Below are 124,790 nucleotides of genomic sequence, written 5' to 3'. Positions count from 1 at the left end.
TAGTTATCCAGAAAGAATGTTCTATGTCAGTGGCATTCAAACTTTTTCAGCAGGGACCCCATTTCTCCCGACATAATTTTTGGGGACCCTATTTCCCCCCCCCCAGAATGTCTTGCGATCCCACTCTAAATTTAACAACCTTAAAATCGGTAAATTTAGATTTTTACATCAACAAATAACCTTCAATTCATTGCATTTTCATCTCTTATCAAAATGAAAAGAAACCAATAAATATATTTACTCAATAAAATTGCATCTTACAAATTATCTTTCTCAAAAACGTTTGTATATTGTCCCATACAATAATCTGTAGTCTTAATATTTTGTTCCTTAAAACCTCTTAAGGATTAGCCCCCTTTTTTTCAATTTTCGCCTAAAATGACATACCCAAATCTAACTGCCTGTAGCTCAGGCCCTGAAGCAAGGATATGCATATTCTTGGTACCATTTGAAAGGAAACACTTTAAAGTTTATGGAAATGTGAAAGGAATGTAGTAGAATATAACACAATAGATCTGGTAAAAGATAATACAAAGAAAAAAACAACCATTCTTTTGTATTTTTTTTGTTCCAGCTTTGAAATGCAAGAGAAAGGCCAATATGTATTATTCCAGCGCAGGTGCAATGTATATTTTGGCCACTAGATGGCAGCAGTGTATGTCTAACATTCTAGACTGATCCAATGAACCATTGTATTTATGTTCAAATGTGTCTAATTTGTTTGGTAATAACTTTTCATGTTAAAAATTGTGCACTCTCCTCAAACAATCGCATGGTATTCTTTCACTGTAATTGCTACTGTAAATTGGTCAGTGCAGTTCGATTAACAAGAATTTAAGCTTTCTGTCAATATCAGATATGTCTATGTCCTGGGAAATGTTCTTGTTACTTACAACCTCATGCTCATCGCATTAGCCAACGTTAGCTCAACCATCTCGTGGAAGAGACACCGTGCTTATTTCAGGAGAGCTTGGGCTGGAGTGACATGTTGTCCCAGGGCTCTCAGCCTCAGTGGTGTAAGAAATTATTGATTGTCAAAATTATAGGCACTCTGCCTTAGAAACCAGTAAATTATCTGTTATTTTTTAAAATTCTCTGTCTATTTGTCAGTGTTTGTCAACATCTTGTAAATATTAATGGATCCAGCTCACCTTCTGCCCCTGTAAATAAATACCACCATTTTGCACCTGATTCTTCGCACCCCCCCACAAGACCGTGTTGGATCCACTATCTTGCTTTCACATTACACTGTTGAATTACTTGCCACAGGTAATGTATATATATAAAATACAACATATTTCACTGACCTATAGCCTGGGGGTAAAGTGCGGGAAAATTATATCATTTTTCTGGCACACTTTCAACTCCCTAGCGGTGCGATAACTTCCCAATACTGATAAAGTGTAACAACATGACTGGACGCAGATTTGGGAAGATACTTCCTAAATGTGAGGGACACAGCTGCATATTCAGCTATTCCTATTTCCTGTCGTTCCCTTCCTACACACTGGCAATATTTTAAGCCCCAAATTGCATCATGTGAGTTAAACATTTTCCTTGTGGCATATTATAGCTGCATGTTCTGTACCTTACTAGCCGACTATGGGATCATACATATTTGATACCTGTTGTGTTTAATGCAAGACCGAGTATAACAATACACATATGAAATTCTATATTTAGCCATTCACATTGTATTTGCACTTACATTTGGTGGGGAAAGTGACACAACCAACCAAAGTCAAATCAAAAGTCTGTACTGTAAATGTCAAATGTCTACATCATATGGCGAGTCATGTTTGCCGGCGGGGGATAATGAGCCACACCAAAAGCAACTCATTTAAGCTGCACTGCCTAAAGTGCCTAGTACTCTCTACGGTGACAAAGGGACATGTATTGTGTAAACACATCTGGCAAGCCGTGATGGCCGTGTGGCTAATGCACTTTGAACCTGCCCTTAGAATGGTTGTGTATATCTCTCTCTCTCTCTCTCTCTCTCTCTCTCTCTCTCTCTCTCTCTCTCTCTCTCTCTCTCTCTCTCTCTCATGGAGGTGATGGTGCAGAATGGAGAGACTGTAGAGAAGTAGGTTTCCTGGAGCATTGGGGCCTCTTTCTTTCCTTTCTCCTGCAGCCTTATCCACAGCTCCGTATTTAGAGCAGTGGGCCCAGAGAACCCCCGGGAATAAACCATGTCAGCCCCCGCATCATCTCCTCCCTGTGTTTACAAGTCATTTTCCAGACAGGTAACGTTGCATCATGCTCCTCGGGGGGCAAAGCTAGAATGGCACGTTTAAAGCTCTAGACTAGAGCAATCAACAGTGAAACGACCACAACCTCCCACCTGTATCACCTAATAGATGTCTTTGGTGATTCAACACATGCCCTTTCTATTTAAAATGCTGTTAGAAAGCACATATAATCCAAGAAGTATTCGCTTGTGTTTACCTATTCTCACTGGACAATAAGAATCAAATCAGTCCGTGTAGAGTATTTCTGACCTAAGGTTATATTCTGCATGAAGAGCAGTGCAGTAGAAGTAGGAATAGAGCAACATTGATTTTCTAGAAGGATCATCGTGGTTTCCAACTCGTGACCATCATGGGGAGTTCTGTATCTGTCAGTCATAAATAGAGGATGAACATTCAACTCTCAATGACTGATATTTCCATCTAATAATTTACACAGTGGTACACCATAGTCACTCAATAGACCGCATGGGGTGCACCCACAGTGGGGGGACCATAGCATAGCAGTGTGTTTGTAAATACATCACTGGTTCTTGTCCATCTTCTCGTGACATTTGATGTAAACGATCTCCTAATTAAAGAGCGTAACCTACTATTACTTTCAGAATCATCAGTTAGTAGTATTATATGTTAATTAGGAATGATGGCACATCCACGCTCTGAATCAGTTCATATCGTGTTTAGAAATGGGCTGTATCTAGAATATAAACATACGTAGGCTAGAGCAGTGTTTCATATGGCATATTTATGAAGACATATTATAAAGGCATAAACCTAGCGATATTCACTGTATCAAATTCACCCGTTAGACAACATATGGTAGCCTAAAAAGAGTGCATTGCGGGGGATAACCTGCTTCTGTGAGGCAAGTAAACAGGCTACACTGGTCCCATTGGAAAGAAATGCCTAAAACGTTGTAGTCATCTCCGAATTCAGACGAAAACACAGCGTAGTGTGAAAAGTATGAAGTTGGTTTCAAAAGACATTTTAAAGAAATTTGGAATTACCTTTTATCAAAGCAAATAATCCAATCTGCAGAGTCAGAGGAATGGCCAGAGGTGTGCGCTGCTACCATTTTCGGAGAGATCATAGACCCGGTGAAAGGAAGACTTGCATCAGCAGCTCTTTTTATTGGTCTATTCCCTTATTCCTCCTGCTCTTCAAATGCATCGTTGAATTTGACGCCTTTTTGTGATACCTTTTCACGCAATACGTTACTTGAGTGGAACGTTAATGATGGTTGGGAGACGGGGGATTATATTCTGAAAACAATTTATAGGATCATTTTTAGTTTACGAGTTACAACTGTAAAGCTGGCAAGTTTCCAAAAAACAATACTGACATGGGAGCTTTTGCCAGACTTCAGCTCTCCAGACCAGTTTACACTTTTTGGAAAAAATACCTACTACAATACAAAAACAATAGACTGTGCGACAACATATGTGACGCAACTAAGGTTCAAAGTCATTTAAGAGGAAATCTGCGATTGGTACACCCAATGTTGGACTTTTAAATGAATGATATACATCCATTGATTCTTGAAGCATATAACTTAAATAAGCTTACATAAATAAGCTTACATACCCCATACATACCCCATTTAAAACCCAAAATATGAGCTTGTTTTATTTCATTGTTTGTAAGCAATGTAATTGTAAACTTACATTGTATAGCATTAAAACAGGATTCTATAAGGTCACAAGGCGAGACCCATATGCAGACACAGAAGGCAGATGGTTGAACTCCGATATTTATTATAACACAAGGGGTGGGCAAAAAGGCAGGTCGGATACAGGCGAGAGTTTATAAACCAGGTCAGAGTCCAAACAGTACAAGGCATTAAGCAGGCTCAAGGTCAGAGCAGGAAGAATTGTCAGGCAGGCGGGGTCAGTGTCAAGACAGGCAAGGGTCAAAACCAGGAATATTAGGAAAAACAGAGACTGGGAAAAATAGAAGCTAGGAGATAAACTCGGGTTGACTTGAAAAACAAGACGAACTGGCACAGAGAGACAGAAAACCATAGGTATTTACAGCGGGGATGATGAGCGACACCTGGGGGGTGGAGACAAGCACAAGGACTGGTGAAACAGATCAGGGCGTGACAGGTTCAAACTACAATTCGGATGATGGATGGTCAGTCCTTCAATCCGAAGCTCTGTATATGCATTTGAGAGTGTTTACATGTCTACAGCCCAATCCCTCAGCTGTTTACCAAAGCAGTGGTGGGTGGCTGCTTTTTTGTTGTTTGCATTGCAGATTGCCCCTTTTAAAGACAGTCTTTGCAATAGCTCAGTGTTTACAACCTTGCCTGGGACCTAAAACAGTGGCAGCGTTGACAGCAAAGGTTTGATGGAAATCGGTTACAGTGGTGCCGTGACTCGTATCTCCAGAGAGCTGATATCGGTCAGCTGCTGGGGTTGCTGCGGAGAGGAGGAGGTGGTCAAATGAGCTTGAATGTAGGGGTGAACGTAACCGAGGTAAATGTGCTAGGTTGTCACCTTAGTGGTGATGAATAAAAGAAGCCAGCTATTTCCTCCGGAAAGGAAGCTACTGTTCCTTGGAATAATTATGTTCGGATTTTGTGGATACAAAGCCATTATGACTATGGTGGTTCGATTGCAGTAGATTATACAAACACTGTAAATGCACGGCCACCAGAGAGATGCTACTGAGTTGATGGGATGACAAAGCAAAGCAGACAAGCAATACAAACCACAATAGCTGTGAAGGCCAGTCACCACGGTGACAGCACTGCAGCAAAACGAGTGGGAGGATATAGAGGGAAACAGTTAAATGCTTTTATTTCCACGGTAAGGAAGAACCTGCAGTCAGCCCATGGTAGGTCATGAATAGTCAATATTGGAATGACACACTGGTACGCTGTGGATAACGGGACAAGACAAGTGTCAATTTCACATTCATGTAGGCTAATGCCTGCTTTACATTTGGCTACCTGAGAGAGATTCCTGTGTTTTGTGTTTTTACAAAAATATGTAATTAACATCAAACTGGTTCACTCAAATCACTCTGGCTTCCAACCGTCTCTCTGATTGATTTGGAGAACTTCTTGCACTCTGTGCTCAGGCATTCAGATGAATAGGAACCATAGGAGCCCCAAGGTAGCTAGACGCAGCCTCTGCCACTCTCATTCCACAGCAACACACACTGACTACAACAACACCAAAAAAGCAACTCAAGCCCAATGGGCTCTTTGGATTGGCAGGAGGGGACGGTTCCACATCCTGCAGATGTATCCCATATACAATATCCGATGTCCAGACGGTGTGTGTGCTATACCCAGGGAATCAAGTGGCAGCAGCTGCTGAAGACAGATGTGCCAAACAGCATGATTTAAATGGCCAGGGGAAGGGGAATTCAGTGCTAAAGGGTATTAGTATGCCATGCAGGGAGGCAGTGTGATATTTGGAGGATCGTACAGGAAGGGTCCGGTGAAGTCAAGTAACAGGAAGCTAGTACAGGCAGGGAATAACATTTGCTTCTGTCTGCTCTATAGTATACTTGGCTGCTATAATGATGTCAGAATCCATTTTTATTCACATTGCACACCATTTCTTCTCCTGAAAACAGTATCTAATCTCATTTATGCACCGTTGGAGCTGTGCCTGTGACTACGGAGGAGAGAAAGATAGAATTCATAAACAGTATCACATTTATCACAATGTTAAGTTGTTTCTTGTCCTTCCCTTTAACAGTTGACTTGGAAATGTGAAAGTAATGGCTATGTTGTTATCTTGCCTCATTAGATGTGGCAGTATTTTGTTTTAAATCCACAATGTGTTTGTTAGCTAGACTGTAATTTGTGTTTGAAAGTTCCATCTGACTGCAGTTTTTAGTCCAAAATGACCACACTGAACTGGGAATAAAAACTATGTGCGGTATTACATTAATTAACCAGGGCACTTACACAGTATAGATGGCAAAGTGGGTGGGGTTATATCCTTCCTGTTTGTCCCTGTCCGGGGGTGTCTTCGGATGGGGCCACAGTGTCTCCTGACCCCTCCTGTCTCAGCCTCCAGTATTTATGCTGCAGTAGTTTATGTGTCGGGGGGCTAGGGTCAGTTTGTTATATCTGGAGTACTTCTCCTGTCCTATCCGGTGTCCTGTGTGAATTTAAGTATGCTCTCTCTAATTCTCTCTTTCTCTCTTTCTTTCTCACTCTCGGAGGACCTGAGCCCTAGGACCATGCCTCAGGACTACCTGACATGATGACTCCTTGCTATCCCCAGTCCACCTCCAGTTTCAACTGTTCTGCCTGTGATTATTATTATTTGACCATGCTGGTCATTTCTGAACATTTGAACATCTTGGCCATGTTCTGTTATAATCTCCACACGGCACAGCCAGAAGAGGACTGGCCACCCCACATAGCCTGGTTCCTCTCTAGGTTTCTTCTTTCTAGTGAGTTTTTCCTAGCCACCGTGCTTCTACACCTGCATTGCTTGCTGTTTGGGGTTTTAGGCTGGGTTTCTGTCCAGCACTTTGAGATATCAGCTGATGTACGAATAAATACATTTGATTTGATTTGAAATAGATGATTTTATAAGTTATTATTTTGACATGAGATTATCATTGTCATCATCATTGCCATAATCATACTACTGATATGATTTAGGAGCATTTCTGATCTATCTCACCCATGGAGGAGGTCAGAGACAACAACCAGGACTGCCAGGACAACAACCTCTCCCTCAACATGAGCAAGACAAAGGACACGCCCCCATTCACATCGACGGCGCTGTAGTGCAGCGGGTCAAGAGTTTCAAGTTCCTTGGTGTCCACATCACCAACAAACTATCATGGTCCAAACACATCAAGACAGTCGTTAAGAGGCCACGACACATTTTCCCCCTCAGGAGATTGAAAAGACTTGGCATGGTTCCCCAGATCCTCAAAAAGGTATACAGCTGCACCACTGAGAGCATCCTGACCATCACCGCCTGGCATGGCAACAGCTCGGCATCCAACCGTAAGGCGCTACAGAGGGTAGTGCGTACAGCCTAGTACATCACTGGGGTCAAGCTTCCTGCCATCCAGGGCCTATATACTAGGCGGTGTCAGAGTAAGGCCCAAAGAATTGTCAAAGAATCCAGTGACCCAAGATATAGACTGTTCTCTCTGCTACTGCACAGCAAGCGGTACTGGAGCACCAAGTCTAGGTCCAAAAGGCTCCTTAAAAGCTTCTACCCCCAAGCCATAAGACTGCTGAACAATTCATCAAATGGCCACCCGGACTATTTGTATTGACACCCCCCCCCGTTATTGTTATTTTATTGTGTTACTTTTTTATTTTATTTTATACTTTATTTGGTCAATATTGTCTTGACTCTATTTTCTTAAAACTGAATTGTTGGTTCATAAAGAGCTTGTAAGCAAGCATTTCACGGTAAGGTATACTGCTGGTGTCTTTAGCACGTGTGACAAATAACATTTGATTTGATTTGTTCCCAGCAATTGTATTTTCTCTCAGAAGATGGCAGCATTGACCGTTTCTTCTCGAAGGTAAACCTATCAGGGTTCATTCTGTCCAGTAACATCATGATATCCTTTATTTTCTAACTTTTGAATACTGCTTACTTATCCAACTGGGCACAGACCACGACTCACATACCCACATGCGACTGTCAAGTCTGATCTACTGTTGTAGATTCGGTCTAACTGTTGTGTGATGGCGACAAACCACAAGTTGTGTTTCAGAACGGTAATTGCCATCAACTGAAGGGAAAGTTTGCTGCCATCACCATAGTTACTCCTTCTCATCTGAGGTGGAATTTGTGAGTTGGTCAGGAGGATGGGGTCATGTGAGCAGTTTCTGCGCAGGCATCGGCATACAGTGCATGGCAGCTACATTCACCCTGCCAGTTAACGCTACACCACACTGCTTATATAGGCTAGAATTAGTGATCACTGTCGCCAAGTTCTTATTTTCAATTAAACAGTCAACCACGTTGTTACATAATATATAATATGTTTAAGATATAGACTACATCATGTAAAATGGCTTTCTGAAGTGGATAATCATCTTCCAAGGCTCATCAACATCCCGTGGATAACACAGTGAAAAGGTTGACCACAAGGAACTGTGGAGAACATGTTATGTTTAGAATGGAGTATGATTTGCTTCATGTAATTGAACATTAAAAGGATCGTACAACACATGCTACATATTTCCAGTCAAGAAGCCAAGGGTGGAAATCTGAAGGTCGTCTGTGAAGTTTTACTGACGCAATTTTAGTCATGTAACTTCTGGCAGAGATCTGAAAAATAATCAGTAAACACTTCAGAGATTTGATCTGTGAAGAACTCGTAGAGTTGTATGACATGACTAAGAAGTTCCCAACAGAACCAAAAAAAATCTGTGGTGCTGGAATGGAAAGTAGTTCGCTCCAGAGGGCCTTTGTCTACATGTGGAGGATTGAGGCATGTCGTTTTTTTTTGCCAAAACACTACATTAATTATCTGATTTGTGTATCTGAATTTATTTAATTACTTTAGGATCTAGTCACTTGACATTTTACTGTATCTTCTCGCTTGCTGAATACCAACACGGCCCACTTCATGGTACCTTGGTGAAACTATTCTCTTGAATTCATAAAAAATGTGCTGAGAAAACCTTCATATGTCGAATCCACTGTATCTCGGAGAAGACGTCAATGGACTAATGCAGCTAATAGAACACCTGAGATTTACAACAGAGAGTGAAAAGGTGTTCTGAGAAGAAACCGGATTCATGGCTGTATTTCATGAGTTCTCTGCCAGCAAATGGGTAAAAGAAGGATCTACATACAGTTGAAGTCGGAAGTTTACATGCACCTTAGCCAAATACACTTAAACTCAGTTTTTCACAATTCCTGACATTTAATCCTGGTTAAAAAAAAATCCTTGTTTTAGGTCAGTTAGGATCACCAATTTATTTTAAGAATGTTAAATGTCAGAATAATAGTAGAGAGAATGATTTATTTTTAGCTTGTATTTCTTTCATCACATTCCCTGTGGGTCAGAAGTTAACATACACTCAATTAGAATTTGGTAGCATTGCCTTTAAATTGTTTAACTTGGGTCAAAAGTTTCGGGTAGCCTTCCACAAGCTTCCCACAATAAGTTGGGTGAATTTTGGCCCATTCCTCCTGACAGAGCTGGTGTAACTGAGTCAGGTTTGTAGGCTTTTTCAGTTCTGCTCACACATTTTCTATGGGATTGATGTCAGGTCTTTGTGATGGCCACTCCAATACCTTGACTTTGTTGTCCTTCAGCCATTTTGACACAACTTTGGAAGTATGCTTGGGGTCATTGTCCATATGGAAGACCCATATGCGACCAAGCTTTAATTTCCTGACTGATGTCTTGAGATGTTGCTTCAATATATCCACATAATTTTCCTCCTCATGGTGCCATCTATTTTGTGATGTGCACCAGTCCCTCCTGCAGAAAAGCACCCCCACAACATGATGCTGCTAGCCCCGTGCTTCACGGTTGGGATGGTGTTCTTCGGCTTGCAAGCCTCCCCCTTTTTCCTCCAAACATAACGATGGTCATTATGGCCAAACAATTATATTTTTGTTTCATCAGACCAGAGGACATTTCTCCAAAAAGTACCATCTTTGTCCCCATGTGCAGTTGCAAACCGTAGCCTGGCTTTTTTATGGCGGTTTTGGAGCAGTGGCTTCTTCCTTGCTGAGCGGCCTTTCAGGATATAGGACTCGTTTTACTGTGGATATAGATACTTTTGTACCTGTTTCCTCCAGCATCTTCACAAGATGCTTTGCTGTTTTTCCGGGATTGATTTAAATTTTCACACCAAAGTACGTTCATCTCTAGGAGACAGAACGCGTCTCCTTCCTAAGCGGTATGACGGCTGCGTGGTCCCATGGTGTTTATACTTGCGTACTATTGTTTGTACAGATGAAAGTGGTACCTGCAGGCGTTTGGAAATTGCTACCAAGAATGAACCAGACTTGTGGAGGTCTACAATTTTTTTCTGAGGTCTTGGCTGATTTCTTTTGATTGTCAAGCAAAGAGTAACTGAGTTTGAAGGTAGGCCTTGAAATACATCCACAGGTACACCTCCAATTGATTTAAATTATGTCAATTAGCCTATCAGTTGCTTCTAAAGCCATGACGTCATTTTCTTGAATTTTCCAAGCTGTTTAAAGGCGCAGTCAACTTTGTGTATGTAAACTTCTGACCCACTGGAATTGTGATACAGTTAATTATGAGTGAAATAAACAACTGTTGGAACAATGACTTGTGTCATGCACAAAGTAGATGTCCTAACCGACTATCCAGAACTATAGTTTGTTAACAAGAAATTTGTGGAGTGGTTGAAAAACGAGTTTTAATGACTTTAATGAAGTGTTTGTAAACTTCCGACTTCAACTGTATATAGGCCTAATGGAAAATGGCTTACAACTGGGCTATTATTAAAACATGTGATTTCTGGCCCTTCAGAGGGCTGAACATCTTCATGATATCATGTGAGCTGTCTACCTTGTAGTATGATTTTAGAGTGCTTTGTTGCCTTACAATGTCCTGTTTTCCCTTGATTTGAAGATACTGGTGCGTTCAGACATGGTTTGAGATGTTGTCATGGGGACCATGGGCTTGACAATGGCCTGCTGCGATTTTACCCCTGGGAGGGAAGCTTTCAGGGCCCAATGGCCCACCGTTGCTAGGAGATAATCCAGCGAGCTCGTAATAGTAAACACACACATGCAGACCTCATGTGCACACGCAGCATCATTTCAGATGCTGACAAGCATTCAGGAAGCTGTTTGTCGAAGCTGGTATGTAGTAGATAAGTGTCCATGTCACCCACTACTGAAAAAGGCAATACTTTAGTCATTTTCACACAGAATAAATAATATTTTACCTTTCTTTCAAGGTTCCACACACCGTGGATCTAGACATGAGTTATGACTGAACGCTAAGTGCTAAACGTCAAGGGAAATCAAGTCAGCGCCATCATCAATCTGCTTCATAATTTAGATCATCGAGACCTTTCAACCTTCACCTTGTTGAACCCACAACCAATTCCTGTGGGTGACCAAATTTGAAATCTATCTATAGAAAATAAATTACAATTAAACCAGAAGCACATGTGGGTTTCTGTGAGAAGCTTTATAAAAACCTCCTACATCAGATAACTGTCTAAAATGGAATGTGAGAGCAGATAACTCCCCAGGAAATGCCTGGAGAACAGCATTTCTCCAGTCAGACAGCACAGATCCCTTCCCTAAATGTAGCTACTGCTACGCTAACATGTCGTAAAACAGTGTTTTGCAGCTTTGATAAGCTTTACTGAACTTGTCAGGAAATGCATTGGGTAGGCCTACTTTGCACTGCAGTGAGTGAGTAATTGGGTAAAAGATTATGTTGGTGGAGAAACATGTTTGATGTCTTTCTGGGTGTCAACAAAGGTTAATTTTTCATGTTTCACACAGTTAAATATGTATGGGTTCACTCCCGGGGCGATTGAAAAAATTACAAAGCTCAAAACTTTGGCCTGCTAAATAGATCACCATCTGTATATGCATTAGCTGCCAAGTGTATTTCATATTTCATTCAAAACAAATCACTTGTACCCAGATGAGTTTATCTGTATTAATTTTGCAATACAGAATAGTTTTGGAATGATCACCCAATGAAGCATCAACATATTCTAACTGCATTTTGTCATCTATGATTAGCTTGGGTAGACTATGGTCTACTCGCAATGGTTACCAAACTGTGGGATGACATTATTAGTGCAAAGCAACAAAAAAAACGGAATACATTTTCAGGATGGAAAAAATGCTTTCAGTGTAAACATAAACGACTAAAACCAAATCGAAAGTATTTAGAAAAGATAATTGGACCTATATATTTCTCAAAAATTACCTATATCTTTGAAAACTTACAATAAACAAAACATTCTAGACAATTAGTCCCCCATTGACTTTGTTATAATGTTTGAGCATAAGAACACAGGATTAGCCATGTAGAATGATAGAAAAAGTGCTTAAAAATGCCAACATTTTCTCTCAGCTCCATGGCAGGATGTGTGGAATTGCAGGAGATTGTCTTTGAAACAGCAATATCTTATTCTTTGGTCTGTGTATGTTTTTTCACCTTTCAACCCTCATGGTGGGTCACGACTTAAAAAGGCACGTCAATTGGCTGGTCACGAAGGAAAAATGTTTGGGAATCCCTGGCCTACTGCACCAAGACGAGCATTGGGCAGGAGTTAATGCTCTACAAAATAGCTACTGTTAAACCAATCTTGGCTCAATACAGCAGAGGCCTGTTTGCTTTCACTCAAACATTTCAAAGATGATTCAGATGTCATTAAAACTTCCACTTATCAACGTTTTTAAGATATTTAGTTAGTCTTGTACGTTCAAAGCCCTTTTTTCTTGGACTGTTCTTTCCCCCTTTCTATTTGATTGGTTGGTATTTTTGAAAACTAGGTCCTCGGGCCACTTGGGAAATGTCACTAAACTCTCTTTCCGTGAGTCTGTGGCTGAGCTCAAGAACATCAGCAAATTCCGATAAGGCTATCTTCGTATTTTCACATTAGAATTTGCATAAATGTCAAATATTTGTCTGTATTTACAGTGAAGAAATGAAAGTACATTTTGGTGCTACTTCGTACACGACTACTGTCCCCAAGGAGGGAACCAGTTTTTAAGTGCTGCATGGTAAGTAGTTGCTCCATTTTCCACATGAATGAAGTACTGTATTTACCCTTCTGCCTATATAATAATCCAGCCATTGCATTACAATGTGTTGTACTGTTAAGTCTAAAAAATAATATGACTGCCATTGTATGGATTGTGTGGAAACATTTGGCAGGTATAGCCTAATTTACCAACTTCATTTTCCACAGTAAATATCTCAATGAATAGTTAACTCTGTTGAGTGTGAAGTCATCTTCTCCATTTACTAAAGTGTTATGGTGTGTTCTCCACAGAGAAGACGAGCTCTCTTTACCGTACCTGTGCAAACACCACCCGTGTTCTCCTGTCACACTGCACACATCCTTTTCACTGTACTTTTCCATCCTCATTAAGCAAGCACCGAAGCACTAGACAGTGCATCTAAAATTAAAACCAGTCATGTTTTCTTTGAGACAGGCTGCACAGCCATGAATGCTGCTGAGAGAGAGAGAGAGAGAGAGAGAGAGAGAGAGAGAGAGAGAGAGAGAGAGAGAGAGAGAGAGAGAGAGAGAGAGAGAGAGACAGAGACAGAGAGACAGAGAGACAGAGAGAGAGAGGGAGAGAGAGCGAGCTCTGTGATGGTGACCTATTTGCTTTGTATGAGGGAGACTAGTTTGGCTTCTCTGCAAGGCAGCACAGCTCCTCAGTCAGGAAATCATGCCTTTTATTAAGCTTTTTTGAGTTTTGAGGTCAGCTATTCTGGAACAATGTTATTACACTATGAACAGACTTATGACACATGCACAGTCAGGATTAGGTTGTGTGATATTTTGGTTGAGTGTCACTTATCTGTCAGTTAGAGAGTCATGCAGGTGACCATTTAGGGAGGTGAAGTCTGACCAAGGGGCCAGATATCGCAAGTGTCATAATGCCAAGCCTATTTCACACAAGATCTCACTCAGATTATTCATCAAAATTGCAGCCAATGAAATATCAAATATACATATTGCTCTTGAGAGACATTTACCCTCCAAACAATACTATCACTCCCTAAACAATACTACCACTATCAGATAGAGTAGTTGAAGACACATAGCCACCTATAATAATAATAATTTTGGGGTAGGCTTATTTTTGCCTTGTTACACACAAGTGTGTGATTGAAATGTGTTTCTTACATATCCCAACTCCCCCTAAAACACCTGCTGGGAGTGGGGTCACAATTGTCCAGCACCACTGGAGCAATTGGGGTTAAGTGCCTTTGTCAGCTCCAGGATTCGAACCAGCGACCTTTCTGTTACTGGCCCAATGCTCTAACCATATATCGGTCAGATGTTGGTTTGAGGAATTTTTGTAATTGTTTTTCCAGAACCAAGTTCTTCTTTCATATGCACCAGTGCAGTAGGTGAGTTTCTCCATGATAAATACCTTACTTCTCTTTCCACGACATTCCCCAAAGCTCTCATGTGTCTGCGCAACCTGCATGCACTCAAGAAGAAGGTGGGGGTTTCTAGTCCTGGAATGTGTCCGTGTGCGCGCCCCCGATCTTGTCTGATCGTGTGGCGCGCTCAAGGGCGAGGGTTTGCGCGGTAGCGCGACAGGTCTGTGTCTGGAGTACAAGGAGGGAGGGAAACTATGGAACGGGGAACGATGGCGGTGAAGAAATGACAAGTTTGGGAGTATACATTTCACAAGAGTTGTCTACCGAGGAGTCTTCCGCGCATAGGACGATGAAACAAGTGGCCATCGGAGGTAAAAATGTAAAGTTAGTTCATCTGTGTGCGGGAAAGCTCCGATGTTTTGCTCTCGATTTACTTTGAATTGTTACAATGAAACTGATCACCGCTAGAGACACTTTGTATCGAACGTGTTCCTCACAGGCGCAGTGGAAACTCTTCAACTGACTTTATTATACATTTGACTGGTTAAGAATTGGATACTTGAAAGCCCATTCAGTTTAAAGAATAAAATCGACTGTAGCCTGTTGTAATTTATAGCATATCTTTACGCAATAGCCTACAATAAGCTAGTAAACTCATAACGTTGCAGCATGGTGTGTTTTAAATGGTTACTAGTGTTAGATAAAAAGAGAAATGTTTTGAAATTCAGTGTGGCTAAATTGATTGATATCCTTTTATTAAATTAAAGAAGTTGGTCTACAACGATGTACATTAGTGGGGGTAGGGGGGGGGGGATCCTTTACTATGAAGTTGCCCGAAGTATACGAGAGCTACATAAAGTTAATATGACACTGGTCCTGGCTGGATAGGCTCGGATTATTCTAACCGCTTGGTTTTGAACGTGTTTTTTTTGCTATTTTCTTTGTAGATGGCCACCACATTACGCATGATTTGAGGTAAGGGTGCCGGAGAATCTCAGCGGGGCCCTTGGCACTGGTCGAGAGAGAACAACAATAGTGGAACAAGAAACAAGGAAATACTTAGTTATATCTCTTCCCAAGACACTCCCTGTAAATCTTTGAAAATGATAAAAGCCGAGAGCAAAGGAGAAAGGACTCTGAGGAGTGCGTCGCCGCATAGAAATGCATACAAGTCCGACTTCCATGCTATCAAGTGCTCATTTGATGGGACGAAATCCGAAGGCGCTGCAAAGACGTATGCAAATGGCTCTGGCGACACCCGGGAGGACACAAGGGGGAGGCCTTTTGGCAATCGGGTGAACAAGATAAAGAATATTTTCCTGCAAATGGATGGTCAGCAGCAAGAGAGTCAAGAGGTGAAATCTGATGTGTTGCTGGTCTCCCCACCAAAGGTACCATTTGCAGTCATCGCACACAAAACAAGCTTGAGCAGTGCCACTAGCCCAGAATCTCAAAGTTTAGACAAAAACCCCAAGGGAGAAGATGTCGAAATTGACAAAGCAGCTTTGGCAGAGAAGTTTTGCTCGACCAGAAAACTCTTTGAGAGGAGCATCAAAGAACAACCCGCAGCGGAGAAGTCTCCCAACAGAGTTGTAAGCCGGGTGTCCCTGGGCAGTGTGTCTGATGGGGGGAAAAGTACCAGGAGATTGTCGGGGTCCACTGAGACGAGCAACATCAAAACAGAGCCTGTTCCTACGCCATTGGTGAAAAACCGGCTGGAGGAGAGGAGCGATACTGAGGAGACAAAACACGTGTCCAGGTTGTCGCTGAATGCCGGACCCATGTCCAAGCGGCTAGACAACTTCATTGTGGACAGTGACGACGCGACAAAAGCCACAGAGATGTCATCTAAAGTATGCGGTCCCACTGATCGCTCACTGCCTACGTCTCTGACAAGGGAAGGCTTGTATAAATCCACCACTCCAACTAGTGACGTCACTAACAAACCCACCTCCATCGTTACCGGTGTCATTCTCAAACCAACCTCCCCAGTCACCAACGCCACCCAAAAACATATTTCCCCAACAGCCAATGCCACCCAAAAACCCATCTCCCCAGAGCCCATATCCCCAGGTGGCCAAAGCTCTTACAAGCGCTCCCCCTCAACCAGTGACGGTTTTAGCAGGCCATCTGTGAGTAGCGATGGAGTAAAACTCTCCAGCCCATCCCCCGGGAATCAAAAACAGACTACCATGATTGCCAGTAGTGTTTACAGTAGCAACAGGGCCAAAACCTCAGACAGTGCCAAGAGTGATGGGCATGTGGCACAGAGTCTCACCATGGAAAACTCACCTGCCCAGGCCTCATCTCTGCCTGGTATGGTCCGGGCTGAGCTCGTAGTGGTCCAAAATGAGTCATCCGAGAGCGAGGAGAATGAAAATGAGAATGTCGAAGACAATGTTTTTGAGGAGACGAACGTGCACCCCCCAAAAGAGCTCAAAGTTGAGCGAAAAGAATCACCACCCAAGGTGATCGGTCAGAATGACGACCCCCATCGGCAGATCTTAGAGAAAGATGAGGGCAAGGAGACTGCGAGTACACTGGAGAAGGAAGGAGGAAGTCGAGTTGAGGAGTTGCAGCAGTATGAACTGAAAGAGGAGAGGAGGGACGACACAAGTCCTGCAAATCAAACTGGGGGTTGCAATGAGGAAGAGGTGGATGAGGAGGTTGCTGAGGAGGAGAGTGAACAGGTGGAACAAAGAATCAGGGGCAAGGTTCCCCCAGTGGTGTACGGCATAGAGAACGCAGCATTTGTGGACGATAGGGATACTGACCAGATCCTCAAGGAGGAGGACGAGGAGGAGGAGCAGCCCGGTGAGGAGAAGTATGAAGAGGACTTTGAGGATGCCCCTGGACTCTCGGATGAGGAGGAAGCAGAACCACGGAGGAAGATCAAGTTCTCAACATCTCCAATACGGGTAAGAATGTATTATTTAATAAAAATAAAACAATAAGTAAAATGTCACCTTGTTAATCTAAACTGAAGTTAATGATAATTGCTTTGATTATTCAACCCTTCCAGAATGCAAACCTTACAATAGGGTTTCATAGCTGGCTAACTCTTGTCTAACCTTTTTAACGGTCTGAGAGAGGTCGGTTGTATATGGGGTAATATACTGGACAATGTCACCGCTGGTGCCCTTTTGGATCTAACTTATTAAGCATTAACTTCGCTCGGTGTTGAAATATTTGTGGAGGGCATTCTTTGTTGCGTTGACTGACAGATCACACACAAAATGAGTATCTTTGTCCCACATGCTGATGTTGTTATGGCTGCTGTAGTAGTATAGTATCAGGCAAACTGTGTAATGGATGAAAACCCAAACTATGGCGCGTTTTAAGCTTCTGTAAATACTGAGACATTGCCTAAAGCTGATGTGTCTGAGAGTCACACATTTCTCCTATTAAAACTGCATAAGATCTAGGCTAGTAATGGTGGAGACATATTTGCGGATGTCAGTCCGGAATGCTCCTAGGGGTATTTTTGGAAACATTGTTGACATTACATAAGGGCTATGAATGAGGACAGCCGGGAGGGAACTGGAGTGACGTGTGGCGGAACCTGACTTTTACTGTACAGTGTAAACAACCTCGTCGTGGCTCCTCCAGTGACTTGTAGGGTGGTTGGTTATAGGCCTCCTCCTTGAGAAGGATTCTTTCCATTCACTGTTAATCAGCCATGCATACTTTTGAACATGTAAGGGACTTTTTTTTGTTTGTTGCCAACGTGTAGATGTTCATTCACTCGTACGATCTGATTTACAGACCGGTGCCAAGTCATTTCATGACAGTGGTATGTATGTATGTATGGAATTCTTGGTTTTACTATTTAATCTCTACCTTTTACGAGCAGAATGTAAATCCCTTTTGGGAACAAACGACACACTCCAGAAATCCCACCCATCTATTGTGTTAATGATCCGCCAGGTCTATATGCTCAGTTGGTTGCCGGTGAGTGATTTAAAGATGGTAAGCTAGAGGGTATTATTATCTGGGCCTGTGCCTGGCATTACCAAACAAATGATGTCATTTATTTGAAATGTTTTCCCCCCATTACCACTGGCAATCATGTAAACAGCATTAACATGGAGTGGGCTGGGTTGGGTGCTATCTCCTATTATCACCACATCCAATCAACATTTTGGTAGAACAGGGGAAAACAAATCACTTCAGGGCTTTCCACAGCCTGTGATCTGGTCAATGTTTATCCAGAGCCTCGAATGTGTTATCTGAGGGTGTGTATGGCCCCCAATTGGCCTGGTAGGGGTTCTGAGGGAGGAGGTCCTGGAAAAGGGGGCCAGTAGCTGACCTGGAGGACGACACGAACAACAGTGCGCTGCATCTGTCCCAGGGATGACATGGCAGAGATTGGCCCGAGCTTTACACTTTACAACAATGTGTTGCATTGTCTTCCTCCTGCTCAGTAACAGTTCACATATTGACAGAGCTCAATAACCAGTCCCTCCAGGATTTTGCAATTCTGCATAAATCACTGCATAAAATGGTTAAATCAAGCAAAACGTCCCCTCGTCAGCGCATTTTCATGATAAATTTGACAAAATCGTTGCAAAAAGCTAAATCAAGCATTTTGCCTCCAACTCTTTAAAAAAAAATGTTTTAAATGGCAGAAAATCCTGGAAGAACTTAGTTAAAGCTCATTTATGCTTTATCCGGCATACGATCAAGAGGCTCCATACAGAGAGTGTGACACAATTGTGAAGCCTCCGGAAGCTTGCGGATGCCAAACCAAGCTCCGGAGCACATCGCTGTGCACCTCCCAAATGTTATAACAATGTGGAGAGCTCCGTATGGCTCCACATTGACATGATTAGTTGACGGTAGGTGGGGGCGGTACGTCCTGTACTAACTTCTGCAGAGGCTGCATCGCAGTAAATGCTGTACTCCCAATACGGACGCGGAATGACCATAAATCGGCTTTAGTACTGACGGGGGAAAAATATCGGTATAGTAGTATCACAGTATTATTTTGGATTATATATCGATACTTTGACTCCAATATCAATTAGTAAAAATAAATAAAAGACAAAATACATGCATGCATACAGTACCAGTCAAATGTTTGGACACATCTACTCATTCAAGGGTTTTTCTTAATGTTTTACTTTTTTAAAATAAGCCTGGAGGTGTGTTGGGTCATTGTCCTGTTGAAAAACAACAAATAGTTCCCACTAAGCGCAAACCAGATGGGATGGCATATCGCTGCAGAATGCTGTGGTAGCCATGCTGGTTAAGTGTTCCTTGGATTCTAAATAAATCACTGACAGTGTCACCAGCGAAGCACCATCACACCTCCTCCATGCTTCACGGTGGGAACCACACCTACTCTACATCTCACAAAGACACGGCGGTTGGGACCAAAAATCTAAAATTTGGACTCATCAGACCAAAGGGCGGATTTCCACCGGTATAAGGGGCGGCAGGGTATCTATCAGTGGTTAGAGCATTGGACTAGTAACCGGAAGGTTGCAAGTTCAAACCCTGAGCTGACATATGTCGTTCTGCCCCTGACAAGGCAGTTAACCCACTGTTCCTAGGCCGTCATTGAAAATAAGAATTTGTTCTTAACTGACTTGCCTAGTTAAATGAAGGTAAAAAAAAAAATGCTTGTGTTTCTTGGCCCAAGCAAGTCTCTTATTATTGGTGTCCTTTAGTAGTGGTTTCTCCACATGAAGGCCTGATTCATGCAGTCTCCTCTGAACTGTTAATGTTGAGATGTGTCTGTTACTTGAACTCCGTGAATCATTTATTTGGGCTGCAATCTGAGGTGCAGTTAACTCAAATGATCTTATCTTCTACAGCAGACGTAACTCAGAGTCTTCCTTTTCTGTGGCGGTCCTCATGAGAGCTAGTTTCATCATAGTGCTTGATGGTTTTTGCGACTGCACTTGAAGAAACTTTCAAAGTTCTTGAAATGTTCTGCATTCACTGACCTTCATGTCTTAAAGTAATGATGGACTGTCTTTTCTCTTTGCTTATTTGAGCTGTTCTTCTGTATACCAATCATACCTTGTCACGTCACAACACAACTGATTGGCTCAAACGCATTAAGAAGGAAATAAATTCCGCAAATGAACTTTTAACAAGGCACACCTGTTAATTGAAAAGCATTCCAAGCGACTACCTCATGAAGCTGGTTGAGAGGATGCCAAGTGTCTGAAAAGCTGTCATCAAGACAAAGGGTGGTTACTTTGAAGAATCTCAAATATAGAATGTATTTTGATTTGTCTGACACTTGTGTTATTTCATAGTTTTGATGTCTTCACTGTTATTCTACAATGTAGACAACTGTAAAAATAAAGAAAAACCCTTGAATGACTAGGTGTCCAAACTTTTGACTGGTACTGTCTATATATTTGACTGCTACTGTCATATATATATATATATATATATATATATATATCTCTTCTGACTTCAACTAATATATATATATCACACACACACACACACACACACACAGTGTATATACAGTGGGGAGAACAAGTATTTGATACACTGCCGATTTTGCAGGTTTTCCTACTTACAAAGCATGTAGAGGTCTGTAATTTTTATCATAGGTACACTTCAACTGTGAGAGACTGAATCCAAAAAAATCAAAAAAAATCCAGAAAATCACATTTGTATGATTTTTAAGTAATTAATTTGCATTTTATTGCATGCAATAAGTATTTGATACATCAGAAAAGCAGAACCTAATATTTGGTACAGAAACCTTTGTTTGCAATTACAGAGATCATATGTTTCCTGTAGTTCTTGACCAGGTTTGCACACACTGCGGCAGGGATTTTGGCCCACTCCTCCATACAGACCTTCTCCAGATCCTTCAGGTTTCGGAGCTGTCGCTGGGCAATACAGACTTTCAGCTTCCTCCAAGGATTTTCTATTGGGTTCAGGTCTGGAGACTGGCTAGGCCACTCCAGGACCTTGAGATGCTTCTTATGGAGCCACTCCTTAGTTGCCCTGGCTGTGTGTTTCGGGTCGTTGTCATGCTGGAAGACCCGTAGCCTGGCTTTTTTATGGCTGTTGTGGAGCTGAGCGGCCTTTCCAGTTATGTTGATATAGAACTCATTTTACTGTGGAAAAATATACTTTTGTACCCGTTTCCCCCAGCATCTTCAAGGTCCTTTGCTGTTCTGGGATTGATTTACACTTTTCGCACCAAAGTACATTCATCTCTAGGAGACAGAACGCGTCTCCTTCCTGAGCGGTATGACAGCTTCGTGATCCTATGGTGTTTATACTTGCGTACTATTGTTTGTACAGATGAACGTTGTACCTTTAGGTGTTTGGAAATTGCTCCCAAGGTGAACCTGACTTGTGGAGGTCTACAGTTCTTTTTTGAGGTCTTGGCTGATTTCTTTTGATTTTTTCCCATGATGTCAAGCAAGAGGCACTGAGTTTGAAGGTAGACCTTGAAATACATCCACAGGTACACCTCCAATTGACTCATATGATGTCCATTATCCTATCCTAAACTTCTAAAGCCATGACATCATTTTCTTGAATTTTCCAAGCTGTTTAAAGGCACAGTCAACTTAGTGTATGTAAACTTCTGACCCACTGGAATTGTGATTAAGTGAAATAATCTGTCTGTAAACAATTGTTGGAAAAATGACTTGTGTCATGCACAAAGTAGATGTCCTAGTTGACTTGCCAAAACTGTAGTTAAGAAATTTGTGGAGTGGTTGAAAAACGAGTTTTAATGACTCCAACCTAAGTGTATGTAAACGCCTGACTTCAACTGTACCTGCCCCAAAACTCCAGTATTTTTCAACCTAGAGCTTGTTCTTCCATGTCTTTTTTAAATAGTGAGCCAACATGTTTTCAGCATTTTTTTTATTTCCATGACTGATCAAAACTATTTTTCCTGCCTCTGCAGCAGACAAACACTGAGAGTACAAAACAAAACATATTGCGTTGCACTTCCTTTTGCTCTCAGAACAGCCTCAATTCGTCGGGGACTCTACAAGGAGTCGAAAGCGTTCCACAGGGATACTGGCCCATGTTGACTCCAGTGCTTCCCAAAGTTGTGTCAAGTTGGCTGGATGTCATTTGGATGGTGGACCATTCTTGATACACACAGGAAACTGTTGAGTGTGAAAAACCCAGCAGCGTTGCAGTTCTTGACACACTCAAACCGGTGCGCCTGGCACCTACTACCGTACTCCATTCAAAGGCGTTTAAATCCTTTGTCTTTTTTTAATTTATTTTTTTCTTGAACCTTTTATTTAACTAGGCAACTCAGTTAAGAACAAATTCTTATTTACATTGATGGCCTACCGGGGAACAGTGGGTTAACTGCCTTGTTCAGGGGCAGAATGACAGATTTTTACCTTGTCAGCTCGGGGATCCGATCTAGCAACCTTTCGGTTACTGGCACAACGCTCCAACCACTAGGCTACCTGCCTCCCCATTCACCCTCTTAATGGCACACATACACAATCCATAGTTCAGTTGTCTCAAGGCTTAAAAATCCTTCTTTAACCTGTCTCCTCCCATTCATCTCCACTGATTTGAAGTGGATTTAACAACTGAAGTCAATAAGGGATCATAGCTTTCACCTGGTCAGTAGGTTTTGTACACTGTGTGTAGTGAGCAATATGGTACCTTAAATGGCAATAAAATCACAGTATCGACATGCAATACATATATAGAACAGCGAGAATCGCAACAGTGTGCGTGAAGACAAATTCCCCAACTTGTTAGGCAATTCAAACCACTGCAAACTCCACCATCAAACACCGTTTCAGTAAATAATGAATGAATGAATGTATGATCACCAGTGTTTTTGTCCCGATAACACAAAGATTAGAGGGTGTCTCCGTGTTAGGACTAAGCCCTCAGTGTGATGAGGGAGTATTTCTTACCAACACAAGGATGAGATTTCTCCTGCTATGTGTTGACTCCGAAAGGGAACGCACCAAATGGAAAAACACCTTCAACGATTAGATTGCAAGCAGGAATGGGTTTCTCTTACAATACTTACCATTTTGTTTCCAAAGTGTAGCCTTACAAGGTTAGAAAGTCAAGTTATGTGTGCTGTATTCGTTCCCTCTCAAATTGAGTACCACAGCATGAGTCATAATACCCATAAGACCTGGCGGCCAAACAAGGAAATGGTCCCAATCGTTTTTCCACCATTCATTTGTTTCCCCATAGGGGATTTTTTAGAAACACTTAAAATAAAGGGCTGTGTTTCGTGTGAGCATACCCTGTTGTGGTGTTTTGGTAACCATGTAAATCTCTCTAGGACAAGGTGATGGGCAACCCCTCCTGTAGGATTGCACATTCAGCAAATCAGCGGGAGTAATTCCCTTTGAGTCAGTTTACCATTCACTGTGTTGGTTGTGCTCATAAAGTGAATCAAAACTGCAGAGAGGCCACTCTGGAAATGTCACGTACTTGTAGACTATATTCCAAACAATCTTGTCTTTTAAAATGGAACAAAATCTAAAAGAATAGTTGAGATATGAAATAATGTATAAAGTCGGTGAAAATGTGTCTTTCTGAATCTAGACATGCTCCCTATGTTAGAGCACACTGTGTGGAGTATAATGACACCAAGATGTTGTCTGCATTATGTACGGTTAATTTAAAAACACATTTATTTCACCTTTATTTAACAAGGTAGGCCAGTTGAGAACAAGTTTTTACAACTGCGACCTGGCCAAGATCAAGCAAAGCAGTGCGACACAAACAACACAGAGTTCTCACACGGGATAAACAAACGTACAGTCAAAAACCCAGTAGAAAAATCTATATACAGTGTGTGCAAATGTAGTAAGATTAGGGAGGTAAGGCAATAAATAGGCCATAGTGACAAAGTAATTACAATTTACTATTAACACTAGAGTGATAGATGTGCAGAAGATGAATGTGCAAGTAGAGATACTGGGGTGCAAAGGAGCAAAAATAATAATAATAACAACATGTGGATGAGGTAGTTGGGTGAGCTATTTACAGATGGGCTATGTACAGGTGCAATGATTGGTAAGCTGCACTGACAGCTGATGCTTAAAGTTAAGTTTGTGACGGAGGTATAAGACTCCAGCTTCAGTGATTTTTGCAATTCGTTCCAGTCATTGGCAGCAGAGACCAGGATGGAAAGGCGGCCAAAGGAAGAGTTGGCTTTGGGGATGACCAGTGAAATATACCTGCTGGAGCATAGGGTCTTACAGGAGGCATGTAGAAGAATAAAGTGTCCACTTTCATCATGAAAAAAAAACTATTGTTTGTGATAGATGTAAAAGGCATGTTAAATATTTTACCTCCCAGTTAAATTCCTAAGTGAGAATTGCCTGAACAATCGGGAGATACCTGTGGAATTGCCCATTTGACAGTTTGATCTTCATCTTTAGCCTAACTGAAGCATCTTTCCTTTGCATCTCCAACACAAGTCTGTCCTCGCCTCCAGCTGGACATTACGAATGACGTCCTAGTTCCCTTTTACTAGTAGTGCTTGACTGGGGGGCTTCCATTGACAATGGCTCTCTCCCCCACCAGTCGTGCCCATCCTTTTCCCTCCAACAGTGTGCAGGTCTGAGCTGGCCCTGTCATGGCGGACCACTCTGGAGCCCTGGCCGGCTATCAGAGGAGAGACAAAGTGCTTTGTGCTCCAGCCTGCAGCAGGATTAGGTCTCTGTGTGTAACCTGAGCCTGTACAGAGAGGTTGTCATCTGAAGAAGAAAGGTCATCTTTGTCAAGCTGCTGCTGCAGGAGACTTCCATTCGGAACATGTCCCCTAACAAAATTCAAAAGGCACTTTGCAGTTACACATGTGGATAGACTGTTTGTTTCCCCCTGGTTTTTTTAATAGATTGTAATTCATTCAGGTGTTTGAGAGATACATGTATTTATCATCATATTCCATTAACTCTATAGTTCATCTGTTTGTTCTGTTTGATACCGTCTTAGAGGTAGTCGGGTGTTTTTACTTAGGGAATCCCAACTTTACATGACGCTCCTGACCCGCGCTCGTCAGAAGCTGAGTATTCCAAGCAGAAGAGCCATATTTATTTAAAGGTTAGGCTTATCTATCTTACTAGGTGACACTAAGGACCCTTTTTTTAAATTTGTATTCTCAGTCTGCTGTACTACCCACTGGCTTGTTGACACGTGCACACTCATTCATATTCCGACAGTATATGCCAGGAAGCGGGGCGGACTGCTGCTCCTCGATTTACTGCAGTCTAAATCGCTGTATTGCTGAAGGTTCCTCAGTCTGTCCGTGCGTTAGTACAGTGGTGGGGAAATATCTTGGTAGTGTTTGTCTAGCGGACCACTTTAATGGGCCGTTGGATATACTGCATTCCCATTGCAGCTGTGTCAGTAGTAATGTACTGCAGCAGCAGCCCCATGACCGACGGTACAGGCCTCATGGTAAATATTCATAAAACACGGGGCTTGCGCCTTAACATAGTCTTTCCCGCACAGTTGCTTTCGTTCTGAGATGCCTCTTGCACAATCTATCGTTTTGTGTTACTGTTCAAAAAATATAAACGCAACATGCAACAATTTCAAAGATTTTACTGAGTTACAGTTCATATAAGGAAATCGGTCATTTGAAATAAATTCATTAGGTCCAAATCTATGGATTTCACATGACTGGGAATACAGATATGGGATCTGTTTGTCACAGATACTTAAAAAAAAAAATAGGGGCGTGGATCAGAAAACCAGTCAATAACTGGTGGGACCACCATTTGCCTCATGTAGTACAACATAACTCCTTCGCATAGAGTTGATCAGGCTGCTGATTGTGGCCTGTGGAATGTTGTCCCACTCCTTGAATGGCTGTGTGAAGTTGCTGGATAATGGCGGGTACTGCAACATGTTGTTGACCCAGAGCATGCTCAATGGGTGACATGTCTGAGTATGCAGGCTATGGAAGAACTGGGATATTTGTGTACAGATCCGTGCGACATGGGGCCGTGCATTATGCTGAAACATGAGGGGATGGCGGTGGATGAATGGCACAACAATGGGCATCAGGATCTCGTCACTGTATCTCTTTGCATTAAATTTGCCATCAATTAAAATGCAATTGTGTTCGTTGTCCGTAGCTTATGCCTGCCCACATAATAACCCCACCGCCACCATTTGGCACTCTGTTTACAGCGTTGACATCAGCAAACCGCTCACCCACACGACGCCATACACGTGGTCTGCGGTTGTGAGGCTGGTTGGACTTATTGTCAAATTCTCTAAAATTACGTTGGAGGTGGCTTATGATACATACATGAACATTAAATTCTCTGGCAACACTTTGGGTGGACATTCCTGAGGTCAGTAAGCCAATTGCGCACTCTCTCAACTTGAGACATCTGTGGCATTGTGTAGTGACAAAACTGCACATTTTACAGTGGCCTTTTTATTGTCCCCAGCACAAGGTGTACCTGTGTAATGATCTTGCTGTTTAATCAGCTTCTTGATTTGCCATATCTGTCAGGTGGATGGATTATCTCGGCAAGGGAGAAATGCTCACTAACAGGGATGTAAAAACATTTGTACACAACATTTGAGAGAAATAAGCTTTTTGTGTTCACGGAAAATGTCCAGGATCTTTTATTTGAGCTATTTTTGCCCAGTGTAATATAGCTTTGCTTTTAGTGGCACTTCCAAGCGCTTTTGAAACATTTGGTTGCACCCGTCAGTAGAGGTAAGGAAAGGGTTAACCCCTCTGCACTTTCGGAATAGTTTTTCTAGGTGTGTCCTAATCTGAGGAAAATCATGGAGTGGTGTGACAGAGCTATGTTCAAACTGAACCACAGGGCTTACATACAGCACACCCGGCTATGTGTGTCTGCTGGAATTCAGGTTCACCTTGACACCAATGCTATGACCACAGGTTGGAGAATTATAGTAGAGCGGTAACACTCCCAAGTGCCAGTTGTGTTATTATCCTGTTGTAGATACAGTGTAGTACAGAGGTATTATGTATACTGTAGTTAAGCAGTTAATTTACTGTCCAAAGGGGCTAGGGTAACTATTGTTCTGCACTGCACATTGTGGTTTCAGCCCGGGTGGAGTAGACGTTGGACGATTAAGTTAGTCATCAGAGAAAAGTAAATGGCAGCAGGAACCAGGATGTGCACCTGCTGCTCTCACACTCTGCCCCACCCCCACCACGCTGTCACAGGAAGTACCATGCACTGACTCGGTCAAGTAAACACAGACATTGCCCCTTCCCTCACACACAGGGTGTGGTGGATAAGACTTGTGATAGGGCATTGTAAATAAGAATATGTTAGTCGTTTGCTGGCTAACTTTTGCGTGTACTGCGAACTGCACTCAACATGGATTGGTTGCAGAGCATTTTATGTATTTTTCCTTACTGGCTTAACTATAGTCTCAACTTTCTATACTGTTAGACACTGTACTTTCAGGAGTGTACTGTTCGGTGTATGTAAAGTTGAAGTCGGAAGTTTACATACACCTTAGCCAAATACATTTAAACTCAGTTTTTCACAATTTCTGACATTTAATCCTAGTAACAATTCCCTGTCTTAGGTCAGTTAGGGTCACCACTTTATTTTAAGAACGTGAAATGTAAGAATAATAGTAGAGAGAATTATTTCTTTCAGCTTTTATTTCTTTCATCACATTCCCAGTGGGTCAGAAGTTTACATACACTCAATTAGTATTTGGTAGTATTGTCTGTAAATTGTTTAACTTAGGTCAAACGTTTCGGGTAGCCTTCCACAAGCTTCCCACAATCATTTGGGTGAATTTTGGCCCATTCCTCCTGACAGAGCTGGTGTAACTGAGTCAGGTTTGTAGGCCTCCTTGCTGGCACACGCTTTTTCAGTTCTGCCCACACATTTTCTAAGGGATTGAGGTCAGTGCTTTGTGATGGCCACTCCAATACCTTGACTTTGTTGTCCTGAAGCCATTTTGCCACAACTTTGGAAGTATGCTTGGGATCATTGTCCATTGATCCCATTTGCGACCAAGACATCCTGACTGATGTCTCAATATATCCACATAATTTTCCTCCTCATCATGCCATCTATTTTGCGAAGTGCACCAGTCCCTCCTGCAGCAAAGCACCCCCACAACATGATGCTGCCAGCCCCGTGCTTCACGGTTGTGATGGTGTTCTTCGGCTTGCGAGCATCCCCATTTTTCCTCCAAATATAACGATGGGCATTATGGCCAAACAGTTCTATTTGTTTCATCAGACCAGAGGACATTTCTCCAAAAAGTACCATCTTTGTCCCCATGTGAAGTTACAAACCGTAGTCTGGCTTTTTTTTGAGTGGTTTTGGAGCAGTGGCTTCTTCCTTGATGAGCGGCCCTGAGTTTGAAGGTAGGCCTTGAAATACATCCACAGGTACACCTACAATTGAATCAAATGATGTCAATTAGCCTATCAGAAGCTTCTAAAGCTATGACATCATTTTCTGGAATTTTCCAAGCTGTTTAAAGGCACAGTCAACTTAATGTATGTAAACTTCTGACCCACTGGAATTGTGATACATTGAATTTTAAGTGAAATAATCTGTCTGTAAACAATTATTGGAAAAATGACTTGTGTCATACACAAAGTAGATGCCAAAACTATAGTTTGTTAACAAGAAATTTGTGGAGTGGTTGAAAAACAAGTTTTAATGACTCCAACCTAAGTGTATGTAAACTTCCGACTTCGACTGTATCGGGAAGGCATCAGCCGTCTCTGTCATGTTGTAGGCTGTAACAACGTTCCTTCGTGCTGACTGTGTAAGGGACAAACGTCTGCCAGTGGTGACGGTATGTCCCCCTGCTTCTCTCCGTTTGCTTCAACCCACAAGCCCTGAAAAGGAATTCCTCGTACCAGAGGCTGTGTGATTACTCATGTATGTTGTAAAAATCTGAAACGGATCCTTTGTTCACAGCAGTGGGCTGTGCCACTCCTCTCCTTCCCACTTTATTTTCTGTGTGGGAACCCTGGAAAGTGAGTGAGGCTAGATATAGTCCGGGCCCTCCACTGTGGCCAGGGGAACTCCAAGAGGGGCTACTCCATACAGCATGATAGAGGCCTCTAGTGGCCAAAAGGGTATATTAGCATGGGCAGCGCCATTGAGGGTTTCCATAATTTTTATGTAGTCAACTGGGTGGGACTTCCAACTTCATTGCCTGACCCCCTCCTGGTGACCCTGTTAGAGTCATATCCAACCAGGTCATCGGCAGGGATAAGCCGATCTTGAAGAAGAAAGCCTCAATGGCGCTGCCCATGCTGTCACAGATGCTATAATGGCACAGATACAAAGTTGAGTCCTCTTTCGCTATGGGCTACTCCCTTCCGTCCCATCCACAAAGTGTTATGCTTTCCATTTCCTATCTCTGTTTGGTGGCAAAAGGAATGTGTCTGACACACTCCACCTCTCATCTAGCCAGCAGAGAAAGGGAAAGGGGGATAACCAGTCAGTTGTACAACTAAATGCATTCAACTGAAATTTGTCTTCCGCATTTAAGCCAAACCAGCATAGCCTGAGAAGAGGGTGAGGCCCGGCCAGGATCTGGGCTCTCTCCAGCCACCTGGGCTGGAGACTGGAGGGATGGGCCTGAATACCAATACAGCTGCCTCAATGCTGCCTTTTAAGCTCTTTGGCACAGTGAGAGACTGGCTGGTCTGGGGCTGATTGTGATTGCCTCATACTGTGTTTCATTATGCGATTACAAATAAGTACATCAATAACTTGTGTTTTCAGCGCTGCAGAAGACGAAGTGGTATCAGATACTTTTTAGCCGCACGGCAGGACACAACAAGGTTAATCTGAGTCTGCGGGCCATGTGTAAACAAACCTGCTCAACTCGTCTCTACTCCATGCTCCTTTGATTTTATGTGACCGATCGGCTCCATTCAGTCTTATGTTAAATTGTGGTTTTTTATATACATGGGATAAAAGTAGGTGATAACTACAGCAATAATAAATAAATATTTAGATAAAGTGCACAAGCGCTTATTCATACACTCACTCGATAGTGGGACAAACAAATACAATCACAAGAAAATGGTATGTCATACACTACAGTTGAGGAACAGTGGGGAAAGTAATTCTGCTTTGAAAGTTGATGAACTTGTAACCTCACTTTTGAGAAAATGCCCTTTGAATGTTTTGGTATCAAATCAAATCAAATGTATTTATATAGCCCTTCGTACATCAGCTGATATCTCAAAGTGCTGTACAGAAACCCAGCCTAAAACCCCAAACAGCAAGCAATGCAGGTGTAGAAGCACGGTGGCTAGGAAAAACTCCCTAGAAAGGCCAAAACCTAGGAAGAAACCTAGAGAGGAACCAGGCTATGTGGGGCGGCCTCTTCTGGCTGTGCCGGGTGGAGATTATAACAAAACATGGTCAAGATGTTCAAATGTTCATAAATGACCAGCATGGTCGAATAATAATAAGGCAGAATAGTTGAAACTGGAGCAGCAGCACAGTCAGGTGGACTGGGGACAGCAAGGAGTCATCATGTCAGGTATTCCTGGGGCATGATCCTAGGGCTCAGGTCCTCCGAGAGAGAGAAAGAAAGAGAGAATTAGAGAGAGCATATGTGGGATGGCTAGTCCTCTTCTGGCTGTGCCGGGTGGAGATTATAACAGAACATGGCCAAGATGTTCAAATGTTCATAAATGACCAGCATGGTCGAATAATAATAAGGCAGAACAGTTGAAACTGGAGCAGCAGCACAGCCAGGTGGACTGGGGACAGCAAGGAGTCATCATGTCAGGTAGTCCTGGGGCATGGTCCTAGGGCTCAGGTCCTCCGAGAGAGAGAAAGAGAGAAGGAGAGAATTAGAGAACGCACACTTAGATTCACACAGGACACCGAATAGGACAGGAGAAGTACTCCAGATATAACAAACTGACCCTAGCCCCCCGACACATAAACTACTGCAGCATAAATACTGGAGGCTGAGACAGGAGGGGTCAGGAGACACCTAATGGAGAGCTTGTCTTTTGTCTTCTCCCATTCAGCATCGTTTACAGCATGTTAAGCTTTAGCCCCAACCATCTCTTTAACGATTCACATGTGAGGCTACTGCATGTACTAAACAACCAAAGATTTCAAGACTAAAGGCTAGTTTATAAATTTACCAGCTACGTCTATCAACTGCTGTTGCAGTGACATCCATAAACATTCTGTTGAAGTAGTTACTTGCATAATGTATTTTTAGACATGTAGCTAGCTTGCTAAACAATTAACCATAATCCGAACTCATAACGTTACTACCCTGCATGAATCTGCAGGTAGCTAACCAACCAGGTTCAATATTAGCTAGCTAACGTTAGGCTATAACTAGCAAAGCAAATGGCTCTGAGATACAAATAATATTACTACACAGATCATACACGTAATGTTAGTTAGCTGACAGTACACTTTAACTTGAAATGAAAACAACTTTCTGACAAAATTAGAAACGTGAGATATCAGAAAATGTAGCTAGCTAGACTCTCTTACGCCTATGTATGGATGGATACTTCTCCTTCTCCGTCATGGTTGCCCCTTAGCTTGAAGATGTAATCCGTAGACAAGTGTGTGTTCTCTTTTCGACCCTGTCTGCACATTTCTAATCAATCTCCTTAGCCATCATACTCTAATTCCACTGATTTCAAAACTCGGTCCTCCAGAAAGTGGAGACCAGCACTTATGCAGTTCTACGACGTGATATAATTCTAAAAAAGCTGCGTTAAAAATGATTACCTACACATACTGACCAGCTCATGTTATAGACAGACGCAGGTCAGATGGTAGACCAATCCAAACTCATCTCTTGGCATTATCTCAGCCAATCATGTCTAGCGGGAAGGTTGCTGTCCTTTTTAGCTAGTAATTTTAAAAAATGTATTCTTATTTACAGATGGTGTACAAATTTGTTATTAAGGCACATGAAAGTTCACATGTTCCAGAAGGCATTTCTGACAAAAAAAAAAATGCAGTTTGATAAAAATAAAAAAAAAATGGTTCTCCTGTGAAGTAGTGATGTGCGAGTCACATATCTGAATCCAAACTGGAATTACGCTGCATTCTATTTTTCTCAGACTCCACATCACCAAACACAGGGTTAGGGTATGGCCTCTTTGTCCCAATTAAACAAACAGTCAGTATCTTTCTTTTCCAGACTGATTCATTCATTGTTTATTTCTTCAAAGGTCGAGTTCAAAAGTAGGCCTACCTTGACATAGTTTTTGTTATCCAACCAATGTATATGTTTATCTGGTCCTATGGTTTTTTGTAGAGCATGCTAGCAGGAAATATTGGGCCTATTCTGTGTTCGGTTTATTCAGGACTGAATAACTTGGTGGCATGCTTTCTTTCCTAATTACTGTATGATCCGCACCAGACCCCTTTCCCGTTCCCACAGCATGTTTTCATTTGTAGCTGCTTATGTAATGTGCTCCTCCCGATCCAGTGCTCTGTGCTCGCTTTGGTACCCTGGTGGGGTGCTGCATTCTCTGGTTAGTTTCTCTCTCAGCTGCTGACTCATTTCCCACAGTGGTATTTTTTTTTTGGGGGGGGGGGGAAGGGATAACGGGAGAGGGGAAAGTTTTGTGTGTGTGTCTACAGCAGCCCTCTATGTTGGTTGAAGGTGGGTGACGTGCATTAATCAAGCCAGGCGTGCTGAGAGACGGGCTTTCACACGACGTGGAGAAAGAGAACATATGAAGCAGATGGCACTATGGCTTACCAAGCCACTTCACAGCTTCTGCCACCCCATTAAAGATTTAGAGGCACAACAACAAAAAACTAATGCTACATTAATTGCCAAGCTTTCAGCCAAGTAGTCAAAGGAAATGCAGTGAGCTTTGACCAATTGATTTTGAATCTGCTTGTCCTGGTCGGTGTAGGCTAAGTGATGTTCACTGAAAGTTGGGCCTCCAGAATTGGAACCAATGGTGACCCGTACCTGCCCAACCACCAGGCCTGCACACAGAGATAAAGGTAACTGGGGGTTTCACATGGTAACTGGAGATCGGTGATAACAACAGCAAACTGTGTGTTTTTCTTTTCAAGTCTTTTTCTTGTGTCTACCACACAAGACAGTGCTTGAGTGATTAGGTTTCAGCCGCAAGAGAAAGGAACGTTGTTCCGAATAGCTGGAAGTATTCCATGGCAACAGGAAAGTCGGTACAGAAAAAGTGCCAGGGAAGAAGCCAAGCAAAACCACTTCAGTGCTGCAGAGTCCAACTGAAGCCTGGGAATCATCAGTGTGTTCCCTCCGTTCCACAGTTACATTTTCTATTACGTTTTCTCCACCTAATTACTGTAAACCCCCAAAACCAAGCCTTTTTCATCTTTTAATGACATTTTCTGTCTGCTTTCGTTTTTATTGATTTGTTTGGATTTGAACTGGCTATTAAATCCCCGAACTGATCTGCCTGGTTGTTCATGTAAATACGGACGTTTGTAGAGCACATTGTTCTCAACCTTTTTTTAAATGTGTGTGTGTGTGTGTGTGTGTGTCAGATAAACCAAGGACTGATGTGCTTTGACTGAACTGTTTTCATTTGAAATACCAGAGAACATTTGTACGCCCTGTATTATTTGGCAGATCCACTCTAATCCGAATCCTTCATGAGATGGCCTTGCCTTTGAGGAGGAGAGGATAGTGTTCAGCTAAAACTAAATTATACCCAGAGACACGGTCGAAAGCTAGCTCTACCTCTGATAAGATGACGAGGAGAGTAGAGCTGGGCTTCTAGGAGAGGGATGAGGCTTCCTAAATGGCATTCTTCCATTCACCGCAAAATTGCAGTAGTGTGTACACACCCTTTTTGGTTCCCAATCTGTTTACACTAGGAATGTTCACGTGAGAAACCCATAGTAGTCTACACAGAGACCGGCGGGTGTCGGAGACGACCGACCGCCTGGCCTGCCTGGATCCTCAAGTCCAGACACGCTCCTGGGATCCTCGGGGCTGTGGAAATGTGTACTGGATTACACCGTGCAGCCTTCTCACTACGACTCCAGCCAAGCTTCCAAACGAAACCCGGTTCTAATCCTATAGCCTTGCTCTCAGTCCCACTCTGCCAGCCCCGAGCAGACGGCAACCTCCTGTTTCTCTCTGAGGACGGCGTGCTTTAATCTCCCGGACCATACGTCCGCACCGCTCGCGACATCTGGGGAGCACTCGGGAGATCACAACGGCCATGAACCGCCATGGAGAGAGAGAGAGAGGATAAGTCTTTCCCAGTTAGACGTCTAACTTCCCAAACCATGGACGGTGACCATGGACGGTCAGCTTTACGTCTATCCTCTGGAGAATAACTGAGCCCGTTTTTGTTTCTCTGGTATTCTCTACTCGATTTAAAGTGCTCTGACTGGAACAGTGGGCCCCTCTTTTCTGAGCCCTTCATTGAGTTGTAATAACATGGTGAGGGCATTGGGTAGGGTCCAGACACTGTGGATGCATGAGGTAACAACTGCTCTGTCCATGTATGGAGAGCACTGTTTCAGTGAGGTCACACTTGAAGCTGACCCCATGCCTTAGAAATGAGGGAGAACAGAATCCACACTAGACTGAGTTCATTCCTTTGGCTTTGACAGTTGTAGACTCGTCAGCATTCCTTTTTCTTTTTAAACCCAAACAAATCTGCAGTTTCCCGGAGTTCTTGACACAGGATGTCTGAAAAAAAACAAAGCCCGAAGAGCTCCATCCCTGTGATCAGTAGAGCTTACTGTGTTACTGGTGATGTCCCAGAGCAGACCTGTGCTCATCTGTAAAAAGCAGCTTTGAATTCCCATCTGGCTGCACTGCTTGCTCTGGCTCTGTCTCTCTGGCTGGATATCACATTGTGACTGAGGAAGAGACGACATGCCATAAAGGCCTTGGAGCCCACAGCCCAGGCTGCTTTAGATAGGTCGGATACATACACTACATGACCAAATGTATGTGGACACCTGCTAATCGAACATCTCATTACAAAATCATGGGCATTAATATGGAGTTGGTCCCCCCCCCCCTTTTTGCTGCTATAACAGCCACCATACTTCTGGGAAGGCTTTTCACTGGATGTTGGAACAATGCTGTGGGGACTTGCTTCCATTCAGCCACGAGCATTAGTGAGGTCACGCACTGATTTTGGGCGATTTTGGCCTGGCTCGCAGTCGGCGTTCCAATTCATCCCAAAGATGTTTGATGGGGTTGAGGTCAGGACTCTGTGCAGGCCAGTCAAGTTCTTCCACACTGATCTCACAAACCATTTCTGTATGGACCTCGCTTTGTGCACGGGGGCATTGTCATGCTGAAACAGGAAAATACCTTCCCCAAACTGTTGCCACAATGTTGGGAGTACAGAATCGTCTGAAAGGTAATTGTATGCTGTACCATTAAATATCCCTTCACTGGAACTAAGGGGCCTAGCCCGAACCATGAAAGGCAGCCCCAGATCCTCCTCCACCAAACTTTACAGTTGGCACTATGCATTCGGGCAGGTAGGGGTTTCCTGACATCCGCCAAACCCAGATTCCCAAAATACTTACATCTTAATATAGAATATTCCAGTACATACTATATACTATAATTCTGGAGTAAACTGTAGTATACTGTAGAATACTATACTACACACTCTAATATCCATCGATCATGTGTAGTACTTACTATAGAATGTTGTAGTATATTGTAGAATACTATAGCATATACTACAGTATTATCCGGCGGGAAAAAACACTAGCAAATACTACAGGAAGGTCTGCAAAACATGACACTTTTTTAAAACTATAGTAAATACTAGAGTATTTAATTTGCATATACCCTGCCCATTTCCCTTCCCATATCCCATTTGTGCCATAAGTAAGAAACCTACATGCCAAGTATAGACCATATTTTGTTCAGTACAGGTTATAGAACAGAATCTCTGAACTATCTGTTCAGACCCCAGTCCTACCTACCTACCGACCGACCTACAGTTTATGGAAACTTTGCTATTTTAGTGTTTCTCCGGGAGGTTTCACTTCTATGTCAAAGATAATGCAACAAAAACACTATAGTAAATACTACAGTAATATCTGCAGAAACACTGCAGTATACTACAATCTGCAAAAACACTACACTGATTACTATAGTGTGTATATATACAATTTTTTTTATTTTACTACACTATTTATACTATGGTTAACTGTAAATACTAATAGTAAAGTCTACAAAAACTCTACAGTAAATACTTTAGTATTTATACCATAGTATGCAATGTTTGATTTAATCATAGAAATGGCCAACCTGCAATGAAACCTGGCAGAGAGCAGAAGATTGGGGACTGAATACAGGCTTTCTGTCCGCTGTTCATGTTATCTCTTCATTTTAGTACTGAGGATTACCACCTGTTTCCACAGAGCATTGCTCTTTGCCACATCTATTTCTCTTTTCCTCCCAGCTGTGGCCTACTTTCTCGCGGGGCGTTCTTTGCCTGCCATACTGTGTGTGCAACTAGGGTCCTTAACAAGAAATCGGCCACATCGTCGGTGACATCGTCGGTGAACTGAGACTGAACCAGCCTGCTATGTTATGTCTGCTCAAATCATAGGTTCTTTAAACCTTAATGAAATCCCTGGAACAGTGCGTCTTTGTGCATACGGGCATTTGTATGCCTCAGCGCGTCTGTTTGCTGTAAACTGGTGAGACACTGAGCTACCTCACTGTCTGAAAAATAACAGAGACAGAGGCTTCTTTCACTGGCAATACAAAGGGTGAACAACTGTTGATGGTACTGGGAGCACTGTTTTGTTTTTATTGATAACTAATGAAGAAGGGTTAGAGTTTCAGACCTCAAGGCCTAGTCTGCTTCATATTTATTGAAACTCATAACCACGGTAGAGACTGATAAATACAATAGTTTTAAGCAGAACAGGCCTATTTTAATAACACTCGTTTTATGAGTACAGACAGACAGAAAATGTGGCTTGCCCTTTATTACAGAGAAACTTTCATGAAGTAAATAAAAAATAATTGAAAACCAAATGTTTTTGGCTTAGTTAGAATGAAACGCCAATTCTGGTCTTCATTTTAAGTTTGTTGCAGAAGTCATACACTTTTAGTAGTAAATCTAGCCTATTTTGCCCCTAGCGGTTCAATTCTACCATTGAAATTGTGATGTAGAGGCACCTACGTCATCTCAAGGGAGGGGTTCGACATGAAATACACTCTCTTCTAGATGTGCTGGGTTGGTACCACCTCAAAGCTTACTATAAAAGCTGGTGACAGCACGACTTATTTGGTAATGGTCTTGGTAAGTGAAGTGTGCCAATATATTTAGCATGACGCTTCCTTGACTAGACAACTGACGTTACACACAATTCAAAAGGCAGTAGGGCACATTGCCGCATATGACCACATTGAAATGTTTTTGCTTACCGTTTCTTACAGTGCATTCGGGAGAGTATTCAGACCTTTACCCTTTTTCCACATTTTGTTACTTTACAGTATTCTAAAATGGACTAAATGTAACTTTTTCCCCCTCGTCAATCTACACACAATAGCCCATAATGACAAAGCGAAAATGTATTAAAAATCAAATACAGACGTACCTTATTTACATAAGTATTCAGACCCTTTGCTATGAGAATCGTCACTGAGATCCGGTGCATCCTGTTTCCATTGATCATCCTTGAGATGTTTTTATAACTTGATTGGAGTCCAGCTGTGGTAAATTCAGTTGATTGGACATGATTTGGAAAGGCACACACCTGTCTATATAACATCCCACAGTTGACAGTGCATGTCAGAGCAACAAAACAAACAATGAGGTTGAAGGAATTGACCTCCATCATTCTTAAATGGAAGAAGTTTGGAACCACCAAGACTCTTCCTAGAGCTGGCCACCCGGCCAAACTGAGCAATCAGGGAGAAAGGCCTTTGTCAGGGAGGTGACCAAGAACCCGGTGATCACTCTGATACAGCTCCAGAGTTCCTCTGTGGAGATGGGAGAACCATCCAGAAGGACAACCATCTCTGCAGCACTCCACCAATCAGGATTTATGGTAGAGTGGCCAGATGGAAGCCACTCCACAGTAAAATGACAGCCCGCTTGGAGTTTGCCAAAAGTCACCTAAAGACTCTCTCAGACCATCTCTGGTCTGATGAAACCAAGATTGAACTATTTGCTGTGGGGATGTTTTTAAGCGACAGGAACTGGGAGACTAGTCAGGATCGAGGCAAAGATGAACGGAGCAAAGTACTTAGATCCTTGATGAAAACCTTCTCCAGAGTGCTCAAGACCTCCGACTGGGGCGAAGGTTCACCTTCCAGCAGGACAACGACCCTAAGCACACAGCCAAGACAACGCAGGAGTGGGACAAGTCTCTGAATGTCCTTGAGTGGCCTAGCCAGAGCTCGGGCTTGAACCCGATCGAACATCTTCAGAGAGACCTGAAAATTGCTGTGCAGCGACGCTCCCCATCCAACCTGACAGAGCTTGAGAGAGCAGAGATGAATGGGAGGAACTCCCCAAATACAGGTGTGCCAAGCTTGTAGTGTCATACCCAAGAAGACTCGAGGCTGTAACCTCTGCCAAAGGTGCTTCAACAAAGTACTGAGTAAAGGGTCTGAATACTTATGTAAATGTGATATTTCAGTTAATATATATATGATTTTCATTGCAAAATAGTTCAATGGTTGTAAGTTCTAATCCCACATGGGGCAGATGTTTTTTTTAATAATTGTTTTTATCCTTTATATACAATATTCATCCCGTGCCCACACACTTCTAATTCTGAAAAGCGAAAGCATACCTGTGAGAGTGGTCGCCCTGGTAGTAGTTCTAGGGTTTTATACAGTACCCAAGACCATTCTGTGCGTGTATTTGACCATTGGGGAAAAAGAGCTACTGCGTAAATACTGCAATGAGGGTTGGATCGAATTGAGCCACTAATCTTAATATTCAAGGTGACGATTGCACTTTTCTTCCCACAACAATAACGCAATAAATATGAGTCCACATTTCAGATTTATTTGGCATCTAATGGAGGATTCAAACTTACACCGCAAGTGGCAATAGATGTCAGGAACTCTGCGCTTTACCGCTGTGAGCTAACTAGCTGTCCAGAGCCGTATTTGTTCGTGATGCACATAATTGTATTATCGGAGTGAGAAAGTGTTGGGATCAGGTACAACTATGTTTACCCACTGCCAAAATGAATATTTAAGACCAATTCTCACCTGAATGCATTTTTTTTTTTTAAAGGGGTCGGGCAAAGGCTGAAATTTGGGTTGAGAGTTAACCTTTTTAAGTCCATTGCTTGTTGTGTGGGAACACTGTGGTGAGCCTAGTTGTAAGACCTCTTGTGCTTGCTTCCACACTGCAGGTGTTCAGCACCTACTCTAACGAGGAATACGACCGGCGCAACGATGAGGTGGACCCCGTGGCGGCGTCGGCTGAGTACGAGCTGGAGAAGAGGGTGGAGAAGATGGACGTGTTCCCCGTGGAAATTGAAAAGGGTCCGTGTTCTCGTCTGCATTTCATCTTTCCTTTTATTAACCCAAGTGTCTCTGAGTACCATTTGAGGTTTTCTTTTTTACAAGGCTGCCCTGGCAACGAGCAGCATCCTCATCACAGTTGTCCAGAGAATGGAGTCCCATCCATCCATTCTAACTCCCCATCCTTGTTTTGTCCCACAGGAGATAACGGCCTGGGCATCAGTATCATAGGGATGGGAGTGGGAGCTGACCAGGGCCTGGAGAAACTGGGAATCTTTGTGAAGACCATAACAGAGCGGGGAGCGGCTGAACGGGATGGCAGGTGATGCCCCACCCACTGGGGGAACGCGTTGCACTCTACCGTGCTTAACAGAAGCATTCACATTTGAACCGTGTTTTAACCTTGGCAGTTCAAATGCGTGGTACCGTAGACACCTGGAACTGTCTCTGGATGCATTACAGAGCCATCTCGATAGTCCACAACACTGTGGGGATGTGAAAGGGTACAAATGCTTCATTTCCCCAATGGTCTTCAGACACCATTTCTAAGCAACTGGCTATATTTATAACCCTGTGAGGCAGCGAAAGAAAATAGCTCCTTCCGCTTCCCAGGGAATCTGGCCTTATGTTGCGCTGCCAGCTGGAAGAATTTGTTCGCTGAAAAAAGGAAAGGAGTTATTACTACGACGTGGTTCCAGGGCGCCCCTTGTCGATTACACGCCCTCTTTCCGACATCTACGCGATGCCTTACGATGACGTGTTGTCCTTTCCCCTAGGATCCAGGTGAATGACCAGATAGTGGAGGTGGACGGGATCAGTCTGGTGGGAGTGACTCAGCTGTTTGCTGCTACAGTCCTGAAGAACACGAAAGGAACGGTCAGGTGAGCTCAGTCTAGATTCAGTAGTACATTTTGAAATAAGTCCTTATGATCCTAGGTGTGAGCAGCCTCATTACCTCATAGCTATCGTTTTAAAGTTGTTCGGGTATGACTGGAGGAAAATAAATATCCTTGAGAGATGTTGAAAAAGTAAATGGGTTTGTTTTTATTATTGTATACTGAGTGTGCCTCAAGCCTACACAAAGAGAGCAGGCCCACATAGGGCGCAGGTGAATGATTCACCGCAGGCAAACGACACGCTCACACTCTAGGGAAAGTTCAATAAACAGCTTTAATCCGTTTTGCCTGACATTTACACTGACTCTTATCAGCAGTCAGCTATTATGATTGGAACTAAACTGGTATGCCAAGGCTTAGAGCAAAGGGAATGTCATCGACCAGCCAGGCATCTGCTGGTACTACCCCTCTTCACGCTGACCCACCACGCTCTCACACAAACAGCTTTCTGATTGGCCGGGAGAAGCCGGGGACACAGAGCGAGGTGGCGCGTCTGATCAGCGAGACTCTGGAGCAGGAGAAGAGCCAGCAGGAGCAGCAGCACCGGGACGACCCCTACGAACAGTCCACAGAGGAGGTGAGTCACCTGGGCGGCCTCACCCAAACCTGGCCCTGTGGTTAGTCCAGTCGCCACTCCAGCAGGGAAGGTAGCAGTGAATAAGCATGGTGTGTTGTCACCCTGGGGCTGTGTGGGGTGGGTGGGGGGGGGGGGTCTGGCTGCTGGAGCCTGGTGGAATTGTGCAATGTTTGCTTTTCAAAAGCACAAGCAACCACAAGCCTTTATTTATAGAGGAACTGAGCACAGAGAGGTAGGGCTCCTGGAAAAGCAAGAAAAAGCTTAAGCCTATTGAATCTCTTAAAAGGTGATAAAACATGTCCCGTTGTGGAACATATTTCATACGCGTGCATCTACTTCAATACTGGGCTACTTGTGTACAAGGAGCTGTGTGGTTGGTGGTGGGTGACAAAATGGGCAGATATTTAATTATTTCTGTGTAGGTATGCAAGTCAATGAGCTGTGTGGGGATTTATGCAGTGTTTTTCCCTGTGTTGCCTCATGTTCGGGGTTGGTTGTGTGATGGAACATGTTGACGCAGAGATGAGTTTCCTTCTGACACAGGGCTCCCGCTTGGCTCTCCTGCAGGCTGTCACGGTAACACCGGGATATGATGTAGTGATTACCCATACCTCCCCGCTGGGCGCCGAGCCGCAGGGCGCCACGTGGGCGTGGCTAGGTGACTGGCCGTGTGATGTGGTTGTGGTTGGTTATGTTTCAGGAGGAGCACTACGAGGAGGAAGACGGCGAGGAGGAAGATATGCTAAGGTCTAGTTTCCCTGGCGGAAGGACGGTGGAGGTGTTTGACCCGCCGGAGACAGAGGCCATGTTCATGCCCTTCAACATGGACTCCACGCAGATGGGCTTAAAATTCCAGGAGGTATTTCACCTGATAGAATTACCACCGCTTTATATTATGATGGATGTGTAAATGCTTGTGTGAAATGTGCTTGTTTTTGTTACTGAAATTAGTTTCTCTCTTTACCCTAGCTCCAACTGAAACACAGCTTAGGAACAGCGGCAATTAACCAACTGAAGGAAAAGGTATGTACATCTGGAGGGCAAGCTACTGTTTCATAAACATGAGTACATATGGGTCAATGCATGGAGCGCAATCTGTCGCCCCGGCCGGTGACCAACCCGTAATTGTCGTCTTGTCTGTCTCATCTGACTGACCGTAATGATTTTTGAATACGTTGATTGTACTAGTAGATGAGAAGCCCTTTAGATTTAGGTACTAAAAAAATACATTTCACTCTTCCTCTACAGTTAAGGGCGTCCGAGGAGGACAAAGCATCCAGGGAGACGAGAGTGGCTGAGTTGGAGCAGAAGATTGAGAGCAGCAATGAGAAAATGTTGAATCTGGAAGGGTACTGGCTAGAAGCCCAGGCTCTGTGTAAAACTGTCAACGAGCACCTGTCTGAGAGCCAGAGCCAGTATGAGACACTGGACAAGAAATACAACAAGGCCAAGAAACTTCTCAAAGACTACCAGCAGAAGTGAGTTGAGTTCACTTGGGGTCAAGTTATTTAGAAGTGCGTTATTTCGAAGTCTCGACTTGTGCTTCCCTCATTCTGAACAAGCTGAAGGCATTCTTCCACTTCCTCTATGCTGAGTCATGTTGTGTAAAAAGTACAGTACAGTGCATTTGGAAAGTATTCAGATCCCTTGACATTTTCCACATTTTATCACGTTACACCCTTATTCTCAAATGGATTAAATCGTTTTCCCCCCCTCATCAATCTACACACAATACCCCGTAATGACATTTTTGCAAAAAATTAAATAAGATATCACATGTACATAAATATTCAGACTCTTTACTCAGTACTTTGTTGAAGCACCTTTGGCAGTGATTACAGCCTCGAGTCTTCTTGGGTTTGACGCTACAAGCTTGGCACACCTGTATTTGGGGAGTTTCTCCCATTCTTCTCTGCAGATCCTCTCAAGCTCTGTCAGGTTGGATGGAGAGCGTTGCTGCACAGCTATTTTCAGGTCTCTCCAGAGATGTTTCGATTGGGTTCAATCGAATGCACTGTATGTCCACACATCAGTGGAATGATTTTGAAGTCTAATGGTCTGATTCCTTTCCAGGGAGATTGACTTTGTGAAGAAGGAGGAGGAGCTGAAGAAAGTTCTAGATGAGAAGGATCGATGGTACAAGGAGCAGCTTGAAAGCCTGCAGGACCGGGTGAGAGGAAGATATTATTATTTATTTTATTATTTATTTCACCTTTATTTAGCCAGGTAGGCTAGTTGAGAACAAGTTCTCATTTACAAATTATGAGAAAGAGACTGGAATATTCTAACAGACGTAGTGGAGACGGAGAGGGTTCAGACCTAGTGGAGAAGGAGTGAGGGTTCAGACCTAGTGGAGAAGGAGAGAGGGTTCAGACCTAGTGGGGAAGGAGAGAGGGTTCAGACCTAGTGGAGAATGAGAGAGGGTTCAGACCTCGTGGAGAAGGAGAGAGGGTTCAGACCTCGTGGAGAAGGAGAGAGGGTTCAGACCTCGTGGAGAAGGAGAGAGGGTTGATGGTCCGTTCTGTGGTTCTCTCCTCAGATAGCGGTCCTGGAGGGCAGCGGTCCATCTGCTGACCGCGTGGAGACCCAGGACTTTGCAGAGGAAAGACGATGGAGCAGCCAGGGGAGTGAAGGCCCCGTCACCAACACACAGTCTGTGGACTCTCTACTGTTAGGTAAGTAGGAGTCTAGTAGCCATCCTCCATTTACCACTAAAAGAGGGCAAGAGTGTGGATACATCTCAAATGACACCCTTGTTAACTATACACTGAGTGCACAAAACATTAGGAACATGACAGGATGACCAGGTGAAATTCAAGTGAAAGCTACGATCCCTTATTGATGTCAGCAACTTGACACCAACTGTGGGAAGCATTGGCGTCAACATGGGTCAGCATCCCTGTGGAACGCTTTCGACAGTCCATGCAACGACGAATTTCGAGTCCATGCAACGACGAATTGAGGCAGTTCTGAGGGCAAAAGGGGGTACAACTCAATATTAGATGTTTTCCTAATGTTCAGTGAACCAGTGGGCCCTGACCAGAAGTAGCTCACTTAATAGGGAATAGGGAGGCAGCGTGTGTACCTCGTGTAGTAGTGATCGAGAAAAAAAGTGATACAGTCACTTATGGCAGTATTATTTTGGGATCGTGAGCCGACATGTTTTCACCACTTTTATTTCCCCGACTGATCGAAACTCGTCTTCTCCTGCTCTCGTCTCTCTGCAGCAGACTCATAGTCAGCAATATGGTTGGCACATCAAATCGCAATTCAAATCGGAGTATTGAATCGTATCAGCAGGAAGGCGACATCGTATCATGAGGTCCCTGACAATTCCCAGGCCTTACTGTCTACTGTACCGAGCTGTGTTTTTGTCCCTCCCCCACAGATACAGACTGGAGCGAGCTGGTCCCTGAGACTGACCGCTTGGACACCAGTGCACACAAGGCCAAGGGCTTACTGGCCCCAAGGAGGAATCGTCCGTCTCGCAACAAACTGAAGGAGAACCTTGGCGCGTCCCCTTGCCAGTCGCAGGTCAGCTCAGAATGTTCTCTCGTTCATTTTGGGAAGTAATATCAGGATGAATAGTACCAGCTAATTCAAAGACACATCCTTCCTCATCTCCTTCTGTTGACTGCGTGTTCAATACCAATGCTCACGTGGGTCAGTCCCGTCACGGAGACACTGTTTTGTCTCTTTAGTCAACACTGCTGACGGTGTCTTTCCCTCCAGGAGAACAAGGAAGAGGAGGAGGATGCAGAGGAGGACTATGCCAGGAGGAGGAGGTCCATCCAGGAGAGCCTGTCCCTGCCGGTGCCCATCTGTTACCCTGGGAACGGCCAGAAGGACGAGATCCCAGAGGCTGGGGAGAGACCCAGGAGCAAGCTGGAGCTCTCCAGCAGCTCCTCCCTGCCCCCGTCCCAGAGAAACAGCGCCGAGAGTGGGAGCAGTCCTTCTCTGTCGCCGCCTAAAGATACCGCTTTGCTCTCGCCACACTCCCCCTCGGGGCTCCAGCGCAATGTGAAGAAACGGGAGTCCAGGGGGAAGGGCAAGGAGCTCAAAGGTACTGTCCCATATCCAGAGATCAGTCTGCTGACCACAGCATTCTCCTCACGCAGTACATTTCCAAAACAAGATGTTGCTACTATCGCCACTGACTGTCACCATATTGATGTGTCTCTTACTGGCTTTCTGCTTGCAGCAGTTGATGTAATTATGTTATTTTGAAAATGTGACTCTGTTACAGATGAGACAAATGAGAGTTCTTCAGCAGGAAAACCCAAAAAGACGATTTTTGGGTAAGTGCCTGAGAGAATGATTTTGTTTTCAATTTGTCAGTCCTGTGTTATCTAAAGCTTTTGAAAACCAACAGTGGCCTTCGGAAGTCTGGTGGCAAAGGGAAGAAACATGACAAGGAGGCGATGCGAGCATCTCTGGACAGCAGGTATGTCTTGTCACCATGCCTACCGTGTCACCACATCCTGGCTATGTCATCACCGTACACTCACAGCTCTGCTATTGAAGAGACAATATGTCATTTGGAGACTTAAGCTTATTTTTCTTAATTTTCCTAATGCCCAGGGGTTCTGCCGAGCTCCTGGAGGAACCTGGAGGGAACCTGTCCCCCTCTGAGTCCATGACCTCTATACCCACCTGTATGCCCTTCTCCTGGTTTGGGGACAGAGACCGAGACAGGGACAAGGAGCCTTCGTCCTCCAGCAGCAGCCTACCATACGCAGCCACTGAGACCAGCAGCGAGCAGAGCCAGGACCGCAAAAACAAGGTAAGCACACGCACGCGCCCCTCAGCTGACCCCGTGCAAAAGACGTAAAGAAAAAGCCCTCGTAATCTAGACACAGATGTTCAGTAATTTCAGGATCGCCAGTAACAAACAGAAGCAGAAGACATTTGCATTGAGGAGAGATTGTATGAAGCCATTTGAATTAGTATGCCAATTCCAGCCGGGACTCAAAATGACATTTCATTAGCTACTACTAAAGCCATGTATTTAAAGAGTTGGGCCAGTAAGGGTTTCTGCGTTATGAGGCATTTGCATGACACCTCAACATTCTATGGCAGCCATGTTAGCCAGCCATTAACATTACATGGGGGATGATTTAAACAATGCTATGCAACTGAGTATTCAAAATTCTAAAAGTTGGCCTAACTCTCGAAATAAATGGCTCTGGCTACTCCAAAGTGAAATGGAATGCCTTCACTGTGTCACTGAACTGACCTCCATTTCTGGACCAATTCATGCCAGTAATAAGTCAGTGATTCTTTGATCAGAAGTCCACAGTTCAAGGTTTCTGCTCTGCATGGAAATAAACAGAGAATCCAGTCAAGAGATGTGCAGCGGCCGGCCAGCCGGCGTCGTGTTTCCCGGCGAGGGATGATGACATTGCAGTTCAAAAGTAGTGCCCTATGTAGGGTGCTTTTTGAGACGCTGATTCGTTATTAATCAGAGAGAGAGAGGAGGAGGATTCACTGGCATTTCAATGGCTTAGCAACCACAAAATTATCCCCATTTTGAAATGCATCTACTCAAAACAGGCCTGACTAATTCACAACCAGGCTGCCTGGGGTGTAGATGGAGGCCAACAGCACCAGGGCTATGGGGAGATAGTGGGCAGTGTGTGGGGAGTGTTGGCCACAAACAGGGTCTCCCCTGGTTCTGCTGGCTGGGATTCTACTTCTCGGAGTCTGTGCCCCATGGTCCTGTGCCAGCCAGAGCAGTGTGATCCACAGTGTAAAGTAGGGAGAACGACCTGACAAGCTCGCTCACTAACAGTCCTTCTTTCAAAACAGACAAATCTCTCCTGGTCCTCTTTGTTCAGTCGCTCGTTAGATTTGGTACAGTATGATTTCCTTTTTATCCCCCCCCCCCCCCCCAATCTTAGAGGAGCTGGTAGACTAGAACTAACCCTTCATCTAGTGTTGTGATTGTTCATTTCGCATCTAGATCATACTAATTATACCCCCAAATTGATTTGTGTCGTCGTAGTGGACTTGGGTTTGTGGTAGTGTGTCGAGCATTCTAAATCTAACCTTTCACACTCATATCACACACAATTTGATGATTAGAATTAAGTGTCGTAGTAGAAGTAGTTTGTTTGTCTTAGGAATCAATCGATCCTTCTCAAGCTTGCAAGCGCGCCACTTTCTCTTCAGAAAATGTACTGTTCTAGTTCTCAACCTAAGGTTCCATGTTTTACCGGTACTACTGTGGATCCCCTTCCTCCCTAGAGCTTTTACTCCCCAGAGTAAAGACCTGTTGTTTACCCACCCATGTGTTTGTCTAGTTAATGCGTTCCTCCTTGTTTCCGCTTGTTCCAGAGTTTGTCAGTCATAGACGATTCAAACCCTGGCAGCCCCAGTTCAGACATCGCAGGCTTAGTTGCAGAGCCCAATCTGCCTGGGCGTTCACATACTTTAGTCTTCTCGTCCAGTGAGGTGAGTGCTCTCTCTCTCTCTCTCTCTCTCTTTGTTCCACGTCCACAAAAGCCCGTGTGGGATGGTGCTGCTCAGATGTCTCTGCATGCTCTTTGCCCCCGTGTGGCTGTGATGATGGAATTGTGAATGGCCGCCGGAGAGTGAAGTTGCATGTGTGTGATGAAGTTGTCTGTGTGGTGTTAAAACACGTTTCTGTCTTTAGCTTCGGGTCCTTGCTGTGCAAGTCAGCTTGCCGAACTAGCAGAAGAGGCTCCTTGGTTAGACCGTAGAATGATCTGTGCTGCTCCTGTGTCTGTTTAGTGGAAAGGAACATCCCTTTGTATATGGTGTTCGGATTGTGTGTATGGCTGTGTTTTGTGTATATGGTGTTCGCATTGTGTGTATGGCTGTGTTTTGTGTATATGGTGTTAGGATTGTGTGTATGGCTGTGTTTTGTGTATATGGTGTTCGCATTGTGTGTATGGCTGTGTTTTGTGTATATGGTGTTCGCATTGTGTGTATGGCTGTGTTTTGTGTATATGGTGTTCGCATTGTGTGTATGGCTGTGTTTTGTGTATATGGTGTTCGCATTGTGTGTATGGCTGTGTTTTGTGTATATGGTGTTCGGATTGTGTGTATGGCTGTGTTTTGTGGCTGTACGGCTTATCTTGTAGGTGTTTCAGTCGATAAGTGATTTTTATTTATACTCAGATAAACGTTAAGACCAAAGCCCTGCCTACTATACTCAAACAAGCCAGGTAGAACAAAACAAACATGCTCCGTCTACATGTCGTGGCCTCTTCCACTTAACAGCGCTGTGACAAACTGAATTGACCAGTGCGCACACAGCTTCTTTAAAAAAAATGTGTCACTTTGCACCGTCCCATGATATTTTGATATTGTGCTTACGTATTGTCATGTAACTGACATTGATTTGCTATTTAATACATTATTGCTACTGTTTTTTTGTTCGTTTTCTTGGGATGGCATGTGTTTCTTGGTGTTCCGTAGACCCTGGATGACGAGCCAGTGCCCACAGGGAAGGAGTACCAATGGCAGAACCGCCCCGTCTCCGAGTGGACCAATCAGCAAATCTGTCACTGGTTGATGGGCATGAACATGGACCAATACACGCCTGAGTTCACTGCCAAGGGTGTGGATGGACATCAGCTCATGCACCTGGACAGTGACAAGTTGAAGGTGAGAGGGCATCACAAGCAACAAGGCCAAATGAAAATGTAAAGGTAGACGCAGCGAAAGGACATAGATGTACAAAGCATAGTGGGTCAATTTCTGCGACAACTAAGAGCGTAGAAGCGCGAGGCTTCACTTCTCCAGTGTTTTAGTGCCCTGGCTACCACACTGTGGATGGCGTGGGAACCGTTGCACGTGGGCAGATACTGTGCGAGAGCGAAGTCTTGCATCTTGCATCATCTCGATATCAGTCAGGTTTCTAATCTTTGACTGCCACCTAATGGCCAAACATAAACAGGGTGAATTGCACAATGATTTACACTAGCACGGTGCATAAGGACAATTACACATAAGAAACAAGAGGAAATTGTCCGATGTTTATATGCATTTCAGAAAGTAGTGTTCTAGAATGTGACCCGTGATGTTTGCCCCCTCAGGCCCTGGGTGTGTCCAGCCAGAGTGACCGGGCCACCATCAAGAAGAAGCTGAAGGACATGAGGAAGGCCCAGGAGAAACTGGAGAAACAGAGGGAGAAAAGGGAGAAGGAGGCACGACGCAGTGGGAGGCTGCCTCCCAACACTGACTCTGTCTGCTGAGCTGCCCTAGAGGTGACCCCCACTCTCTGTCGTAACATAACCCAATGTCCCTCGGGCGAGGCAGGACATTCAACGACCCCCTGTATCTGTTCTGTTTCACCTATAGGCCTGCGTAAGTGCCATCCACTTCACAGTAGTTACTAAGAGAGCACAAGCACAGTCACACACAGTACTGAGACTATAATGGCCAGTAATGATTAATGCTAGCATAACAGTGTTGATTTAATGTGCCAATTGGAAGAATCATCTGAAAACAGCCCTATTTGTCATTGGGTTATTCACAAGAACACACAAAGCCGGCTTTGCTTTTTTAATCAAATCAAACACACTGACGGTCCTGTTTCCAGCAGTATCTGTATCACGTCATCATTGTGATAGATTGGGGGAAACGATGAATTCTGAAAGTGATACTGTAATATTGACAAGTGTTGGTGGGGATATGACCAAGAACAAAACCCAACATGTTTTTTTTTTTACCACTATAAAGCTATAAAGTACTTTTATCAATTTGAAAAGTTTCCAGATACAGTGCCTTGCGAAAGTATTCGGCCCCCTTGAACTTTGCGACCTTTTGCCACATTTCAGGCTTCAAACATAAAGATATAAAACTGTATTTTTTTGTGAAGAATCAACAACAAGTGGGACACAATCATGAAGTGGAACGACATTTATTGGATATTTCAAACTTTTTTAACAAATCAAAAACTGAAAAATTGGGCGTGCAAAATTATTCAGCCCCCTTAAGTTAATACTTTGTAGCGCCACCTTTTGCTGCGATTACAGCTGTAAGTCGCTTGGGGTATGTCTCTATCAGTTTTGCACATCGAGAGACTGACATTTTTTCCCATTCCTCCTTGAAAAACAGCTCGAGCTCAGTGAGGTTGGATGGAGAGCATTTGTGAACATCAGTTTTCAGTTCTTTCCACAGATTCTCGATTGGATTCAGGTCTGGACTTTGACTTGGCCATTCTAACACCTGGATATGTTTATTTTTGAACCATTCCATTGTAGATTTTGCTTTATGTTTTGGATCATTGTCTTGTTGGAAGACAAATCTCCGTCCCAGTCTCAGGTCTTTTGCAGACTCCATCAGGTTTTCTTCCAGAATGGTCCTGTATTTGGCTCCATCCATCTTCCCATCAATTTTAACCATCTTCCCTGTCCCTGCTGAAGAAAAGCAGGCCCAAACCATTATGCTGCCACCACCATGTTTGACAGTGGGGATGGTGTGTTCAGCTGTGTTGCTTTTACGCCAAACATAACGTTTTGCATTGTTGCCAAAAAGTTCAATTTTGGTTTCATCTGACCAGAGCACCTTCTTCCACATGTTTGGTGTGTCTCCCAGGTGGCTTGTGGCAAACTTTAAACGACACTTTTTATGGATATCTTTAAGAAATGGCTTTCTTCTTGCCACTCTTCCATAAAGGCTAGATTTGTGCAATATACAACTGATTGTTGTCCTATGGACAGAGTCTCCCACCTCAGCTGTAGATCTCTGCAGTTCATCCAGAGTGATCATGGGCCTCTTGGCTGCATCTCTGATCAGTCTTCTCCTTGTATGAGCTGAAAGTTTAGAGGGACGGCCAGGTCTTGGTAGATTTGCAGTGGTCTGATACTCCTTCCATTTCAATATTATCGCTTGCACAGTGCTCCTTGGGATGTTTAAAGCTCGGGAAATCTGTTTGTATCCAAATCCGGCGTTAAACTTCTTCACAACAGTATCTCGGACCTGCCTGGTGTGTTCCTTGTTCTTCATGATGCTCTCTGCGCGGACCTCTGAGACTATCACAGTGCAGGTGCATTTATACGGAGACTTGATTACACACAGGTGGATTGTATTTCTCATCATTAGTCATTTAGGTCAACATTGGATCATTCAGAGATCCTCACTGAACTTCTGGAGAGAGTTTGCTGCACTGAAAGTAAAGGGGCTGAATAATTTTGCACGCCCAATTTTTCAGTTTTTGATTGTTAAAAAAGTTTGAAATATCCAATAAATGTCGTTCCACTTCATGATTGTGTCCCACTTGTTGTTGATTCTTCACAAAAAAATACAGTTTTATATCTTTGTTTGAAGCCTGATATGTGGCAAAAGGTCGCAAAGTTCAAGGGGGCCGAATACTTTCGCAAGGCACTGTATGTAGTTGCAGCATTTGTGCACATTTACCCATACAACAATTGGAATGAATTCAGTACGGCTTTGTGTTTTTTTTAGATTGTATTTTTGCATAACTTACCTGTAACCATGTACAGATCTTTTCTTACAGGAACTTTGTACAGTTATTGAGATAAAAGCACTATATTGTCTTTTAAGCTTTAAAGCGTGAGAAAGTGTATACGTTGTTTTATTAACTGCATAACTTTTTTTTTAAATAATTAAGGTTCATAATTTTATATATACTTTTTCTACTAAGTAGAATAGCCACTAGGATGAGAGAATTGTTTTGCTAAATGAAAGGAATCAAGTAATGACAACGAACAATGCTGCTGATCCCCTCCCCAACTGTGCCTGTTTCGAGAATGGAGGATGTACTACTCTGTGGTCTTATTGTACCGAATAGGTTTACGTGTTGCTGAGATGGTACCAAGACATGCAATATTATTGTACACTGCATGCACTGCTTGCTGACAGGGTGTGGGGTCCATGGAAGTGTGTGCGCCTGTGACAATAAATCCATTGAATGGTTGGCTGTGTCTGTTGGGTGCATGTTGAGCTTGTCCATACCCAAGCATTTTCTTCAATGTACATTTTAAATTCAAGAATGATTCGTTTATATTTTGGATGTAAAAACACTAGTTTAATTCCCTCCACTTGTTCTAATACAAAGAGCTAGATCTTATTATTCTATTCTTGGTACATATTGTAAAAGCAACATAAAATAAACAAATTCTCACACCAGATTCTGTTGTGGGTGTATGTTGTGCTTTACTAGGAGGTCTAATGGTTTTTGCATTCAAGAGATGGCAGACTGCTAAGTTCAACCAATGGACACTTTAATAGTCAACACAACACAAACACTATATGTACAAAAGTATGTGGACATCCCTTCAAAAAATTTGTGGATTCGGCTATATCAGCCACACCCGTTGCTGACAAGTGTATAAAATCGAGCACACAGCCATGCAATCTCCATAGTTACATTGGCACTAGAATGGCTTTACTGAAGAGCTCAGGGTCTTACAACGTGGCACCGTCATAGGATGCCACCTTTCCAACAAGTCAGTTTGTCAAATTCCTGCCCTGGTCAACTGTAAGTGCTGTTATTGTGAAGTGGAAATGTCTAGGAGCAACAACGGCTCAGCTGTGAAGTGGTAGGCCACACAAGCCCACAGAACGGGACTGCCGGTTGCTGAAGCGCGTAGCACGTAAAAGTTGTCCTTCCTCGGTCTAATCTTGGTTTGGCGGATGCCAGGAGAACGCTTTGCCTGCCCCAATGCAGTGCCAAGTGTAAAGTTTGGTGGAGGAATAATGGTTTGGAGCTGTTTTTCATAGTTCGTGCTAGGCCCCTTAGTTCCAGTGAAGGGAAATCTTAACTCTACAGCATACACTGACATTCTGTGCTTCCAACAGTTTGGAGATGGCCCTTCCCTGTTTCAGCATGACAATGCCCCCGTGCACAAAGTGAGGTCCATACAGAAATGGTTTGTCAAGGAAGAACTTGACTGGCCTGCACAGAGCACCAACCTCAACCCCATTGAACACCTTTGGGATGAATTGGAAAGCCGACTGCGGGCCAGGCCTAATCCCCCAACATCAGTGCCCAACCTCATTAATGCTTTTGTGACTGAATTTAAGCAATTGCCCGCAGCAATGTACCAACATCTAGTGGAAAGCCTTCCCAGAAGAGTGGAGGCTATTATAGCACCAAAGGGGTGACCCACTCCATATTAAATGCACATGATTTTGGAATGAGATGTTTGACGAGCAGGTGTCCATATACACTACGTCAATGAAACCACATTGTACTTCAAACGTATCTCAGTGTCTGGAACAAGTTCTATATCTGTATTTGTTGCCTCTCCCGTCATGTATAGCTAATATATGCCAGGGATCATCAACTAGATTCAGCCGCAGCTTCTTCTTTTTTTTTTTGAGAGGATGGTCAGGGGGCCAGAACATAATTTGTAGACTGCAAGAAGCCCAAACCGATATGTTTGACTAAAACAGCACTGAAAAGTTCGATCATACATCACTGTTTTGACAAAGCAACACTTCCAGAATGAGTTCATACAATTGTCATGAGAAACACTAACTCACTTCTTTGAAAAATTGCATATTTAGACTGTCAAGGAACTATTGATAAAAACATTTTTTTTAACTTTGATCTTTAACTTAGTACATTGTGTATGTATCTTGGCCTAGAAACTACGGAATGTTGTCATGGCTCTTCGCTTGGAATACATCAGTCGTCTGCCTCATGCATGGTCTTGTAGTGCTTCCAGGCTGACTTGTTGTAGACAGGAAGCTTCTCGATGGACTCTGTGGACAATGCCTGCACAATTGTAGATTAAATAATGGAAGGATGAGTCTTATGAAAAATATGAATACTGCAATATGCTTTTAAAGTCTAATTTGTTGACTTTTTTGTGACTTACCCAGATATAGATAGATACAGTGCCTTGCGAAAGTATTCGGCCCCCTTGAACTTTGCGACCTTTTGCCACATTTCAGGCTTCAAACATAAAGATATAAAACTGTATTTTTTTTTGTGAAGAATCAACAACAAGTGGGACACAATCATGAAGTGGAACGACATTTATTGGATATTTCAAACTTTTTTAACAAATCAAAAACTGAAATATTGGGCGTGCAAAATTATTCAGCCCCCTTAAGTTAATACTTTGTAACGCCACCTTTTGCTGCGATTACAGCTGTAAGTCGCTTGGGGTATGTCTATCAGTTTTGCACATCGAGAGACTGAATTTTTTTTCCCATTCCTCCTTGCAAAACAGCTCGAGCTCAGTGAGGTTGGATGGAGAGCATTTGTGAACAGCAGTTTTCAGTTCTTTCCACATATTCTCGATTGGATTCAGGTCTGGACTTTGACTTGGCCATTCTAACACATGGATATGTTTATTTTTGAACCATAGATTTTGCTTTATGTTTTGGATCATTGTCTTGTTGGAAGACAAATCTCCGTCCCAGTCTCAGGTCTTTTGCAGACTCCATCAGGTTTTCTTCCAGAATGGTCCTGTATTTGGCTCCATCCATCTTCCCATCAATTTTAACCATCTTCCCTGTCCCTGCTGAAGAAAAGCAGGCCCAAACCATGATGCTGCCATCACCATGTTTGACAGTGGGGATGGTGTGTTCAGCTGTGTTGCTTTTACGCCAAACATAACATTTTGCATTGTTGCCAAAAAGTTCAATTTTGGTTTCATCTGACCAGAGCACCTTCTTCCACATGTTTGGTGTGTCTCCCAGGTGGCTTGTGGCAAACTTTAAAATACACTTTTTATGGATATCTTTAAGAAATGGCTTTCTTCTTGCCACTCTTCCATAAAGGCCAGATTTGTGCAATATACAATATGCAATTGTTGTCCTATGGACAGAGTCTCCCACCTCAGCTGTAGATCTCTGCAGTTCATCCAGAGTGATCATGGGCCTCTTGGCTGCATCTCTGATCAGTCTTCTCCTTGTATGAGCTGAAAGTTTAGAGGGACGGCCAGGTCCTGGTAGATTTGCAGTGGTCTGATACTCCTTCCATTTCAATATTATCGCTTGCACAGTGCTCCTTGGGATGTTTAAAGCTTGGGAAATATGTTTGTATCCAAATCCGGCTTTAAACTTCTTCACAACAGTATCTCGGACCTGCCTGGTGTGTTCCTTGTTCTTCATGATGCTCTCTGCGCTTTTAACGGACCTCTGAGACTATCACAGTGCAGGTGCATTTATACGGAGACTTGATTACACACAGGTGGATTGTATTTATCATCATTAGTCATTTAGGTCAACATTGGATCATTCAGAGATCCTCACTGAACTTCTGGAGAGAGTTTGCTGCACTGAAAGTAAAGGGGCTGAATAATTTTGCACGCCCAATTTTTCAGTTTTTGATTTGTTAAAAAAGTTTGAAATATCCAATAAATGTCGTTCCACTTCATGATTGTGTCCCACTTGTTGATTCTTCACAAAAAAATACAGTTTTATATCTTTATGTTTGAAGCCTGAAATGTGGCAAAAGGTCGCAAAGTTCAAGGGGGCCGAATACTTTCGCAAGGCACTGTATATATATATATCTATCTATCACAGCATCAGTGCCATAGCCCTCCAGAGACTACTGCTTCAAATCACCTTGGAAGTACCTGGCATTAAATTGGGAGATGGGAAGGCCGTAACCATAGCCAGCCTACAACAGAACAGATAAGAGAAAGCTTACAATATTTAAATAACTATCAATATTGTGTGCTGACTCCTTGTTATAAAGTGATAGGACTCACCAGAGGGCTGTGTTGGCCATCCATGCCAACCTCAGGGGAGCCCCTCCTCCGCGATCGCTCACCTGGAAGAGTAAATGACACCGATCAGAAAGAGATACACTGATTAGCCTCCTTTGTGGTGTCTCTAGCCATATAAGAGTGGTTAAATGAGAAGCAGCACTGTAAAGTAGTTGTACCTTGACTGTCAGGTCTTCACTCCCCAGGTCAACCTGGGCATGTACAGAAGGATAGTCCATGGAATCTTCATACAACTCCATGGTGGCTCTCATGGCATTCTGAAGAGATCAAATCCACATTTAAGGTTACATTTTTTTTTCTCAGAACTTGAAAACTTAAGCTCAAAAGTAATGAACTGTGAAGTGAAAAAATAAAGGCATACCATGAAAAGTTCAAATACCATGTGGTAAAGATGGGATGGCACATACCCAACAGTTACGGGTTTTCCATCTTTTACTGTAGAGACAATTGGAAACTAAGTGATACAACCATTTCCACCAAGTTTATAAATACGCTTAAATCGGCAATGAAATTTACCATTGAATTCTTCCAGTACCAACTCCGGAGAGTTCATGTAATACCGATCACAAAGGTTTCTTGCATTTTCATATGCATCTGGGGGAAAGGCAAAGTAGTCTGGTTAGGAAAGTAACGCTGAATTTACAATTCCAATAAACGTGCAGCATTTACCCCGGACTACCTCAGTAACTGTGCAGTGGGGATCAATACTGCCAATCTGTTTAGGGTGCGCTGGGTTTACCCTCACTTTCCCACCAAAGAGCAGGGCTAGAATAGAAGACATGCAAAACCGTTACCACTAACATTTAACAGTTGTTTATATAACAAGTTTGATAGCTCTGCTTTCATAATTTCTCAATTTATTTCAGCCATTCTGGTCTCAGGTTGAAGATTGAAGTTTTTTGAAGTTGAATTTTTTGTTGTTGCCTGAAACAAAAAAGATCCCTGGCTGCACAAACTAGTCTCAGAGCATTGAATATTAATCTTTACGTACATCTGAAACACTCCCTTTAGTAAGATCTGTCAAGTTTTGTATGGTATGTATTCATTTGTGGATGTCCATCACCCATTTAGTTTGATATGTTACGAATTATCAAAATGTATGAATGTTTTAAGAATTCTAGCTAGCTGGCTAACATGCTAAGTAGCGAAAAAATAGCAAGTAGTTAAAGAATTGCTAAAGTCATCTGTGATGAGATTGGAACACGCAACCTTTGGGTTGCTAGACATTCGCGTTATATGCCCACCCGTCCACCCTACTTTCGTTTTGGCCTTAAGCAACCATCTATCTTATGTACCTGTACCAAGCGTAACATATCTTACTAATTTGAGTGTCCAGAATTTACATTTACTATGTTAAGTGTAGTGTGTGAGACCACCAGAGCTGCCAGAAACAGGTTCCACTTACACCGAACAAAAATATAAACGCCACATGTAAAGTGTTGGTCACGTTTCATGAGCTGAAATAAAATATCCCAGAAATGTTTCATACGCTCAAAAAGCTTATCTCAAAAATGTTGTGCTCAAATTTGTTTACATCCCTGTTAGTGAGCGTTTCTCCTTCGCCAAAATGATCCTTCCACCTGACAGGTGTGGTATCTCAAGAAGCTGATTAAACAGCGTGATCGGCCACTTTAAAATGTGCAGTTTTGTCACGCAACACAATACCACAGATGTCTCATATTGAGAGAGCGTGCAATTGGAAAACCGACTGCAGAAATGTCCACCAGAGCTGTTGCCAGAGGATTTGATGTAGGTCCAACCGGGCCTCACAACCACAGACCACTTCTAACCACGCCAGCCCATATATACAAAAGTTTGTGGACACACCTTCAAATTAGTGCATTTGGCTATTTCAGCCACACCCATTGCTGACAGGTGTATCAAAATCGAGCACACAGCCATGCAATCTCCATAGACAAACATCAGTAGAATGACCTTACTGAAGAGCTCAGTGACTTTCAATATGGCACAGTCATAGGATGCCTTTCCAACATGTCAGTTTGTCAAATGTATGCCCTGCTAGAGCTACCCCGGTGAACTGTAAGTGCTGTTATTGTGTAGTGGAAAAGTCTAGGACCAACAACAGCTCAGCAAACGAAGTGGTAGGCCACACAAGATCACTGAACGGGACCGCCAAGTGCTGAAACAAATAGCGCACAAAAATTGTCTGTCCTTGGTTGTAACACACACTACCGAGTTCCAAACTGCCTCTGGAAGCAACATCAGCACAAAAAAATTTTTCTTCGGGAGCATCATGAAATGAGTTTCCATGGCAGAGAAGCCGCACCCAAGCCTGAGATCACTATGCGCAATGCCAAGCGTGGGGTGGAATGGTATAAAGCTCGCCGCCATTGGACCCAGGAGCAGTGGAAAACACGTTCTCTGGAGTGATGAATTATGCTTCACCATCTAGCAGTCTGACAGACTAATCTTGGTTTGGCGGATGCCAGCAGAATGCTACATACCTGAATGCATAGTGCCAAAGTTTGTTTGAGGAGGAATAATGTTCTGGGGCTGTTTCGCATGGTTCGGGCTAGGCCCCTTAGTTCCAGTGAAGGGAAATCTTAACGCTACAGCATACAGCATACATTCTAGATGAGATTTGTGGCAAGATCGGTGACAGTGCCCCCGTGCACAAAGCGAGGTCCATACAGAAATGGTTTGTCAAGATCGGTAATCTGCACAGTGCCCTGACCTCAACCCCATTGAACACCTTTGGCATGAATTGGAACCCTGACTGCAAGCCAGGCCTAATAGCCCAACATCAGTGCCCAACCTCACTAATGCTCTTGTGGCTGAATGGAAGCAAGTTCCCGCAGCAATGTTGCAACATCTAGTGGAAAGCCTTCCCAGAAGAATGGAGGCTATTATAGCAACAAGAGGGGGACCAACTCCATATTAAAGCCCATGGTTTTGGAATGAGATGTTCGACGAGCAGGTGTCCAAATACTTTTGGTCATGTAGTGTAAATACAACCATGCAAAAGTCATAACAGGCAATTCTGTACTGACGATATGTATTAGTTAAACAGGTAAACAATGATACCAACTGGCAACAGACAAGTTCCTTACTTCTTCCACTTCCCTATTCCATTTTTGTGGTAATGCTGCAACCCGTTGGTTATCATTTTGGATAGAGCAGACATTTCCATATATTTTTGTTAATTGAATGTGTGACTTAACTCCACCAGTCCTATTTATGATATCATTTACAAAGATCTTTATCTCTAATTGTATCATCAATTAGTATATTTGAGTTTAACCATAATATTTGTTCTGTCTTTTCTGGTGGATTAAATTGAAATTGCAACCAGCTTTATATGGCTTACATATATCATAAAAAATAGTGATATTTTGGAGACAATTTCATTTTCCAATAATCTAAAGTGAGCGGTTGTCTTCTGAATAAAGGGGAAAAGGACATTCTTGAACACGGGATGAGCCGTTGTTACTAATCTGCTTTAAGTACAGCTTTTCTATGACTGAAGATTTTAGAGGTCCTATGCTTTAATATTTAATCATTTCTGCCCTCCAAATTCATATTCATTATATAAATAGGCCCATTTCAATTTATTCTGGCTTGCCATTCCAAATACATTTTTGGGGGGGTTGTATATCATTTGATTTAGACAACATGCCTACCACTTTGAAGATGCAAAATATTTTTTATTGTGAAACAAACAAGAAATAAGACAAAAAACAGAACTTGAGCATGCATAACTATTCACCCCCATAAATAATCAATACTTTGTAGAGACACCTTTTACAGCAATTACAGCTACAAGTCTCTTGGGGTATGTCTCTGTAAGCGTGGCACATCTAGCCACTGGGATTTTTGCCCATTCTTCAAGGCAAAATTGCTCCTGCTCCTTCAAGTTGGATGGGTTCTGCTGGTGTACAGCGGATTGAGGTCTGGGCTTTGACTAGTCCATTCCAAGACATGTAGATGTTTCCCCTTAAACCACTCAAGTTTTGCTTTAGCAGTATGCTTAGGGTCATTGTCCTGCTGGAAGGTGAACCTCCGTCCCAGTCTCAAATCTCTTGAAGACTGAAACAGGTCTTCCCTCAAGAATGTCCCTGTATTTAGCACCATCCATCATTCCTTCTATTCTGGCCAGTTTCCCAGTCCCTGCCGATGAAAAACATACCCACAGCATGATGCTGCCACCACCATGCTTTACTGTGGGGATGGTGTTCTCGGGGTGATGAGCGGTGTTGGGTTTGCGCCAGACATAGCGTTTTCCTTGATGGCCAAATAGCTCAATTTTAGTCTCATCTAACCAGAAAACCTTCTTCCATATGTTTGGGGAGTCTCCCACATGCCTTTTGGCGAACACCAAATGTGTTTGTCTATTTTTTTCTTTAAGAAATGGCTTTTTTTCTGGCTCCTCTTCTGTAAAGCCCAGCTCTGTGGAGTGTACGGCTTAAAGTGGTCCAATGGACAGATAGTCCAATCTCCGCTGTGGAGCTTTGCAGCTCCTTCAGGGTTATCTTTGGTCTCTTTGTTGCCTCTCTGATTAATGCCCTCCTTGCCTGGTCTGTGAGTTTTGGTGGGTGGCCCTCTCTTGGCAGGTTTGTTGTGGTGCCATATTCTTTCCATTTTTTAATAATGGATTTAATGGTGCTCTGTGGGATGTTCAAAGTCTCAAATATTTTTTTATAACCCAACCCTGATCTGTACCTCTCCACAACTTTGTCCCTGACCTGTTTGGAGAGCTCCTTGGTCTTCATGGTGCCACTTGCTTGATGGTGCCCCTTGCTTAGTGGTGTTGCAGACTCTGGGGCCTTTCAGAACATGTGCCTATATGCACTGAGAACATGTGACACTAACTAATTATGTGACTTCTGAAGGTAATTGGTTGCACCAGATCTTATTTAAAGGCTTCATAGCAAAGGGGGTGAATACATATGCACGCACCCCTTTTCCGTTGATTATTTTTTTGATTTCACTTCAACAATTGACTATTTTGTGCATGTCCATTACATGAAATCCAAATAAAAATCCATTTAAATTACATGTTGTAATGCAACAAAATAGGAAAAATGCCAAGGGGGTGAATACTTTTGCAAGGCACTGTATGCAAATATTAGAAAATTACATTTTATTTTTTTATTTTTTTATCTATAAATTATAAAATAGTTTGTAAGCTTTTAAATGATATCAAACACAACCTTTTGTATTTTCCAGTGATGAAGACATGCATGTCTCACGTGATGGTGAAGCATGCAAAAGGGGTCAACTTAAAGCGACTTTTATCTCCTGAATGTTTGGTCATTCATGTCCTAGAAGTCCCTTTCCGATCATTTCTTCCAGAGGTAAACATGTATGGGAAGTTTTGTTTAAATCAAAAGAAATGCTCTCAAAAAAGTTATTGAATTCAAATAGATGTATTCCGCTATAACAAGTGACATGCTCACTGTGCTGGTTAAGCAGCATCCTGATGGATATTCTACTCATGTAGAAGCGATCCAGGAAATACTGAACGTTCTTGGCTGACGATGGGGTCTGTGCCATAGGTCTCCTTGTACTCCACAGCCCCCTGGGCCATAGGTCTCCTTGTACTCCACAGCCCCCTGGGCCATAGGTCTCCTTGTACTCCACAGCCCCCTGGGCCATAGGTCTCCTTGTACTCCACAGCCCCCTGGGCCATAGTCGGGATGGCGTCATTGTGACGGTTTCAGATCTTTATAACAGCATCAGTGAAACTGTGTGAAGACCGAATCCAAAGGAATTATGATCCACAGTAGGAATGGGCCTACAATGACAGTGATGTGTTCATCTACAACATACCTCTTTACTTATTTCATATGTATATACTGTATTCTCGTCAATGCCATTCCGACATTGCTCGTCCTAATATTTACATATTTCTTCATTCCATTCTTTTACTTTTAGATTTGTGTATTGTTGTGAATTGTTAGATACTACTGCACTGTTGGAACTAGGAACACAAGCATTTCGCTACACCCACAATAACATCTGCTAAATATGTGTATGTGACCAATAACATTTTATTTTGATTTTAATAACGCAACTAGATAATCATCTTACTCATGTGACTTTCTCATCATCAGCATCCTTCTCCTTGAACTCCATAATGTCTTGAAGACTTAGCATGTACCTAAAAAAAAAAAAAAAGATCTCATACATTGGTGATGTTATTGATAGGCCTGTTGGAACATGCGTAACAGGAGATGGGGGTTTAGCTTGGTGGAATCAGCCTCAATGCTGCGTTCACCATTCTGTTTTACTGAAGTGAAATGGAACGATAAACGTGGCGATCGGGCTGGTTCCCCCAGGCTAGATGGGAGTGAGCTAGGCCTAAAACAAGAGTACTCACCAACTGTACCAACCGGACTGATTTGAGTCTTCAGCAGATGATCTGGTAACAACTTGATCTCCTTCGTTATGTTTGCCAACCTCACAGTAGCTCCTGTCTCAGGAATGTAAACGATGTTCTCTCGCATGCATTTTCACCAGACCCTGAATGTGAAACAGAACAAACATGGCTGAGAGGTTAGTTAGATGAAAGATATGAAACAGGTACCGGAGCTATATAAAACAGTACCAGTCAAAAGTTTGGACACACCTACTCGTTCAAGGGTTTTTTGTTATTTTTACTATTTTCTACATTGTAGAATAATAGTGAAGACATCAAAACAATGAAATAACACAAATGGAATCAAAGTGTTATTTTATATTCTTCAAAGTAGCCAAAGCTGATGACAGCTTTGCACATTCTTGGCATTATCTCTACCGGCTTTTTTAATAATTTATTTTATTTAATCTTTATTTACAGTGAGGGATACAAGTATTTCATCCCCTGCTAATTTTGTACGATTGCCCACTGACAAAGAAATTATCAGTCTATAATTTTAATGGTAGGTTTATTTGAACAGTGAGAGACAGAATAACAACAAAAAAAACAGAAAAACACATGGCAAAAATTTTATAAATTGATTAGCATTTTAATGAGGGAAATCAGTATTTGACCCCCTCTCAATCATAAAGATTTCTGGCTCCCAGGTGTCTTTTATACAGGTAACAAGCTGAGATTGACAACAGTTGGTGCAATTATTCGCAAATGGAAGAAACACAAAATAACTGTCAATCTCCCTCGGCCTGGGGCTCCATGCAAGATCTCCCCTCGTGGAGTTGCAATGATCATGAGAACGGTGAGGAATCATCCCAGAACTACACGGGAGGATATTGTCAATGATCTCAAGGCAGCTGAAGGGAGCTGGAGGGAGCTGAAGGTTAGAGTTGCCAAACATCAGCCTCGAAACCTTAATGACTTGGAGAAGATCTGCAAAGAGGAGTGGGACAAAATCCCTCCTGAGATGTGTGCAAATCTGGTGACCAACTACAAGAAACGTCTGACCTCTGTGATTGCCAACAAGGGTTTTGCCACCAAGTACTAAGTCATGTTTTGCAGAGCGGTCAAATACTGATTTCCCTCATTAAAATGCAAATCAATTTATAACATTTTTGCCATGTGTTTTTCTGGATTTTTTTGTTGTTGTTATTCTGTCTCTCACTGTTCAAATAAACCTACCATTAAAATTATAGACTGAGCATTTCTTTGTCAGTGGGAAAACGTACAAAACCAGCAGGGGATCAAATATTTTTTTCCCTCACTGTAACTAGGCAAGTCGGTTAAGAACAAAATCTTATTCACAATGACGGCTTACCCCAGCCAGGATGACGCTGGGCCAATTGTGCGCCGCCCTATGGGACTCCCAATCACGGCCGGTTTTGATACATCCTGGAATTGAACCAGGGTCTGTAGTGATGCCTCTAGCACTGAGATGCAGTGCCTTAGACAGCTGCGCCACTTGGGAGCTGGAATGTTTTTTCCAACAGTCTTGAAGGAGTTCCCACATACGCTTTGCATTTGTTGGCTGTTATTTCTTCACATCTGATACAGCACTCTATTACTCTCCTTCTTGGTCAAATGGCCCTTACACAGCATGGAGGTGTGTTGGCTCATTGTCCTGTTGAAAAACAAATGATAGTCCCACTAAGATAGGATGGCATATCGCTGCAGAATGCTGTGGTAGCCATGCTGGTTAAGTGTGCCTTGAATTCTAAATAAATCACTGACAGTGTCACCAGCGAAACACCCCCCACACCATCACACCTCCTCCATGCTTCACTGTGGGAACCACACATGCAGAGATCATCCGTTCACCTACTCTGCATCTCACGAAGACACGGCAGTTGGAACCAAAAATCTCAAATTTGGACTCGTTAGACCAAAGGACAGATTTCCACCGGTCTAAAGTCCATTGCTTGTGTTTCTTGGCACAAGCAAATCTCTTCTTATTAGTAGTGGTTTCTTTAAAGCAATTCAACCATGAAGGCCTGATTCACACAGTCTCCTCTGAACAGTTGATGTTGAGATGTGTCTGTTACTTGAACTCTGTAGCATTTATTTGGGCTGCAATTTCTAGGGCTGGTAACTCTAATGAACTTATCATCTGCAGCAGAGATAAATCTGGCTCTTCCTTTCCTGTGGCGGTCCTAATGAGTGCCCTTTATGGTTTTTGCGACTGCACTTGAAGAAGCTTTCAAAGTTCTTGAAATGTTCCGCATTGACTGACCTTCATGTCTTAAGTATTGATGGATTGTTGTTTTCTCTTTGCTTATTTGAGCTGTTCTTGCCATAATTTGGACTTGGTCTTTTACCAAATAGGGCTATCTTCTGTATACCAATCCTACCTTGTCACAACGACTGATTGGCTCAAACGCATTAAGGAAGGACATTCCACAAATTAACTTAAAAACAAGGCACATCTGTTAATTGAAATGCATTCCAGGTGACTACCTCATGAAGTTGGTTGAGAGAATGCCAAGAGTGTGCAAAGCTATCATCAAGGCAAACGGTGGCTTCTTTGAAGAATCTCAAATATAAAATATGTGTGGAAACACCTTCAAATGAGTAGATACTGCCATTTCGGCCACAACCGTTGCTCACAGGTGGATAAAATCGAGCACACAGCCATGCAATCTCCATAGAAAAACATTGGCAGTAGAATGGCATTACTGAAGAGCTCAGTGACTTTCAACATGGCACCGTCATAGGATGCCACCTTTCCAACAAGTCAGTTGGTCAAATCTTTACTTTGGTAAACTGGAAGTGCTGTTATTGTGAAGTGGAAACATCTAGGAGCAACAACGGTTCAGCCACAAATTGGTAGGCCACACAAGCTCACAGAAAGGGCTGAATCGCATACAAATCGAGTGGTGTAATGCTTGCCACTATTGGACTCTGGAGCAGTGGAAACGCGTTCCTTGGAGTGATGAATCATGCTTCACCATCTGGCAGTCCAACAGATGATGCCAGCAGAACGCTACTGGCCGAATGCATAGTGTAAAGTTTGGTGGAGGAGGAATAATGGTCTGGGGCTGTTTTTCATGGTTCGGGCTAGGCCCCTTAGTTCCAGTGAAGGGAAATCTTAACGCTACAACATACAATGACATGCAAGACAATTCTGTGCTTCCAACATTGGGGCAACATTTTGGGGAAGACCCTTTCCTGTTTCAGAATGACAATGCCCCCGTGCACAAAGCGAGGTCCATACAGAAATGGTTTGTTGAGATTGGTGTGGAAGAACTTGACTAGCCTGCACAAAGCCCTGACTTCAACCCCATCGAACACCTTTGGGATGAATTGGAACGCCGACTGCGAGCCAGGCGTAATCGCCCAACATTAGTGCCAGACATCACTAATGCTCTTGTGGCTGAATGGAAGCAAGTCCCAGCAGCAATGTTCCAACATCTAGTGGAAAGCCTTCGCAGAAAAGTGGAGGCTGTTATTGCAGCCAAGGGGGGACCTACTCCATATTAATGACCAAGATTTTGGAATGAGATGTTCAACGTGCAGGTGTACATACTTTTGGCCATGTAATATATATATATATATATATATATATAAAGTGCATTCGAAAAGTATTCGGACCCCTTTACTTTTTCCACATTTTGTTACATTACAGGCTTGTTCTGAAATTGATTAAATACATTTTAAAAAATCCTCATCAATCTACACACAATTTCCCATAATGACAAAGCGAAAACAGGTTTTAAGAAATGTTTGCAAATGTATTAACATTTTTAAAAACACACCTTATTTACATAAGTATCCAGACCCTTTTCTATGAAACTCGATATTGAGCTCAGGTGCATCCAGTTTCCATTGATCATCTTTGTGATGTTTCCACAACTGCATTGCAGTCCACCTGTGGTAAATTCAATTGATTGGACATGATTTGGAAATACGGAGCAAATACCAAACCATTAGGTTGAAGGAATTGTCCATAGAGCTCCGAAACAGGATTGTGTTGAGGCACAGATCTGAGGAATGGTACCAAAACATTTCTGCAGCATTTGAAGGTCCCCAAGAACACAGTGGCTTCTATCATTCTTAAATGGAAGAAGTTTGGAACCACCAAGATTCTTCCGAGAGCTGGCCCGCCCAGCCAAACTGAGCAATCGGGGGAGAAGGGCCTTGGTCAGGGAGGTGACCAAGAACCTGATGGTCACTCTGACAGAGCTCCAGACTTCCTCTGTGGAGATAGGAGAACCTTCCAGAAGGACAAGCATCTCTGCAGCAGTCCACCAATCAGGCCTTTATGGTAGCATCCCAACGGTGATGCAGGGGTGGCAGCATCATACTGTGGGGATGTTTTTCAGCAGCAGGGACTGGGAGACTGGTCAAAAGAGGCAAAGATGAACGGAGCAAAGTACAGAGAGATCCTTGATGAAAACCTGCTTTAGAGCGCTCAGGATCTCGGACAGGGGTGAAGGTTTACCTTCCAACAGGACAACGACCCTAAGCACACAGCCAAGACAACACAGGAGTGGCTTCTGCAACAAGTCTCTGAATGTCCTTGAGTGGCCCAGCCAGAGCCCGGACTTGAACCCAATCAAACATCTCTGGAGAGACCTGAAAATAGCTTTGCAGCGACGCTTCACATCCAAACTGACAGAGCTTGAGAGGATTTGCGACGCGATTGGGCCAGCCAGAGATGGCACCTGGAGGTAACCACCTGCACCATGGCCCGTCTGTTGGCGTGGACAACATCCCTCTGGAGCAGGGAAAGCAGACGAGACACCTCCATCACTTCCCGGAAGAGCTCCTATGTGGCCTCGTGCAGCCAGGAAAACATGGTCTGCAGGTAGGCCTGCAGCAGCATGGCCGCGTTGGTAAGGCGGCCAAGAGAGCAGAGGGACCCATATGTGGCTTTCACCAGTTGATGCCCAGTGCAGTGGCTACCCAAGTGAGTAGGCTCCTCAAAACTTCTCTAGCTGCTGTGCCAAGCTTGTAGTGTCATACCCAAAACTCAAGGCTGTAATCGCTGCCAAAGGTGCTTTTAAAGGGTCTGAATACTCATGTAAATGTCATCAGTTTTTTACTGCATTATGTGGTATTATGTGTAGATTGAGGGACATTAAAAAAAAATCAATTTTAGAGTAAGGCTGTAACGTAACAAAATATGGAAAAGGCAAAGTGGTCTGAATACTTTCTGAATGCACTGTGTGTGTGTGTGTGTGTGTGTGTGTGTGTGTGTGTGTGTGTGTGTGTGTGTGTGTGTGTGTGTGTGTGTGTGTGTGTGTGTGATAAATACATATATTCATATAGTGTACAAAACATTATAAACACCTGCTCTTTGCATGACAGACTATCCAGGTGAAAAGTATAATCCTTTTAATGTCACCTGTTAAATCCACTTCAATCAATGTAAATGAAGGCGAGGAGACATTAATCCTTGAGACATGGATTGTGTATGTGTGCCCATTCACCCTATGAATGGCAAGACAAAAGATTTAAGTACCTTTGATGGTATGGCAGGAAGGTATGGCTAATGTTTTGTGCACTGTGCATAGCCTGCCCTGCTGCGTGCCACATGTCACAACGTTAGCAATCAGTTGACTAAAAGCATTGAGATTCAAGTCCGCTTACCGAAGTCCAAGAATTGTTTCATTGAGAGTGGTGAAGGGGAGAAACTGGAGTAGTAATCAATATGCTTTCTCATGGAGAAGGTGTTGCTCATCAAGGCCCTTACGATCCTCATGTTGACCGATTTAGCTCACATTCACAGTTGATAAACAGACGTGGATCGAAATGATTCAGTTCACGGCGTTCCAACAGCTGCTTGCCCAATATTGTTGACAGTGCGGAATGTAGCTATAGCCTTCATCACCTACTGTTAGCTAGTTTACCTAGCTTTCATGAATTTCGTTTTTAAACCATAAAGGTCCACAAAGTAAATTACGTTAGTTTACAATATATTTACACAGCTAGCCAGCTGGCTTGTATGAGGATTCTGTGTTATGCACTATAGCCCGTTACCATATATGTGATTGAATATTATCTGCTGTTGGCTTGTGTGGATGTATGTATGTGTTATGGAACATAGCTGACTTGAAACATTGTTAACAGTTTCAGGCCATGGGCCTTTCTCATGATGGAAAAATACAGAATAACATGAAGACAGGAACTGTGCAATGAGTTGGGGGACACACATTCAGAACGTAGTGTTGCGAGAACAAACAGTCTTTTGTTAGATAACAGGACGCAGGTGCGAGATAACGGTATCGAGAATGAGCGCATAGATATTCTTCACAGCAACAGTTACATCTATCAACTGGAGCGCCTGGGGTCGGGACCAGCTCTACGCCAACAATCAACGATAGGCTGGGTGAGTCTAAACCCCGCCCAGTCTCTCCTCTGACAGGCCGGCTCGGAAGCAGGAACTACCTCTGTCAGAGTATATTTATAATATCTTTGTCAAGATCAAGTCAGTTCTCTGTTTGCCCTGCGAGGTGGGACAGAGAGCCCGTATATACGAAAATTGCATTTTCCACTTATTGCTTAGCTAATAAAAAATACATAGTATACAATCGGTGACTCATTGTCACATTTATCCTGATACCAGATTCGAATTGACGCAACTCTAACACTTGGTGCAATTTGTAGGATTATTTATCTAGCTGGAGCACGTGTTCATTCAAGTCGACTGGAACTAGTTTGAAGCAGTTCCAAGCTAAACTAGCATTAGCATTCCTAGAAACAAAGTTACTTTGCTTCAAACATATATTTGTACTTTTGACTTATCATACTGTCTAAATGAAACCATATAACTTTAAGAATCATAGTTAGTTTTCTTGTTCTAACTTGCACGCTGCATGCTAGCAGTCAAAACAAACACAAACGTTCTTATTGGTCCAGGGTCCTTGACTTCACATGTACGTCACTTTAGTGGGCACGTAGAAGTGCCTGTTTTCTTTGAGCCTTAGATATTTAGAGACATGTTATGTCCACACTATTCACAAAAGGATGTGGAAACTGAGCTACGCTTACTAACCTCCTGCAAAATGTAAGACCGTATTAGAGACACATATTTCCCTCAGATTACACAGACCCAAAACAAATCAAATTTTGATAAATTCCCTCATCTATTGGGTGAAATACCACAGTGTGCAATCATAGCAGCAATATTTGTGACCTGTTGACACAATAAAATGGCAACCTGTGAAAGGGGAAAGGAAAGGGGGTTATGTTTCACTATATGGATCTGTGACGTAGAAGTCCGTCACTGGCCGCGGGCAGCATTTGGTTCTTTAACGCACACACATATTCACCACTCCTCCCTGAAATACCACAGTGTGCAATCATAGCAGCAATATTTGTGACCTGTTGACACAATAAAATGGCAACCTGTGAAAGGGGAAAGGAAAGGGGGTTATGTTTCACTATATGGATCACTCCAATATATTGGTATCACTCTGTGGTGGAGAGACACACCCGAGGTGAGGATTTACAGATTTACTCCAGGTGTTCACCTGTGTCACGGCTGGGGTCCGCCCCAATATATAAACCCCATGGCTGCGACACATGTTCCCTTTCATTTTCTCGAAGGACGTCCGTATGGTTTGAGGTACAAACTTTCTGAAGTTCGCTTAGTAAGTGTAATATCTTGAGTGGAAGTATACTTACCGGACGTGCTATCTTGTCCCAGGCCTGCTGCTTTCAACTCTAGAGACAGCAAGAGCAGTAGAGATTCTCTGAAGGATCGGCTATGAAAAGCCAACTGACATTTTCTCCTGAGGTGCTGACCTGTTGCACCCTCTACAACCACTGTGATTATTGTTATTTGACCCTGCTGGTCATCTATGAACATTTGAACATTTTGATCATGTTCTGTTATAATCTCCACCCGGCATAGCCAGAAGAGGACTGGCCACCCCTCATAGCCTGGTTCCTCCTAGGTTCCGGCTTTTCTAGGGAGTTTTTCCTAGCCACAGGTGCTTCTACACCTGCATTGCTTGCTGTTTGGGGTTTTGGGCTGGGTTTCCTTGTTGGCTTGGCTGAGCTTATGGCTTCCCTTTGTGACAGGTGTGATGGTGGCATCCCCCCTTGTGTATGCATTGCCTGGGTTTGAGCCATGTGGAGAGGGTGGTGGACCGCCCTACTGGATGCCTGTTTTGTGTGGTTTTCTCAGAACGCCTGGCGCGATTGGAGGCCATGCGAGTGGGTCTGCCAGGCTTGGGACGAGCTCCCAAGAGGGGTGCGGCAGTGAGCTGTTAGTCCCTCTACTGGACTCGGTAACCCCTCCCAGGAAACGTGGCCAGAGCCACTGCATGCAGAGCCCATCTGCTGCCAGTCCTGGACAGGGGCATGAGTCGGATCGCTTGGACCACCTTGAACGGAGGGCGCATGCCCTGCGTCAGGAGGTTGATAGCTTCGATGGCGATAACAGCTGTTCCCTGTTGGCCAGTGATAGGCTGTTCCTGGGGGACGATGCTGGCACTGTTCACCACCGTGAGCAGGGCTACCAGGCTGACAGGCCATCAGAAGCCGCCAGCAGGCTTCATTGCCCCCAGCGGCTCGAGAGGCTATGAGGAGCCTACTCACTTGGGTAGCCACTGCACTGGGCATCAACTGGTGAAAGCCAAGACCCAGCAAGTTTGGGTCCCTCTGATCTCTTGCCTGCCTTACCAACGCAGCCATGCTGCTGCAGGCCTACCTGGCTGCATGAGGCCACATAGGAGCTCCTCTGGGAAGTGATGGAGGTGTCTCGTCTGCTTTCCCTGCTCCAGACGGATGTGGCCCGCGCCAACGGACAGGCCATGGTCCAGGTGGTTACTGGCTGGCCCAATCCCGTCGGCCACCTGCTCTCCAGAGCACATTTGCCACTCACCCCATCACCCCAGGGCTGACGTGTGACCCAGGGGTTGATGACATTCTAGAGCAGACTGATAAGGTTCGTAGGGACCTGGAGACCCTGAGACGGTTCATGTCGCCTCCTTAGGCCCTGGGTCCAAGGCAGACGGACCATCGCCACCCACCTGCACCAGAACGATGGTGGGGTCCCTCTCCTGCCCCATCGCCTCGTGCTAAGGGACGACAGCGGGGAGGGGCACAGCGTGCGGTGAAGCAACAGCCTGTTTTTCCCACACGGGTCTTCCCCGGTTTTTGCAGAGGTACTGGGTAATTTATCCCTCACTGGGTTCCTATTCTTCCAAGGGGGTCACGACGTAAGATCTCCCAGGGTGTCGAACCCCTGCTCCATGGCCTTGTTGGCTTGGTTGAGCTTATGGCTTCCCTTTGTGACAGGTTTGATGGTGTCAACCCAGGTGCTCGGTTACATGGACCTGAGGAATGCATACTTCCATGTTCCTGTTCGCCCAGCTCATTAGCAGTACCTCTGATTCACTTTCGAAGGGACAGCTTACGAATTCATGGTTCTTCCCTTCGGCCTCTCCTTGGCACCTCGCACTTTCACAAAGTGCATGGATGCTGTCCTGGCACCTCTCACGTCCTGAGGATTGTTGATCCTCAATTACCTGGACAATTGGCTGATTTGTGCCCCGAACAGGACCCAGGTTCTGTCAGACAGAGACTTGCTCCTGACCCACATCGACAGGCTGGGCATTACTGTAAATGACAAGAAGAGACATCCGATGCACACCCAGAGAGTGGCCTTCACTGGCATGGAACTGGACTCAGTCCTCATGAGAGCACGCCTGCCCACCAGAAGGGTTCAGGCGATCTTATCTTGCCTCGACCACTTTCGTCAGGGGTGGGTGGTATCCGCCCTGACCTGCCAAAGCCTGTTGGGCTTGCTGATGGCGGCCTCGTTGCTGATTCCTCTAGGCCTGCTCCATCTCCGGCCTCTTCAATGGTGGTTCAACTCCCACCGGCTGCACCTGAAGCTCCACTGTCACCGCCAGCTGCGGGTGACCACACAGGACCTCAGGGCATTGTTGAGGTGGTGCTGTCGCTCCTTTCTCTCTGGTTGTGTGGAGATGCTGAGGATGTGCCGCCGGGAGCTGGTCAGCACAGATGCCTCCCATCGGCTGGGGGGGGGGGGTGACCAAGGGCAGGTCGGCCAGCGGCTGTTGGCTACCCCCTTGGAGAGTCAGGCACATCAATTCACTTGAGCTCTGAGCTGTATTGCTGGCCATGCGGTCTTTCCTTCCACATCTGAAAGGATTACATGTCCCGGTGAGAACAGACAACACCACAGTGGTGGCTTACATCAACCATCAGGGTGGACTGAGGTCCCACTGCCTCAATCTTATAGCACGGGAACTCCTTCTCCAGCATCTCTACGTGCAGCGCACGTACCTGACATCCTGAGTGTGGCAGCGAATATGCTCTTGAGGGAGGACCCGCCACCTTGGGACTGGAGCCTACATCCCCAGGTGGTGCAGCATCTGTGGGAGAAGTTTGGGAGGGAACAGGTGGATCTGTTGCCTCCCTGGACAATGCATACTGCCCCCTGTGGTACTCCATATCGGAGCCACCAGGGCCTCTGGGCTTGGATGCTCTGGCTCATGATTGGCCAGGGCTGGAGCTTTATGCACTTCCCTCCTTTTCCCCTGATCCAGGACAGGACCAGGATGGCAGAGTACCGTGTGCTTCTGGTGGCCCCATACTGGCCCAGACGACCCTGGTTCAGCCTTCTCCTGTCCCTGATGTGTGGGACACCTTGGCAACTTCCCCTGACACCGGACTTGCAGTCTCAGGCCGGGGGAACTCTGTGTCATCTGAGTCCGTACCGCCTCAGTCTGTGGGCTTGGCCACTGACTGGCACCAATGGTCCTTGTTAGGACTACAGGAGGGTGTAATGAACACCATGCAGAGCGCAAGGGTGCCGTCTACAACCACTGCATACCCATTGCGCTGGCGGTTGTTCTGCTCTTGGTGCACTGGTATTGAGGTTGTGCCCGAGTTATGCAGGATGCAGTATGTCATCCAATACCTGCAGTCTCGCTTGGATGAGGGCTTGGCAGCCTCTACACTGAGAGCGTATTTGGCAGCAATATCTGCCTGCCATGTGGGGTGGATGGACAGGCCAGTGGGGAGCCATCCCTTGGTCTCCAAGTTTATGAAGAGGGTTTGTTACCTACATCCAGCTAGGACCCGCTCAATGGCGAGCTGGGATCTGAATGTGGTCTTGGCAGCTTTGGCAAAGCCGTTTTTTGAACCGTTGGAGTGTGCCACCCCGAAACACTCTCTATGAAGGAGGTTTTCTTGGTCGCAATTACTTCCATGAAGAGGGTGGATGAACTCCATGCTCTTTCAGTAAGTTCTGAGTGCTACCGGATGGACCCCGGGGGGAGGAGTATGTCTCTCCGCCCCAACCCTTCATTCCTCCCGAAGGTTCTGTCAGACAGGCATGTGAACATCCCTTTTATCCTGTCTGCTTACAACCCCTCCAGCAGTGGTGTGGGAGTCTGGGCCACTGGATCGTGGAAACGATTACGACAGCATACCACCTGGCTGGCAGGCCAGTGCTGGGATCTGTGGTGGCGCATTCAACACGAGGTGTGACTGCGTACTGGGCTCTAATGAGAGGAGTGCCCCTCGCTGATATCTGTGCTGCGGCCAACTGGGCTTCCTCTTGCAACTTTGCTAGGTACTATCGGATAAATGTGGCACCTCCATCTGTGGTTGGTTCAGAGGTCCTGGGCGTCGCCTCCCCTTCCGTGGACTGTGCCGGTACCCCCCTTCCACATTGACAGCCCCTGCGTCTTGGTCCCATGCTGGGACTTTGCCACGGGCTGGCCAGGTCCCTCTAGCACCAACTAATCTGGTATGGGTATACCAATATATTGGAGTGATCCAATATAGTGAAACATAATGAAGGTTATGTATGTAACCATGGTTATGTGAGCTATATGGATCACTCCAATCCTCTATGGCGCTAAAGGCACCTCAAAAATGATGTAGATGCCTCCCTGGTGGCGCAGTGGTCTAGGGCACTGCATCGCAGTGCTAGCTGTGCCACCAGAGACTCTGGGTTCGCACCCAGGCTCTGTCGCAGCCGGCCGTGACCGGGAGGTCCATGAGTGACGCACAATTGGCCTAGCGTCGTCCGGGTTAGGGAGGGTTTGGCCGGTAGGGATATCCTTGTCTCATTGCGCACTAGCGACTCCTGTGGCGGGCCGGGCGCAGTGCACGCTAACCAGGTCGCCAGGTGCACAGTGTGGCTTCCGGGTTGGATGCGCGCTGTGTTAAGAAGCAGTGCGACTTGGTTGGGTTGTGTTTCGGAGGACGCATGGCTTTCGACCTTCATCTCTCCCGAGCCCGTACGGGAGTTGTAGCGATGAGACAAGATAGTAACTACTATCAAGATAGTAACAAGATAGTAACTACTTGGATACCATGAAATTGGAGAGAAAAGGGGGTAAAATTAAAATAAATAAATAAATGATGTAGATAACGTGTGTTGCGGCCAAGGGGTCTATATATAGTGGCGGACCCCAGCCGTGACACAGGTGTACACAGGAGTAAATCTGTAAATCCTCACCTCTGATGTATCCCTCCACTGCGGAGTGATCCCAATATATTGGAGTGATCCATATACTGTAGCTCACATAACCATGGTTACATACGTAACCTTCAATACCTAGTCAGTTGTACAACTGAATGCCTTCAACTGATTTCAACTAAATTTGATTATTTATTTTCCCTTTTGAACTTTAACTATTTTCACATCTTTACAACACTGTATATGGAATGTTTTATTTTTAATTGTTTTACCTTTTATTTAACTAGGCAAGTCAGTTAAGAACAAATTCTTATTTACAATGACGCCTACTCCAGGCCAAACCCTGACGATGCTGGGCCAATTGTGCGCCGCCCTATGGAACTCCCAATCAATGCTGGTTGTGATACAGCCTGGATTCGAACCAATGTGTCTGTAGTGACGCCTCAAGCACTGAGATGCAGTGCCTTAGACCATAATGACATTTGACATGTCTTTTACTGTTAATTTTTTTTCTTCTCACTTTTATCTCTTTCACTTGCTTTGGCAATGTTAACATATGTGTCCCATGCCAATAAAGCCATTCAATTTAATTGATAGGAATCCCATTGGACCACAAACGAGGAAAGTTTAGCGCTTCACCCAGAAGACTGTCGGCCAATCGCGTTCACGTTGTCATGTAGCGTCACGCGGTTGCTAAGCCTTTAGTCAGGCAATCCCTTCTCAAAGTCAGGGTATGAGTTGAGAAAACTGTCTATACCTCCACAGTACCTAATGTCACGATTCCAAAGCTATACGATATTATAGAGAACAAGTTAATTATCTCATATCTCTGAAAATATTTGTAATGTCTTACTTCTTGACGAAATTCATGCTAATGTTGGGTTTTTGAGCTAGCGCCAAATTGACCCCCATTCACTCCTTGAGAGCTGCAACGACGCATGGGCAAAGTGCAATGGACGTTAACACGATACCAATGGATTTTCCCATCTCCTCAAAAGTAAACTCAGCAAAAAAAGAAACGTCCCTTTTTCCAGGACCCTGTCTTTCAAAGTGAATTCCAAATAACTTCATAGATCTTCATTGTAAAGGGTTTAAACACTGTTTCCCATGCTTGTTCAATTAACCACAAACAAGTAATGAACATACACCTCTGGAACGGTCGTTAAGACACGAACAGCTTACAGATGTAGGCAATTAAGGTCACAGTTATGAACATGTATGGCACTAAAGAGGCCTTTCTACTGACTCTGAAAAACACCAAAAGAAAGATGCCCAGGGTCCCTGCTCATCTGCGTGAACATGCCTTAGGCATGCTGCAAGGGGGCATGAGGACTGCAGATGTGGCCAGGGCAATACATTGCAATGTCGGTACTGTGAGATGCCTAAGACAGCTCTACAGGGAGACAGGACGGACAGCTGATCGCCCTCGCAGTGGCAGACCACGTGTAACAACACCTGCACAGGATCGGTACATCCAAACATCACACCTGCGGGGCAGGTACAGGATGGCAACAACAACTGCCCGAGTTACACCAGGAACGCACAATCCCTCCATCAGTGCTCAGACTGACCGCAATAGGCTGAGAGAGGCTGGAATGGGGGCCTGTTGTAAGGCAAGTCCTCACCAGACATCACCAGCAACAACGTTGCCTATGGGCACAAACCCATCGTTGCTGGACCAGACAAGACTGGCAAAAAGTGCCCTTCACTGACGAGTCGCAGTTTTGTCTCACCAGGGGTGGTGGTCGGATTCGCGTTTATCGACGGAATGAGCATTACACCGAGGCCTGTACTCTGGAGTGAGATCGATTTGGAGGTGGAGGGTCTGTCATGGTCTGGGGCGGTGTGTCACAGCATCATCGGACTGCGCTTGTTGTCATTGCAGGCAATCTCAACGCTGTGCGTTACAGGGAAGACATCCTCCTCCCTCATGTGGTACCCTTCCTGCAGACTCAACCTAACATGACCCTCCAGCATGACAATGCCACCAGCCATACTGCTATTTCTGTGAGTGATTTCCTGCAAGACAGGAATGTCAGTGTTCTGCCATGGCCAGCGAAGAGCCCGGATCTCAATCCCATTGAGCACGTCTGGGACCTGTTGGATCGGGTGGTGAGGGCTAGGGCCATTCCCCACAGAAATGTCCCGGAACTTGCAGGTGCCTTGGTGGAAGAGTGGGGCAACATCTCACAGTAAGAACTGGCAAATCTGGTGCAATCCATAAGGAGATGCAATGCAGTACTTAATTAATGCAGCTGGTGACCACACCAGATACTGACTGTTACTTTTGATTTTGAACCCACCTTTTGTTCAGGGACACATTATTTAATTTCTGTTCGTCACGTCTGTGGAACTTGTTCAGTTTGTCTCAGTTGTTGAATCTTATGTTCATACAAATATTTACAAATGTTAAGTTTGCTGAAAATAAACGCAGTTGACAGTGAGAGGATGTTTATTTTTTTGCTAAGTTTATATCTGGCCTAACCTAATATATTTTGGCCATAGATATGTAAAGCAGAAGGAGGAAAAGGAGTGAAATACTGGTACAACTTTCATACATTTCTCTATTTATTGCAATTTGCACAGTATTCAAAACATCTGAATTGAGGAATGAATAGCCAGCGATTTACATAATTTCCCCCCCACTTTTTTTTAGGTAGGGCTACTAAATTTTTCTCATTGATCACCATTCCATAGCAATATCCCTTTGAATAGCTTCCATATAATGAAGTCTGATACAGAGGCAATCACATAAAAAATACATTTAGATTGAAATGTGAACAATGATAGTTGCACCTCTTATCACAGTGAACCTATTATGTGTGAACAACCAATTTGGAGTGTCCAAACTCCATCGCCTGGACCTGGCCATAACCACAAGTGAACAACGATGCAGGTTATTCACCAACAAGATCATAATGTTTCTCAAATCTGCATTTTGGTGCGTATATTGTGTCATCTTCAAGACCCACACATCCTTCAAATACAATTAGCTAAACAATAATTAGCATTTTATTGCTTGTTGGCTCCAGTTGTCCCAGCTGCATTGCTGTTAACTGAAGCATATCCCAGTACAGGGGGATAAACAAAGGTATGGTGTGAATCACAGTTCTAACTCAAAACTCTTAACTGATTTATATCTAATAGCGTGTATTGAATGACCTTTTTTTATAATCAAAGCAAGTGCAAAGAAATGAGTCCCAATGACAATATTATTTGCCTAATACCTGTAGCTACTTTTTAGTCTGTGTAGCACTAGAAAAACATCAGTAACATTTGCCCTTACTGAAAAGTAACGTTTAGATTTTTTTTTTTTAAGTATTTGGCCAATGCATTTTTTTTTTTTCAAATAATGACTAAAATAAATATACAGTGTGCTAAAGTATTTAAATATATACAAACATACAAAATGTTCCAGTCTATACAGTTCATTAGATTGGACAAAAGTGACTGCAAAAAAAAGATTATCTTCAGGTAAACATTGGATTGAAACTGTTTATGCTAAAAAAAAAAAACTGTATCAATGGCAGATAATTCGTTTAAAAAGTCCCAATTCAGAGAAAATGAATTGTAAGATATGATGCTTCTCATTTCCTCAGGATAGGACACAGTTTATTTTTGGAGTTTGCTTCACAAATGCAGTCAATTGAGTTTAGACTGTACAAAAATAAATAACTAAGATCAATGGGTTCGTGACACTGGGATGTTTAGAAAAAAATGGGAGATTCTTGTCTCTGACAGCATCCCAACAGTCAAGTGTCTTATGAGTAGTTCTCATTCTCATTCCAGCGTGTCACCCACTGCTTTTTCTCAAAGGAATGCAGCTTGGCTTTCCTGTCTTTGAACTGACGAGCCTCTTTCCTTATCCGTACAGCATGGTATATTGGAACGCTGTCCTCGTGTTCAGAACGTTTGAAAAATCCACACTGGCAAGAGAAAAAGCAAAGATAATGATTCATTCTGCATTTTATAGGCTTGTATCAACCTGAACATACAAATAGAACACACATAATGCTCAAGCAAATCAGAGAGGCAATCCAAAGAGAGTTTTGTGTGAGAGCATGCTAAGAGTAGGATTCAAAATAGCATTTCCAAACAGCCAGCCTGACAAAGCAGAAACCTATAAAACATTAAGAAACTCCAAAGCACACAAGAAATAGTGGTTGATAGGTGTGAAATGTAGGAAAATGTAATAACTGCTCATTTTGGGGGGGGGCATTGAATGCTGACCTAATTCAAACACACATACATGAACAAATGTCAAAACACCCTATCAAAGCTTGTTTTACATACTCCAATTGAATAAATGATCAATTAGAGTACAAACCACATTGGTCTATGTATGTGTCTCTGACTTTTTTGCACTCGAGACGTGCGAAAGTAAGCATTTCCTTTAAAGCAAAGGTGAGTTAGTGTTTAAGCCCACACGCCATGCTGACTGCAATGCCCATTTTACCCCAGGTCTGAGCGCAGAGAACGGGCACTATGCCTCAGTAGTGAGTTTCTCTTTATCAGAGGCCTGAACATGGATCTGAGCCTTGTGATACGCTGCCTCGTACTGGTCTTGTGGGGCTCTCTTGAAGAAACCACACTAAAGGAGAGCGAGGGTGATGAATCATTGGGAACAATATGAGAACACAGATATACTATAACACTACCTGAATGAATAATGATTCAATGTTGCATGTGTCTACTAATAGCTCAGAGTACAATGCAGTGAATATGTTGGTAAGTGTGTTTCGGTTGTAGACCATTCCTACCTTCCAGAGTAGAAACACTAGCAATGCCAACATCAGAATACCAGCCAGGACAGCCACGAGGATGATCCACCAGGGAACTCCACCATACTGGGTTACTGCCTTCTCTGGAAACACCGTGACTCTCACCTGCATGGGTACAAGAAGAAACCGTCTGTTTATTTCGATTTGTTATGTATATGCATTCTTAAATTGTATTGATCAGTGAAGGTGTCATTGTGTGAGTGGATGATAACGGATGTCAAGAGTTCTTCTGTGCCACACACCTGAGTCTCAGCATTCCTGAGAACCATATTCTTTGCAGGAGCATCCAGGCTGATGGATGCTTTCACAATTATATCAAGATAGTTCAAATTGGCATAATTCTGTTTCAAAACAAAAGTTTTCAATGTTAGAGAATGACTGAATTATTCGTATCTGCTATTTAGGACTCTTTTGAAAAGCAAATAGCAACAGGCATGTTGTTTCTCACCTCAAGGAAGGTAGCGTTCCACAGACGGCATCGCAGCGCAATCACTGCACTACTGTCCAAGCCCTGTAGAGGGCACTTGATCACCACACATCTAGCGTCATAGCCATTGCCACACATCTGAGAGGAACATAACCTTTTGTCAGACAGACAACGTGTCATTCATTATTGATCTATTTTTAAATGCAAGTGAAAGTGTGTTTACCAAAATCTTGTGCTTTTTTTGGTCCAATAAAGTAATTTTGCTTCCAGATTTTTTGCCTCCAACTTCACGCTTTTTCCTAGATGTGCTGGACTCCTAAAAAATAAAGAAACTCATCACAAGTTAGTGATTCAAACTTGAATGTCTTAATAACGCTTAATCTCTGGCCCATTTTGCTTTTCCACAAATGCATCAGGTACAGTGAAACTTCAGTAGGAAAGTCTTACCTGAATGTGTTTGAGAGAGTTGATCTCAGTCTCTGGGGAGCAGGGGATCTCTTCCAGGCCAGTACTGCTGATCTTAACCAGATATAACAGCCATTTCCCATCCACATTCTCTTTGGGCCACTGGATGTTCAACGAGGCTGTGCCAAAGGACTTCAATGGCTTACCCAAATTGATTATCTGGAGGTATAATATTTTTAAAATTTACATCACGGTCAAACTCAGACAAAGTGATATTGAGAAACTGAGATAAGCAGACAATGATAATTACCTTAAATTCATAATCAATCAAACCGCCGATCTCCTCTTCTGTCTTGATGGCACTCTCTCCTTTCACATCACCCCCAAAATACACCTGGGAGGGTCTCGCAACTCTGATTGATAAACAAACCACATGTTAGTGGACTACATTTGTATTTATTAAGGATCTCCATTAGCTGCTGCCAAGGCTGGCGGAATTAAGGCAGTTATACAATTTTAAAAACATTACAATACATTCATTACAGAATTCACAACACACTAAGTGTGTGCCCTCAGGCCCTTACTCCACCACCACATATCTACAACACAAAATATATGTGTTATCGTGTGTGTGTGCATGTGTCTGTGTGTGTTACTTCACAGTCCCCGCTGTTCCATAAGGTGTATTTTTACCTGCTTTTTAAGTCTGATTCTATTGCTTGCATCAGTTACCTGTTGTGGAATAGAGTTCTATGTAGTCATGGCTCTATGTAGTGCTGAGCGCCTCCATAGTCTGTTCTGGACTGTGAAGAGACTTCTAGTGGCATGTCTTGTGGGGTATGCATGGGTGTCCGAGCTGTGTGCTAGTATTTTAAAAACAGACAGCTCGGTACCTTCAGCTTGTCAACATGTCTTACGAAAGCAAGTAATGATGATTGTCAATCTCTCTTCCACTTTGAGCCATGAGAGATTGACATGGATGCCATTAATGTTCGCTCTCCGTGTACTTTTAAATAAATCAGATCAAAACAAGTATTTGAAGTCGAGTTGATGCAGTAGTCAACAAGTGAACACGTTAGAAACACTGCTTACCCTGCAACAGAAAGTAACAGCTCAATCACGACTTTCGCCTTTGCTTTCACTCTTCCCATTTTGTCCTGTGTACTGGTCCTGAAAGTAGAGAAGTGGCACGTAAGTGTTTGTTATCCTCTTAAAATGTAATGGCAAAAGATACATTTCCGCCTGAAATAGACATACCCAAAAGTAACTGCTGTTCGTGTGTAATTACATGCTTCTGACATGCAGAAACTTTGTATATTTGGAAAGAAGACATCTGAGAGATGAGGAAATGATCAGAACAAAGATAGTTTACACATGAACAAGAACAAGAACACACAAAATACGTTTTTATTGTTCTTCTGATGGTCATCTCTCATTAACCAGCTAGCTATACGTGAATTATTGATGACTAGAGCTGGAAACACATCAGGTGGCTTCCACAACATGTGAACAATATCTGAAAAAAATAGGCTTGATAGACCTAACAATTAGAAATGGGCAGATGATTTAATAAGTGGTGTCAGGTGTGGTTACGGGACATTTCCAAGTGTCCCTAAACCTCTCCAAAGTGGCACATGTCTGCAAATTAGATAATTCCAGTGCTATTACATATTTGCAATCCCTAAATTCTATTTGTTCAGTATAAAAACTATTTTTACCATATCAACCTCACTTCAAACATTGTGGTGGTGTTATGGGTTAGCCAGGGTACATTTCAGTGTCCTCTCCAAAGTGTCTGAATGTGGTAATTGCACTGTTTTTGCAAAATGGATGTGCCTAAACTATAAACTATAAACTATAAAAACAACATTTCTACAACACCAACCTCTCTCAAACATTGTGGTGGTGTCAGGGGACATAGAAGTGTTTTTTTAACCTCTCCAAAGTGCCTGAACGTTTAGCGTAGGCATATCCAATGTATTGGTCCCACATTCAAATGAACTGTTTACAAAAACAATATTAAAACAACATGTATACATAAAAAATTATATATTCTGAAACACAACTTGGTTTCGCATGTGTCCTTCACTAGAAAATGTGCAAAAATGGAATGAATAGAAACTATTTACAAATGGCATTCGTGTTTGTTTTACATCCCAGATGTTTAAATTTCACCATAGCTTGTGCATGTCAATAGTCTTTGAAGCAGTCCCTCTCTGCCAGGAAACAAAAAGTGAGCTGGCATTTCGTCCCCCCCCCCCCCCCTATTTGGGCCCCTAATTCGGCCCCTAATTCAGCCATTTCCAACACCAGCTGCTCTCAGAAGGCCAACTGGGAGAGAGGGGTTTGACCTTTTGCTTTGGCCATCTGCTTGTGGAGAATGAAAGCATTTACTGTAGCAATGTCCACAAAGTGGTAAACAAAAGTCTTATACCACTTCCTGGTCTTGTGGAGGACCTGGTAGTAGCCTATCAGAGCATCAGTCCTTCACAGAAACGGGGACATTATTCCTCACCCATGGCCCATTGGCATTTTTCACCCTCCTTGAGACATGGTTGTTATTCAATGCCTTATGCTGTGTGGTGAGAGTGGTTACTTCCATAGTGTCTATCCATTTCACAAAAAGCAGTTTATTAGTCCTGATCCAACATATAGTACCCCTCTTTGCTGTCTTTGCCATGCCGTTTACCTTGGTCTTAGGGAAACGCGATTCTGTTAGGACAAGCCAATATTTTCTTTTTCTAGAGGTCTATGAAAAGCATGGGACTAGTGTAAAAATGGTCCACAAAGAGCTTGTACTCACTGCCAAGTAAGGGGAAGTCCATCAGCTGCATAACAGAGTCATAACTGAGGCCCTTCCCAGTGGGTGTGATCACCTTGCCTTCAAAGATGAAAAGGGTTCACGTGTAGGCAGGGGCTGAATCGGCACAAAGAGCTTGTAGCTCCACTTGGTCGGCTTATTTTTCATATAGCGCTTCAAGCCAATTCGAGCCTTTGAGGCAACCATGCACTCAACTATAGATAGATTTTGAGCAGGCTGGAAATAATGTCATGATAAAGGGGCTTGACTCTTACAAGACGATCATACCCTGCAGTCCCTTTCTTCTGGTCATTCTCCTGATCCTTTTGTGGGTCACTCATGTGAAGAGTACGGTTGATGGCCAAGAATCGGTTTTCACCTACGATGGAGGTGGGGAACTCAAAACAGATAGAGTGGGGTCTTGCTCCAGTTGTCAACTAGTCTTGATATCTTTACCAGTCCCATGTAAATCCCCAAGGACATGTAGTTGAGCATGTCACCCCTGGTGACAGGTTTCCAAGACATCTTCCTTCCTCCCCTGCTGCTTCTTGTCGGTATTACTAATTAGTGTTCCCAGTACAGAGGTGGTAAAGTAAAGCTGAAACAGCTGTAAGGGGGGCCTTCAGGTCGTTTGGGAAGGTCCCCAGTTGTAAGGGGGGCCTTCAGGTCATTTGGGAAGGCCCCCAGCTGTAAGGGGGGCCTTCAGGTCGTTTGGGAAGGCCCCCAGCTGTAAGGGGGGACTTCAAGTAATTTGGGAAGGCCCCCAGCTGTAAGGGGGGCCTTCAGGTCGTTTGGGAAGGTCCCCAGCTGTAAGGGGGGCCTTCAGGTCGTTTGGGTTTAAACCTAAATTGTTCTGGCTCCTCATCATCTTGAAGGACCGTATAGCACCTGTCCTCCGTGCTGCTTCCACCGCCTCTCCCTCTTCTCTGTTGAGGCCTAGATATCCTCCCTGCCTCCCTCTTCTCTGTTGAGTCCTAGATCTCCTCCCTGCCTCCCTCTTCTCTGTTGAGGCCTAGATCTCCTCCCTGCCTCCGCACCTCCAGATGAACTTGCAGACAGGGGAGTGGTGCTAGGGCCTGCAGTGGGGGTGGTTGAAGAGGAGTGGGGCCTTTGTCGAGTGGTGGATTTAGAACCATCAGACGGGGTGATTGACAGAGCAGTGGGGGGTGAAGACCTTGACCGGCAGGGGCGCTTGCTGGGAAGGGGGCTCCCAAACGTCATCCTCCAAATTCTATGCATCCTCCACTCTGTGGCGACTAAAATAAAGGGATATTTTGTTGTAAGACACACAGAATAACAGTTGACTAAATTTACCAAACAACATTACTGTAAAGTAAAAACACCAAGCCTAAATTTGATCTGGACAGGGACTCACATAGATGGTGAGAAGCACACACACAATCCAAACAGTAACACTTTGGAGACAAAGGTAGAGGTGAGAACCACAAAGAAAGGGAAAGGAAAATGGGGATACCTAGTCAGTTGTACAACTGAAATGTGTGTTCAGCATTTAACCACTCTGAATAAACAATGGCCATAAGAGTATGGTGGCCTCTCCAGATTTACAAGGAGGAAACTTAGACAATAACTACTTTGAAATTATATAACATTGAAATGACTTGTTACATAGGCCTATGTAAACTAAATCCAAAGCACAAAAAGCAGACAACTTATAAAAACTGATATACACATAGTAAATTAGCTATGTAAAGCCATGGAAATCATTTACTTACAGATCTAAAAGAGGATCGAATCCTTCTAGAAAGCAATCTTCGTTGGCCGAGTCGAATTCCTCCTTTTCCAAATCGCTCCCCTGATCCGAGTCCGACTCCAGAATTTTATTTAAAGTGTCTATGTCGATATACTTATTCATAGCGGCCATCTTTTTAGGTTCCTGTTAGATATATTTATTTAAGTTTACTTCACTTCGATATTCTTTTTTATTTTCTTGAGAAGCCATATTTGATGAAAAAGCGTTTAAATGTGTTTACAATGTGATGTACGGTGCTCGGTACGTCTCGTCCTCTGAGCCAGGTAGCAATTGTTCGCATCACGCATAAATGTTTCTAGGCCTTGCTTTGTCCCGCCCAAGTCAACTCTAGTGGTTAGAGCGTTGGACTAGTAACCGAAAGGTTGCAAGATCGAATCCCCGAGCTGACAAGCTACAAAAAAATAACCGTCGCTCTGCCCCTAAACAAGGAAGTTAAACCACTGTTCCTAGGCAGTCATTGAAAATAAGAATTTGTTCTTATTTGAATTGCCTAGTTAAATTATAATATATATTAAAATCCGCAATCTAGGTAGCGGTCATCGGCTCGGCCTGCCCTTATAAATGTGTTTTCCCATATATGCTATTAAGTCACACCAAAGATTTGAAGGTACGATCAATGGCCAAGATACTCAGCTTTCCACAGACACCATACTTTTGCAGATAGGGGCTACCGTTATCATACCAGACTGAATTGAAGAAAAAATGATTTATACAAGTCAATCATCAGTCACCTTCGTGAAAAAAATAATAGTGCCACTTACGTTTGAAGCTCGAGGTCAATATTAATTTCTGCCGTATTGAGAGAGATACCAGCAGTGCTCAAGATTATGTAGAAAGTAACCTGGAAACACATTGCATCCAAATATTTCATAACATTCACCACAAGTGAGCCACACAATGACAGAATAATAAAAAATACTGTCATGAAAACAAGTGCATGGCCTACCTCTGAATCTCTTTTGAATGGATTCCCCAGTTCACACTCTGTTTGGGAGCCATTCTGGTTGGCTAAACAGAGAACCGGTTTATCCCTCTGGAGAACAGGAACTCATTACAATGTTATTACTTGACGGATAGCTAAAAGGTGCTGAAATAAACCAGAGTCACTTCACTTACTGTCATTTTCTGAGAGCGGAAACCGGAGTATGAGAGAGCGTTGGGGAACATCCCCACCAGTTTAGCCTCATGGGCATCATCCCCATTTCTGTTCTTCACTGTCACCTCCAGAGCTATGTCCTTCTGATCACTGAGGGAGATCACTGGTAGCCCATTCTCCCTGGATAAAAACAAAACATTGCCTGATACCTCTTCCTCAGAGTCATGGTTTTCTTTTCCAAATCTTATCATGAATGTCCCTGAATGTATATGCACTAAGAATGTTTGTTCATACTCACATAGGTAATGGGGGAAATATATCTTGGTTGAGCTCTTTGGAGCAGAATCTGTACTCCAGTTGTAAGCTACTCTGGCAAATATTATCATTTCCGCATCCCTCCTTTAAGAAGTTCACCTGTAAAAAGCAAGATCAAGCTTATTTTCAATGCATCTGACAGTAAGTCCATTCTAAAAATGTACTGAATTCCAATCACTCTGAGCCATTCAATGACATCATGAAACACGTGTAACAGTTGGGGAAAGGATGGTTACCTCAGTGACGACCTTGCTTGGCTGGGAGTTGTCAAGAATAGGCACAAGCTGGGGGAGAGCGTTCTGCCTCTTCTGCCGCTTGGTACCCTGGATTCCCAACGACACCTCAATGGGAATACCACGCAGCTTGTCCCTAATGTTATCCTACAGACAGAGAAAACAATTATGTACACCATCTCCCTTCTAGGTATCCTTCTAGAATCCCAAGAGGGTTAGAAGAATACCAAAAAGTATTACCTGCAGTTTGACTTTTGTCTTGGTGCAAGCTCTTCTGTTTTGTCCCCGGAGGTCCAGAGTTCCGGTCGATTGGAAGTCCTGGTCGGTGCGAGACTTGTTGAGGAAGAGGATCCTGGAGGGAAGCCCTTGCTTCCTGCGATCTGCCTCACCCTCAAATGCGTAGCGGATAGCTGTAAGGAAACATTCCAGAACAACAGTATGTATTATGTAAGGACAAAGGGATTCAGGACTTTCAGGACTATGACAAAGTATGCCAATTGGACTGAGGTGAAAGAAGAGAGAGGCTTCGCTTACTTAGTTTTGGGCTGTAGGATACAGGGTTTGCTTTATAGGTGAAACATGCCTCCACGGTCAAGCTATAGACAACAAATGGATTATGAATTCAATTGTATTAATAGGAAACAACTCTACAGAAGCGCAAAGATGTCAGACATATTTTCAAACATGAGCACTCATCAAATCCCATCAACACCTTACCAGATACTGTTGCCACAGGTTCTCTTTGTGAGGTCAATTTCCTTTGGAGTAATTTTGACATCCTTCTGAATGCTAATAATTGGCCTTGCCCTAAAAAAAAAGAGTTGTTATGCGAGTTGTTACTGTATGTGTTATCGTGAAATGTATTTGTGAGGTCGTAACTGGATTGTTGTAGATAGCCGAACAAGATCGTTACCTGTAAACGAGAACTGTATCTGAGAGAGACCCAATAGCTATATCAGGATAGGAATTCTTATCTAAATCCATATTCCCAGCCAGAGAATATCCAAATAATCTGATGTTGTTGGGCATTCCCTCGAGGATCTGAAATGACAAATAAATCAATAGGTGAAAATGGGATGCAGCAGTGATGTCATTCCACTACGTCAACAAGCATATCCTGTGACCAATAAAACACTACATAACCAACCTGTGCCGGCTTGGTGTTGATTCCAATAGCAGAACCGTGGTAAATGTACACTTTTCCTGCCCCGGCATCAGCGTAGGGCGCTCCAACAGCAATGTCTGTAAAAGAGAAGCCATTTAGCTATGGAATGTTGATGACACAAGCACAGAAAGGTCAGAAATAAGTACAGATGCCAGGTTCCCACCTTGATAGGAGTCCTGATTGATGTCACCAATGTTTTCCACTGCCAGCCCAAACATTGAGTCTTTGGTTCCATTGAGGCGGATTGGGGTGATCTTGTCCCACTTTCCTGCCTGGTTGATGTAGACATAAACAGCTCCTCCAAAGTCTCCCTCTTTCATGAAGAACTGAGGGGCTCCCACAACAATATCCTGCCACCTGTGATGCAAAAAAAATAAAGGCGATATTTGTAACATAAGTTACAATATCCATGTAGGTTTGATGACATAATGCGGGGCTCCCCAATAGGCGGGTGATTTTATACTGAACAAAAATATAAACGCAACAAGCAACAATTTCAAAGATTTTACTGAGTTACAGTTCATATAAGGAAATCAGTCAATTATGCATTTCACATGACTTGGCAGGGGTGCAGCCAGGCCCACCTACTGGGGAGCCAATCAGAATGAGTTTTCCCCACAAAAGGGCTTTATTACATACAGAAAAACTCCTCAGTTTCATCAGCTGTCCGGGTCGCTGTTCCCAGATGAACCCGCAGGTGAAGAAGCCGGATGTGGAGGTACTGGGCTGTCATGGTTACACGTGTGCGGCGATAGTGAGGCTGATTGGACGTACTGCCAAATCCTCAAAAACAACGTTGGAGGCGGCTTATGGTATAGGAATGAACATTAAATGCTCTGGCAACAGCTCTGGTGGAGAACCCTGCAGCTGGCCAGCCAATTTGCATGCTCCCTCAAAACTTGAGACATCTGTTGCATTGTGTTGTGTGACAAAACTGCACATTTTAAAGTGGCCTTGTATTGTCCCCAACACAGGGTGCACCTGAGCAATGATCATGCTGTTTTGTCAGCTTCATGATATGCCACACCTATCAGGTGGATGGATTATCTTGTCAAAGGAGAAATGCTCACTAACAGGGATGTACACAAATTTGTGCACAAAATATGAGATTTTTTTTTTGCATAGATAAGAACATTTCTGGGATCTTTTTTTCCAGCTGATAAAACATGGCACCAACACTTTACATGTTGCGTTTTTGAGGGGATATAATTTTCCTAAAAATCACCAGGAAATCATCTCAAAGGGATTGTAAATCTGTTCCCAAGTATTCACACGGTGATCGTATCCCAATTAGAGCCCTGCACAAGCATGAATTTCAAACCCAAGCCCTACCCATGCCCACAATGTTCATGCCCTACCCTACCCAGGCCGATTGTTTCTGCCAAATTTTCGGCCCTGCCCGAAACCAGAAATAACTTCCTCCATTAGTAAATCCATTAGCTGCTCCTCTCTGTGTGTCACTCACTCCCTGCACGCTGCTCACTCTGCATGCACTCTGCTCATGGCGGCTCTGGATCTGTAAGTACCCATAGCAACGGCTCCGCTTGGGCTGCTCTGCTCAATGATGAGACATGAGAGCAGTTACTTTTCATCACTGCAAACTCCGACAAAACTCAAGGAACATTAGCATTTTTTGTGAAATCTCTCCCATCTTATATTTGACGAGGTTAGTCTGATCGTAGTCAGATATGACTGTACGATGCAGCAGGGCATGAGCAAATGGCTCAAGCCATGCCCATATCCTAGTTATTATGAAAAAGCTGGCCCTACGCGGCACTAACCCTATGTATAATGTCGGGGCCCGTCAGACTCAGCTTGGGTAGCAGAGCTCTAATCCCAATGTAATCAAGGTTTGAAATGATTCTGTGTATGCCAAATATTGTGTCTGTTTGGGATTCTTGAAGTGAATTTAATTTAACTAAGTTCCAGCCCCCCAACCATCCGCTCAAGGAAAAATGGGCCCACAGCTGAATGTAATTGGGGACCCCTGACATAATGTATGGATAAGCCAAAACTGGAAAAGCAGAAGTCAACTTGTGTCACATACCCATCTCCATTCAGGTCGACCACAGCTACATCATATCCAAAAGAAGATGCCAGTCCAGGCCCTTCTAGAATGTACTCCGGGGAGAGTCTTGCGGACGCTTCATTCTCCTTTCTCAACAGGACCACAGCCCCACAGTGATTGGCTCGCGGTGCCCCAGACACAATGGTCAGGCCACGCCCCCTGGTGATGCTATGCCCAGAATCAATGGAAAACCCTGCAACATGAAATAAGAGGAATCTAGGTATATATAGCTAATATCTTATACCATGCATAATTCAGAGCATTCATCTTTCATGAATAAATGAGTGAAATTTGGGATGTAAAGAAAATCACAAGATGTGAACTATAGTAGTAATGTCATCTTGAAGCAGCCAAGATAACATATGTTGATATACATATAAGTAATTCCAGTAAAAACTGCAGTACATTCAAACATTACATTGAAATAATGACATGGTAAATGTTCAGATTATAAACCATTCACAAGTTAACGACCATGTAGATGGAATGGTTAAGAGAGTATGTTTTAGCCACCTGGGAAGTCACAAACCTAAGAAACTATAGGATCGTCACATCCAGAGTTTTCTCAGGGCTGACCTGTAGAGAAGGAGACTTATACAGAAACAGCGTTGGCAGCAGACAAACTGGCCACGAGCAGGATGCCTAAGCACAGAAAACACCTAGTTCCCGCAGTCAAGGTTCAGACCTACTGTACCCACCTAAGTAGCTGTTAGCAGGCACAGGCACCAGGTCAGGATCCAAGCGGTTCTCATCTCCAACTTCATAAGGTCCGTCATCATAAAATCCCCTTTCCAACAAAGTGCTGTTCTTTTGCTCTACACGTACAATGCCTGGAGTGGTTGAGAGTGAAGATGACAACGGAATGATGCTGGATTAAATATGATCCTCAACAAAACCATATGAAATCTTCAACAATAATGACACAAGCAAAATGTAACTGGGTGAATTTATTTTTTACAGGTGAAAATAACTTTGTATTGTAGGGCCATCCATGGGTGGACTTCTGAAGGAATGAAATGTACCCATTCATTCTCGAAGAATGACTTATAAATGGCTCCTGAGTTTAGGTCAACTGTCGTACCCCATCTGAACCCAAAATATAAGCTTGTTCAATGTTTGTAAACAAAGTACATGTAAACACACACTGTATAGCCTAAAAACATGGTTAAAACGATTATTGTGAAATCATAGATGGTCAGTCCTTGCATCCATAGCTCTGTCTTTAAATGTGAGGGTGGTTACATTTATCCAGCCCCGTCCCCAGCTTTTGACAGAAACAGTGGTCGGAAGAATACTTGGTCATTGTTTCAACTGCTGATTGACACTTTAAAGCACAGAAAGGAAATGTCTGATGAAGTCTGTTGCAGAGCCTTTCCTTACCTCTAGAGGACATGTGAGTCACAATAAACTGCACAGCTCATTCTGCAGAGATTTAAATCTATACATTGTACATCCATTGATTTTGATCGATTGAAGTAAATAGGTTTTGATAACTTACATTTACTTTTCACATTGTACATTTTTTTGTCATTTAGCAGACGTTCTTATCCAGAGCGACTTACAATGGCAACTTAATTGCATACCTTATGAACAGACACCTACCTACCTTTCCAGTTGTAGGCGCCAGGCGCTCCAAACACCACGTAATGGTAGTCCTTGGTGAAAGTGGCAGCCAGACCCTGCTGACAGGAGCCAAACCTCTCATGGCCTCTGGCTCTCCCCTCACAGAACCTCCAGTTCCCTCCATCTTCATCAGAGGATTCATCAATAGTGAGGTCCTGACTCAGGATGTAGCAGCGACCTGTGATGTCACGGGACTCCTGAGCAGTGTCCACAAACAGACGTCTCTGATAGCGGTGAGCACAGGTCTGCAACGACGAGACAGCGGAATCAGCACGCAAGGCAGATCCTTAGCTAATGATACTGTAGGTCTGACGCAAAGTTCTGCATGACAGATATACAAAGCACTATGTACCTGGCTAGTAACACAGCAATGCACAGTATTCTCTGACACTGACTTACCACAATCTTCCCTCCGGGGCCCTGGCTGTTAACTGTCACCCCCATCCACTGGTTCTCCTTGTTCTCAACTCTCACATCCTCTGTGGGAATTGATGTTGATTCTCGATTAAGAATGAATTTTACTTACAGTGTATTGTGGTTAATAAAACATAATGTTCAACCATATGTTGTGTAAGAAAGAGAAACAGAGGGAACCAGATTTGAGTAACACCTCACCTTTATTGTCAAAATCGATTCGGCGACAGTCATCGGATTCGGTGGTGATGTCACAACTGTACAGGCCACCGGTTATGTTGGCTCTCTGGTTAGCCAGTGCTTTGGCTCTTGGTGCTCCAATCAACAGTCTGCAAAAAAATAAAATAATAATCAACTATTTTCCAATTACTGTCTCTTTAAGATATTGATGGTCTATAGATGAATGTACTGTGACAATAGCAGATGTTAGAGATGTTTGGTAATCCTATACTGCAGCTGTCATATTCAATCATTCATATTGACCAAAGCGGTCAGTTTAGTAACCCAGAACTGGCCTGGATAGACAGACCTGGATAGACAGACACCATGTCAAACTGGCAAATATAGTACATTACTTAATATACTTAATATTCAAACTGCCTGCAATCATAGTACTGTCTCATAGACTTCAAGAAATTGTGAACATGCCATTTGAGATGTACCACAATGAAATATGTTGTTTTTTGTATTTCATCTGGCTGTCAGTTAATGTCCTCAGAATAATTATTTTTGTGAACTTCTCATGATCTGTCTCTGTAGCACAGTAATCTACTGTGCTTTACAATTAGCACTAGGCAGAGAAACAGTATGATCTAATTTGGAGCATATTCAATCATACGATTGTCCTGTACAACATTAGTTCACTGACCACAACATATCCAAATCACCCCGAGTGCCGAAGAGAATCTTAACAACCGCAGGGGACAATAATCCTGCATGAATACGTTTTAGGGTTGAATAACTTGTAGAGCCATTTATTTATGCCCTCTATTTATGCACAATACTTTATAATAGCTGTGACTGACTGATATTGCAATTAAATGTAATAGCTTACTTAGGAGGGCTTTGAGGAATTGCCTGTAGTTGGCACTTCGCTAAATCACAAAAGCATCCCTGTTAGGCTAACACTATAAAAGGGGACCAAACAGTGAGTGAGAGCCACAGCCACATACTAAGGAACACTGAAAACATGATCAGATGCATCAATGAGAATGGCTAACAATAACAGCCTCCCACCATTAGCTCGGACAAATTGAAAACCCTAGTCATTGGCGACTCCATTACCCTCAGTATTAGACTTAAAAAGAATCATCCAGCGATCACACACTGTTTACCAGGGAGCAGGGCTACCAACGTTAAGGCTACGCTGAATTTTGTTATCCACGTCGGCACCAACGATGTTCGGATAAAACAGTTAGAGGTCACCAAGCGCAACATGGCGTCAGCATGTAAATCAACTAGAAAGATGTGTCGGCATCGAGTAATTGTCTCTGGCCCCCTCCCAGTTAGGGGGAGTGATGAGCTCTACAGCAGAGTCTCACAACTAAATCGCTGGTTGAAAACTGTTTTCTGCCCCTCCCAAAATATATAATTTGTAGATAATTGGCCCTCTTTCTGGGACTCACCCACAAACAGGACCAAGCTTGGCCTGATGAGGAGTGACGGACTCCATCCTAGCTGGAGGTGTGTTCTCATCTTATCTGTGAACATAGACAGGGCTCTAACTCCCCTAGCTCCACAATGAGATAGGGTGCAGGCCAAACAGCAGGCTGTTAGCCAGCCTGTCGGCTTAGCTGAGTCTGCCACTAGCACAGTCAGTGTAGTCAGCTCAGCTATCCCCATTGAGACGGTGGCTGTGCCTAGATTTCGGTTGGGCAAAACTAAACATGGCGGTGTTCGCCTTAGCAATCTCACTAGAATAAAGACCTCCTCCATTCCTGCCATTATTGAAAGAGAATGTGATATCTCACTTCTCAAAATAGGGCTACTTAATGTTAGATCCCTCACTTCCAAGGCAGTGAACTAATCACTGATCATAATCTTGATGCGATTGGCCTGACTAAAACATGGCTTAAGCCTGATGAATTTACTGTGTTTAATGAGGCCTCTCCTCCTGGTTACACTAGTGACCATATCCCCTGCACATCCCGCAAAGGCAGAGGTGTTGCTAACATTTACGATTCCAAATTTCAATTTATAAAAACAAAAATGACTGTGCTTTCATATTTTAAGCTTCTAGTCATGAAATCTATGCAGCCTACTCAATCCCTTTTTATAGCTACCGTTTACAGGCCTCCTGGGCCATATAGAGCGTTCCTCACCGAGTTCCCTGAATTCCTTTCGTACCTTGTAGTCATGGCAGATAATATTCTAATTTTTAAATGTAATATTCACATGGAGAAGTCCACAGACCCACTCCAAAAGGCTTTCGGATCCATGATCGACTCAGTGGGTTTTGTCCAACATGTCTCTGGACCTACTCACTGTCACAGTCATAGTCTGGACCTAGTTCTGTCCCGCGGAATAAATACTGTGGATCTTAATGTTTTTCCTCATAATCCTTGACTATCGGGCTACCATTTTATTACATTTGGAATCGCAAAAAATTATCTGCTCAACCAAGGAACATCAAAAGCCATGCTATAAATTCTCAGACAACCCAAAGTTTCCTAGATGCCCTTCCAGACTCCTTCCACCTACCCAAGGACGTCAGAGTACAACAATCGGTCAACCACCTAACTGAGGAACTTAATTTAACCTTGCGTAATACCATAAATGCAGTCGCACCCCTAAAAACAAAAAACATTTGTCATAAGAAACTAGCTCCCTGGTATACAGAAAATACCCGAGCCCTGAAGCAAGCTTCCAGAAAATTGGAACGGAAATGGCGCTACACCAACTCTGTAAGTCTTCCGATGAGCTTGGAAAGACAGTACCATACAATATTGAAGAGCCCTCACTGCTGCTCGATCATCCTATTTTTCTAACTTAATTGAGGAGACGGAGAACAATCCAAAATGTGTTCTTGATACTGTCACAAAGCTAACTAAAAAGCAGCATTCCCCAAGAGAGGATGGATTTCACTTCAGCAGTGAAAAATTAATGAACCTCTTTGACAAAAAGATCATGATCATTAGAAAGCAAATTACGGACTCCTCTTTAAATCTGCGTATTCCTCCAAAGCTTAGTTGTCCTGAGTCTGCACAACACTGCCAGGACCTAGGATCAAGGGAGACACTCAAGTTTTTTAATACTATATCTATCTCTTGACATATTGATGAAAATAGTCATGGCCTCTAAACCTTTTGATGTAGTTCTTGACCAGGTTTGCACACATTGCAGCAGGGATTATGGCCCACTCCTCCATACAGACCTTCTCCGGGATCCTTCAGGTTTCGGGGCTGTCGCTGGGCAATACGGACTTTCAGCTCCCTCCAAAGATTTTCTATTGGGTTCAGGTCTGGAGACTGGCTAGGCCACTCCAGGACCTTGAGATGCTTCTTACGGAGCCACTCCTTAGTTGCCCTGGCTGTGTGTTTCGGGTCGTTGTCATGCTGGAAGACCCAGCCACGACCCATCTTCAATGCTCTTACTGAGGGAAGGAGGTTGTTGGCCAAGATCTCGCGATACATGGCCCCATCCATCCTCTCCTCAATACGGTGCAGTCGTCCAGTCCCCTTTGCAGAAAAGCATCCCCAAAGAATGATGTTTCCACCTCCATGCTTCACGATTGGGATGGTGTTCTTGGGGTTGTACTCATCCTTCTTCTTCCTCAAAACATGGCGAGTGGAGTTTAGACCAAAAAGCTATATTTTTGTCTCATCAGACCACATGACCTTCTCCCATTCCTCCTCTGGATCATCCAGATGGTCATTGGCAAACTTCAGACGGGACTGGACATGCGCTGGCTTGAGCAGGGGGACCTTGCGTGCGCTGCAGGATTTTAATCCATGACGGCATAGTGTGTTACTAATGGTTTTCTTTGAGACTGTGGTCTCAGCTCTCTTCAGGTCATACAATGTGATTTTCTGGATTATTGTTTTAGATTCTCTCACAGTTGAAGTGTACCTATGATAAAAAATACAGACCTCTACATGCTTTGTAAGTAGGAAAACTTGCAAAATCTGCCTACCCATGTGAGAGAAGTCTTTATTGGACTCATCTCTTCAGTAGGTCCTATGATTGAGTGTAGTCTGGCCCAGGAGTGTGAAGGTGAATGGAAAGGCACTGGAGCAACGAACCGCCCTTGCTGTCTCTGCCTGGCCGGTTCCCCTCTCTCCACTGAGATTCTCTGCCTCTAACCCTATTACAAGGGCTGAGTCACTGGCTTACTGGTGCTCTTACATGCCGTCCCTGGGATGGGTGCTTCACTTGAGTGGGTTGAGTCACTGATGTCATCGTCCTGTCTGGGTTGGCACCTCCCTCGGATTCGTGCCGTGGGGGAGATCTCAGCGTTAGCGCAAATCAAATCAAAGTTTATTTGTCAAGTGCCAACTACAACAGGTGTAGGTAGACCTTACAGTGAAATGCTTACTTACAGGCTTTAACCAATAGTGCAAAAAACAGGGTGGTAAGTTGGTGGTTGAAGATATCCCTCTAGTGGTGTGGGGGCTGTGCTTTGGCAAAGTTGGTGGGGATATATCCTGCCTGGTTGGCCCTGTCCGGAGGTATAGTCAGATGGTGCCATAGAGTCTCTCTCTCTCTCTCTCTCTCTCTCTCTCTCTCTCTCTCTCTCTCTCTCTCTCTCTCTCTCTCTCTCTCTCTCTCTCTCTCTCTCTCTCTCTCTCTCTCTCTCTCTCTCTCTCTCTCTCTCTCTCTCTCTCTCTCTCTCTCTCTCTCTCTCTCTCTCTCTCTCTCTCTCTCTCTCTCATTAGGCTAATTGACAACAGGTAGTTTGACTACCTTCAAACTCAGTGCCTTTTTGCTTGACATCATGGGAAAATCAAAAGAAGATGCCTGAAGGTACCACGTTCATCTGTACAAAAATTGTATGCAAAGTATAATCACCATGGGACCAGGCAGCCGTCATACCGCTCAGGAAGGAGACACGTTCTGTCTCCTAGAGATGAACGTAATTCGGTGTGAAAAGTGCAAATCAATCCCAGAACAACAGCAACGGACCTTGTGAAGATGCTGTAGGAAACAGGTACAAAAGTATCTAAAGTAAAACGAGAACTCTATCGACATAACCTGAAAGGCCGCTCAGCAAGGAAGAAGCCACTGCTCCAAAACCGCCTTAAAAAAAGCCAGACTACAGTTTGCAACTGCACATGTGGACAAAGATCGTACTTTTTGGAGAAATGTCCTCTGGTCTGATGGAACTTCCAAAGTTGTGGCAAAATAGCTTAAGGACAACAAAGTCAAGGTATTGGAGTGGCCATCACAAAGCCCTGACCTCAATTCTATAGAACCTTTGTGGGCAGAACTGAAAAGGCGTGTGCGAACAAGGAGGCCTTACATGCCTGACTCAGTTACACCAGCTCTGTCAGGAGGAATGGGCCAAAATTCACCCAACTTATTGTGGGAAGCTTGTGGAAGGCTACCCGAAACGTTTGACCCAAGCGAAACAATTTAAAGGCAATGCTGCCAAACACTAATTGAGTGTATGTAAACTTGTGACCCGCTGGGAATGTAATGAAAGAAATAAAAGCAGAAATAAATCATTCTCTCTACTATAATTCTGACATTTCACACTCTTAAAATAAAGTGGTGATCCTAACTGACCTAAAACAGGGAATTTTTACTAGGATTAAATGTCAGGAATTGTGAGAAACTGAGTTTAAATGTATTTGGCTAAGGTGTATGTAAACCTCTGACTTCAACTGTAGTTGTAAAATTTGGCAAGTCACTGAAGGGTAACATCGACATTCACACGCAGCACTCCAGCCTTTGCTTACAAAGTCTAGGTGACACATGAAAACAGGCTGCTCATTTCTAAAGGAGAAAATATATATATTTTTAAAGTACTTATAGATAAGCACCTTATTCCCCTGTTATAATGTTTACCCAACAGCTTCTGATCTAGATAAACTAATAGGGAACTATTAAGCAATTAGACTCAAGCCAGGCTGGACTTTGTTAGCTTAGTCCCCAAGACAAAAAGTCAAAAGTGCTACCGGTAGTTGAGAACTTTGACAGTCCTTGACATGCCTGACGACTCATCCTGAATTTAATTTCGCTGCTGTATCAATCGCTCCATACATCAGTCTGAACCCGCTATCTTAGAAATAGTTTGTGCTGACGTAAAAATGACGTGATTCATGATTCGTGTAGGCCGGCTCTGGCCCAACGCATCGGTTTCTTGAACCAAACAGAATGGTTAGAATGTGTTCACATTCTAGAAGTCCTCGGGGAGGAAGCAAATCCAGACTCACCATGGAGAAGAAACGTTAGTGGGCGTGGCGTTTGACAGGCGCAATGTGGATGGGTAGCCAGGCAAAGACGGAACTGCCAACAAGTTACACTTAGGGGAAAGGAGACTCATTTTCCAAGTACAACCAGATTTGAAAAGGTTCAATGCATCGAAAATGAACTTTTTAGGACACATTATCAAAAATAACATTGCAACTCTACTGTCCTATGTTCCTCTAAAAAAGAAACCCCAGGTTATAGCATCAAGTTAGCTGAGCAACTAAGTGCATGGAGAGCCATCATATTCCTATCCATGTCAAGAAGTCTAAGACAGTCGGATTGGTTACAGACTATGGCTAGGAGGGGTGGCAATATTTGTGGTGTGTCCTTAAAAACAAGTGGAAAAGTGACAATTTCATTCAGCGCTAGTGGGAAGTCTTAAGACCCACTAAAAGCAGTAACGCAGTTGATAATGGCAGGGATTTTGAGAGCAGAAGGGCAGCCTATCCAGCCATGACGCACAGTGCCCATTTGTTGTTGTTGAAAAATGTAGTATTTAGAAACATCTAAAAAAAAAAAAATGGTTTCCCCCCCATTTCATTTCATTTGATTCAAAACCAACCATAGCCTACCCTCCCCTTAATCATGGCTGGTTTAGCAGCATAGCACATAGTGTGTCTTTTTTATTTTGACCCTCATTCTTTTTTATTACTCACAATTCGCATCCCTGCATTTTGCTTGTTCACGTAGGCTATCCATCCCCCTTTTGGAAGAGCACTCGTCATCCCATTACCAAAGACACACTACTCATCTGATTACCAAAGACACACTACTCATCTGATTACCAAAGACACACTCCTCATCCGATTACCAAAGACACACTCCTCAAATGCTATTCAGTCCTCATTTTTGGGAGAATCTGCCACACACATAGGCAACGATAATTGACAGGAGCCTAGTATTTAGTACAGACGTGCAAATGTTATGCGTAAAGACATTTAAGCCTACACGTGCACACAGTGCCATGAAACGAGAGAAGTGATTTATGATGTCATGCATCTGATTCGGTCCTACCTAGAAATATTGTTGTTGGTTGTTTTTTGTTTAATTCTGATTCAAAACCAAACTTCCATGGCTTCGAATGCAACGCAGTTGCGTCTGTTATTTCTGCAGAAGTGCAAATACAGTATGATCTGTAAGATGGTTCTATGATGTTTGTAAAACATGATTTTATAAACAATGTTTGGATGTGCGTAAAACCCTCCATAGTCTAAGTTGCCTTGTCTGTATTATTATGCGCCCCACAGGGAGCAATTATGGTGTCTGTAACTGTCTCTATACATAGCCTATTTAAAACAAGTTGTTGTTAAGTTTTTTGTGTGTGTCTTTTTAGGCCTTATCAATAGCCTAGTGAATTTGATCTTGCTTATTGACTACGTTTGGCATGTCCATATCCAGACTGCAATTTACAGTAAGGCTAGCCCCTATATCAGTGCGAATGCTATACTGTAGCCTATGTTTAACTATGTATTTCCATACTGAACCAATGCAATTAGAAGACTGTGGACTGCAAACATGTTCAACATATTTAGCAAATATGGGGCAGGCTATTTAACGAAGGAGGCTATAAGGGACTAACTTTCAAATTGGAGTTGATGACAAAGCAATACATAAAATACCGTAAATACACAACATGAAGCAACCACATATTTAGCCATGGAGCACGTTCTGATTGGCTAGTGAGGGGCCAAGCCTTCACACACCCATAAGTTGTTTATTCTCCAAAACCCAGCCCTTTCACGGCATCGCCAGCTACTACGCCCATAATTCCAATTGTGAAAATAGTTTAAATATTTCTGACACACCCCTGAACCTATAACGCTACCACCAGCGCTACGATTTACAATTACGTTAGGCGTGTTAAAATAGAGCCCAACGTGTAAATGAATAGTGGTGGCCAAACTGTAGTTGTATCCTGTGACCTTGCTGACCTTTTTCCCCAAATATTGTGTGATGCTGACCCTACAGCTGTGCACTCAAAGCCCCCAGAACCACTGCAGCTGTTCTAACTGTGTCTGTTTACCTACACCAACACTTGGCACTGGCCTAGAGTTGGCTTGTTACACCAGCCAGGCCATAACAACATTTGGCAAAAGTGTGTGGTTTTTCAAACCACCAGGGCCTGAGCTCCTCTATCACTGCTAATAAATCAGTGTCTCAGTCTCTACCCAGGAGATTATAACCTGCCTTTGAGCTTTCTTGGGACACAGCCAACTGCCAGGCTCTTGAGAAATTCCAAGCTTCTGTTTTTCCATCAAAGATCATGAAATGTAAACCTCCTGTTCCAGGCCCTGGGTCTCCTGCCCTGCTAGGCCCCGAGTTGGCTGTCACTCTAGGTCTGCAGTCCCTGCTCCTAGCCAGTTCGCAGCCCCCAGCCTCAGCCAGTGCCCAGCCACCTGTCCTAGCGCTATGCTCCCAGATCCCTACTCAGCTAGGCTTGCAGGCCTAAGCCCTCAGCCTCCTGACCTGGGGGAACCACTGTTCACTGACCCAGGGGCCGGCTGTCTCCAGTTCTGGGAGGCCGCCCCACCTCCTGCACTTGAAGACCCTTGGCCATCACACCTGGGAAATCACCTGACCTCATCTCTGGGGCCCAGCATGCCCCTGCCTTCAGATCTCTGATCAGCCTCGCCCAGAGGTCTCCACCTGCTCCACCATGGGAGCCATCATCTTCATCAGTAGGGAGAAGTCACTAACTCAGTGCCCAGGAATGGGCACCAGCGGCCTTCAACCAGCTGAGCTAGAGGATCTTCCACCATCCCCGTGGCATCCCATGGGATGGCCAGACACTGTTCCTCCTCGTGGGGTGGCCCCTACGCCCTTACGTGCCCCAAAGCCAGCACCCTCCAGGCCCCCATGGTCCTCTAAAGTGACACTTGCTACCCCTCTAGTTTGGCCAGATGCACAGTAGGACTGGACCCCACTTTGTCTGGTCCCTTAGCTGCTCTGACCCTCTGCCCTGCTGGATAGGACAAGGCACTTAAAGACTATGCCCCACTTTGAGGCATTTCCAAAGTTGTTTGGATTTCCGTAAGAAATCCAAGGGCGGCTGTAAAAAAGGCCATTCCTTTCAGCCAATCATCAGGTTTGAATGGTCATTTGGATGCTGGCTCCGCCCACTGTAGCTCAGTGTTTTTTAGTCTTCGACAGAAGATGCAAGTCTGGCTGGCGACTGAGTTTTCAGTGTTTATTTTAGAAGTGTTGTGTGTGCATCCACAATGTAAGTTGGGGCTTTATATTGTTGGGGATTGTTTATGATGATTACTGCATGCTACTGAAACCTGAATAATGTTGGTTATTGTAACCTTGTTACATCTATAACGTAGTTGTTCTGTTGCCAGTTGGTATCATTGTTTACCTGTTTAACTAATACATATCGTCAGTACAGAATTGCCAGTTAATATTAATATGACTTTTGCATGTCTGTATTTACACTATATGACCAAAAGTATTTGCACACCTGCTCGTCGAACATCTCATTCCAAATTCATGGGCATTAATATGGAGTTGGTCCCCCTCTTGTTGCTATAATAGGCTCAATTCTTCTGGGAAGGCTTTCCACTAGTTGGAACATTGCTGCGGGGACATTCAGCCACAAGAGCATTAGTGAGGTTGGGCACTGATGTTGGGCGATTAGGCCTGGCTCGCAGTCAGGGTTCCAATTCATCCCAAAGGTGTTCAACGGGGTTGAAGTCAGGGCTCTGTGCAGATCAGTCAAGTTCTTCCACATCGATCTTGACAAACCATTTCTGTATGTACCTCGCTTTGTGCACGGGGGCACTGTCATGCTGAAACAGGAAAGGGCCTTTCTCAAACGGTTGCCACAATGTTGGAAACACAGAATTGTCTAGAATGTCATTATATGCTGTAGCGTACAGATTTCCCTTCACTGGACCTAAGGGGTATAGCCCAAACAATGAAAAACAGCCCCAGACCATTATTCCTCCTCCACCAAACTTTACATTTGACACTATGCATTCGGGCAGGCAGCGTTCACCTGACATACGCCAACCTCAGATTCATCCCCCGGGCTACCAGATGGTGAAGCGTGATGTATCACTCCAGAGAACGTGTTTCCACTGCTCCAGAGTCCAATGGCGGCGAGCTTTACACCAATAAAGGTACAAACTCCAGCTGGAGTCTTGGAATTGATGATCTTAGGCTTGTGTGTGGCTGCTCTGCCATGGAAATCCATTTCATTAAGCTCCTGATGAACAGTAGTTTTTGTGCTGATGTTGCTTCCAGAGGCAGTTTGGAACTCGGTAGTGAGTGTTGCAGCCGAGGACAGATGTGCTTCAGCACTCTGCAGTCCCATTCTATGAGCTTATGTGGCCTACCACTTCACGGCTGAGCCATTGTTGCTCCTAGACATTTCCACTTCACAATAACAGCACTTACAGTTGGCCAGGGCAGCTCTAGCAGGGCAGAAATTTTACTTACTGGCTTGTTGGAAAAGTGGAATCATATGACGGTGCCACGTTGTAAGGCCATTCTATTGCCAATGTTTGTCTATGAAGATTGCATGGATGTGTGCTCAATTTTATACTGCTGACAGCAATGACTGTGACTGGAATAGCCGAATGCACTCATTTGAATGGGTGTCCACATACTTTTATATATATATAGTGTATAATTATGAGTATGTTGTGCATGCTACTATTACTGGAAGATAATGTGTTATATGCCAGATAAAGTTATCAAATTAGTAGAAGACTCTAAATGGCCTGGTGCACTCTGCATGCACACTTGATTTATGGCCTATCAGATAAGATCTCTAGCTGGCCAGAGAGAGAAGGCCATCAATTCTGACTGGCAGCAGTTATTAGCCTCTCTCTCTGCCAAGATGTTGACATCTCATCTTTAGTTGTGTTAATTGGTGTCTGCAATGATAATGATAGGCTATGTAGTCTACAGTCAGTAACGGTGTGTGGATAAAATCACTTGGGAAGCCAAGTCCCAAAAAAAGCCATTTTTCAACCTGTTGTGATAATTGCGTTGTTTGCTCTGTAACCCGGTAGTTCATAAGCCTTGCGACCGTGATATACTGTATAGGCCTAAGGCAGAGACAATGAGAAGAATCAATTCAACCACACCTTTGTTTCATCACAAAACCGGAGAGCATCCTCTGTCCGGTGAAGTCAAAATCAAATCAAATTGTATTTATCACATGCGTCGAAAATAGAGTTAAGAACATATGTACTAAATAAACTAAAGTTAAAAAAAATAAGTACAAAAATAAGTAACAATAATGAGGCTATATACAGGGGGTACGGGTACCGAGTCAATGTGCGGGAGTACAGGTTAGTCAAGGTAATTTGTACATGTAGGTAGGGGTAAGGGACTATGAATAGATAATAAACAGCAAGTAGCAGCAGTGTAAAAACAAAGGGAGGGTGTCAATAAAAATAGTCCGGGTGGCCATTTGATCAATTGTTCAGCAGTCTTATGGCTTGGGGGTAGAAGCTGTTAAGGAGCCTTTTGGACCTAGACTTGGTGCTCTGGCACCGTTTCCGTGCAGTAGCAGAGAGAACAGTCTATGACTTAGGTGACTGGAGTCGTAGACATTTTTTTGGGACTTCCTCTGACACTGCCTAGTATATAGGTACGGGATGGCAGGAAGCTTTGCCCCAGAGATGTACAGGGCTGTACGCACTACCCTCTGTAGCGCGTTACGGTCGAAATGCCGATGCTCTCGATGGATCTGGGTACCCATGCCAAATCTTTTCAGTCTCCTGAGGGGAGAAAGGAGTTGTCATGGTCTCTTAATGATTTTCTTGGTGTGTTTGGACCATGACAGCTTGTTTGTTGGTGAAAGCATTTTGCATGTAACAAACATGACCTACAACATGGTCAAGCAAGTTAATGTTTTCAACAATTTTAGAACCACGGAGAGTTACCGCAAGTCGCAAAGAAAACAGGAGCTGCCTACACTATTCAAATCACCTATGCTTAGTCTAATACAGTGACAACTAAAATATTCCAAAAACAATTTAGTCCAATCAACTTAAGCTAAATATGATGTGGCTGTCCATGGTTCTGAAATGTGTGTGTGTGTATTTATGCAAGTAGAAAAAACATGTTGACTCACTCTACCTGTAGAGGAAAGCCAATGCCATCCTCCTCTTTCATGTTGACGAAAAGGTCTATCACTCTGTCATACAGTACACACTTTTAGTTTTTGTTGTCCTAGGCTACCTGAATAAAATGCTTGCTCGCTAGCGTAACTTACTTTCATGGGCAACGTTAGCTAGTTAATGTTAGTCATCTACATCTAGCTACATATTGAACTTCCATCATCTCAGTCCAGGGGCACTATGTATAAATTTATGGTTGGATCGCCGTTATAATATTTGACCAGTAAGGTGAATTAAGTAAAACCACAAGTCCAAATCCCTATCTCCATCCATAGCTAATTTAGGAAAGGGCCCATCTTAGCTAACTAGCTAGCCACCAGAGGACGACAACACAAGGGCCAGATGTATACAGAACGGTGCATTTATGATGTGTGTGTGTGTGCGCAACTCTGTGGTGGTTACCAAGAACCAATAAAACTCTGAATATGGACACATCTGCCTGGTTTTTGCCGGACCGCCTGTAGTGGGCAGATCTAAGTCAATCAGCACATAGCGGGTAAGGGCTCAGAAGTCAACTGCTCAGATGTGCTCCAGCTAGACATTTTTTTCAATAGTAAATAGCTCAGACTTCATGGATTGTTAATTATCTAAGTTATGCAATGATTGGGCTGCCATGTTTTTAAATGGTGCACAATGCACTGTACTTACACAGATGTTTGACAGTTAAAATCCCAGTGTGTTCTGTCTGGACCACTGCCCTTAGCACTCCTGTTCTAAACCAATAACTAACCTTGACTCATGTCACACGTAGCCACTCTCACTGTTGGGAAAACAACAGGTCACAGATCATTGCTCTTTCCACAGGAATAAATCTCAACTGTCAAAGAATGGATCACAGCTTAATAGTGAAAACCATGGTCACACCACTGAAGATGCCAGAGTTGTTATTTAGTAGAATGACAACCGTTTGTTTTATAGACCAGGGTTTATAAACATGTTATGAACTCATTCAATAAGTGCAAAAGGCTGGAGGCATTGGTGAAAGGAAATATTGACAGTAAGAACCCCAGACAAAGTACACGGAACAAAAATATAAACGCAACATGTAAAGTGTTGGTCACAGAAAGATCCCAGAAATGTTCCAGATGCACAAAAAAGCTTATTTCTCTCAAATGTTGTGCACACATTTGTTTACATCCCTGTTAGTGAGCATTTCTCCTATTGCCAAGATAATCCATCCACCTGACAGGTGTGGCATATCAAGAAGCTGATTAAACAGCATGATCCTTACACAGGTGCACCTTGTGCTGGGGAAAGAAAAGGCAAAATGTACAGTTTTGTCACACAACACAATGCCACAGATGTCTCAGGTTTGAGGGAGTGTGCAATTTGCTGGCTGGCTGCAGGAATGTCCACCAGAGCTGTTGCCAGAAAATTGAATGTTAATATATCTACAATAAGACGCCTCCACCTTTGTTTTAGAGAATTTGGCAGTACATCCAACCGGCCTCACAACCGCAGACCACGTGTATGGCGTTGTGTAGGTGGACGGTTTGCTGATGTCAACGTTTTGAACAGAGTGCCCCATGGTGGCGGTGGGGTTATGGTATGGGCAGGCATAAATTACGGACAATGAACACAATTGCATTTTATCGACGGCAATTTGAATGCACAAAAATACTATGATGAGATCCTGAGGCCCATTGTGAGGCCCACTTTTTTTAAGGTATCTGTGAAAACAGATGCATATCTGTGTTCCCGGTCATGTGAAATCCATTGATTAGGGCCTAATGAATTTATTTCAATTGACTGATTTCCTCATATGAACTGTAACTCAGTAAAATCTTTGAAATTGTTGCATGTTGCGTTTATATTTTTGTTTAGTATAATACTGTTTGACCAATTGACACTGCCAAAAGGCTTCTGAAATGATAACAGTAATATTATACTTTTTAAATAACAGCTTGGCATGCATTACAGTGTCCAATACTGTGAAAAGGGGTAAGATAGATATCCCTTGAGTAGTCACTTGTTACTGGGGATTTAGAGTCACTTTCTTTGGAACAAATTCAATTAACATGCAAGATTTCTCGAGTGACAAAGCTTGTTACCTCTGGTTTGCCATTGTTAACTTGTAGCAAGGTCTCTGTCAAAAGGGCATTCTTAATACACACAATGCCTGGCCCCACGCTCTACTGAATATACATCCTCACTGTGCTCTTACTACAGCGCATTCAACATGTGGGTCTACAAAACATTGGGAGTAAAAATCTTCAAAATTCCTTAACGTAATTTCTACAAGTATTTAAAATCTGACAACGAATCTGTCATTATTCCCATGTAGGAAAAGCAATGGATAATTTATCTATATAATGAAGCAATTGCGGAAGGTTGCTTTTAATTAGGAAAGGTTTTCAACAAAACGTATTAGTTTTAAATGTACCTATTCACCTCCGTGGACAAGAAAACGGTCCCATAAGAATTTGGCCAATGAACCTGCTACCATGCTTCGAGAGATGAATGATCCAACTATGCGTAAAGTGGAGACGTAAAATAAGTAGCTAACCAAACTCAAACGTAGTGCAATAAACGCAACAGAACTCATACAGCAACAACAACACAAACAAACAAAAAACAAATCTTACATTGTTTTATCTGAAGGATTAAGTTGCCGGTGCATGGCTAGAGAGAATCCAAATAAACTGCCCGGTTCTCCGTCTTTCCTCAGGACATTCAAGGTATCCAGGTTGAAGCCTGATATATGGGTCCATTCTAGCAAACAAATAAGTACCACATGAATTGGAAAATATATTATCGGGTGCACCATTGCGTTAGGACCTAAGGGTACCACTATAGTTCAATGCTGTGCTGGTTGTTCCACTACCCCTCGCTCAGGATTCGCTGCAGAATTCCATGACCTGCTGAATGCCTCTGTTGTTATCCCGGGTTTACGGATTAGTAATCGTGCACTACAGCGCTCCTCCTCTGCTCCCTCCACCCTTTACGTCACCACACAAATCCCTAACAGTTTTCTAACTTTCGTCTTCATTCATTCCAGTTCACATTAGAGGTAACATTTTATAAAAATATACACGGTGTCATTAAATTAAATCAAAGTACACTGTAGCCAATATTGATCAGAAATGGCTATTTGGTAACCAGACTGGACTGAGAGGCACATTAAGTCTATTCATCAACATGTACAGTATATTTATCAATAATCACACTCTTATGCCCAGAACTGATCATCAAAAGAGGTCCATGTGCCTTAGGGCATCTAGCTAATTATGCACGAGTGGCCAGGGCTTTTAGTCTTTGCAGACAGTAAACATAGTGGTTGGACGAGGATGGACACTAGGTCAAATGTGAAGCTAATCAATTGGACAAATGAACCTGCCAAATCCAGGTGGACAATGGGGTAGGTAGGATTGGCACTGACTCGACACTCTGCCTCAAGCCTTTTGTGTTCATTAAGCTGCAGGGAATGGAGCCTCTAAAATTCAAGCTCCATAAAAAAAAACAAGAGAGTCGGGGAATGTCTTGTGTCATAGTAGTTTGCCAAGTTGATTAAAATGTTTAAAGCTTCTTAAAACAAGGAATATTTTTTGATAGACAATGGTCCAGTTGATAGGCTCCTAATCATTCATCCAAAAGAGAACAGCTTCTGAAATATGTATGACCATTCTGACTAATAACACCTGGTGGACACACTGTTCGTGAATTAGTCATGATCCCTAAATGGGGTCTCTGCGTTTACGTCACAATTGTGGGAAGGTCTTCAGGAAATGGCATCCTCCTCTCCAAGCTCCTTGGAACATCCCTTTACAGGAAGAACCCAGCCCATGTGCCAGCCATGCCCTGCTATCTTCTCAAGACATATTGGGAACGTAAAACAAATGGATGAGTCACTCAGAGCCACTGTAAGACAGCGCTGAGAACACTTTGAACTCTTAACTGTCTGTCAAGGCAGCCAAGTTTTAATGTCACATGCACAAGTATAGTGAAATGTATCTCTTGCAAATCTATAAACCCAACAATGCAATGATCAATATTAATGTAGTAGTAAAGGAATAAAGATACACTGAACGGAAATATAATCGGAACATGTCAAGTGTTGGTCACATGTTTCATGAGCTGAAATAAAAGACTCCAGAAATGTTCCATACGCACAGAAAGCTTATCTCTCTCTTATTTCTGTTTACATACCTGTTAGTGAGCATTTCTCCTCTGCTAACGTAATCCATCCTAACAGGTGTGGCATTACACAGGTGCACCTTCTGCTGGGGACAATAAAAAGGACACTCTAAAATGTGCAGTTTTGTCACAAAAGACAAAGCCACAGATGTCTCAAGTTTTGAGGGAGTGTGCAAATTGGCATGCTGTCTGTAGGAATGCCCACCAGAGCTGTTGCCAAAGAATTGAATGTTCATTTCTTTACCACAAGCCACCTCCAACGTTGTTTTAGAGAATTTGGCAGTACGTCCAACCGGCCTCACAACCGCAGACCACGTGTAACCACGCTAGCCCAGGACCTCCACATCCGGTTTTCTCACCTGTGGGATCGTCTGAGACCAGCCACCCGGACAGCTGATGAAACTGTGGGTTTTCCCAACCGACAAATTTCTGCACAAACTGTAGGAAACCATCTCAGGTAAGCTCATCTGTGTGCTCATCGTCCTCACCAGGATCTTGACCTGAGCAGTTTGGCGTCGTAACCGACTTCAGAAGGAAAATGTTCACCTTCGATGGCCACTGGCACACTGGAGAAGTGTGCTCTTCACAGATGAATCCCGGTTTCATCCCGGTGTACCGGGCAGATGGCAGACAGGGTATATGGCATTGTGTGGGTGAGCGGTTTTCTGATACCAATGCTGTGAACAGAGTGCCCCATGGTGGCGGTGGGGTTACGCCAATATCGAGTAACTTCGCACAGCCATTGAAGAGGAGTGGGACACACTTTCCACAGGCCACAATCAACAGCCTAATCAACTCTATGCGAAGGAGATGAGTTGGGCTGCATAAGACTTCCCTTAAGTCACACCAGATACGGACTGGTTTTCTGATTCACACCCCTACCTTTTTTTAAGGTATCTGTGACCAACAGATGCATATCTGTATTCCCAGTCATATGAAATATATAGATTAGAGCCTAATTTGTTTATTTCAATTGACTGATTTCCTTATATGAGCTGTAACTCAGTAAAATCTTTTAAATTGTTGCATGTTGCAGTTATATTTTTGTTCAGAATATTTAGAGGGTCAGTTCCAATACTATATTTATAATGTGCAGAATACTGGAGTGATAGAGGTAGATATGTATCGGGGTAAGGTGACTAGGCATCGGGATGTATGATAAACAGAGTAGCAGCAGCGTAAATTAAGATTACATGTGAGTGAGTGTGTGTGTGTGTGTGTGTGTGTGTGTGTGTGTGTGTGTGTGTGTGTGTGTGTGTGTGTGTGTGTGTGTGTGTGTGTGTGTGTGTGTGTGTGTGTGTGTGTGTGTGTGTGTAGAGTCAGTATAAATGTGTGTGCATGTACTGTGTGTGTTGGAGTGTCAGTGTGCGTGTGTGTAGAGTCCTGTGAGTATGCATAAAGACAGCAAAAATAAAAAATAAGGGTAAATTCAGATAGTCCATTGATGTTGTTGTCCCAGCACCACACTGCCAGGTCACTGGTCTCCTCCCTGCAGGGTGCCTCATCGTCGCTAGTGATGAGGCCTACCATTGTTGTGTCGTCAGCAAACTTGATGATGGTGTTGGAGTTGTGTTTTGCCACGCGGCCATGGGTGAACAGTCAGTACAGGAGGGGACTAAGCACACATCCCTGTGGGGCCCCCGTGTTGAGGGTCAGCGTGGGGTCGACCCGTCAGGAAGTCCAGTATTGAGTTGCAGAGGGAGGTGTTCAATCCCAATATCCTTAAGCTTGGTGACGAGCTTGGAGGGGACAATGGTGTTGGGGACGTATGCACATCTGGGATGTCTGGGATGATGGAGTTGATGCGTGCCATAACCAGCCTTTCAAAGCACTTTATGATTACAGATGTGAGTGCTGTAGGGCAGTGCTCATTGTGGCATAAAGCCTTAAAGTTCTTGGGAACAGGAATGATGGTAGTCATCTTAAAATGTGGGGATTTACAGACTGGGACAAGGAGAGGTTGAAAATCCATGTGAATATGCCTGCCAGCTGATCTGCCCTATGCGATGGGCATAGGTGCTTGTGTAATATGATTCCACCTTATTCCTATATTGGACTTTTGCTCGTAGCAGGACTTCATGTACTTGTTCCTGTCCTTGTCCTTGATGTTATTGGCGGAGTCTCTGAACATATTCCAATCAGCGCTAGCAAAACAGTCCTGTAGCATAATCTCTGATACTGATGACCATTTCTCAATGGAGTGAGTCACAGGTACTTCCTGTTTGAGCTTATTCTTGTGAACCGGAAGCAGGAGTACAGAGTCATGATCTGATTTGCCGAACGGGGGAGGGCCTTGTATGCTTGCTTGTGTGTAGAGTAACAGTGGTCTAGGACTCTATCCCTAGTGGCGAAAGAGACGTGTTGATGGAAGTTGAGCGTCACGTGTCTTAATGACAGAAAATTAAAATCACCACCAACGAGGAAGGCATCCTCTGGATGTCAGTTTCCCTTCTTGTTTATAGCCTTCATACAGTTTGTTAAGTGCCAGCTTGTTATAGTTATTGTCCTGAAGTGGAATGTATACAACAGTCACGATAACAGCTGAAAACTCCCTTGGGAGGTAGAAGGGTCGGCATTTGACCATCAGGTATTCCAATGGCTTGAGACAACCACTGCACTCGAGTCAGAACACCATTTTTTGTTAATGAAGAGGCACACCCCTCCCCCTCTCGATTTCCCTGACTCTAATGTCCCGTCCGCTCTCTGAATGGAGAATCCAACTAGTTGGAAAACCATGATTCAGAAACACAGAGAATATTGCAGTTACGAGAGTCCTGTTGGTAGCAAATCAGTTACTGGCCAATAGAATGGAGGAAAGAGGTGGCCGGTTTTCCCTTTGCTTTAATCTCGCCAGAATTCCCCCTCTCTTGCCTCTGTAATGCCGCCATTTCCTCTTGGTTACCCTGAAATTACAGAAAGAGCCCAGGGCAGATGAGTCGAAGTCAAAGTTGAAGCTGGAATTGGGGTAAGTAACTGCAGATCTCATGTTCAAAAGTTATCATCGGTTATAAGAAACGGTAGTGGACACATTTTGTGAAAATGGCAAAAAAAATCACAAGGGGTAGGAGCCATCCAGTACGGCGCCATCTTGTCTGATGAACTCGAGGGCAATACTGGGAATAACACTCTTATTAGGAGATTGTTGACTGGACAAAGGGATGACAAAGGCATGAATACAGTGTTGACATGTCCTGAGACAAAATATTACTGATGAGTGTATTTTAGCCTTGAGGAACACTTTTTAAAATGTTTTTCTTGAAAACCCAAACCTGTGCACATAAATCTACTGTATATTCACATACACTGAGTGTACAAAACATTAGGCATATTGAGTTACACCCTCTTTGGCCCTCAGAAGAGCCTCAATTCGCCGGGGCATTGACTCTACAAGGTGTTGAATGCGTTCCACAGGGATGCTGGCCCATGTTGACCCCAAATGCTTCCCCAGTTGTGTTAAGTTGGCTGGATGTCCTTTGGGTGGTGGACCATTCTTGATGCACACAGGATAATGTTGATTGTGAAAAAACCCAGTTCTTGACATACTCAAACCGGTGCGCCTGGCACCTACTACCACTTAAATATTTTGCCTTGCCCATTCACCATCTGAATGGCACACATACACAATCCATGTCTCAATTGTCTCCTCGCCTTCATCTACACTGATTGAAGTGGATTTAACAGGTGACATCCATAAGGGATCATAGCTTTCACCTGGATTCACCTGGTCAGTCTATGTTATGGAAAGAGCAGGTGTTGCCAATGTTTTGTGCTCTCAGTGTATATCACACACAATTGGTTTTAACATGTTTCAATGGAATGTATTCTGCCTATCATTCACAAAAGATGTTGTTTGATCATGCCTTTAAGATGGGTTACAGCTTGAACTGACCTGGGTCTTATTCTCACTGCAGATCATAAAACAATGTGGACATTGTAGAGACCTCAAAGCTAAGTCTGCCCCCATTTCAACTTTTCAAAGATTATAGGGAGGAGAGAGAGAGAGAGAGAGAGAGAGAGAACTTTCTAAACGCATTCCTAATTTCTACAAAGGATTAGAAAGGGGCCTATGTCAGGTCATCATAATGGCAGCATTACTGGTTACAGCAAAGATGTGTCAGAACACAAGGGTTACAATTATGGAGCTCACAAGACCAAAGCAAGGGACCATATGGAAGTATGTTTGCTAACATAACTGGACTATCTCATGAGGTAGAAAGAATAGTACAGTTAATGTATGTTTGCAGTGTTATGCTCAGCATTTACTCAATAAGAAGATTCACATAGTCAGTGTATGCTTTGCAGTTGCAATAAAGCAAGCTATTGAGTTCCAATCCAAATGAATTTTTGTATTTATCCTTTTAAACTACATCTTGTCAAACACAAAGCCAATTACATGACCATTTTGAGTCAGGAACAATAATTCCAGATTACGTGTTGAATAGCTTCTGATTCAAAATGTCACCTTTCACTCTTCTCTTAAAGACACTGGAATGTGAGTGGCTAATAGTGACACTGTTCTGAAACAGGCTTCTAATGTTACTGATAGGCGTGTAGCATTCTGTTAACCTAGAAGTTAAGGATAATATACTAGATTTAGAGTGAATAAAGAACTTCTTGATTTAAGCTTAGTCACAGGAGTTCAGGTTCAGACCAAAGTCTATTGTAAGATGTACTTAGAAAGGATTTATCTTGATCAATGTTGGCAAATTACCAAATGAGGTGGCAAATTAATTAATGGCTTTGTGACATAAATCAAGGCGGCTGATGGCGCGGTGTGCTGTATATTATCATAAAGAATTATACAATCTGTTATTCTGTATTACTGTCCAGCATTTTGATTTGATAAATCAATGTGTAGAAAAGGGTCACCAGGGCCTTTTACCTACAGTGCATTTGGAAAGTATTCATCAATCTACACACAATCCCACATAATGAAGAAGCAAAAACAGGTTTTAAGATATTTTTGAAAATGTATTTGTAAAAATAAAAATGATCACATTTACATAAGTATTCAGACCTGTCCACCCCCCTCCAGGTGTCGCCCATATTCCCCATTATTCCCTGTGTATTTATACCTGTGTTCTCCGTTTGTCTGTTGCCAGTTCGTCTTGTTTGTCAAGTCAACCAGCGTTTTTTTGTATCAGCACCTGTTTTTCCCCAGTCTCTCTTTTCTCATCCTCCTGGTTTTGACACTTGCCTGTCCTGACCCTGAGCCCGCCCGCCTGACCACTCTGCTTCCCCCTGGCCCTGAGCCTGCCTGCCGCCCTGTACCTTTGTCCCACCTCTGGATTACCGACCTCTGCCTAACCTGACCCTGAGCCTGCCTGCCTGCCGTCCTGTACCTTTGCCCCTGTTGCTGTAATAAACATTGTTACTTCGACACATCTGGGTCTTACCTTTATCCTGATAAGACCCTTTAATCAGTACGTTGTTGAAGCACCTTTGGCAGCAATTACAGCCTCAAGTCTTCTTGGGTATGATGCTACAAGCTTGACACCCCTGTATTTGGGAGTTTCTCCCATTCTTCTCTGCAGACCCTCTCAATCTCTGTCAGGTTGGACGGGGAGCGTCGCTGTACAGCTGTTGTCAGGTGTCTCCAGAGATGTTTGATCGGGTTCAAGGACATTCAGGGACTTGTCCTGAAGCCGCTCCTGCGTTGTCTTGGCTGTGTGCTTAGGGTTTTGTCCTGTTGGAAGGTGAACCTTCGCCCCAGTCTGAGGTCCTGAGTGCTCTGGAGCAGGTTTTCATCAAGGATGAAATCTCTCTGTACTTTACTCCATTCATCTTTAACTCGATACTGACTAGTCTCCCAGTCCCTACCACTGAAAACATCCCCATAGCATGATGCTGCCACCACCATGCTTCACCATCTGGATGGTATTGGCCAGGTGATGAGCAGTGCTTGGTTTCCTCCAGAAGTGACGCTTGGCATTCAGGCAAAAGGGTTCCTTCTTGGTTCCATCAGATCAGAGAATCTTGTTTCTCATGGTCTGAAAGTCATTTAGGTGCCTTTTGGCAAATTCCAAGATGGCTGTCATATGCCTTTTACTTAGGTGTGGCTTCTGTCTGGCCACTCTACCATAAAGGCCTGATTGGTGGAGTACTGCAGAGATGGCAATCCTTCTGGAAGGTTCTCTCATCTCCACAGAGGAGCCCTGGAGCTCAGTCAGAGTGACTTGTCAACTGTGGGACCTTATATAGACAGGTGTGTGCCTTTCCAAATCATGTCCAATTAATTGAATGTAACACCGGTGGACTCCAATCAAGTTGTAGAAACATCTCAAGGATTATCAACGGAAACAGGATTCAACTGAGCTCAATTTCGAGTCTCATAGCAAAGGGTCTGAATACCTACCTACCTATTTGTAATAAATTTGCTAACAATTTCTTAAAACCTGTTTACGCTTTGTCATTATGGAGTATTGTGTGTAGATTGATGAGGAAAATTGTTAATTTAATACATTTTAGAATGAAGCTGTAACATAACAAAATGTGAAAAAGGAGGTGGGGTCTGAACAATTTCCAAATGCATTGTATGAGGTGTAGCCTTTAATAACCAAACTAGTATAGAAATTTAAAAAAGAAACCAGATAAACAGCAGGGCCAGCCAGGGCTTTCATGTCCACTATAGCCCTGGGTGGCTGTGTAATGTGAGCAGTCAGAAGGGGTCAGTCTGCTATGTCAGATTTTCTCATGTCAATGGTAGGGGGTAACCTGAGAGACGGTGCATATTGAGGAGGGACACAGGTGGGTGTTCACAGATGAGAGAGCCTTTCTCTACATATTTGCTTTTACATTTGTATACAGATGTAGGATCTTAATTTGAGCTGGTTTCCGACAGCAGGAAAATAAGTCCTGCAACAACAGTTATTATGTGGATTATGATTAATGGAAATTTTTGTAGGGGTTGATACATTTTTTGTTAGGGAAATCAAGTCTCAAATTTCCAAGTGGATATTCTTAAACATTAGAAGCCTTTTAAAAACTCAAATAGGCTACAGCTTGCATTTCCTGCTTTGCAAGAAAATTCTCAGCAACAAAAGAGTGATCAAACTAAGATCCTACATCTGTAGCAGGAGGGAGCTTTTACCTTTTTATGTGGTTGGTCTTCTTACAACATTTGCATCTTTGTATGCTCAAAATACAACGATGAGTCCTGTACACAAAGACTGACCCCAAGTAAACTACTATAACGTTATTTAAAAAAATGTGTGGTACATCTCAGTGGCATATATTTTGTAAGCATGCATGTCATGCCCCAACTGTCACTATCTTTCAGAAGCAATGTTTTTTGTTTTTTTTACCAGATGCTAAAGAGAGGAAGGATGTCTGAGGCTGATATGGGCTCCTGCGTAGTCAAGCTGTGGTGAAAAATGTCAGACATGATTTGAAAATGAGTGTGTGCTATTTGGGTGCACCTAATTCAACATTTATTTTCCATAATGTTCAAACCATTATATATATTTTGTATATTCTATAATCCCTCTAAAGGTTGGTGATTTATATAGAAAAAAAGACATGGATAACTTTTAGTTACTTTTTACTTTTTGCCATCAGACTTTATTGCTTTGTTCAAGCATCTTTGTAACACTGCCGTTTGGATTTTGCAGACCTGTCACCCAAGCTGCTTTTGAGATTGAAGGACTAACTTCTGAAGTTACACTATGGTGAAATCAAAGCTGACTGGCTAAAGAAATCAAACCCACAAGTTATCGGACACAGCCCAAAGAGCACGGCAGGCATGGCACTCATAAAGGCATTTAGACAACTGCCGTTACACCCCATCTAACAATCCTGGACTGGTCACTGCTATGCAATGCAATGACAGATGCACTATTAGACCACTAAGGAGTACAGAACTCCTCAGTCATTATCATGCCATCTGTCCACCTCAGTTATTACATACTTAACCTGTTGTCATGAGGAAGTAGGTTCACAGGGATTTCAAAGCATTCTCGTTCATGAGATCCGTTTTTTAAAGATGGATGCCTTTGTAATCCACCTTGGTGTAGCTCTAATAAATTGCGCTGCCATACTTCACTACGCAAGGAGAGGAACACTGGTTACATGATCACGTTATAATGATTTCAAACATCTGTGTTTGGGGAGATATACCTGGCTACATGCATATCAGGTGGTTCTTTGGCCTCAAAACATCACTCAGACGGATTTGTCCTGATTATGTTCGCATATTCATCTTACATTCAGTCTGACAGCAGAAACAGGGACGACAGAGTGTTATCTGAGACAAGTTCACCGCGAAACTCCACAGGGCACAGTCTCTGGCGTGATCATGGTGTCACTATTGCGACACCACCCGCACAATCCTCTCTCTCGGCATCCCTTAAAATCTATATTTTGTTTTCTTCTTTTTTTTTTATTGTAAAAAATAGGTCAATACAAATATTCAACTTTATAGGAAACTGAACATTAGCATTTTATCAAGGTTATACATTTCAGGAAAGGCTGTTTGGAAAAGCAAACATTAGTCACAGCTATTAATATGGAATACACAGACCTCTTACTGCTTTACAGTGAACGTGTGGGAATGCCTGGTGAGTGAGTGTGGCTGAAGCTGAAGGCCCCAATGAAAAGTCTGTGGCCAGATAGTTTTGTCTGCACCAGTGGCTGTGTGAAGCGTGACGTTAAATCACACTGTGTGAAAGGGAGAGCTCCTCATCTGCTCCTGTTGTGACAGTGACAAGGCCCTTTGTGGAGGAACCCCTGGCAGTAAATCTGCTCTGGTCCTCCTCACAAAGCACTGCCTCCATTTACGACTCCTCTGAGGGAGGTGTGCCTCTGAATAAACAATGAGGGGAGTGGGACCTCACGGACCTCACTGCATTCTTTCTCAGGCAGGTCCAGCAGATGAGGCAGGGAATTCTGGGGACTCCCCTTTGTTGTCTCTCTGCAAACTGCAGGACTGCGTTCCTTTGATACAAAGCCATGTATCTCTCCATGTGCCTCGCAGGTTGTTCTTGCATAGCATCACAAGGCTCATCGGCAGGTAATTACTGAATAAGGTAAATGTATAATATCATCAAAAATGGCTCATTCTGTATTATAATATATATGTTAATAACACAATTATATTCTGTGCACACCAATGTTGTATTCAACATCTAAATGTACAAAATGAGCGCAATGTGTGTCAAAAAACAAGAAAATCCCGTCAATACTGACATTATCAGCTGAATAATATGCACTCAAGCACATCAGACGTTAACCTAAATAGCAGTATAGAGTTCCAAAGGGAAGACTTCCTTCCAGTTGTGATTGTCTACTGCAGCTTGCCCATGGAAGCCATTGTTGTTCAAAAATACCCTAGCATCTGACAAAAGCCAGCATGACTAATTCAAAGGAAACATGTGCTCAATCATGAGAGCCCAGGGGTGGATGGTCCCAACATAAACAGTCTCTTCCTGCACCCAGCAGAGGAAGTCTCAGAGCTACTTTTGCCCCAGTCTGACAGGGAATGGTCTTGCAAAGCTAAAAACCATTAAGGAAATCGTATCCGTGTTCACAGGATACACAGTCACGTGTGATACATTACGAAAATTCCATACACTCATGGCATGCATGTATTTTCATTAACCAATGGTTATATGAATCAAACAACAGTTGGTGCTTGACTAATCAGCAAATCAATATGCTATTTTTCCGTAAATTAGTTTTGTGTGCTAAGACAAAGGGAAAAATAAGCCACCAGTTGTTTTCGAGGTTGTGTATGGATACCCACCACACAAACAACCAGGTATAATAAACGTTGGGTACACTGAACTAAGGGATTACCAAGGGCGATTTGCCATAGTGATTAATGCTGCAACACTCTCAGCAGGACATAGGTTCCATGAATCGCAGCAAAAGCTATTTTACTGAACTGGAAAGCTGCCTGCATTTCATTGAGTGTTCTCACTCATAGTTTACTCAAACTTAAATGTATGACATTGTCTTGTAGATTTGAACCTAGTTATTGTCTCATACAGTATGCGTAAGGCTATGGTAGATGTATCCACCCCAGTAGATTTATGGGGCTCCTCTGCACCACTGCTCAGCATTGTGAGAGAGTGGACAGGGCGACGGGAGGTCCCAGCTTACACAGTGGGGTTGCCCATAGTTGATTAGCCTCACAATGAAAGTCATATCCTCTACTTTCTCCTGTTATCTTGTGAGGTGCAGGAGCCGTGCTTGGCAGCTTAAGTGTTGCAAACTCAACCATGTATGTTTCGTGTATGTTTTCCCATGTCGAAAGTTTAAACAGTAACAGATTTCTCATTGCTGAAATGGGCCTGACCACCAGGCACCATTTGCATCTGCGGCCTTTGTCTGTATAGTCCAATTTCATAATCATTCAAGGGATAAATAAACAACATGGAAACATACTAATAAATGTAACCTTACCCCTCCCCTCTCCCACTGCCAATCTATGCCTGATGAGAGGAATGGCTGCTTTTATAAAGGGAGTTGGAAGTGCAAACAGACAGTATTGGTCACCCTGGACACCTGGAATTCCAAACAGAGAACAGGGAGGAAGACCACATTTGTATCAAGGGTCATGTTTCCTAGGGCCTGAGTCACAATGCACTTAACAACCCTCATGGAAAAACGGCATGATTTCCCATGTGACATTTCCACACGTTTGGCACGTGAAACCATGTACAACCATCTGTTTTTGGAACCCTTCATGTGACATTTCACATGTGTTTTTGGAACACTTCAGATTTTCACATATGAAATAGTGTGTTTATACTTTATTATTCATTATGTCCTTACCTGGGATTTGAACTCACAACCTCTTGGTTCACTGCATTTCAATCATCCTGCTGTGTCAATGACTGATTTCCCCTGTATTCCTACACTTTGGACTTCAAAGTAGATCTCAGCTTTGTTAAAAATACACTGAAGAAAAACTATTATATTTATCATAGTGATTCAGGAGTAACATTAAATCAGAATAATATGCCCAACCAACATTAGACAACTATAGAAAAAAAAAACTCAAGTTGCTGAAATCAATGATGAGAGAATAGTCAGAATAACTGATCATTAAAATAACAGTGCAGATGAGACTATTTTTCTAAGTGCAGAGATGCATTATTAAGTATTGAACGTGTATGTGAATGCTGCAGAAAGGTCAGTGTACTTCAAGTCCAGGTTGTGAGTTCAAATCCCTGGTAGGGTTGTACTTTGGCGATAACACATGAAATTGCACTTGAATCGCATGTAAAATAATAATCATGTGAAGTGCTCCAAAAACACTTTTTCAAATGTGAAATGTTACATGTGAAGTGTTCCAAAAACACGTTTTCAAATGTGAAATGTTACATGTGAAGTGTTCCAAAAACACGTGTTCACGTGAAATGTCACGTGAACTGTCACGTGAAGTTTTCCATAAATACATTTTCCATGTGTGAAATCACGTGGTTCAACATGTGATAACATGAAACTGAATTGTTAGCCATTGCTGTAAATTTAGTGGGATTTTTTTGTCATTTTACTGTACATTTCTACAGTAATAGGATACTGTATTAGTGTTCTGCTATATATTTACTGTCATCACAATGCACTTGGAAAGGCTACTTTTTGGCCTGTCCTACAAATTAACTTAGCATGCCTCACTTGCAATTGCATTTAAACTTATAGGATACTTTAGATGCACTTATTCTTTTATAGTAAGCTACCAGCTATTGAGTTGCGGTGGAAATAGTGGAAACAACTTTTAATGTATTTCTACAGCTGAACTGCATTTTGTCAGTAAATATACAACAACAAACTGTATTCAGGAAGTATACAGAAATTCAAATTACTTTCAATGATAGAAAATTATGAAGTAGAATTTAGTTTACTTTCTGAATTGACTGGAATTAACCTCAAAATTGGTAAGCACACTTCGGACAAAACCACATCTGGGATTTAAACTCACAACCTCTTGGATGCCAGCAACATAAATTTCCTGCTTTGCCACCGAGTCTGTGGCTGTGACAACGATCGACCACAGATTTACTGGCAAGAATACATTTCTGCACATAGCTAGAAGTTGCCCAGAATCAAGTCAATAATTGTGCGATTATGCGACGACACCAACAAAAAGGTTCAGGGACACTTGACATTAAGGCCCATTTTCATTCAGATCAAGCGTAATCCTGTCTAACGCTGCATTTAAAAATATATATATTGCTTAGTAAAACTCCATAAGCGTTGCTCTTCACTTTCTGCAGGACCGGGTTTTGAAATCAGTAGAAGATCTTCAAACTAAGGGCAACCATGGCATCAGTGACAGAGAGGAAGAGGCGTCCATCCATGTAAGAGTCTACTGTAGCTAGCTACATTTTCAGATATTACACGTTTCTAATTTTGTCAGAAAGTAATTTTAATTTAAAGTTAAAATGTACTGTTAGCTAGCTAACTAACATTAGCTGGCTGGCTGGCTGGCTTGCTAGCTAGCATTACGTGTAGGATCTGTGTAGTAATATTTATTTATATCTCAGAGCCATTTGCTTTGCTAGTTATAGCCTAAGTTAGTGAGCTAACATTGAACCTGGTTGGTTAGCTACCTGCAGATTCATACAGGGTAGTAACATCATAAATTGGGATTATGGTTAATTGTTTAGTTAGCTACGTCTTAACAAAAGACTCCACTATGCAAGTAACTATTTCAATTGAATGTAAAGGGAAATTGTTGCCAGCAGTACAGTTGTAGTTGCCAACACTCTGGATTACACAAAAACAGCCTAAAAAGCTCTGAATGGGCAAGTAAAATGGTCAGAGTGAGCTATTCTGTTATTTGTGTCTGGAAGTAGCTAGCAAGTTAGCCAACGTTAGCCAGTTAGCTTGGGTGTTGACTGCCGTGGTTAGGACAGAACACTCAGATCAACCCTTAAAGAGATGGGTGGGGCTAAAGCTTAAGAGGGTGTGAACGACGCTAAATGGCTATAGACAAAGAACTCTCCATTAGGTGTACCAAAACATTCAAAGGCCATTTTCTCAAAAGTGAGGTTACAAGTTAATCAATTTTCAAAGCAGAATGACTTTCCCATTGTTCCTCAAATGTAGTGTATGATATTCCATTTTCTAGCTCCGAGTCTCTACTTTTATCCAATGTAAACAATTTCAAATGTTGCTATATAAAACAAAATGGAGCCCGTCGGTCACAATTAACAAAGCTAACCCATCACTCTCTCTGACCTGATAGTCTGGTAGGAAGTATTACAACATGGTGATCAGCTATAAATTAAATATTGCATGCTTTTTCACAGTAGACGCACTTACCTCAGCTTTAAATAAGGCAGAATACAAGATTAACTGGGATGACAATCCCTTTCATGGGAGACCTTAAAAAGTTAGCCGAAAGCCACGCCTCCAATAAGCTACACCTGCAATCTTCTGATAGCCCACCCATTTTTACCTACCTCATCCCCATACTGTTTTTATTTATTTACTTTTCTGCTCTTTTGCACACCAATATCTCTACCTGTACATGACCATCTGATCATTTATCACTCCAGTGTTAATCTGCAAAATTGTAATTATCCGCCTACCTCCTCATGCCTTTTGCACACAATGTATATAGACTCTCCTTTTTTTCTACTGTGTTATTGACTTGTTAATTGTTTACTCCATGTGTAACTCTGTGTTGTCTGTTCACACTGCTATGCTTTATCTTGGCCAGGTCGCAGTTGCAAATGAGAACTTGTTCTCAACTAGCCTACCTGGTTAAATAAAGGTGAAATAAAAATGTTAAAAAATAGGCTGCCGATGCTACAGTACGCTGCCAATCAGCAAGTGATGCACTTGTTGTCAATAGAAGAGTAGGTGAACACTGTAGTTTACCAGCAAGGATTGCTAGTGGCAGAATTTGTCCTGTAGGTTCCTGGCAATGTATTGTGAATTTTACACTAACTGGTAATTTCCAGGTAAGAAATGTCAAATACACAGCAACAAGTTGCTTTCAACTTAATGAAAAAGAGAACAATAACCTCTCACAGTGCTGCTCATTACTGACATATTCTCTTACAATGTTTGCAGGACAGACAGTGTCAAAGGAGATGTTTAACTTGAATCGGCAAAGCCACCAAACACTTAAACTGCTAAAACACTTTCACTGACGGTTGGCACAAATGCACATATATTTGACCATGCACCCAAATATGCTAATGTCTTTCACCAGTACATTTCCCTACCCTACAGTACTAGTCAAAAGTTTAGACACACCTACTCATTGAAGGATTTTTCTTTCTTTTTCTTTTTAATTCTTTTTTATTTTCAGACAATTAAAACAGGGAAATAACATAAGGAATCATGTAGTAAGCAAAAAAGTGTTTCAAGTTCTCATTTACAACTGTGACCTGGCCAAGATAAAGCAAAGCAGTGCGACAAAAAACAACACAGAGTTACACATGGGATAATCAAAAGTACAGTCAATAACAATAGAAAAATCTACATACAGTGTGTGCAAATGGAGTAAGGAGGTAAGGCAATAAATAGGCCATAGTAGCAAAGTAATTACAACATGGCAAATTAACACTGGAGTGATACATGTGCAGGTGATGATGTGTAAGTAGAAATACTGGTGTGCAAAAGAGAAAAAAAAGTACATAAAAACAATATGGGGATGAGGTAGGTAGTTGGATGGGCTATTTACAGATGGGCTGTGTACAGTTGTGATCTGTGAGCTGCTCAGATAGCTGGTGCTTAAAGTTAGTGAGGGAGATATAAATCTCCAACTTCAGCGATTTTTGCAATTCATTCCAGTCATTGGCAGAAGAGAACTGGAAGGACAGGCGGCCAAAGGAGATGTTGGCTTTGGGGATGACCAGTGAAATATACCTGCTGGAGTGCGTGATACGGGTGGGTGTTGCTATGGTGACCAGTGAGCTGAAATAAGGCAGGGCTTTGCCTAGCAAAGACTTGTAGATGACCTGGAGCCAGTGGAGCATGTGCACTAACTAAATTGGCCTTTGCACTCCATCTAAACAATGCGATTTAAAAAAAACTTTGGGAAAGGGTCTAAAGTCAAAAAAACTGAGTCCACTCTGTTCATAACAGATTCTAGTTTTGGGAAGAGAAAACTTTCAACGGGAAAATGTGCAGAATGTCAGTCAAAATCCATCTCCTTCCACTGCCGGCCACTGGGCTTCCTCTCACTATGGAAACGCCAAGCGGCTGCTTTACATTTACACATGATGAATGGTGAATGGTGAAATATCGGTCTCATTTTTCTATCTGTCATAACTATAGATGGTTTAATTGGAATGCTTGTGTGCTGCCAGAGCGGCCGCTAATTATCATTTCCTACTGTATCTGAGTCTCAATATCCTGAGTCATTTTTTGTTTTTTTCCACTGGCAGCCAAAGGTTTTGAGAAAGAAACCAGAGCGTCCTCTGCCAGGAATAGTTCATTAACGGCCATTCTGGTAGATGGAGCCTGAAGTCAATCTTTATTATTCCAGCATGGGCATTTGGCTTCGGGTCAAATAAAGCATTACAGTGAAGGCCCAAAGAAAGAGCACATCAATCTGTGAAACTGCCAGTAGCTATGACTCCAGTCAAGTACATAGGCACACGTCATATTCTCAGGCCTCACATTGGCACTACCATGATAGGGCGTGGTGGAGGACAGCTGAGAGAGATTTGTGGCTAAGTGTTAGCATGATTGACTGTGTTCCCCTGTAGCTCCATTAGCCACCAGGATGGCTAATTCCTTACTGGTGTCTAAGGTGTGATCACAACAACAACACTCACAGCTTGGAGTGCTCAAATCAATCCAGGGCCAATTGGGATGCCATGGAATCATGCCAAGCCATTTATTTTCTCCAGAAAAGAGGTGTCCTGCTAAAGTTTCTCAGCTTGTACACCTCCAGCTGAGGCACAGTAACATGGAACTTGCTGGGATACGTTGGACACTCAAGCAGAATGTATAGATCGGCTTAATGGTCAGAATTGATATCTGTCACATTGCACAATGACATCCTGCTGTCTGAACTTGTATTGTTCACAGCAAGTATTAACACCAGTTGATGTTTAACCTTTAATGAAACCTGTTTGTAACCATTTTGCATCAGATAGAACTACAAATGGCAACTTGTGGTAGGCTCTTGTATGAGGCTCTAAAGTAGCAGAGAACATGGGTGAAGAGGGTGCAGGAATGTGTTGTTGTGCCAGTGAGGGCAGTGACACGGAGTCAGAGGGAGGATGTGGGTGGGAATGCAAGGGGGATGAGAGGAAGATTGTTCCAAACTTCTTCTTTTTTTAACATAACCTCTAGTGGGAAAGCAGGTGTGAAACCTTTGTTTTGCTTTGTTTCTACAGATTGTGTGCTGTGTGTATTAGTAAAATGGACAGAGAGAGAGAGAGCGAGAGACACACACAACCACACACACACAGGAATAG

The 124,790-nt window shown here is 43.3% G+C and overlaps 2 protein-coding genes and 1 pseudogene across 8 annotated transcripts; 1 reads left to right on the top strand and 2 right to left on the bottom strand.

The window, feature by feature from the left end:
• Positions 1-14,477: 14,477 nt before the first annotated feature.
• On the top strand, positions 14,478-52,285 carry LOC139380448 (neurabin-2-like). 5 transcript variants are annotated; one of them, XM_071123128.1, is made up of 20 exons: positions 14,478-14,650; positions 15,227-17,197; positions 39,578-39,710; positions 39,891-40,011; positions 40,466-40,570; positions 41,030-41,162; positions 41,863-42,021; positions 42,132-42,185; positions 42,411-42,640; positions 43,236-43,332; positions 43,702-43,837; positions 44,551-44,696; positions 44,895-45,225; positions 45,409-45,460; positions 45,535-45,606; positions 45,744-45,945; positions 47,499-47,615; positions 48,606-48,794; positions 49,226-49,679; positions 51,495-52,285. In XM_071123128.1, exons 2-19 carry the CDS (start codon positions 15,383-15,385, stop codon positions 49,382-49,384), a joined length of 4,251 nt encoding a protein of 1,416 aa, XP_070979229.1. In that variant the 5' UTR covers positions 14,478-14,650; positions 15,227-15,382; the 3' UTR covers positions 49,385-49,679; positions 51,495-52,285. The 5 variants fall into 5 exon arrangements, with proteins under 5 accessions (XP_070979229.1, XP_070979228.1, XP_070979227.1 ...); XM_071123127.1 differs by having other exon boundaries at positions 49,226-49,899; XM_071123126.1 differs by lacking the exon at positions 51,495-52,285 and adding an exon at positions 46,971-47,015 and having other exon boundaries at positions 49,226-49,611.
• A 1,458-nt stretch (positions 52,286-53,743) lies between these two features.
• LOC139380187 (pyruvate dehydrogenase (acetyl-transferring) kinase isozyme 1, mitochondrial-like) lies at positions 53,744-67,917 on the bottom strand (annotated as a pseudogene).
• A 9,254-nt stretch (positions 67,918-77,171) lies between these two features.
• On the bottom strand, positions 77,172-107,141 carry LOC139380447 (integrin alpha-6-like). Of its 3 annotated transcripts, XM_071123122.1 has the most exons (26): positions 106,854-107,141; positions 91,925-92,052; positions 91,709-91,788; positions 91,293-91,554; positions 90,385-90,516; positions 89,666-89,879; positions 87,782-87,975; positions 87,601-87,695; positions 87,367-87,494; positions 87,171-87,260; positions 86,988-87,049; positions 86,694-86,863; positions 86,457-86,600; positions 86,204-86,319; positions 85,926-86,085; positions 85,756-85,842; positions 85,571-85,650; positions 81,331-81,408; positions 80,549-80,651; positions 80,281-80,457; positions 80,057-80,149; positions 79,855-79,971; positions 79,649-79,747; positions 79,386-79,511; positions 79,082-79,216; positions 77,172-78,551 (listed from the first exon to the last, which is right to left on the bottom strand). In XM_071123122.1, exons 1-25 carry the CDS (start codon positions 107,033-107,035, stop codon positions 79,109-79,111), a joined length of 3,225 nt encoding a protein of 1,074 aa, XP_070979223.1. In that variant the 5' UTR covers positions 107,036-107,141; the 3' UTR covers positions 77,172-78,551; positions 79,082-79,108. The 3 variants fall into 3 exon arrangements, with proteins under 3 accessions (XP_070979223.1, XP_070979221.1, XP_070979224.1); XM_071123120.1 differs by lacking the exon at positions 79,082-79,216 and having other exon boundaries at positions 78,224-78,551; positions 106,854-107,114; XM_071123123.1 differs by lacking the exons at positions 79,082-79,216; positions 91,709-91,788; positions 91,925-92,052; positions 106,854-107,141 and having other exon boundaries at positions 78,224-78,551; positions 91,289-91,422.
• Between the last annotated feature and the right edge of the window lie 17,649 nt (positions 107,142-124,790).

This window comes from Oncorhynchus clarkii, chromosome 22 (genome assembly GCF_045791955.1).
Source record: "Oncorhynchus clarkii lewisi isolate Uvic-CL-2024 chromosome 22, UVic_Ocla_1.0, whole genome shotgun sequence".
Lineage (NCBI taxonomy): Eukaryota > Metazoa > Chordata > Actinopteri > Salmoniformes > Salmonidae > Oncorhynchus > Oncorhynchus clarkii.
This window is presented reverse-complemented; position numbering and strand designations above follow the sequence as displayed.

What these genes read in the sequence shown, in the direction of transcription:
- LOC139380448 (XM_071123124.1), top strand. Translation starts at nt 15,383, where the DNA reads ATGATAAAAGCCGAGAGCAAAGGAGAAAGGACTCTGAGGAGTGCGTCG. An exon ending in TCTCAACATCTCCAATACGG is followed by an intron (nt 17,198 to 39,577) that starts GTAAGAATGTAT and finishes TCCACACTGCAG; the next exon opens with GTGTTCAGCACCTACTCTAA. An exon ending in AACACGAAAGGAACGGTCAG is followed by an intron (nt 40,571 to 41,029) that starts GTGAGCTCAGTC and finishes TCACACAAACAG; the next exon opens with CTTTCTGATTGGCCGGGAGA.
- LOC139380447 (XM_071123120.1), bottom strand. Translation starts at nt 107,035, where the DNA reads ATGGTGCACCCGATAATATATTTTCCAATTCATGTGGTACTTATTTGT. An exon ending in GCCTGCTAACAGCTACTTAG is followed by an intron (nt 89,880 to 90,384) that starts GTGGGTACAGTA and finishes TTCATGTTGCAG; the next exon opens with GGTTTTCCATTGATTCTGGG. An exon ending in TGATTGATTATGAATTTAAG is followed by an intron (nt 80,458 to 80,548) that starts GTAATTATCATT and finishes TTATACCTCCAG; the next exon opens with ATAATCAATTTGGGTAAGCC.